This window comes from Ostrea edulis, chromosome 8 (genome assembly GCF_947568905.1).
Source record: "Ostrea edulis chromosome 8, xbOstEdul1.1, whole genome shotgun sequence".
NCBI classification, from domain to species: domain Eukaryota; kingdom Metazoa; phylum Mollusca; class Bivalvia; order Ostreida; family Ostreidae; genus Ostrea; species Ostrea edulis.
This window is the reverse complement of record NC_079171.1, coordinates 14,820,767-14,958,769: the sequence shown is the minus strand read 5'-3', so window position 1 is coordinate 14,958,769 and position 138,003 is coordinate 14,820,767. Positions and strand designations below refer to the sequence as shown.

Genomic DNA, 138,003 nt, shown 5'->3' with positions numbered 1-138,003 from the left:
GTAAGGAGAAAAAAAAAAGAATAATAACTAGACACGATCTCGTTGCGAGCAACGAGTAGGTCTTCCGTCCGATTTGTTGGTGCACTCGGAGTTCAAAAAAAAAAAGAAGATATAATCAATTTTTCATATCATAAGCTTCTGAAGCAAAGTTGTGGTGAAATTCGTTTGAAATTCGACTCTCCAGGCGAGCCATAAGGCCCGCGGGCCTATTTCTTGATGTCATTTGTTAGCCCTCTATAGACTCAACAACTTTAGTTCTATATGTTTTTACAAAATATTTACCTGTAAAAAGTTATTGAGATCGACCGATATGGACAAAAAATCGACTCTACAGGCGAGCCATTAGGACCATAGGCCTATTTCTTGATATCAATCGATAGATCTCGATAAACTGAACAATTTTTGTTCAATATGTCCTTACAAAATATTTACCAGTTACAAGTTTTTGAAATCGACTGATATCGACAAAAATCGACTCTACAGGCGAGCCATGAGGCCCATAGACCCATTTTTTGATATTGATCGATAGGTTATGACACATTGAACAACTTTTGTTCAATAATGCTTTTCAAAAAATATGTCGTTTTAAAGATATGAGGCGTCAAATATTTACGATTTTGGCCCTTAAAATCTCTAATTACGTAACATATGACCTACTTTTTGATTTGATAAAATCAAGCTCGTTGAGATGAACATTTCCGCTTCTACAACTTATTATAAAATATTAATAGTTTCTGAGATATTCTCAAAAACATTTGGACCCTTCTGAACCCCTAATTTAAAGGGCCAGCCCGTTTTGCTTGATATCGTAAGAAAGGCCTTGTCATTTTAAACATTTTTTGCTCAACAAGTATTTAGAAATTCTTTACCGTTCTCGAGTTATCTCTACAAGAAATATTTAGGGGCCAAACTGTAGCTCCCTAACGGGGCCACATAGGGAAAAAACGAAATGTACATATTGTTTAGATTATCATTCTGAACAACTTTTGTTCAATAATGCTTTTCAAAATATTTGTCGTTTTCAAGATATGAGGCATCAATTATTTATGATTTTGGCCCTTAAAATCCCGTATTACGTAACATATGACCTACTTTTTGATTTGATAAGAACAAGCTCGTCTAGATGAACATTTCCGCTTCAATGACTTATTACAAAATATTAATAGTTTCTGAGATATTCTCATAAACCTTTGGACCCTTCTGGGCCCCTAATTTAAAGGGTCAGCCCCTTTTGCTTGATATCGTAAGAAAGGTCATGACATTTCAAACATTTTTTGTTCAACAAGTATTTAGAAATTCTTGACCGTTCTCGAGTTATTTCTAGAAGTAATTTTAGGGGCCAAACTGTAGCTCCCTAACGGGGCCACATAGGGTAAAAACGAAATATGCATATTGTTCAGATCATCATTCTGAACAACTTTTGTTCTTTATTGTTTTTCAAAATATTTGTCGTTTTCGAGATACAAGGGGTAAAAAATTTATGGTTTTGGCCCTTAAAATCCCTTATTACGTAACATATGACCTAAATTTTTATATGAATAGATTTGGATTGTTGAGATGAACATTTTTTGTTCTTTGACTTATACCAAAATATTAACGATTTTTGAGATATTTGATCCAGACTTTGAGCCCTTCTAGATCCCTAATTGAAGGGACTAGCCCCTAAATCTTGATATTTTCGAAAAGATCTCGTACATGTGCACAACTTTTGTTCTACATGTCTTAACAAAATATTTGCAAGAAAAAAGATATTGGAGATCAAAGGTCAAAAATCGCCGAAATCGGCGAAAAATTTTGGCATCCATTTTTTCAGGTCCAGGCGAGCTTTTAGGCAAATCGCCTCCGGTAAAATCGAATCCTCCACAAATCTTCTAAAATGTTTACTCTATCTTGTGTAGAAATTTCAAGACTCTAGCTTCAAAACTAACGGAGGAGATGAGTGGACAACAAGGCCCTTCAAAAAGTCACTAAAAGAGAGATAACTCCTGACCGGAAGTGACGTCAAGCACGAAATTTTGCAAGCAAAGTCTTGTCACCAAAAGACATCTTTCCTGAAAATTTCGTGAAAATCGATCGAGAAATGGCTGAGAAAAACGCGTGTACTACCAAGGAAAATAATAATAATAATAATGAAGAAGAAGAACGCGAACAATAATAGTAAGGTCTTCCGCAGGAGACGGAAGACCTTAATGAAGAAGAAGAACGCGAACAATAATAGTAAGGTCTTCCGCAGGAGACGGAAGACCTTAATAATAATGAAGAAGAAGAACGCGAACAATAATAGTAAGGTCTTCCGCAGGAGACGGAAGACCTTAATAAGAAAAGTGAAAAATCAACAATAGAATAATAGAAAGGTCTTCCGCTGAAGACGGAAGACCCTAATAAGAAACGGAGCAAAAACAATATGTCTCCGACACTTTGTGTTCGGAGACATAATAATAATAATAAGAAGAAGAAGAAGAAACGGAGCAAAAACAATATGTCTCCGACACTTTGTGTTCGGAGACATAATAATAGCCTTTATTTATCCAGTATAACACAAATTAGCATATAGCTAGTTTCCATTGTGGTCCTGCATTAAAACATATACACAAACATGAAATTAACATCTAAAATTAGTATCTAAACATGATTACGATATCAAAGGAAAAGGTGAAAAAATATAGCATAAGACACACCTAATTAGTGATAAAATTATTACCTAAATATGAATACGTGACATAAAAGGACAGAAAACAAAATAACATAAGACACACGCACACACAGTGCCATATCACAACTATATTTGGCACACCTAAACAAAAAGAGGAAAGCACGATGTTTAAGTGCTACTTCTATGAAATTATTCCATCAAACACATATAGCTTTAAAAATGCCAACCGAACCAGACATTCGAACATTCTGAGACAGTTTGTTCCAAAGGAATGCATTTCAAAATTCTTGCACAATGCATTGTAAATTCTTATAAAACGTTTTAACTTCGGTTAATCAATTTATGAATTTTTAGATAGAATTCATTTACCGTTTATAACGAAATTCCCAGAATTTTGATTTTAAGCATAATAAAGTATTTTATTCCGATTTTTTGTGTTATCTTAACTACATTATTCATCGCAATTCTTAAATTATGTTCCGTTTTCCGTTTCGCGATTTAGCAACACCTCCAAAATAGTGACAAGTAGCCTCGTACTTTTCAAGAAGTTAAAAATGTAAAAATTTTAACGCACGACGCCAGGCAAAGACCAACGACAATCAGTCACCTTAGTGACGAACATTTCTGTGTTATGAAAACAATATCTTAGAAACCTATCAAGAACTACAGGAAAATTGTGACGAAGATTAAATTTTCTATCTTCATTGCTCAAAACTAGCTCTATATAGATTATATATATGGTTGACTGATTGATTGATTGATGTTTTCCGCCACACTCAACAATTTTTCAGTTATATGGTGGCGCCCATTTTTTATTGGTGGAAGAGAGAACCCATATACAATGTACCTGGGAAGAGACCACGACCTTCCGAAAGTTAACTGGGAAACTTTCTCACTTACCGACGCGAGCGGGATTTGAACCCGCGCCGACAGAGGTGAGAGGCCGTGTGATTTTGAGTGCGATGCTCTAAGCACTCGGCCACGGAGGCCACTATGATCCCTTAAAGTTGACATGAATTAATAAATACGTACACCTTTCTCATCATATCCGCCATATTTCTTTCAGGTAGCCTAATTTAATCTACCCGTATATACTCCAAATGTGATTGTCACACCTGAGTGATTTTTCTAGGTGGACTCGACCAGTGCACATCTCCGATAGTAATATATAGGGAATGAGAAACAAATAAAATAACATTTTAAAACATTATGCTTTGCTCAAAATTACAAAATATTGATTGTATACTAATGCAACATTCTGGAAGTTTGGATAAGTTAGACAAAAATGCAAAAAACAAAAAAACAAAAAAAAGCTTTTCTTGCATACTTGCAAGTGCATGCAAGTATTCGCATTTTCTAATAAAATAAATGCGGGTAAATCATTTGCCAATTACATACTGATAGAATGGAATAGGTAAAGACCATAAAATATATTATTTATATCAATTCTTGCGAAATAAAGGTGCATGCCATATGCATAATATGCAATGCACAAGGTATAATCGCCAAAAAAAGTATCAAATACGGGCGTCTATTCAACAGGTATCGGAGATGTGCACTTACCGAAAATATTAGATTCTCTTTATTCTGATAAATCCACGAAACAAAATGATAAACTCCATTTGTATCTCGTTAGAACTTTACAACACGTTCTCATTCCATTATACAGACTGCGACACACTTCACCCGTGCCAAACAGGGTGTCTTCAATCAGGGGAGATGTCAGAGTCGAAATTTTTTTCCTGTATTGAATGCTTGTCTGGTCGAGGTTTTGCAGTTTATAGAAATCGGGGATCTAATATCTGGTTGGATATATTGCGTGCACAATTCAAAATTTCTCGTTGATCATATACAAAGTTGGATATACAAATAAGGGAATAATGATCGAAAATATACATCTGTGTGAAAATGCGTGTATAACATTTGCAATCCATAATAAACAGTTCATTACACAAAGACACATATGAAAGGAAATTCATAAACGAAAATATAGTTTTGTTGTCTCTTTTGGAACCACATAATTATTTACGGTCTCTGTATGTCCATATTCATTGAGAGAGAGAGAGAGAGAGAGAGAGAGAGAGAGAGCGACTGTCCTACTTCGATTTATAATATATCATTTTACAGAAGGAAAGAAAATTGATCACTTATATAAATGTAAGCTTTCAAGTATTAAAAATTTCCAGCTATTTAAAAATTTGTGATTGACAATATATTGGAAACTTACAGGAGTTGATGCTTATAATTGAATTCATTACAAATTAAAAAAAAAAAAATTAGTTTGAACTGTGCATGTAGAAAATACTGACTTTGTATGTTAGAATAACGGGGGAAAAGTAACTTGTCAAAAAAGTGAGGAAAGCAGACCAGCCTTCCTGCCCACCCCAACCCCCTGTTTTCGTGCCTGAAACAACATATCAATTTGTGTTGAAAGAAAGGTGCATATCTACATTTCATTAAATTCCAAAGGAACTCGAATTTATGTGTTCCCCTATTAATTATTTTGTATGCAAGATTCGTTCCCGAATTTAGAATCATACTTTCAGTCAGAGTAGAAATGAATTCATGTTGAAGTATATCTAGTTTGAATGCAAATGTTGGGTTCCTTCTTTTAATTTCATCAGACTCATTAGAAACCCCTCTCCCAAACTATGCAGCTTTGTTTTTATTGATATCTAAATCGGTATAAATGAATCCGGATATAAATTATATAATGTTTTTTCGTGATCATATAGATATTGATATACTCTTGTCTTCTGCATATCCTACTAATGCATTACAGTATATTGACATTGCATTATATCAAATAAAAGCTCAACACGAATTTTACTGATTTATGCATACTAACATCTTATCGAATATATTTGAATTTGAAATTTCTACGTACAGCGGTATGGCCATTGCACCAGATCTACGAAATGAAAATATTTATGAATAAATTACATTCAAGCCTCAAAGTAATCATTATGGCATGTTACAGAAACGTTAAAACACACAAATGCTACAGTCCTGCAATGCATGCGTGCGATTTTTCTGAATACATGTATTTATGTATTCATGAAGTTCCTACGCTTGAAAATATCTTGGTCTTTATGCATTTTGTTTTGTGATTTTGGTTTACCATTCCTTACACTGTGTAAATGCATGAAGGAAAACTTGGTAAAGGGTGCAATTCTACATGCACCATACAATTAGTATGCATGCGTGTGTTGCAAAGCAAAAAGTACATGTAATAACCAGACATGTATCGTCATTTTTCATGGGGGGGGGGGGGGTTACAACAGGGGAAAAATGGAAAATTGGATTCTTCAAAATTTCTTGCCTTCAAAATAATAATTAAAAAAAAATGAACGAAAACAGCAATGAAATAAAACAAAACACCCAAACAAACCAAGATGTTTTGTCCGATGTTCAAAGTCCTAATGTGGGGTGAAGGATTAAAGAGTCTTTTACTTTGACTACTTCAATAATTTCCCCCTACACTTCATTTTCTTCAATCGTTGGGGGTCGGATGGGGTGGTTAGAGTCCTCTACTATGAGTGCCTCATATCTTCATTTTCTTAATTGGTGGTGGTGTGTGTCTTCTACTATTATATCAGAACTTTCAAGCTGGGGTAAGTGGGGGAGGGGTTGTCACTCAATATATCTTTTATTTGCATTACAAACTAACAAAAAAATGGATATTGTTATTAAAGGTGGGTGACAGACACTCTTGTCCTCTCCCCTTGATGTTTGATAACGACGCATAATATGATAAACTCGATTATTACATTTTGCATTAGTACAATTTGCGTCGAGTTCGACGCAGAATGTAATAACGCAAAATGGAATAGATTATTATATAAGATCTATTGAGCGCCAAATTAGCATAAAATGAAGTAATTGAAAATAACATTATTTAAAAATTTGTTTAATTCATAATTAATGCGTGCTTTAAATGAATCAAATAAATCTGTATTATCAATTAATGAGAGCAATATTGAGTTACTAGTACTGTTCTCTTTTTATTGAATTAACGATATCATTTGTCTTAATAAGAGCACGATTATTACAAGATCATCGGTTCTCTCTCTCTCTCTCTCTCTCTCTCTCTCTCTCTCGTCGTTATCTCTCTCGTTGTTCTCTCTCTCTCTCTCTCTCTCTCTCTCTCTCTCTCTCTCTCTCTCTCATATCCCATACACTCGTACAGTGTTGTATATGCAAATTTATGTACCTAAATGATTTCCTGATTTATAAATCTGTAATACTCTGACCAGTAAATCATATGGTATAAGGATTCATGCACAATACAGGGTAAATATTATACTCTGATACTTCCCCTGATTGAAGATAGCTGATCGGCACGGGCAAAGTGTGTCGCAGTCTGTACAATCGACAATGTTGTTTACTGTTGGAATGCAAATGGAGTTTATCGTTTTGTTTCATGGATTATGCAAATAAAGGGGACTTTTACTACTACTTAGAGTATTTTCGACAAGTGTACACGTACATCTGCGGTCCTTTACAGATATTACGAGTAGGTCCAGGTAAAAAGTCGTCCGCATTCGATGCGTTTTCATGGCGAGCATACATGCCATTTTTATAAGTACAGTAATATTTATGTCTTTGCCTTTTACTTGAAGTAATTGTGAATGGTATAGATTGTATACTCTTTGCTTATTCCATTTTATCAATAGATAATAGATGAAATATTTCGCCGCATTTTTGTATAGTTTTCACATATTTACTGCAAATGTACGCACGTTCACGTAAAGAAAAGGCATTCTATATAATTATATTTATCCAAATATATATATTTAGAATGATTTACTACTGCACGATATGTTTATTATAATTTTGAGCACTGCGTGGTGTTCCAAAACGTGATTTCATTTCTTCTTGATGTTCTATAAATTATAAATTAGTATCGGAGATGTACGTGTTACCTGTCGAAGCTACCCGCACAGGTAAATCGAAGACACTGATGTGAAGTGAAGCGTAGCAAAGCTCGTCCCCTTATATACCATGCGAACCCTGATACATATAACAATAGAAATTTCAACTAATATGGCGGATTAGCAGAGAAATATGGCGGACATATAGAATTATACTATATTTATTAATTCATGTCAGCTTTAATGTTACAATATTTATATGCATTTGCGTCTTTCACCATTGGCTACTTGGGAAAAGCCCTGACAAGACGATGAAAAAAGCTGATTTATTCAATGATTGTTGATCTTATCTAAATAGGAGCAATGTACCCTGTTATAGATCTCTCGTGATTAAAACCTTCAGATTTAGAATATTTTGCTAGTAGATCGTAGATGACAAGACAATCCGCATGCAGTGAACCGATATATATATATATATATATATATATATATATATATATTTCACATAATTAAATAGATATCATACAAACTTGTTGATCGTGAAGTGATAGACGTATTTTTTCGTATATGGATCCACCACTTTAAATCACATGTACAACCAGTCAATAAGTCCTCAACTGAAGGGTACTGATCTAAATCATCATGATTATAAATTGAAATGTAATCAAGTGTAAACAAATCTCAGTGACTGTACAAATAGTATCTTTCGGAAAATGCAGGAATGTGCACTGATGTGCACTGTATTGTAAATGTGAGATAATCAAATACATTTACTGATATGTTATATGGTGCAGTAAAATTAGATTCCTGATAAGCCACCATTTTAATTCAAATTGAGACAAACATTTCAGGTCAAATAATGATAATACATTTACTAATTATTTAGTGGAAGTTTTATGTCTAGAACCCAAGAGGTGTAGTATTGTATATTGTATATTTAATATCGCCATTTAAACTAGTAAATAACATCTATATATATTACATGTAACGATAACGAATATCAAATAATTTGATTTCAGCTTATAATAAGAAAACTTAAGAAAAGGTGCTTACGATTTACCATAAAGTCGCGTAGTACAAAGCGGGGGGGGGGGGGGGGGGGGGGGGGGCTTACGGAGAAGTTGGCTAATATTATCGACAAGCCACCAAAACAAAAACAAAAACAAAAAAACAAAAAAAAACTCGGATAGCTGTGTTATTTTGTCCAAAGGTCAAAATCCCGGGGGAAAAGGGGAAGCCACTAAATAGATCTTGTTTAATGTAAAAATAACTATGCATGTAAAAATAGCGGGAAATGAATGTTCTGAAAACAAGGGGGACAATGCATAAGGACCGTAGGGCTCTTGCATATTGTACTTGTAAGAGTACTAGCATGTATATGATTATTTCGTTGTGCATGATAGTTGTATGAATGTGAAGAATGAACTTCCAAGTCACAGGACAACAATGGACTCGCCCTTTCGTTTCCGCACGTGATTTTCCAATACAGTGAATACGGATTGCCACTCCCTGCAGTACCCTATGTCAAATATACAGCCCAAAGCTCATGCACTTCTCGAAAAAGATATGATTTTTCACAAGATACAATTCTGTCTGTGAGGGGAGCAATGGTAGATCTGTCATAATTCATGTTAGATGCGGAACTGTAGCTAAATTCATGTTTATTGGTAAAGTTCTACAAATTTTAAAAAGAATAATTATTTAAATGATATATTTAAACAATTGCTATGGTGTCCTGACAATATTGACAAAATAGGAAAAGAATTATATCAAGATTCAGGTGGGATTCTGAATTTAAGCCAAAACATGCTAGTTTTCGATCCAGTTCGCCTTCCCAATGTCAAATACTTGCGGATGCCCCAGTGCATGCATGTCTATGTAAACTTTTACTATTTCACGCACACAAACTGAATAAATGTGACGCGTGAACAGCGAATATTCATACACAACCGTTACATGTATTTCATTCTTACCACTGCATGTCCGGTGGCTACGCTGCCATATATATATGATCCCGAACGCACGGTCAATATTTACATAAGCCGCCTGTGATATAGAGTTATCTTATACCAGTACAAAGGTTTTCCAAATTTTTATGATCGTTATCATGTGGCTGTAAGTTTGACCTTGGCGAGTTTTCATACACAACCGCTACATGTATTTCATTTTACTACTGCATGTCCGGTGGTTACGCTGCCATATTGCATTGCAAAAACATTGCATCTATATCTTTAGTGCAAATTAAGATGCAAACAAAAAAAACAAGTAATAAGGTGGGGCTGTCAACAAATTATGTTTTCCTTACATTAAAATCGCCCGTCTCAGATCTAATGTTTGTCTAAAATGTAAATTTACTCGATGCCGCGTGTTGGTCACTGTCTCAAAGGAGGAGAAACAAAATTTCTCAAGGTACAGTCATATACAAAAGTAAAAACTTTTTCACGCGATTCAAAACACATTCAAATTACCACACCATATATGACTGCTGTATTTCAGTTTGATTATTTTTTATTCACATGACTACTTTTTTTTAACTTGGGAAAACGGTTTCTAAGTATTACAAACGATCTATTGCAAAATAACGGAATGCATTTGTGTTTTCAATTTAAGATATAATTCCATGGGTATGAAGTTCTAGATATAGAAATATTTCTGCATCTCGACTCGCAGTTTACTATGAATGTGTAAACCTCACTAGAGAGAATAGCACGTATACGTACACGCCGTCCGATGCCTCTTGCTCAAAACAACATTCTCGGGTTCATTAAACCTTGAATTTCTCCCCAAAATTCTAGACAAGAGGGACCCTCTAGTTCACAACACCAAGAAAAAATCACCTTTTCGGGGCATGTATGTACGGGGCGGTAAAAATAGTACAATCACTACCTTATTCATGAAGACTATAAGATCGGCGTTGGTGGTTCAAATGCCGTCCCATCGCCCTAACACTGTTTTATTCATGGCACATCATACAGATGTCATATCCATTCGCGATAGGTGTGCAGGTTAAATAATACATGTATATACTTTCTCTGTAATTAATTGATAAACACAGTTTGTGTTGGATAGCGCTCTTTTGTATCAAGTCTGATTCTTTTATTTTATTAGATCAGAATAGAAATCGCTACGTTACGACTTACTTTTGTTGGTATATTTTGGTCGGACCATATAAAGATTTCATCTGCCTGACCACATAAAAAGTCTAGCAGATACTAGATGTTCGTACATTTATTGGTATCTCTCAACGGCAGTAGTTTTAATGCTTTATTTGGTTAAAATATAGTTTACATTTGCGATAGACAATTGTTTTCTTTCAAACCTGGTAAGAACAGTGTAAAGTGAAATGTACACGCGTAGTCATCGCTCACAAAACGTTGCTGTAGTGGAACTGGAATACACCCATTTTTGTAATCTGTCGGGTATTTCAAAGTGTGCTATTTCAAAATTTTCACTTCCATTTCCGGCCGTGTATGACGAAAAGCTAATTATATTGTGTCGAAACAGAGCTGTTGATATATTTAACAGGAGACTACCACGGGTTTTAGCTAAAGGTGAGATAGCTATATATCTGATTAAATACAAAATGGAACTTATATTATCATGAATCAAATTCATAAGACAAAAATACATGTACCGTCAGGCAAGATCGTTTGTAAAAGACTCAGTCAAAGATGTACCATGTCTCGCAGTGGCGAATCTAGAGGAGGGAGGGGTTACGGGGATTGCACCCCCCCCTTTTGGATTCGCTAAATTAAAAAGAGAGACAGCGAGTGAGAGAGAGAGGGGGGGGGGGGGGAGGAGAGAATGACTATAGAGTTATTAAAATCCTAGGCGATGGAAATTGTTTATACAATTGTGATCAACATTTCTATCAGGTGATGATAATTCAAATTATCTTTTATATAGTTTGTATCTGTAATATTTCATTTTATTTTTTTTTAAAAAATATAACGAATTACTGGGAGTAAATCGGAATGCATTTTAAAACGGGATTCGTTTTAAAATCAAGAGTGACAGATCTACGTTTGATGATTATACAATAACATTAATCCAAATTTAAATTTAGAAATACAAATTGATAGCATTCCTGTTAAGTTGTCGTTTAATTGCGTTAACGTACGTTATAACAACTCTTATTTCAGTGGCGGATTTAAGGGGCGCAGTCGCCCCCCCCCCCCCCCCTAAAATTTTCAAATTTAAGGTAAATCGTGATATCTTGTTTAGACAAATGTACTAAACGATAAAAGAAGCAATACTTTCTTTCACTCTCGGAGAAATGAATGACAAAATCTTTTTGCTTTCTTGAATTACTTCATTGGGAGAACTTGATTTTTTCCATAAACCCTTAGAATTTGCGTCATTTTACTAATTTCACCTGATTATGAATGATAGAAAATAGTAAAAATGACTTAAATAGGAGACATATTTTAAGCCCTATAAAATCTGTAAAATCCCGGAGGTTTCGCCCCCTGGACCCCCACCCTGGACCCTCTTGGGGCCTTAAGGCGTCCCCCAAAACCCCTGCCTCATAAAGTGGCGCCCCTCGTAACAGTAATTCCTGGATCCTCCCCTGCATTTCCTCTTCACCCCCCCCTTTGAAAAATTTCTAGATCCGCACCTGTCTCGCTCTGCCTGAGGAATGGATTCTCGTCGACAAGTAATGTCACTGAACTATATTTATTCATTTACTATTTAACCTTAAATTTATTCATTCATTTATGCATATTTGTGTTGAAAGTGAGTTCTAAACACATAGGCCTAAGTAAAATGATTGCGTAAATGTGACCTTAATCTGGAATGGTAAAATTGATGCTGCGTCTTTCCGTGCGAATTCACCGGTGTTCAGATCGTTGGAAATTAAAATATTACCATTTCTATATAATGTTTCTTTTTCCCCACAATATAAGATCAAATATTTGTGTTTGAAATGAATATATGACAGTAGTCGGAATTGATTTCATGGACATGCAATATAATCAGCATAATATTTGACGTATGACGTTACAATTTTTTTACTTTGACGTTTCTAATATTTTTACAGATGTGTCCCAAAAACGTGATATCAGCATAAATTTGGTATTTTTGTGAACAGAAAATGATACATTAGAAAATTCTAGGAAAAACTAAAAATGTGAAATTTTTACCGTAAGGGCCCTTTTCTCATGACGCCAGTCATATATATATATATATATATATATATATATATATATATATATATATCCATCCAAAATTGAAATAGAGTCTCAGTAATCGGATAATGATGTTAAAAAAATATTTTAAAAATCTTAAGCTTTACGGAGGATTTCTGTGTTTTCTTTCATATTATATATATATATATATATATATATATATCGATTAGTTTCTTCAATTCTTTAGGAGTAAATCAAATTTGGTATATCGGTGTCTTCTGACGAATGTTAGTGGGATTTTAACCCCTTCAAACACTGTTCCTCTTTTAATGCAAGAGCCCTAACCAGATCCGTATTTGATATCTACATGACTGATGCAGTTTGGGAAAGAAATAGGGACAGTCCCTAAAGAAATTATAAAACACTCTTGCCCGGTTTCAGGGTGGTTGCAGTGAATCTGAAATGTGCATTGAGAGCTTTTTTCGAACCTGAGCAGGTTTCAAAAATATTTATTTCGAAAGACCTCCTTTGCTATAGTTGTCCTACAAATGAAAGCAGGAAGAGCATTTTTTTTTAACGGAATGTTAACGTGGCACATAACGTGTTTGATTAAAATTTATAGACAGGGGTTGGCTGTTCGTTTCTTACCTGTGCACTTGTAGCGATACTTAATTTTGAGGTTTCGTACTTTATGATTACATGTATTTGCGAATTGCATACAAATAGAACATTTATATTTGAAATGGAAAATACATTAAAAAATAGACCCCAACATTGTTCTAACCAGCAAAAGCTACCCCTCCCCAGAAAACTGGCTTTATGGTACTAATTTTCTTCCACAGAAATATGATGAAATACAATACCTCCTCGTACTTCCAACTCAAAGCAAATTTTCCTTGAGGATCCTTGTGGTGGCTGTTTTGTGTTATTTTTCTTTTTCTTTTTTGTCTTTCTATCGTAATTTCGAGATGATGAAACTAAAAGACGATAAAACGAAAATTAGCGACTTTTTGCCACCGAAATAACGAAAAGACAAAGGACGACAAAACGGAAGGTTGAAAAGACTACAAAATACATGCGAAAAAAACGACGATTAGGCATAATTAATCGTACTAAGGGGACCGTATTTTGGAATTTCCGTCAAAACTAACCTTTCTTATTACTTGTATTTTTGTAATAAATGAATCAATTTCCTGAAGAACTTGATTCCAGAGTTTTCGAAAAATCGGTTGTTTGATCAATCATGGTTTTACACCGTTTTCCGGCAATATTTCAGCCATTTAACGGCGGGAAAACGGGATTTCCGAGATCCGGTATCCGAATTCTTCGTCGCCGTATTCCTGGGTACCGATAACCTGGTCACCGGTGACCCGGGTTGCCGCGCCGCGGGAGGCCCCCAGAGACACTGTACTTGCGGAGAGTATTGCTTCATCACATTACTAGCGTTTATAAACGTAAAATGCACGAACTCTACTCGTTTATGGAGGGTAATCGTGTTCAAAAATCCAAGCATGTAAACTTGTTAATTGAAACATGCAACTGTGTTAATTTCTGTTTCAACTATGTATGTTTGCAACTCAGGGGGTGTACGTTATGTTTCTCAGAAATGTATACCTCAGTGTTGTACTCTTCATTTGTGTCATCGCTTGATTTCTGATTTTACATTTCTCTTTATAAAAATGCATCATTGTTTCTTAAGTTATACGCGGTCATCCCTATAGTATTTCCGTTGGTAGACTTTTTATTTACATAGCTGTACCTTACAACATCACATCTTACACCTTACAAGTCAACAAATGTCAAGTTAACATGTTTGTCGAATTTCGATATGACCATATATGGAAAGACAACGGAAATCCACGATTTCTACCGAGAACCGAAAGAAAATCAATGTGCTACACGGGCAGAACACAAGCGGTATTCTCGCTAAATTGTACGTACTTGGGTGAAACGTCACCAATGAACAATATATTTCCGGAATATATGTTAACGTATTTTTTAAAATTCAAAAAATTAATCATAATAAAGTCATATCTATTACATCTAAAATACATATCTAATTACATAACGAATTTTACGAGGTACAACTGGACTGAAATTACATGTTAGCTTGGTAGGCTATTTTTTTCTTCAATCATATCTAGGGCTAAAATAAATTAAAATACGTATATATTTTTTCATTATAATATGTAGCAATATGTAAGGAAATAGTAGTCAGAAATTTAACTCAACTTAAGTTTTGTTGCACAAAGAATGACAACGAGTATCGGCCACATGACGTGGCTTTTCTGAAAAAGGGGTGGGGATTGGGGGCAGAGGAGAAGTCGTCTAAAATTCTTGACAATCTAGCAAAAAAAAAGGGACCCCCCCCCCAAGAACTCCATAAAATATGTTGTCTATTCCAAACTAACAGCCTAAGGGAGGGGGAGGGGCTTAGTCCTTCAATTCATTACAATGTACATGCAGTGGGGGGGGGGGGGGGGGGGGGTCATCCAATATACCTTACTTTCTATGTGAAAATAACTTTGCACGTAAAAATAATGGAAAATCAATTTTAACGTGCCTGGGTATAAGATGGACGAAATCAGGGATACCAAATGTGATCATCCACTCAAACAACTTCTTTGAGACTTTATCTCCCACAAAATTTATAAAGAGGAACACTTTAACAGAGACGGGATGCCCTTCATTGATTATGGAAAAAACTCTTTCTACCACATCATTCTTTCAGCCTTTTGACTGGCCCTGTGATGTGCAGTACCACATGACCTCTGCACTTTTGATATTACATACACATACGCATAGGCACCCTCGGGTGATACCCCTACTAAGATGGGATAATTTCCGATGTCTTCCTGCTATAAACAGCCCATAATTGTATATTAACAAATAACGTTTTCAATTTTCATAAATATTTTACTCTAAAAAAGAACGTATATATCTGAATCTTTTAGGCATGTTTGATTAGATATCCATATCATGCACCAAATCACAGCGAAATTTTAACTCTAGAATCCTTTATTTGCAAGGAAAACATTTTTGTTTTATCATTCAGGGACGAATCACTAAAAATCATATAAAATAATTGAGAGCTTGTTTCACTCTTTCGATGGTGAAATCACTCTTCATAAGAGGTGTTTTAACAATCCATTAAATAAAATTTTAGTGTAATGAGCTATCTTAACCGGTGCAAAATATGTGTACTAGCATGTTGGATAGTTTTATCCATACATAAACGTTACATGTCTGTGCACATGCACATCAAGAAAGTATATGTTTATTATTAGGCGTTGGTGTAAATCCATTCTTCGTAACCTTATAGATGATTTTCTGTGTGTAATGCGTAACGTCGAGAACTTAAGACTGTGACACATGTCGATTTGTCTTTTGATATAAAAACTTAGCAAATTCGAGATGCAAATCCGTTGTTAATTTTGGCGCATGCGCAATAGCTTAGTCCTACAAATGGGGAATTCTTTCGTTTCTCGGTAATAATCGTGGATTTCCGTTGTCTTTCCATATATGGTCATATCGAAATTCGACAAACATGTAAACTTGACATTTGTTGACTTGTAAGGTGTAAGATGTGATGTTGTAAGGTACAGCTATGTAAATACTAAGTCTACAAACGGAAATACTGTAGGGATGACGACGTATAATTTAAGAAACAATGATGCATTTTTATAAAGAGAAATGTAAAATCAGAAATCAAACGATGACACAAATGAAGAGTACAACACCGAGGTATACATTTCTGAGAAACATAACTTACACCCCCTGAGTTACAAACATACATAGTTGAAACTGAGAAATTAACACGGTTGCATGTATCGATTAACAAGGTTACATGCTTGGATTTTTGAACACGATTACCCTCCATACTCGTTGAGACCTTCACTTTGATATGTTACACGATACCCTTCGGAAAACGTTTTTATTTGCACTTAACGACCCCGGACCATCCCCCGGGCCGAGCTCTACATGTCGAGACCTTCATTGTGATGTGCCACACGATACCCTTCGGACTTTTTCATTTTGCATTTAACGACTCCAGACCACCCCCGGGCCGAGCTCTACTCGCCGAGACCTTCGTATTGACATGCTATATGATGCCCTTCGGACTTTTTCATTTTGCACTTAATTACCCCAGACTATGAGGAGGAAATGAAAGAACTGTAAATGATTATAGAAAAATGAAATACATCACAACATGTTTCTCATTTTTTTCTTTAATGTTGAGTTGATGTAGCATTTATGTATACAGTAAACGTTTACACCGAACGGAAAATTATAAACCATGTATGAGTGAAATTCGAAACATCCATGCAATATTTAAATTCCCCTTTGATAAAATGTACACATCGCTGTGTAGAGGAGACTGCTGCTGTTGGAAGGTCATTTCATTGTCAATTTGTTTATTATGGCTAATGCCCAGGGGTCCATCAACAACTAGTATACTACTACAGATTTTCATCCGCTCTTTGAATGCCGATGTGTACATCTCTCTGTATTTTACACCTGATATTTAAATCCATAATCGCACTCATTAAAGTTTTACACAAGATTAAAGAATTTTACTACGATATGTGTGATCCGATAATGTAGGGTATCACTGCTGCGGAAAGGTTTTATGAAAGTCCCAGATCGTGACCCACGTCTTTGTTGTATTGTGTGCTAATCATCTCTAAAAACCTGGACGGGGAACGGAAACATGCAATTTGCAATACGGGTGACGGTATCCACTCTTTGTATAAATCGTTTATGTTACAGTTGATATTTAAATCAATACGATGTTCTTCATGTTCAACTCATTACGAGTATACTCTCTCCGATACTGTTAAAGGTGCTGATTTAGGGACTGTCATGTTTTATTTTGTGTGAAACGACAGAGCACAATCATGTTTTTTAGCATCCGATCTTTGACACTCACGTCTGTATCACTACTGCGTGAAGGCTATGATCCATGAATCAGTCGAGGGTATCGTTAAATCTACTTCAGAATTTTAATCCACTCTATGTACGATGTTCAATTTTTTATGAGTAAACCACTTTTCGTCTTATATAAAGGAATAACCATTCCGTAAATATATATCCCCCTCTATTGATCTTAATGATCTGCTCTCTCGGGTACTGTTAAAGACATCAAATGTTTAAGACGTCGTCCTCTCGTACAATAGACCTTAGACCAGGGAGATGTCCTCTACAGGTTACAAAGAGTCATTCATGACCTTGCTTTATTGTTCTTATCGCCTCATTTACAATAAAAAGGGGATTTTCCACCTAATGTCGTGACGGTCGGTGCGCTGCCTCCGCCGGGTCACGAAGAGGTCATATATGACCTTGCTCCACCCCTTGCATTTCAATAGAAGGGAACCTCCTTGCCTACCAATGTCTCCTCCAGGTCACGAAGAGGTCATCTATGACCTTGATTCATTGTTCTTTCCTCCCCTCTCATTTCAATAGAGGGGATTATCCGGATAATCCCCCCATTGTCCTTTCCATTGTTCTCTAACACAATAGACCCATTGTATACCCCCCCCCCCCCCCATATGGGAGCTATACTACTATGCTGAACAATCTGCATGGAACGGTGAACGGTTTGCACGAAACGCTGAACGGTCTGCACGGAACGGTGAACGGTTTGCACGAAAAGCTTTGCACGAAACGCTGACCACTTTGTAGGCGTGGCTTACACGCTTTGTGAATGGTCTGCACGAAACGGTAGGCGTGGGCCACCTGCACGCTTTGATTTTTTTGGTATTATTTGGTTCAATTAGTTTCAATATAATTTCAGTATTCTAGATATTTAAAAAAGGTTAAGAAAGAAATTATAATGATTCATTTTAAAATGATTGCTCGTGCTCGACGCGGTAAATTTCATTTTTGCTTATTAGATCAATAATTTATGAACACGTTGGAATGAAAAAAAAAATGAATTCTTTTTTTAAATTTCATTTTTGCTTATTAGATCAATAAATTATGAACACGTTAGAATGAAGAAAAAAAATGATTTTTTTTTTTTTATTTTGAAAATAAAAGAAAAATATGTAAAAATTATATCGTCACGGAATATTAATTAATCAAATTGTATTGATTCATTGCTCTATTAAATTCATTGAAACTGAATATGAAATGGTCGCGTCTGTTTCGCTATTTTTGTATATCCATTCTGAGTGTCGTTAAAACACATTTGCAATTTGTATATTCCAGGCCTCTTCCCAAAGACAGATGTTGAATAAACCTATACATTTTATGTACACGTGAATGAAAACAGATAAAATGATTTAAAGAAATTTCTCGTCAGGAAAGATTGAAATATTTTTTGGGCGGGGAGAGGGTTGTGAACGGTCTGCACGAAACGCTAGGCATGAGCTGCACGCTTTGATTTTTTCGGCATTATTTGTTTCATCCTGGGGTTAGTTTAAACAAGGAATAGTTTAATGACTTACAAACACGGTGCAACAAAAGGAAATGAATATTTTTTAACTTCGGAAATACAGGAAAAAGATGCATAAATTGTATCGTCATGGAATATTTATCATTCAACTTTATTTATTCATTCCTATTTTAAATTCATTGAAAAAGTCGCGTCTGCATCGCTATTTTCTACATTCAATCTGAGTGCCGTTATAACACGTGTGCAGTTTGTATTTCTAGGCCTCTTTTCAAAGACAGATCTTGAATAAACCTATACATTTTTACATAGGTGTATGACAACAGATAAAATGATTTTAAAACATATTCTCGGGCGGGAGGAGGGATGCATCTAGACATAGAATTAGACAGTCGGTAAGAACCTGTCACCATGGATAAGAAGGGAAAACACAAAACAAAAAGGAAACAATCAAAATATGATTGAAATAGATTGAGAAATAAATCATATAAATGAATAATTCCAATTTGTTCTAACCATGGTCGTTATTTGAGTACTAAAACACGGTGTATTTTTCTTTCAGATCAAGCGGAGAATGGGTTGTGTATCCTTAGTAATATAGGGTCTGTAAGTCTTGTCATGTGATTGCCGAGATTTAGCGAGATTATTAACTTCCGGATACATCAACATCTCAGATTGCACTGTGTAGAGAGTGGTATACATAGATACAGCGTTATCAATCGATTATGTGGAGGTTTTAACGAGATAAACATGGGAATTTAAGCATTAGTGGAGTGGTCGAGGATTCTTCGCTTCGTGTTTGACGAATTATGTGTAATAACTGCCAGCGTACAAGCATCGACGAGGGTACGTTTTGCAGATAAAGAGCAGGTTGGTAAAAGCATAATGTATGAACTAGAGAGATGTACGATACGTTTTTATATTCTCAAATCATTCCAACTGAAAGTATATTAATACTTGAAAATAAAAACGGATTATGCATAAAACTTGCTTTGTATTTATACGAACGTACTGGGGAGGTCGGAAGGGGGGGGGGGGTAAGATATAAGAAGGCAAATAAAACTGTTCAATTTGAAATACGCCAGTAGTTGGATAAAACATCCAAAGTCGGCACAGTCAAAGTTCACAACAACAATGGAGGAATTAACTGCATCCTCATTCCGCAGGGCAACAGACCATTTTCAGCAACCCCTGAAATTCTTAATTGAGGCTAAGTGCCCATTTTCAGCTCGAACAATGACAATTAAAGAGGCCTGTGCAAATGTTGGGATTTCCCTCTTGGTAAGTCAGCATTATAGATTGAACAATTATGTGTGTGTGTACCTAATATATGTACATTAGCTGTACATGTATTCATATACATGTATATCATTATGGATGTATCCAAGTTTATTATAACTTTAAAGTAACATTTTATGAATGAAATACAAATACTACTTAGGCTTCATTGTGATATTGAACTGCTAATGTTCTTTATAAACTTTACTTGCATCAAGTTTTGAATACTGCAGTACATCTATGTCAAAATAAGTATGCATATTGCAGTATAATACTTTCACCACTAATCAGAGCACTTGTAAATCATGTATATTTTATCAATACATGTAATGACATTAGCCATTTTAGAATGTGATGCAAGGGATAGTTCGCTGCACCTCAAAACAAAATTTGAATATTGACATCAGATTCAAGGACAACACCACCTGAAAGACACACAATGCTGTGATTTGCTAGTGTGGATTCCTAGTGACGCTCAAATAGTTCACATTGACAAAGATGTATTATGGTCAACCTTTTAAGCGTGATAGAGTTCAATTATAATAATGAAGTATTTTTGCAGTCTAAAACACACACACATAACCACATGTACATATACTTAATTATGATATCAGTGGTGCATCTATCAAAGTTATGTAATTACATGTATATTTATTGAATAAACATTATAGACAGTTTTTCTTATTTTAGATGAACCAAAATACATGTATGTATAGACACAGTGTCCAGCTTTACAAAAATCGTTCAATTACATGCATTTACTAAAACAATGGATTTTACTTCGTTTTTGATAATGCAGATTTGAAAACCTTCAGAATGAGAACAAAAGGCTTTATGTTTGATTGTATATTGTTTAACGTTCCTCTCGAGAATATTTCATTCTGATGGAGACGTTCCAAAGGGCTTTATATTCATATGAATATAAAAGGCTTTATATTTATATAAGTATGTAGAAAAGTTATATTGCATATATGGTATTTATTACTTTTAACTTTAAAAATTCAATGTGGCAGATATGTACAGATTTAAGGTATATATATACATGCAATTAATCTAATAAGTTGTAGGATTTATCTGCAATCTCCTTCAAAAGGGGAACCTGCAAATTCACATGATCCACACAAATCTGAAATATTTTTCAGATCAATATCTATACTATGATAGAATATGGCTAAGGAATTTTTTAAAAAAAATTATTCTCTCATTTTCCCATCCAACATGGATTCTGCATCTGGAAATTTTATAGCAAAGTTGTGCATCCTCTTTTGAGAAGTGGGATTTATTTATAAGAAAGAATGGGATATTAAGTGTCATGTCATTTGGAAGTTTGTCAAATATACAAAATCCTTTGTCCGCCAGGAATATATCACCAACTTGCAACTTCTCTAAAATGCCACAATGGTTCACAATTGCCAAATTAGATTTGTACCCAGCATACAGATTGGAAATAAGCTGCATTAGGTGTAATACACATTAAGGTCTTTTCTTTGTGGCGACTCTTGTCATTACTGCAAGCGAAAAACTGGCTATTCATATCAATTTGGTCATATTAGGTCACTTCTGTTGCATCCATTGCAATCTTCAATTCTTCTGACTTTTATATTTCAGTTGAATGGACACTCCCAACAGTGTTCATGATCCCTTCAAACAAAATTTCATGAATATATGAAAAATATCCACAGAAAATGGTGTATACAGCAACATTTATACCCCCTAAAATTACTAGGTAATTGAATATTGTGAAATCTGCGCTGACCTGTGAAATTGATAACTAGTCAGTGTATAGAAAGTGCATTGTTCATTTTTCCTTAACGAACCGCTAAAACATACCTTTCCAGGGTCTTTCAATTATGATGTTCCCAATTGTCAAGGATGGTTTCCTTTAATTAAGCAGGTATATTTCTCACTGCAAGTTTACAACATCATAGTCTTCAAGGGAAGCTGTAAGAACAAAAGCAATACCATTATAGTATTTGGTGTGCATATAAATTTAGATAACACTGAAATGAGAATGAAGAAAATGCAGAAAAACCACCTGACACTAAACTTAACAACCGTTGTAACTTCCTGGTTTGATGTACTAGAATACTTGTATCGTACACTGTACCTTTTTAAATGTTGAGGATTTGGTGCTTTATTGACTTAAAGTGGCTCACTACACAACAAAATTGTAGTTTCTGAAATAAGCACAGAATATGAGTGTTACAATCATTCTTTTCAAGGCCATGTGTCACTTTTACATAATTATACAATAAAAATATATGCCAGTTCTCTTGAAACACAATACAAAATTTAATCATGCAGGAGCCTATATAAAGGCAAGTAGTATAAAGGGTGTCCTGTCAACCCTTTCCCCTTTTCCTAGCAAGGTTATTTTTTCTATATTGATACAATAAATAAGTGTTCCTTCCCCTTTTCAGACAGAAGGGAATTATGAAGTAAAAGATGTTAATAAATGTTGAAATCAATAACGAAGAAAAACTTACCCCCCCCCCCTTTATGAAATTGTAGTACATGTGATTTTTTGCTCTTATTTTTTTTTTTTTATCAGTTCGTCTGTCAAAATCTTTTGTAGGCCTACCCCCTCTGAAATATCTAAACAACACGTCCAGTATATTCTGTCAGTTTATACACACGTGTGTTAATTTGACATGATTATTCGTTGAATTGTGATAATATTACGTACTTACATCTTTGTATCCACCGCTTCCTTACTGTAGCATCGACTAGGAACCTAAATAAACTACATGGCAGGGTTTTCCCAGTCTCATGTATGCAGCCGATCGCTTAACAATACACCAAATTACATATTAGCGCCGATTCTCTGTTACGACTTTATATATTTCACATGTTGTTGTACCCGGAAGTAGTAAAACTGAAAGTGAAACCAAACGAGACTTACAGACCCTATTAAAACTGCTATCAAAACTTCATTTTTTTATTTGCTTAGTTAACATGTAGGGCATAATACCGTTATCTGCACCGCATATCTTTAATATACAGTGTACAGTATACTTCATTTTTTATTTGCTTAGTTAACATGTAGGGCGCCACATGTAGAGTAAATAACCTAAACTACATTGTACACAATGGAAAGGAATTTGCAATGTCAGGTCGGATGATTTGATATGACATGTAGGGTGGATTTCAGTCGTAAAGGTGTTTGTTCGCTGATAAGGTTCAGTGATTTGAAGCGACTTTGATAGTATACTCCACATGAAAAGACGATCAATACGATTGCAGCAAAAAGTAATATACCTTAATCTCGGATATGTTCATCCCCCCATCCTTTAGTATTCTCCTTTTCATCACTTGTCCCTATTGTTTACCCCCCATCCCTTTGATATATTGTTCAACCCCCACGTTTTCCCCTTTTGTCACATTCCTGCGTATTCCCTTTGATTTATTGTACTCATTGTTTACCCCACGTCTTCCCCTTTTGATCCATTGTATTGTCCCCTCAGATCTCATGTTTACCCCTCCCTCTTTGATCTATTGTTCACCCCCATCCTTTCATGGTATTATTCATTCCCCCCATCCTTTAGTATTCCCCTTTTGATCCATTGTCCCCCCCCTTTTTTTTTTACCCCCCACCCTTTCATTCTTTGATCTATTGTTTACCTCCACCCTTTGATCTATTGTTTAAAGTAGGTCATCTGATAACAATAGACAGTCCTAAAAATAGCCGTCAAGGTCAGTGATTCTATTGTTTACAAACATTTGAATAACGAACATTGTTGCCACAAGTAGTATATATGTCTATTGATGGGGGATCAATAGACATATATACTACTTGTGGCAACAATGTTCGTTATTCAAATGTTTGTTTCATCAATGCGAGAAGTGATTAAAAATCGAATGGCTTTTATCGGGTTTGATGTTCTATGTGTTCATCGATGAAGTACGTGGTCCCTTAAGCATCCATGGCGCTATTTTTGCAATTTCAGAAACTGTATCCACTCTGTGTTATCAGTGGCGTAGCCTGAGTTAATTAATGTGCATGCCTATTGTAGGCGAGGGGTCTGGGGGCCGCTCAAGGCCCCCAGCGGATCCAGGGCAGGGCCCTGGTCACATAGAACTTTCCTTGCTCCTTGTAACTATGAATAATTAATGCAAATTAGGTGACCTATGACGTCGCAACATTGAAGCGGGCCATATATTGATACGACCCTATCAGGTATGCGCATTTCTATTTTCAGACGGGATTTTCCCTTTGCACATGCACACTGATCAGAAATTGAGAGAATATAAATAAGCGCTTCGTTGGGATTTTTTTAATACAAATTGATCAAGAAATGAATTTTTTAATATTTTCGACTGGTTGTGATTAAAGAGATTGATATACTCCCAACTCGGTGATTAAACTAATAATTGTTATGAGGATATTTTGATTTGAATCTTCGATTTTTGTAAGTAGCTTGAATTTCCTCTGACGATTAAGTTGCAGTAAGTCCGATTCAGAGTTTTTTCCTCATTTTCTGGGTAAATCATATTTCCTTACAGCAAATTTTGAGAAAAATACTACTTCCGGTTGATTGTTTTCATTATTAAACGTAATTTTTCGTTAGATTTTTAAATTTTTCTCGGCTTTTGAAATGATATTTCAAAGAGAATTTCATTCAAATATGCATTCTTATCTCTAAAGTTTTCAAATTTAGGGAATACACTTGATTTTAGTTCCCATTTCTATACAAACCCCCACACAATAAAAGAAAATAATCAGTTATCTTCGTCAAGATTCAATAATGACTTGTTCTGGCAGATGGGGCAGTGCCTGTCTGAACTGTTTTACTTATTGCCCCTACACCACATTCAACAATGTTTATTGTCCACTTGCTTGCATTTATATCAAAATTTAAAAATCATCTGATGTGCTAAGCTAAATGTGTTTTTATCCAGCCCTCTGCATACAATATTTTGTACAAAGACTACAAGCTCTTGACTGAAGAGGGGGAATGCTAATCCTGAAGAGATTATTTTGCCAATGGCATGGCCTATATTGAGACATCAGATTCCGTAACAAGGAAATCAAAATTTGTTGTAAGTCAAGATGATTCTTTCATTCGTTTGGCACCTATAGCGCCCCCACTGAGCATGTAACTAGATTACTTCACCGTCTGATAATTCTTCTATTTTTAATTTCATATATGAATTTTCTTCTTGAGGTGGATAAGTAAAATTTTAATTTCAAACTCTACTTTTCGCCATGTACGTAGCCTTACTAGACTCAGGGAAGGTAGAAATCGCCAAGACATCGTTTACTGAAAATTTACATGCACGTGCTTCCGCTTCTAAAAATACACCGGATGTTGATATTTTCTTACCTATTTACGTATGGTGCATGCCCTAAAACACGCATATTAAGTACATCCGGTAGGAGCATGATTAGTTCAAGGAAAGTTCTATGTGCTGGTAGGGGGTCCGGAGGAGATTAATGTACCGCAGATACTGCAGACACTTATTTTTCACCTATGTTTGTAGCATTTAATAGGGTTTTTTTTTGGATGTGTACGCCCGGGCGTTTTGACGTAAACGTAGCTACGCGCCTGGTTATATTTTTGAAAGTTGCATGAAACGTCATTTTCATTAGCCGGGTCATTGGATTGTCAGCGCGTCGCCGGGTATACGCAGTTCGAGTCGGCTGGATTTTTCAGAATCAAGTATGCTAATTATAATATTACATTTTGTATATTTTTTACAATCTTACTGTATATGTACCCTCCTGTTCATCTTCATCACCAGCAACCGATGAACCATGTGAGGCTATAGACACGTAAAATGTGGCATCAGCTGCAGCTACAGACTGAAAGAATATAATATATTTTTATAGAAGTGTCTAATAGGGATTCATCTACTGAGTGTTCCTGACATGAAGAATTAATCCATCCATTTTAAAACCTTAATTGTCCTATGTGGAAGCAAATGTCAAGAATATTTCGTTACTAATTTCCAATTATATGTTCTTAATTATTTCAAGATGTTTAATACAAATGTTGTTAATGTTATTGCATTCATGTAAATATAACGTATACCAGTACCTCTTCTGTATCAGTAGGATTTTCCAAGCACCGGGCGCAAACCCACTGGAGGTCTTCTTGCAGTTTCCCTATTCGTTTATACTGGTCACGGCTGATTCCTGTCATATTATTAAAATTTGTGTTCTTTTACATTGTTCATTTGATGGAATTTTTTAATCATTATTATACAACTGCTTTCCATTCTTATAAAATCATACCAGTATTACATGCTCTGTGTTGCCATAGTTCACATCCATCACACTGGATGGCCTCTTGTCTGGGGCGAACAATCGTATTGCATGCAATGCACTTGTCTGTGAGAATAAAAATAAAATCAATGCAAAAATAATTGTAATAATAACTTACATTTTAACTAGCCGATAATTTTATTGTATGCATGTGAAATCCCGACTTCTATATCAACTATTCATATTATTTGATACAATATTATTATTTTTCTATAAAGCTACATTGTAAGTACCTTTTAAAAAGAAGATTTCAGTATCCGTGAAATCAAATTAACGCATAACATAAGGAATATGAATGTTTTATAGCGGTTTTCCAATTCGATACAACGTTGCTCAGAATCAGTACATGTGGTTCTATAAGATGTAATAAAAGTTTTATTCATAATAGATCATTTGTATAGAAGAAGTACATACATTGATAACGTACATAGCATCTGCAATTTAACGTAAGATGCAACTCTCGGAGGAGAACTTGTTACTTTTTATTTGCGACTCTATAAAATATCAAGCATGTAGAATCGAGGAAGTGGGGTGGGTGGGACCTGCCCCCTTTTGTTAAACAATGGACATATTATAATGCAAATAGAGATATATTTCAATTACTTATTGAAAAAATATATCAGAATTGCTATTATTATTACAAATGTAGAAAACGTAATCAATATTAATATTTGATATATGATATTTAAGCGTAACAATAGAATGTCATGCCAGAAATATTTTTTTCTCCGTTCAAGGAGTAGTTTTCCAGCTACATGGAATATATACCCAAGACTCTGTTTCCATTCAAAGTTCTTAAATTGCGGCATATGAATTTTCGTTTTGAAATGCCTTTTTCTATAGTAACTACATGCACATGTATGTCACCTCTATTTTTCTGTTATTTACGATTATTTATCTATATGAAAGAAGGGTAACATTAGACTACTATATTCTTTCAGCAAATAGAAACATGAAATGCACTTATTATGAGTGACAGAGAATGGGTGTGTTTATATAAATCACTAGAACAATTGCAGGCTATATCTTTTTACCATCAACAATTAAGTTATGGAATGATGTCAAAAGATCAGAGAAAATGTTTGGGGTTTTTATTATTTTATTTTACCAAAAATTAAAACAATTAAAAAAAAACTAAGAGATCTAAAGATCTAAAAAAAAAAATTTATAATATTTTAGCAATAAGGAACAATGTGCTGTATGTATGTTCACAGGTGACATACAACTAAATATACACTGTACAACAAAATTTATCTGAAATTGAAATTAATGAGTTACCCATCATATTTTTTGTCAATGTTCGTTAGTTAAAATGCTGTATGTATATAAATAAGATGAAAATGAATGTTTGGTTCAGATGAGCAAAGTAAGCTCAAAAATCGGATTCTTGCCTATAGAAAATTATGCTTATTGACGTAAAGATTATTTATGTAGGAAAATGGCCGGGGTGTTAGAGTGTGAATTGACGTGTTCAACTTGCATGACGACGAATTATTGTCAGGCTTAATTACAAACTAGGGACCATAGTTGTTAGAGTCAGAACTAGTACTAGTGTAAGTAGTTATCACAGTTATACTACTGTTTGACAAGTGGCAAGTGACCAAGTGATCACAGAGAGCCAAGTTGACTACAGGTCGTGTGGCTATACTAGTGTTTGCATAAGCCAAGTGGCAAGTGCGGGTGACCAAGTGGCAAGCTACCAAGTGGCAAGCTGTCAAGTTGTGTGAGTAAGCCAAGTGGCAAGCTGCCAAGTTGTGTGGGTAGCCAAGAGGCAGCACCTTGATTAAAATAGGCATAAGTGATTTCTCTTTGTTAATTATAGCACTAGGCAAGTAACACAAGCATATCTGTATATTTGAATTTGTTTTACACTAGACAAGTGTCCATTATCTGTATATTTTGCATTCGTTATTATCCTTATAAGACTTGGGCAAACCAAGTACGATCCCAAGGAGATCGCTCGGGTCTCGCACGTTACATTACAAAACCAATATCAGACATGTACGTACAATATATCAGTAAATATCGTTTATCCTCACATTGGATTGAAATTGAGCGTGGAAGATTTATTTTTCCCTAACCTGCATTGCATATACGTTATGTATATCGTATGTTTATTATTTCTTTGTAAAACAAAAAAAAAAAAAAAACAAAAAAAATTAAACCTATGGGCTGTCCTAATTTCATAAAATTTGTAAATGTTGCTTTTTATCCGTGACGTCTTTTATCTTGTGACTATACTCACTTTCCAAAAATGTTAAAGTTCTGTTATCTCGAACTCCTCCAAGCATATTGCTACATGTAATTACATTGAGGGGAAATCGTAAAACTGAAAGAATTGCAGAAAATAAATTTCGTACTACCCTTGGTCTCTAGATTATAGCATGCATAAGCATCTTTCACTGTTTCATTCTGTTTAAGTAACTTTTTATGCACTGTAGCTTTAAATTTTTTTAAATTTGTTAAATATTTCGTAAAAGAAAGACAAGATGAACATTTATTTAAATCAATTAAAAGGCGAATTTCCATTTTTTTTAAAAATCTACTCCGCTGTCATTTCTGATTTAAACGCATTTCTTGATATTTCGTGTACTTTAAGACTTTCCTTTGGAAATAATTTTGTGGCCCTTAAAAGGGTTTTTGTTATTCTGTATCTTGCAATCTTTAACCATTTGTTTAAATCAATTGAAAAGCGAATTGAAATCTACTCCGCTTTCATTTATAATTTGAAACGCATTTCTTGATATATTCGTATAAAAGGCTTTTCCTTTTCGAAATAATTTTGTGGCCCTTAAAAGGGCCTTTGTTATTCTATATCTTGCAATCTTTATTTGTAGCGGAGGACTTTCTTTATCGTGGATAAATAGTGCTGTAGGCCGCTCTGATTTAGATGTATCTTGTCAGCTCCATACTGTCTTGGGTATTCAAGCCTGAATTTCACGAAGTCATATTTAAAGTAACATTGAAGAGTTCTGTTTATGACTTTGCCTTCTTCTGGAACAGAGAATTAGATAGACTCTTTGATGACTCGCCTCTTGGAATGATGCTTCCTACCAACACAAAGTCATCCCTTAATGGAAAACACCCGTCCGGTTTGGTTTTTCATTTTATGACGATGAGGTATCGGTGGTTAACTGTGCGTTTGAGACGCTTGAATCCACGGTAAACAAAGCGCGAAGCAAGTGATCGTCGACATGCCACAGCGTTGTTCTGTGCCGCTCGCGCTCTGTAGTAATTATGGTGGACATCAGTTCCCAAAAGACAAATATAAACGTTTTCAGTGGATTGTTGCAATCAAAAGAATTGATCCGAAATCAAAAAAGTTGTGGGAGCCTAAGAATGCAGATGTTGTTTGCCACCTTCACTTCTGCGAAAGTGATTACAGGGACACGTCAGGTTAGAAGCCATAATATCGATCATTATCAATGTAAAACACATTTTATAAACTTAATGATGATATTTGTCTTCCGTTTTTATTCATATTCAATTTGAGTTTCAATTTGATGTCATAAATACAGGCCAAGTAATTGCTTCTTGTTGCGTGTTGGAAATTTTGATAAAAGGGCTCATCACTTATAAATTCTGGCTATATACTAGAGCTTCCTTCCTCTATTTCTTAGAACAAGTCAGTCTTCTTAACAATAAAGTCAGTTCAGATGATGCAATTCCTATCCTGTATTGCATTAATGATTTCATATTGCTTGTATGTACATACAAGTGCAAGAACTTTGAATTACATTGCATTTATTTGATTTGCATGTGTTCGTGTTGCTTTCTGTTTTCTTTTATATTTCAGAATGACGAAGGGAATGGTAATGACAGGCAAGTGATATTATAATAATCTTGCTAAGATAACCAAATAACCATACATAAAGTGTATGTAAAGCAAAGAATAGTCCTAACAATAAATATTCAGCAATATTAGTGTTGGAATAATTTAATTACCAACAATAATCAGTTATCTTTTGACTTTTTAAAGATTAAAGCATTAACAATTCACTTTTTAGTCACAAAATGTATGACATAGATGGAAGGGGACACTGTACCTTAATGTTTTCATTCATAATATCATTTGTATGCCAGATTTTACAATTAGCATATTCAAAAGTTGAAATATATTTAAATAAACCCTACCCCATTTTGCCTTTGAAGACCAAAAAAAATAAATGTTTTTAAACTTTATCCAATCAAAAACATGAATTAAGTGATTTAAAATATGCCTTTTAATTCATGTATTTATTTTTTTGGTAACAAGCTCATAACAAAAAATGAAAAGGTCTTTCAAAAATTAAGAAAATTGAAAGAGCAAACCATCATCTTGCTATAAGGATAATGAAATTTTGTTTTCAGCTGACCGCCTTCGCCTTAAAGAAGATGCTGTTCCTTCCATTCTGATCCCTGGGGAGGAAATTTCTGGCCCAAGCCCAAGACAGTTAAGATTTAAGAGGAGAAACCAACCATTGGAGGAACCTGACATTATGGCCATGGGTATAATGATGATACTTTAGTGCTTGTTGTGTCACATGCACAGACATAAAGGAATCTTTAAGTCTGCATTTAGCCATATCCACTGCATGTAAAATAATGCTTTGATAGGCCATTTAACTATTATGTCACAATGTAAAAGTCCACAAATATATGCAATGTCAGAAATTTGCAGATAGGGCATTTAAGTTATGTTAGGTTAAGTCCAAAAGGGAAAAAAGAACATACACCACATCAAAAGAACTGAAAAACATTCTGTACTTTCAGTTAAAGATTTAAGCGAGTTACTGTATTGGTAAGACACATGAAATATCCACCTATTTTTACTTGTACATGTATATTACAGGTGTACAGCAAGAAGTGGTTATAGATCATACAGTAAAGACTGGGCAGGCTGATCAAACACCAACAGAAATCCAGGATCTAGGAAAAAAATTTGTGCAAAATCCCTTTGCTATGAAATGTTCCATTGAAAATTTTAAAGATAATGCAGATGCTGTTTCGTATTACACTGGTTTCAGTAATTACGATCAGTTTATGATATTTTATCACTGTCTTGGTCCATGTGTGAATGAATTAGATTACAAATGTGTAACTTTAGAACCAAGGGATCAACTTTTTTTAACTTTGATGAAATTGAGACAGGCTAAAGAGGATTTTGAATTGTCACTTTTCTTTCAAGTTTCAGTGTCAACTGTATCTAGGATTGTAACAACCTGGATAAATTTTTTGTATTTCCAGTTAAAGGAAATGAACATATGGCCATCTCAAGACACAGTTCAAGATTTTATGCCTTCAAATTTTGCAGAGAAGTTTGCAAACACTAGGGTTATACTGGATGCCACCGAAATACCAGTTGAGAAGCCGTCAGACGTCAATGCTCAGTCCATCACTTGGTCAAATTATAAGCATAGAAATACTATAAAGGCAATGATTGGAGTGACTCCCAGAGGGGCTGTGTCATATGTTTCCGATGCTTATGGTGGGTCTGCAAGTGATAGAATGATTATTGAAAGATCTGATTTATTGAAAGATGGTATGTTTGAGAAAGGCGACAGCATCATGGCTGATCGAGGCATCATGGTGCAAGATCTCTTTGCTAACAAGGATGTTCAAGTAAATACTCCAACATTTTTGAAAGGTAAATCCCAACTTGAAGCCCATGAAGTAGTACGTGATCGACGTGTAGCTTCAAAACGCATACATGTAGAAAGGGTCATTGGTCTGGCAAAACGTTTTAAAATTCTAAAGAATGAACTTAGTCACAGCAAAATTCAGCTTGGATCCCGAATCATTTATATCTGCTTTGTGCTAAGCAATTTTAGAAGGTCAATTGTAGATAAATTTGCATAAGTTGTGATGATATTAAAGCAAAAGAGGCTAAATGATGATGTGCAGTTTTAAACAGATTTTCTCAATTCATATCATTTCTTGTGAATTAATCACATTTTATGTTGATCAGTCCTCGACAATTGGTTTTATTGAATTCATACATATATGAATAATATATATATGAAGGTAGTGACACTAGCATTTACTTATCTAAATATAATTCATATAAGATATGCTTGTTAGCATTGTAAGATATTCACCATCATAAAATTTCTCTCTATTCTGATATTTACTCAGTTTGAAAATACTGATCCAAGCTATTGCCTTGGTTAATATTTTTAAATTTAGAATATATCACACCATATTGACATAATGAAAAGTCCAAAATTTCAGATTACATATTGGGGGCTATTTTATTAGGCAATCTGAAGTGTTCCCTGCAATACTTCACAACATGTAGTCAATTTTATGGAAATATATTGTTTCATTTGTAGCATACATTTAAGTAGTACAGAAGGAGGTGGTTTCAAAGTAAGGCCAATTCAACCTAATTAGTAGATTATCATCTGGGGTCAAAAAAAAAAATGGGGCGGGTGGGAGAATATAATTTTTGAATTTTTATTTCCTGAGAAAAAAAAATTAATGAAAACAGACATCACACAAAGTGTTAATCAAGTACGGAATTCAAAGATTCCTTAGTAGAATATATATATATATATATATATATATATATATATAAAACAACATTCTGTGACTTTAATCATTCACTCATGTCACTGGGAAGCAAGTTTGTTTGAAATCATAATTTTTGCATTAAAAAATCGGGATGGGCCCTTTTTTGAGGGGCGGGCGGGGATGATAATCTATCAATTAACTTTAATTGGCCTAATTTGCAATCATTTATAAATTTGGGGCAATGAAAGGTCTGTAATGTTTTGTATAAAACGACTCCAGTTTTGGTATAAGGCACATTTCACAGTATTCTCTGTTGATTTCAATAATTTCTACAAATAGTGACTTTAGTGTATACACAATAAAAAAACAAAATTGTCTGCCACTTATATACAGTTGTCCCTGAATTTGATCATAGTAATTGGAAGATATTTTCAGCTTGATTTCCCCACCCACTACCTCTAAATAAGTGAAATATTCCATTGTGTTTGTGTTGATTTCTTGTTTCCGCCCTTTATAAGGACATTTCACCTCTATTATATATTTATCATCTATAACGCCATCTGGTGTTGCACCTAGAAATGGCATTTTTTAACAAATGAATAAACCATTCTCATGAACTCTTATGTTGTGGTTATCTTCAAACTTTTTGATTGCTTTTTTTTCATATGATTTTCCATGAGTGACTGCGGGGGTGGTGAGGCTCTTGATAGATATCAATGATTTACAAAGCTTCTGTTTGTTACGTCTGTCTGTCATTCTTGAAATCTGCCCAAAATTTGATGCTGTGATTCTCCACATTCTCTCTGCAAACCATCTCTTATTTGTAGATTGTCCCCTTGTTTCTTTTTCAATACTTGCCACCTCTGATTCAGTTACCTGTGCAATGAAAGGGAGAAAAAATCTAGAAAAGGCTTTAATCATAAATCGTCATAATATATATGACTGATCTTAGTTGATAGGTAATACATGAAGCTATTTTTTATATATAATTGATGCCATGTACTTATATAGTTTTATACAGTTCTGCGGCAAGCAAAAATTCATTTAGCCATAAAGTCCCATCTCCAAATTATTTTATGATTTTGAAAGTACCTGTAATGCTTTATCCACCCAGTATTCTGTGAAAGGCAGTGATAAGTAGTGGTGGTCATGAATTGAAGACTGAAAATAAGTAAAATTTTATTATACTGTATGAAAACTGTACACATTATATATACACATTATTTCAAAGATAAGATTAAGACTAGATAAACATGAAATGTAGGCAAAGTTATAGTTAGGTTTAAAAACATATTGGTCATATGCGAAGGTCAACAAAAACATGCAAAACCCAATGTGATATATTAAGTAATGGCAAAGTGAAATAAAAAAAAAAGTCAAGGTCACAAATTTTGTGAGAAAGAAGAAAGATTTTATTTTACATATGAAGCCCCATCACTTGGCATTCAAAAGACAAACTGACCAAAAAGCTAAATGCCCTGATGTATTATTAATTACATTCAAGGTCACATTCCATGGTGAATCTAAATTAAATAAGTATTGACTTTTCAAAATTTGTAAGTCACCTTCAAATCTGCTCTCTCATAAAGATAACGAAATGCAATGTCTTCAGAAGTATTTGATGTATAGTTGATTAATAGGTTTCTGACCCGGTCTTGCATGCCCTCTACATTCCTAAACTTTTCTGGTCGTGGGTCATCCAAATGAACCGCTGATTTTCTCTTCCCAATTGTAATTTTTTCAACTTTGACTGGAGATCCTGAATGCATGAAAAAGAACATGAATTTGTTAATTGTACATCCCAATTTTATATAATATGACACATTGTATATATCAACAAAGATGGAAAAGTTGACTCAAATTTGAATTTTCTACTTTTATGTAATTATATGCTGTTGTCCATGCATATTTTTATATTCCAACCTTTATGGGATGCCTTTGGCTTGTTGAACATCATCAAATTTTCTGTACATGATTTCTGCACCGCCACTTCACCATTCTCAATAAAATTTTCAAGCATGTTTAGCACATCTCCAGATTCTTTCTCCAGCCTTAGTTTATAGCTGTATGTGACCTGTAATAACCTTTCAAATTAGACAGTGATTTCTTTGAAGTATTCAGTGATTTGGTTTGAAATATACATGTATATATTTTTTAAATGACCAAACTACACATACATGTACATGTTTTTCAGTGTCATACTGCTGACTATTTATTCATATACCCCGGAATATTTATTTGGAAATACCTACTAAAATATTCTTGATTAAAGCAAAACTTGATAAAGCGTATACCACGTTTAAATATCAAATTGCGTTGAATAAAATTTTTGATAATTACCTTATTTTTCATGGCTGCACTGACTATTCCAGTAAAAAATACATCATTTTCAATGATAACTGAGCATGCCAAAACTCTCTCGGATTGGTACAATAGTTCCCCATTCTTAACTGCCTTGATATCACATGCCGCTTCATTATCTCCTGAAATATGATATAGCATATATTTATTCATGACAAAAGTGAATCATAATACATGCATGTACAGCACAGGCACTTGTTTCTGTAAATAACTTATGTGTTATTATTAGTATACAGAGGTCGTAAGTTATTTAAGTGCCTGTGCTGTACCGGGTGTATAAAATGATGTTTATTTAAGCATAACAATTTCTTCAAGGGTAAGGAAGGACCTCTCTCCTGAATTGAAAAAAAAGTATTTATTTTCCATAATTTTTGCATATGATATGCAGATAACCATGGACTTTATTTAACACTACCCCCCCCCCCCCATAATTTAGCAACTGTACCACCTGGAAAAAAATTTCAGATCTGTGAATGTTCATTTCACTAGTTATTTTATCATTTGCAAGGAATGAATTGAATGAGATATACTATGGAGTAAAACGGAAACTATCATTGCTTTCAATGCATGAATACCAGCAAGTCTATGGAGAAAATAGGCTTCTATCTGTTCCCTTGTAATGGAAGGTAGTAATTTCCTGTGCTCTGAATTGAGTTGTTGGAATCCTGTTGTAGGCCAGTTTACGTCCAAAGGATCTGGTAACAGAACAGGTGGCTGCTGGAAATTGGCATTTCTGTCATATGCTTCTAATCTGAAACGGGCAAATACATCATTCAAGATGATAGACTAAGAGTACATTACATACATATATGTAGCATTTTAAGAAATGATGGGAACTTTATGACAAGTTTAACCTTTAAGACAGTAAATGTTCAGGTTTGATCCCCTGAAGATTTATGAATGCTGACAGAATATACAATAAAGGCTTTATATACAGAATGAGACTCAAGCATAGTCATGAGCCTTTGAATACCCCCCCCCCCCCCCCCCCCCCCATCCCTTTCTTTGTAGCTGTTGATTAAAATTCCTATATTGATAAATAAAACAAAGATTCTGATAACCCAAATATAGCAGCCAAAGAAGTATGTAGACCACACTCTGAGAAGTCAAGCAATATCCCGTGCGAATATCTTTTTCGAGATGAAATGCGTACTAGTATGTAATCATACCAGATCTAGTTATCGTGACTATATGCTAACACAGCCTAACTTTACAGGGTTTTTTTAAATGAAACTTTTCGGTAAAACAGCAGAATAAAGAAGTTAAATGTACCGTCTAACTAAATCTATCTTCCTTCCTTGCGTCGTGGCGTTTCTACAGGCAAGCTCCTTCTTCAACTGCACCACCGTCAGTGCGAAATAGCGGTTCGCCATATTGTTTACATTTGATTCAAGCGTTCAGCTAACCACCGATAAAAATCAAGCGTCTGGGAGTGAACGTTTTCCATTGGTTAATGTTATATTACCTGTCTCTTAACATTTTATTTCTAATTATCACCCCTATCTAGTAGATCAACACTCAATATTGTTAAATACCAAAAGGAATCTCATAATTTGTTTTTCTTGATTCATATAAAAACAAAGTCATTCCTTAATTGATGTATCTTAAATTATACCTGTCTCATTAAAGTTTATTTCTAATTATCACCCCTAGGTATAGTAGACCGACAAACAATATTGTCAAATACCCCCTAAAAAATTCATAATTCAAACAAACCAAAACAGGTGCCGAGTTGACCAGACTTTGGTGCCGAATTCACTAGGTGCCGAGTCCGAATGCACTAGGTGCCGAGTTCATAACTTTTTTTTTTCAAGTGCCGAATTAACCAGGTGCCGAGTTGACTTGTACCCGATGTGAGTACCAGTGGGCGGTAAATCTAGTACTGCCGACTCCCGACTGTCCCGGATTGCGATGTTTTATAGATTATTTAACTTTAATATAGATGAATTCATTTTTGTAAAATTGGGTTTTAATATTTCTGTGATAATTGCACATATCAAAAGTATTAATTGAACATGTGATCACAATTTTTGATTGTACCATGCTTTGATCATATATACCTGTATATATCCGTTTTCGGTTTTGGCATTTAAAACATAGTACTCGATTTACCGCTTTTGAGTATGCTGCATCTCCAGTTTAAGGATTTATACCAATTAATATTGTTGGTTTTTTTTTAATTGTATGAATCAATTTGGACATAGAGATTGTTTCCAAGAAATATGAAGTTATTCTGTTCTCCGGTTTTAATATAATCTATAAAACATCGCAATCCGGGACAGTCGAGAGTCGGCAGTACTAGATTTACCGCCCACCGTCAGTATCTCCATTCCGGCCCAATCTCTCACCAGAGGGCGTATTACGCTGCGCTGCAGGTTGCACCACTCTATTAATTTTGCCTATATGTTCTTACCAAAATTACTCATCTTTGACCTGACCCTGCTGCCTTAAAGTAAACTTTTCAGAAGTTGTACTTTCACATCATGTAGTACAGTTCTTAATGAGCATTTTCATACCAAAAAATACACACCCATCCAGCAAGGCGTGAGAGTTTGTTTACATCGAAGTCAAGCACGTGCAAAATCAGCTGGTCAAAAGCCAAATCACCCACCTCTACAACAAAAATTCAAAAAAATATTTAAATCCTTCTTTCATGGTTTTTACTCACAAAATTTCAAACACAATACTTGAATTTACATCTCATAAAAAATTGGAGAGCCTACCTCATAAGGAAAGTCCCATAAAACATGCAAAGTTCCAGGAATTATTTTCTTTCGGCCATGATTCGACGTGAACCTCCACATAAATAGAGTGATGCAACCTGCAAGTGGAGCGTAGCGGGAACGATAACTCTGGGTAGAGATTGATTCCGGCCCTGTACGGAAATAGCCGAGTAGTTACGATGAATGCTGGACAACTCGCCCCCAAGACAACTCGCCCCCCCCCCCTTAGGACAACCCGCCCTCTCTAAGGATAAGTCGTCCCCCTTCTCTTGAGACAACTCGCCCCCAATATTATATATAAATATATTATCACATTTTATTTTTATTTGTGTGTGTGTGTGTGTTATTTACACTTTTAACCCTATAAAGATACGTCTTTTTATTTCATACTTTAACACGAATGGTAAATTCTAATAGAATTATACACAAGTTTGATTATTGCATTTCAGAAAAAGTTTTATTTTTCATAAATCAATTGGCAAGGAAAATTATGTTTGCTGATCTTCAGCTAATTGATTAAATGTCTCCAATACGGAGAAAATTTTGGGGTTGGGGGGGTGGGGGTGAGTGTTTGGTTTTTTTTATCGATATAGTGCACCTGTTATCTTAGGGGCGAGTTGTCCCGATGACGGGGCGAGTTGTCCCGATGACGGAGCGAGTTGTCTTCGGGGCGAGTTGTCCTGATTGCTTCCTAAACCGAAAGTACGATAGATTTGTTTTTCTTATGAAAAAGGTCTTTGGCACTACACTGAGTAAGTATTCAACTATTGATATGCATTTATGACTTTATAACCTCCAGTGATGTTCATTTAGTAAGACAAGTTGTCACGTAGACTGAGTGTGAATGTAATGTAGAATTTCAAGATCCATGCTTTGAATGTCAAGGACGCTAGTTACGTGTTAAAATGGCACATGGTTTTTTATTTCACTTTCTTGTCATATTTGTTAAAGTGAAGTGACTGCATTTTATTTCCCACGTTAAATGAAGGGGTGGATTAAATCATAAAGTTGTGTTGCAAGATGTTAAGGGGCTTCATGCACAAATGACATAATTGTTGCTAATATTTATATTTTCATTTGTGTTTCAAAAGGAAGTCAAGCATTGTGAAGATGTGTTACTCCTCCTAAAACTGTTGTCTTATTTTGATGCTTATTTTCAGGGTTGTCGTAGCCAGAGGATGTTATTTAGAGTGGTGTATGGACTGATTTTCCTTGCTGCCAGCATTCAGCTGTCCTTGCAGCCAAACAGAAAATGTAAATGCAAAGTAGGAATCTTAAAAGAAGTGCTAGTAATACCTAGGAATAAATGTGAATTTGTGGAGTTTACTAAAAACCTAACTTGTCAGTGTGACTGTTCTGATGGTGAAGAGCAAACATACCTCCATTATGTTCCCAGTAGCACTGCCAATAAAACTTACATTATGTGTGAGTATAAACAACTTGTATTTGGAGAATGTTTAGAGTATAATGAAGGGGGGGAAAAAATGCAATCCAACAATGAACTATGTACAGAACACGCATGTTCTCCCTGCAAATCAACCTATAAGTCAACAGAGAGTTATCTATATCCTCAATGTTTTAAATTTGGAGGCTTGCTAACAGAAAAGGAAAAGGCAGCAAAGGATGATTGTACAGGGAGCAAAGAAACACACTTGTATGCATTGTTACCTATTACTTTAATTTTGGGATTTTTCATTGGTCATTATTGGAAAGACTGGAAAACTAAGTGTGTAAGCTTTTTCAACAAGAGAAGTGAATACAGACTGTGTCCATCTGACGAATCAATCAAGTCGAGAAGTGTATACTTACCATTTAATGAATCAAACACACAGACCAGTGTTGAGGTGCCACTTAATGAATCAAACACACTAACCAGTGTTGACTTGCCTCCTGATGAATCAAACACAATGACCAGTGTTGACTTGCCACTTAATGAATCAAACACACAGACCAGTGTTGACCTGCCTCCTGATGAATCAAACACACTAACCAGTGTTGACTTGCCTCCTGATGAATCAAAGAAGTCAAGAATTGATGGCGTTCCGCCGGATGAAACAAACATGTCAAGTATTGCTGACTCTCAACTTACTACATCCGACATGACACTCGTTCAAAAATATGACTTGAATGACATGGATGAAGATACTTCTTTTATAATTACAATTGATAAATTATAACAATTGTTAGTCCCCTATAGGCAGAGCAGATGGGACTTATGGTTTGCACTCTATCAGTCCAGTAAATCAGTTTTCTGCACTTTTTAAAACCTCACTTGAGCTGAAAATTCTCATCACTGTATGCCATACATCTGTCTATCCATAATGTTTTAACATTTTCGACTTTTAAAGAACCAAGGGCTAATTTTAGCTTAACTTGCCACAAAGCATGTTTAGGTAAAGAGGATTCAATTTTATTGAAATGAAGTGCAACATGCTTTTTGAATTGGAAATAATTAAGAAATAATGCAAATTTTGTGGCATCTTTAAACAACCACTTGACCAATTTCAAACACACATGGCATAAATCATCCTTTGGTAAAAGAGATTCACATTTCATGATTTGTTCAAATGAAGGGCAATGCTCTCTCAAACAGGAGGTAATATTTGAAACTTTCATGAAAACTTCTTGACATAGACGTGTAGATTCAAGTTTATTCAAATCATGGCGTCAGGGAGTAGGATGGAGCCACGATAAGGTATCAAAGTTTTCCATGGTGATATATAGGATAAATCTTCAAATATCTTCTCAAGAATAACAGGGTCATGATTACTCATATTAATGTGCAAGCATTCCCAGGTAGTGCAGATTAGATTCAAATTATGGTCTCCTGGGGTAGACCACAATAGGGAATCAAAGTTTCACATAGATATGTATGGGAAAATTAGATCTTTAAAAATAGTACAACAGGATCATGAATACTCATATTAATATGCAAGCATCCTCGGGGAGTACAGATTGAAGTTTGATCAAATCATAACCACTGGGGTTAGGATGGGGCCACAATAGGGGATCAAATTTTTTAGCTCACCTGAGCTGAAAGCTCAAGTGAGCTCTTCTTATCACTGATTGGCTGTCCGTCTGTAAACTTTTCACATTTTCGACTTCTTCTCCAGAACCGCTAGCCCAATTTCAACCAAACTAGGCAAAAAGTATCCTTGGGGTGAAGGGCTTTCAAGTTTGTTCAAATGAAGGGTCATGCCCTCTTCAAAGGGAGATAATCACAAAAATGCTAAATTGGAGTGGGTTCATTTAAAAATCTTCTTCTCAAGAACCCTTGGGCCAGGAAAGAACAAATTTAACAAGGTTAGGATGGGTTCATAAATGGGGATCAACGTTTTACATACAAATATATAGGGAAAATCTTTAAAAATCCTCCTCTCAAGAACCACTGAGCCAGGAAAGTACAAATTTACATGAAAGCTTCCTGACATTTTGCAGATTCAAGGTTGTAAACATCATGGCCCCCAGGGGTAGGTTGAGGCCACAATGGGGATCAAAGTTTTAGATGCAGATACATATATATTGGAAACATTTTAAAATATGGGCTACGGTGAAGATGTGCATGTGTCTGTTTGAAAGTGATCAGACATTTTTCAAAAAATTTACAGGTGGTTGAACTTTTTTAAGCATATCTTGAATAGATGGTATTTATTTTTGTAATCATCTCCTCTTACATCATTTATTTGACATCCTTCAGACCTTGTACAGCTGTTATGAAAGCATTGAAGATGTGCATGTGTCTTTTTGGAAGTGATAAGACATTCTTTGAAAAATTTACAAGTACGTGATGTAGTTGAATTTTGTTATTTTTTAAGCATGATACATGTACCTACTCTGTGTAACCAACTCCTCTCACAGCTGTTACTTGACATTTTTCAGACCATGTACATTATAGATGTTATAAAAATATTGAAAATATAACATGTATGTGATAATAAGTTTAAAAGTGCTCCTGTGTATTTAGTTATTTTAATTTTGTTTTGTTTTGGGGGGTTTTCTGAAAAATTCTACATTTTTCTATATGTCTTGTACTGCTGTTTCTATGATGAATAATATTGTAAAGCAACCCAGTCATTTCTGAATTTTTAAATCGATTATATTTTATAACTTCAGAATGTATTGGAGTGTATGTAAATACATACATGTATAAATCAATGACATGTTTACGATGGTTGTCCCAAAATTCCATGAACTGGACTTATAACTTTTCCAGTATCAATTTAATTTTATAAAAACTGTAGTATATTGCCAATTATACCATTGTTGACCAATACCCAAAATTTCAACTTGTACTTTAAGAAAATTAATTCTTTTACAATAAGGTTGTGCTTTGTGGCACAATTTGCGACGTCAAATTTTATCACAGTGTTTTACATAGTTTATCCTTTGAACATGATATCCTTCTTTCTTTTTCTTCATTTTTAAAAGCTGAGGTACGCATGCATTGTGCTCATACCCTATGTATTCCTAAATTACCCATTGTAATGGGGGTGAACAAACGATTTGCTGATTCCCAAATTTCTTCAATCTATCATGCACTCCGATGTCTGTCTTCCAGAATAGTGTAATTCAGTAATTTAACCGTTTTTTGTATATATTTATATTGTATTAAAAAGTTACTGTATATGAACAATATTATAAATTTATCTATTATAAATTATTTTTATGCCCCCGAGATCGAAGATGTTTTTGTCCTGTCTGTCATTCTGTCTGAAACTTTAACCTTGCTAATAACTTTTGAATAGTAAGTGATAGAGCTTTGATATTTCACATAAGTATTCCTTGTGACAAGACCTTTCCGTGGGTACCAACATTTTTGACCCCTTGACCTTGGAGTTTGACCTACTTTTTGAAAACTTTAACCTTGCTGATAACTTTTGAACAATAAGTGATAGAGTTTTGATATTTCACATGAGTATTCCTTGTGACAAGACCTTTCCGTGGGCACCAACATTTTTAACCCCGTGACCTTGACCTTGGAGTTTGACCTACTTTTTGAAAACTTTAACCTTACTGATAACTTTTGAACAATAAGTGATAAAGCTTTGATATTTCACATGAGTATTCCTTTTGACAAGACCTTTCCTTGGGTACCAACATTTTTGACCCCGTGACTTTGACCTACTTTTTGAAAACTTTAACCTTGCTAATAACTTTTGAACAATAAGTGATAGAACTTTGATATTTCACATGAGTATTTCTTGTGGCAAGAACTTTTCGTGGGTACCAACATTTTTGACCCCGTGACCTTGACCTTGGAGTTTGACGTACTTTTTGAAAACTTTAACCTTACTGATAACTTTTGAACAATAAGTGATAGAGCTTTGATATTTCACATGAGTGTTCCTTGTGACAAGACCTTTCCTTGGGTACCAACATTTTTGACCCCGTGACTTTGACCTACTTTTTGAAAACTTTAACCTTGCAAATACCTTTTGAACCATAAATGATAGAGCTTTGATATTTCACATGAGTATTCCTTGTGACAAGACCTTTCCGTAGGTATTGAACCTTTTGACCTTGACATTTGACCTACTTTTAATTTTTTTTTTTACATTGATCATTACTTCTAAATGGTAAATATTAGAGCTTTCATATTGTACATAAGCATTTCTTTTGACAAGATCTTTCTACTGGTACCAAGATATTTGCCCTTGTGACCTTGGCCATCTTCGGAATTGGCCATTTTCGGGGGCATTTGTGTTTCACAAACACATCTTGTTTTGAATTCCATTTTAGTAATATATTAATTATATGTATTACAAATTCTAGAACCACAAGGTAACTAATTTTTATACATGTATAGTAACTATTATAAAAACTTATACATGTATGAACTGTAAATAAAACAAGATACTCTATTTTAATTTGCTAGTTTTATACTGTTTTTCAAATGTCTTAAAAGCTAACCTTACAAGCATGTTATGTTTATATGTTTATGTTGATGTAATTGTGATCATTCTGTCTTTGTCATGATCATGTACAGAGTGCTAATGCAAAACACAATTTATTTATTTTTACATTGATATAATGGAAATACATTGAGCTATTTTCTATGCCTGTCTTTAGATGGGATGTATTATGGTATTGGTACAGTGATGTCTGTATGTCCATCTGTTCTGGGTTTTCTGTTTCTAATTTCATTTCTCTGTCACATATCAAGCTGAAACTTGCTATGTAGCTTCATTGTGGATCACTCTAGATCTTGTTGCAATTTTGATCCATTTCAACCTCTCTTGCAGGAGTTTTGCCCCTTTATTTGAAAATTATTGTTATATGAAGGGTACATAATTTGTCCGGCTAACTCCTTCCACAGTTTTCAAGTGAGGACCATCTTGATTTACAGAGTGTTTGTATGGATATTGAAGATGTGCATGTGGCAAGGATTTTGATTTTCTTCAATATTTTGAGATTATTACAGGTTGTTGAACTTGGTCCGTTTTGAGAAAATATTGCAAAGAGAGTACATGATTTGTTGATGCAGTGACCTTCTCCCACAGTTTTCAAGTGAGAACTTTCTCATTTTACAGACAGTTTATATGGGTATTGAAGATGTGCAATGTGGCAAGGATTTTTATTTCCTTCATTTTTTGGATAATTACTGGTTATTGAACTTTAATAGTCAATTTTTAGCTCACCTGAGCTGAAAGCTTAAGTGAGCTTTTCTGATCACTTGTGCGCCATTTGTCTGCAAACTTTTTTACATTTTCGACTTCTCCAGAACCACTGGGCCAATTTCATTCAAACTTGGCCAAAAGCATCCTTGGGTGAAGGGCTTTCACATTGGTTCAAATGAAGGGTAATGCCCCCCTTCAAAGGGGAGATAATCACAAAAATGCAAAATAAGGTGGGGTGATTTAAAACACTGCTTCTCAAGAACCACTTCACCAGAAAAACTTAAATTTACATGAAAGCTTCCTGACATAATGCAAATTTAAGTTTGTTAAAATCATGGCCCCCGGGGGTAGGATGGTGCCACAATAGGGTATCAAAGTTCTACATATGAATATAAAGGAAAAATCTTTTAAAAACTTCTTCTCATGAACCACTAAGCCAGAAAAGCTGAGATTTACATGAAAGCTTCTTGACATAATGCAGATTCAAGTTTGTTAAAACCATGTCCCCTGGCCCCAGAGGTAGGATGGGGCCGCAATAGAGGATCAAAGTTTTAGATACAAATTGATAGGAAAAATATTCTCAAGAACCAATAAGCCATGAAAGCTTATGTTTCCTGACAGTGCGTGCAAATTCAAGTTTGTTAAAACCATGTCTCCTTGGGGGGGGGGGGGGGGGGGCACAATAGGGGATCAAAGTTTTACATACGAAATATATAGGAAAATCTTCTCAAAAACTACTGGGCCAGGAAAGTGGAAATTTACATGAAAGCTTCCTGACATAGTGCAGATTCAAGTTTGTTAAAATCATGGACCCCAGGAGTAAGTTGAGGTGGTGGCAATATGGGATCATAGATTTACATACAAATATATAGGGTACATCTTTAAAAACCTTCTCAAGAACCACTGAGCCAGAAATGCTGAGATTAATTTGAAAGCTTCCTCACATAGTGCAGATTCAAGTTTGTTAAACTCATGACCCCTGGGGCTAGGATGGGGTCACAATAGGGGATCAAAGTTTTACATTACTAATAGATAGAAAAAAAATAGTTAAGAATTTCTCCTTAAGAACCATTGGGCCAAAGAAGTTTACATTTGCACGAAAGCTACCTGACATGGTGCAGATTCAAGTTTGTCAATATCAAGGTCCCCAGGGGTATTAGATGGGGCAAAAGTAGGGAGTCAAAATTTTACATACAAATATATAGGGGAAATTATTAAAAATCACTGGGCCAGAAAAGTGTATGTTTACATGAAAGCTTCCAGACTTAGTACAGATACGAGTTTATAAAGGTCATGGTCCCCGGGAGTAGGTTGGGGCTACAATTGGGATCAAAGTTTTGAATGCGAATATATAGGGAAAATCTTTAGATATGAGCTAAGGTGACTCAGGTGAGCAATGTGGCCCATGGGCTTCTTGTTAGGAATTCATAGATAGTACATGATTTGTCTGTTTTTCCTTCCACAGTTTTCAAGTGAGGAACTTCTTATTTCACAGGGTATTTGAATGTACATATGGCAAGGATTTTGATTTCCTTCATTTTTTTTTAAAAAGAAAATTACAGGTTGTTGAACTTAGTCAGTTTTGAGGAAATATTGCATAGAGAGTACCTGATTTATCTTTTATTTTCTCCTTCTACAGATTTTAAGTGAGGACCGTCTTATTTTACAGAATACTTTATGAATATGGAAGATGTACATGTGGCAAGGATTTTGGATTTTCTTTATTTTATTTTTTTTTACAAAAAATTACAGGTTGTTGAACTTAGTCCATTTTTAGAAAAGATCCATATTATGCAAAGAAAGTATGTCACAGCTTGTTGATGGCTGATACTACCTGAAGAAAGTTCTACAAAACACCCTATGAATAAAGCATTTTCACTGGCGTATTATGTACTGTTTGCGGTACTCTTGTTCTTTCATTAAATACATTCTACAAATGAGTTGTTTCATTTCTTTAGAGATGGGATATTATCTAATGCCATGGAATATTATCTACAATGTTGGCAATATCCTTAACTTTCCAGAATGAAGGACTGAATGCAGGAAATTATAAGCTTCAATATCAAAACATGAAGATTTCTAAATGGGATATATTACGTATTTTGATGGTTTCCAAGAAGCTGAGGCCGAATTTGACGGGTGCTTCAATAGTTGTCTTGTTACCCGTTTGTTTTTGTACCCGTGTTACATATTTGAATACAACTATATGTCAAATATTGCATCAAACAATTTTCTATATGTATATTATATTTTTGTATGCGTGGCAATGTAGGAATATAGACATTATGACATCATATTGACCTGAGGCAGATTGGTGTAGATGTCTGTAGTCGTGGTAAAAGTTATTGCATGTCATGAACAAGCAGAGAGATCGATGCGAATCTTTTGATTTCTGTCCAAAAACCGGCGTGATTTACCATTGAGGCTTCAATCTTGTAAGATGCAACATCATTGTTTTCCCGAGTTTCAAAATGGGATAGAAAAAATACTTATTCCTTTCATGGCAAACAAATTCCGCATAGACCACATAGCTGCGTAACGTTCACATATCACAAAATTGTGTGAAGACTTATATAGACAACAAAGTAACAACCAAACTCATATGGACTACGTTAGATCATGGCAACAAAGAGTGTTTATAGTTACCAACACACAACACTCGTTGATCGTCTCTGAATATTTCATTAGAAACACACGGTAGCTTAAAGACTTCTCACCGTCTGTTCTCAGTTACAGAAAAACATGATCCTTGCATCTTCATAACTGCCACATGTACACAATGATTTCACGTTTGTTAGTGGAAGAAAAAGCGTTCTGATTGGTCAGAGTAATATAACCGCATTCTATAAACAGTTTTTAAAAATCTCCCATTAAGTCTTGCTCAGAAGCTCAGCGATTGGCCGAATCACTTCATGCATATTTATGAGAAACAAAGAAATTGTCACGCAGAGAGCCACAGGTGAAGGGGAAGAGGGGCGTACGTTCCAGTCGTGGCTTGCGACGATGGTTGTCGATGTACATGGGGGATACAGAGCTCACAATTCTTTGTTATGTAAACAAGGCTCGTGCCATGTTTTTGTTTACATATACCAGTAAAAGTTCTTTAATTTACAAGTTAGATTTTCAAAACGCCTATGGCAGAATACTTTATTTCACTAACCTTTCAAAATGACACCAAGGTAAGAAAAATCCCACATCCATTTATTAGACACAGATTATGGTAGTTGTGGATGGCCTGCCTAAACTGATCCTAGTCTTACTCTTGTGGAGATAGGAGGCTGTGGTGAAGATCATCTCACTTTGTACAGTTCTCTTTGGTGTTCAGGCACTATACTGAACAAGGAAGAAGAAACAACACAAGACGCAAACATTCTGCAGAGAACGCAAACCTCCGCTGAGGTTCCTCAAATCTCCACCGTGTGCAAGTGACGTCACGTGTTGTTAATTATGAAGCTCACAGATAATTCTGTAGAGATCGCAAACCTCCGCTGAGGTTCCTCAAATCTCCACCGTGTGTAAGTGACGTCACGTGTTGTTAATTATGAAGCTCACAGATAATTCTGCAGAGATCGCAAACCTCCGCTGAGGTTCCTCAAATCTCCACCGTGTGCAAGTGACGTCACGTGTTGTTAATTATGAAGCTCACAGATAATTCTGTAGAGATCGCAAACCTCCGCTGAGGTTCCTCAAATCTCCACCGTGTGCAAGTGACGTCACGTGTTGTTAATTATGAAGCTCACAGATAATTCTGCAGAGATCGCAAACCTTCGCTGAGGTTCCTCAAATCTCCACCAGAGATCGCAAACCTCCGCTGAAGTTCCTCCAATCTCCACCGTGTGTAAGTGACGTCACGTGTTGTTAATTATGAAGCTCACAAATAATTGCACACTTTGGTTACTACTTCCTCAGAGAGCGGAAACTACATACTGTACATGGAATTTTATTAATGAATTTAAACATGACTTTAAAGGGGCGTAGACGCGATTTTGAGTTTCAACTTAATTTTTTGGTAACAACAATAAAGATCTTTAATAAATAAAAGGTATTAAGATACACTTCGTTTTTGCATAAAATCCGGTTCTCAAATTTGTGTTTGTTACACTAAGACAAGTGCACATGCACTTTAAGAAACAGGGCATATGTATAAGCACACTATGTGCCTATCTAGGTACAAACATTTAAAACAAATAAGAAATTAATTTAGGTTGATTAAAAATTTGTAAAAGCTTTTTTCTCCGAAGTCGTCAACTTTGGCGACATGTTGATAGTTGAGTCACACGTACCTGTTAAAAAAATATCCCTCTCCAATTTGTTTTTAATCTAACGTCCTCGGGAGTCGGAGAGGGATACATTATTGCATGGTTCAAAATGAATAGTTTAGATACCTCAATTACATCTTGTCGACAGTGTTTTGGGTTTGTTAAAATGTTTTACACGTATCCAGTACTTTCATTTTATATTAATCAAATAAAACAAAAGTATGTCCATGTCCCTTTAAGATTGGTTGTACCAAATGACATTTAAAACTTTGGATATGAATACAATCTAAAGCAATTCATTGCACAAATAATCTACATGCAATCAAAATGGGCATGTAGTTGTTTATGACATTTAATAAATAAATAGATTTAAAAACAAACAAACAACGGGATCACACAGACTCGATAGGTGGTGGATCCATGATTTAAAAATGATCTGGATAGAATTAGTAAGGTTAGGGTTGTCTCGGGCCAAATAGGTTACGAGATTATCGGTATTAAAACGGAGTCTATGTATAGGTCCATAAGCTCCTTAAAACACTTTTAGAATAACGCATATTAGAAGCTTTGATTTCTCATCCAAAAAAATTAAATGTGGAACGAAACGGTCAAACTTGTGACTTACCATTATTGACATATCTTTTAATCATGTTACCGAGATACAGACACCATAAGCAAACCCGGGGCTTAGTCTGCCCCCCCCCCCCCCCGGCCCACCACCACCACCCCCGCGAGAATTACAGTTCTGCAGCCATCCCTGTTAAGGAATATGAGTGTTAACTATTAATTAAGAGGACCGGAGAAGTGAAATATTTAATTTATTACATGGAGAGTGAGTCTAACCTATAGGACGAAAAGAAATCTGTGTAGGACTCGCAAGTAATATTTACAGTGTATTGGTAATTCTATAATTCCTGGTGACAAAGATGTTTATATATCTAGTTGTACACAGCATGCTATCATGATGACAGTTGCACTGGTGTCATTGTGTGGACCATAACGAGGATCACACAAGCTGTCACATAGTATTCAGTCACTTAATATTGCACTGCATACTGCATGCATATTCTATACGTCCATATGTACAACTGTAAAAAAAAAAAAAAAAAAAAAAAAAAACCAACAAAAAAACTCAACCATACACACAACACCCCCCACCCCCACCCCAGTTTTCCACCATATAAAATGTGAATCGAAATCGAAACGAAACAGATTGTATAACCGAACACTTTTAATTATAGTAATTAAAAATGGTAATCTCAGGCCCCTGTATAAGCTACCACAGAAAGTGTATGATGTGGCTGACTGATACAAAGTTTTAAACGTTGACAAGTAGGCACAAAGTACATACCCGGAGTTAATTAAAGTTTATTACCATTTGCAATTAGTTTCGGATCCAGAAATTTCAGAACGGAGGGTTACAGTCTCACAGGTCGGCGCGGAGGTCTGGGGAAACACAATAAACGAGGAGGAGGGTTAGCCGGCGTTGGATCCGCCTTTGGGCAAATATACCCGTTTCAGGTTTTTTTGTTGTTTTTTGTTGGTTTTTTTTTTGTTTTTTGATTTTTTTTGGCTTTAATGACAAATCCATATTGTGAATTTGTATGAATTATATCAAGCGGTGGATTCTGAATATGTCTTCCCGTTTTCTTTGTAATTGCTGTTTCCCTTGTTCATAAGCCTTTTGATTTTACAGAATGCTGACCTCCTCTTATTATCATGGCATAAAATATTTTACGTTTTCCGTTCCGTTATATATCTTACCGAATTGTATTCGGATAATATGGTACTATATAATTTTTCCATAATTGAAAGTACTCTCACCTCAGCAGTTAGAAATAAAATGTTAAAGACGACTTTCTGCTTTCATTTTTTTTTCCAGATACCAGTTTCATCAAACCATGTTTGATGCTAACCGATGGACCGTATCTGTCAACCCGAAATACCACATCAACAGTGAAGCGAATTTCATATATATGTGATCTCTTTCACAGGGACCTGAGATACCACTTTTTATTATCATGATAACACAGTTCGGTTCTACAATCTGTTTCGGTTCGGTAGGTTTCGTTTAGTTTTGGCGGATTTCGTATCGCATTTTACAGGTACATGTACCTTACATTATACACGTCTATATCTACATGTATCTATCTATCTCTGTGTGTTTAGTAACATTTTTGGATTCTTGTAAAATATTAAAAAAAAAATCAATCATCCTAGCCTAGTGAATGTATGCATTGCACGCCATCTTACGAGAGAGTTGTTATCTTAAACGTAAAACACCAAAAGTAGACTCAAGTCTCTATATTTAATAATCAGTGCTCTCTTTAATACTTTTTAATAATGTCAAACATAGATGTTTGGTGACATTAAGTATGATAGAGAGCAGATATTTAGACTTCTGAAATACAATAACATTTTGACAAAATGATAAAGTAATAAAAACAACATAGAGACTTGAGCAGGTCTACACCAAAAGGTACGCGTGTCCTAAAGAAATCAAAGTCGGGACGTGTGCTACTAAACGCACTGTGGATTGTTGTACTGAATAATGTATTAATCCCAATGGCCCCAGTCCAATTAGATCAGGAAACCATGTTTTCTAATCACTATTTAAACATATTGCACAATGTAACATTTCAATCGCATTCCATTATGACCGGAGACTGTGGAAGGGGTTTGTTAAAAGTGCTTTTGGAGAAATGTCTTGATTTTCATTAAGAGTTATAAATGATACTTTTGTAGATTTACAAATTCGTTCTAGCTCGAAAAACGTACAGTAAACTACTGATGACTGTGGCACTGTACTATCGGTACACTCCAGTGGTGCTCCATTATATACCTGCAGTTATTCCGTAAAGTTTGGATGGTCCACACTACATGTACACAACAAAGACGCGCACCTGTTCATCTGAGAAAATATGGGAAATAGTCAATCGGCACCAGCGACTCCTCGAGCCATTCATATCAAAGTCCATTCTGTTACCGGATTCTCTAAAGAGCAAAACCCAGAGGCGAACAGCAGCGACGGAAATATCAATGACAATGTGAAGGAGTCGGACAGGTCTAAATCACGTGTTATGAAAGTCATACCAGAAGAACATGACAATAAAGAGGAGGATCCAGCTATTGATAGGTCAGACGAATTCAACTCTGGTTCGAAGGAAGGATTTGTACAAAAGGATTTCGAATCGAGATGTGAAAGTGTTGCCGCGCGAGAGATGCGTTTACTTTCTGTGACGCCCAGCCACGCAATGACGCCTAGCCATGCTATGACGCCTAGTCACGCCGTGACACCAGGGGGTGATCGCGTGAGCCAAAAATACCGTAAAAACAGTGATCATGACGTCAAAATGCGGTCAACGTCTCCTGGAGATGATGTTCAAGTGCATCATGACTCCATAACGCCCGAAATACGTATGAATGACAACGAAATAAATTTACAAACGTCTGTGACGGATGTAGTTTATCTGGATCAAAATGGGAACCAGGATACTGAAATTACGTCACTTCCGCAGGTTACGATTCTCTTTGAGAAACATTGGTCTGGATCATCTCCCGATGACGTAATCCCATGTTGGATCCACGGCATTACCACTTTAGCTGACGGATACGTTTTGATTTTAGATCTGAACAATAATGCGCTAAAGTTGTTTGATGAAAACCAGGAATTTGTTCGCTCTGTTTCTGTTTCTGAAGAGTGCATAGGGATCAGTTCCGTGTACAGCAACGAGGTCGCAATCACATGTGGAAACGAGGTTCATTTTTATTTCGTAGATAAAACCGGATTTGTATTGCAACAACGATGTTTCAAGCTCAATGGTCAGGGTTTTGGGATTTGTTTCGCCCATAAAAACTTTGCAGTGACGTGTGACATCCACAAAACAAGTGGAAACGTCAGAATTCTGAACGAACGAGGGAAACAACGCTACGTCATCAAAAGCTGCAAAGTGTTCGGGGCTCTCATAAAAATGTCCAAGTTTGTGCAAATTGACCCAGCTTTAGATGTCGTATACGTTTCTGACGCTGAAAACGGTCGAATTGTCAGTTTCACATTTGACGGACAAGCACTGTGGTACCATAATATTGGGGAAGAACCCAAAGCATTGATTTCTCTGAACGATTATCTCATTGTAGCCGATTTTCGTAAGCACCAAGTACTACAAGTAAGTCCTGATGGACAAGAGTCTCGTGCGGTTTTGACTGATGAGGACGAGATTTGGAGTCCTGATTATATCACACACAATTCTAAAACGAAGCAGTTGTTCATAAATTCTCCAGAAAACGTCTTAGTTTTCAAGATTATCTAAACGGAAATTACATGTATATTAGTTTAATAATAAATTTATGATGTAATGATGTTTTATCTTTTATTGCCAGTAATTCGTTCCACAAAAAAAAAAAAAAAAAAAAAAAAAAAAACCCAACCCCACAATCCTGAGATTTACTGCATGGTTCATATAATTTTTATATTTGCATTGAGACAGGGCTGAAGTACCGTTTATCGCTGATTCAAACAAAATGGAAATGTTGGCTATTTTTCAGATGAAGGAAAATAGACTATTTAAGATAAAGGCACCATCATTTACATTCATATAGATTTATAACTAATAATTAATTTGCGTAAAATGAAAATCAGCTCATTGTAAAATCTACACGTAGGCCTACATTGCCTTCAGTTTAAACTACTGAAAGAGTCCATTAAATATTTCTAAAAGATGCCGTAATAATCACCTAGTTGTTAAATTCCCAGTATTGGCGTAAAACTCCCATGGCAGTCGTGCAGTTTTCTACAGTCAACATACACGGAGTACAATCCTTCGATTGAATGCATGACACACGAGACGCGGTTTAACAGGTCAAGCGCCCCCTTTTAAAATTGATATGCAATATTCGATATTGAATATTATTATCAAAAACATATTTGATATAGATACACGTATATGCGTATTTAAACACTTTAAGATATATAAGTCTTGTCTACTCAAAAAATTATGGCCCCATCCCTTACACCCGACAGAGCTTCGCTCTGAATCCACTGGGGGTTTCAGAGCAGGCTCCAGACTTGTAACCCCCCCCCCCCCCTATTATTAAAGTCTGAACCCGCCAGAGACCACACACAACTACAAATTGCAGAATCAAACAGCCTACATACATATGTAACTCTTTTAATATATCAAACTGCCTACAGATTTCTGTAATATATCAAAATGCCTACAGAATTCTTTAATATATCAAACTGCTTAGAGAGCTCTTTAAAGCATTAAAAACAGCTTGTAAAACTCTTTTAATCAATGTATCGTCCACAGTACCCCTTGCTTGTCTTAAGAGGCGACTAAATGGTGCGGTCCTTCGGATGAGACCGGAAAAACCGAGGTCCCGTGTCACAGCAGGTGTAGCACGATAAAGATCCCTCCCTGCTCAAAGGCCATAAGCGCCCAGCAAAGGCCGAAATTTTGCAGCCCTTCATCGGCAGTGGTGACGTCTCCATATGAGTGAAATAATCTCGAGAGGGACGTTAAATAATATATGTAATATATCAAACTGTCTACAGAATTCTTTAATATATCAAACTGCCCACGGAACTCTTTACTGTATCAAACTGCCCACAGAGCTCTTAAATGAATTAATCTGTTATACAGATCTCTAGAATGACAAGGAAAAGTTGCTGTCTAAAATTGAAAGTTTCCAATCCAAATGACCTGGCAAGATTAATATTTGAATAATATTTGAAAATGGTGGCCCAAGGCATTCTCATGTTTACAAGTCTGAGCTCGATTTGATAAAGGTCTTGAGAATGATTTTTAAAGGATATCTGTCTTAATACTGGTTTACCAGCAATGCATTACAGTCTGTAGCCAAAAATGTGTATAAAGTATATGTACAAGAGATAGGTATCTTCCAAATACCAGCCTCCGTTAGAATTTAAAAGTCCCTAATACTTTCCTCCAGATAGTGATCAGTTATTTCTACCACATGTACTACTTTCCTTAAAATAGTCAACATTTATTTATATTACATCTAATACTTTCCTCTAAATAGTCAACATTTATTTATATTACATGTAATACTTTCCTCTAAATAGTCAACATTTATTTATATTACATGTAATACTTTCCTCTAAATAGTCAACATTTATTTATATCACATGTAATACTTTCCTCTAAATAGTCAACATTTATTTATATTGCATGTAAAACTTTCCTCTAAATAGTCAACATTTATTTATATCACATGTAATACTTTCCTCTAAATAGTCAACATTTATTTATATCACATGTAATACTTTCCTCTAAATAGTCAACAATTATTTCTATTACATGTAAAACTTATAAGGTACCAATTTTGATGCACCAGATGCGCATGTCGACAAATAATGTCTCTTCAGTGATGCTCAACCAAAATGTTTGAAATCCGAAATGTAATTCTTTCCTCCAGATAGTGAACAGTTAACTTTCCTCCAGATAGTGAACAGTTAACTTTCCTCCAGATAGTGAACAATTAACTTTTCTCCAGATAGTGAATAGTTAACTTTCCTCCAGATAGTGAATAGTTAACTTTCCTCCAGATAGTGAACAGTTAACTTTCCTCCAGATAGTGAAAAGTTAACTTTCCTCCAGATAGTGAATAGTTAATTTTCCTCCAGATAGTGAACAGTTAACTTTCCTCCAGATAGTGAATAGTTAACTTTCCTCCAGATAGTGAAAAGTTAACTTTCCTCCAGATAGTGAAAAGTTAACTTTCCTCCAGATAGTGAACAGTTAACTTTCCTCCAGATAGTGAACAGTTAACTTTCCTCCAGATAGTAAACAGTTAACTTTCCTCCAGATAGTGAACAGTTAACTTTCCTCCAGATAGTGAAAAGTTAACTTTCCTCCAGATAGTGAACAGTTAACTTTCCTCCAGATAGTGAACAGTTAACTTTCCTCCAGATAGTGAACAGTTAACTTTCCTCCAGATAGTGAACAGTTGACTTTTCTCCAGATAGTGAACAGTTAACTTTTCTCCAGATAGTAAACAGTTGACTTTCCTCCAGATAGTGAACAGTTAACTTTTCTCCAGATAGTAAACAGTTAACTTTCCTCCAGATAGTGAACAGTTAACTTTTCTCCAGATAGTAAACAGTTAACTTTCCTCCAGATAGTGAACAGTTAACTTTTCTCCAGATAGTAAACAGTTAACTTTCCTCCAGATAGTAAACAGTTAACTTTCCTCCAGATAGTGAACAGTTAACTTTTCTCCAGATAGTAAACAGTTGACTTTCCTCCAGATAGTGAACAGTTAACTTTTCTCCAGATAGTAAACAGTTAACTTTCCTCCAGATAGTGAACAGTTAACTTTTCTCCAGATAGTAAACAGTTAACTTTCCTCCAGATAGTGAACAGTTAACTTTTCTCCAGATAGTGAACAGTTAACTTTTCTCCAGATAGTAAACAGTTGACTTTCCTCCAGATAGTAAACAGTTAACTTTCCTCCAGATAGTGAATAGTTAACTTTCCTCCAGATAGTAAACAGTTAACTTTCCTCCAGATAGTGAACAGTTAACTTTTCTCCAGATAGTGAACAGTTAACCTTTCTCCAGATAGTAAACAGTTGACTTTCCTCCAGATAGTGAACAGTTAACTTTTCTCCAGATAGTAAACAGTTGACTTTCCTCCAGATAGTGAACAGTTAACTTTTCTCCAGATAGTAAACAGTTAACTTTCCTCCAGATAGTGAAAAGTTAACTTTCCTCCAGATAGTGAACAGTTAACTTTCCTCCAGATAGTGAACAGTTAACTTTCCTCCAGATAGTGAATAGTTAACTTTCCTCCAGATAGTAAACAGTTAACTTTCCTCCAGATAGTGAACAGTTGACTTTTCTCCAGATAGTGAATAGTTAACTTTCCTCCAGATAGTAAACAGTTAACTTTCCTCCAGATAGTGAAGTTAACTTTTCTCCAGATAGTAAACAGTTGACTTTCCTCCAGATAGTGAACAGTTAACTTTTCTCCAGATAGTAAACAGTTAACTTTCCTCCAGATAGTGAACAGTTAACTTTTCTCCAGATAGTAAACAGTTAACTTTCCTCCAGATAGTGAACAGTTAACTTTTCTCCAGATAGTGAATAGTTAACTTTCCTCCAGATAGTAAACAGTTAACTTTCCTCCAGATAGTAAACAGTTAACTTTCCTCCAGATAGTGAACTGTTAACTTTTCTCCAGATAGTAAACAGTTAACTTTCCTCCAGATAGTGAACAGTTAACTTTTCTCCAGATAGTAAACAGTTAACTTTCCTCCAGATAGTGAACAGTTAACTTTTCTCCAGATAGTGAATAGTTAACTTTCCTCCAGATAGTAAACAGTTAACTTTCCTCCAGATAGTGAACAGTTAACTTTTCTCCAGATAGTAAACAGTTGACTTTCCTCCAGATAGTGAACAGTTAACTTTTCTCCAGATAGTAAACAGTTAACTTTCCTCCAGATAGTGAACAGTTAACTTTTCTCCAGATAGTGAATAGTTAACTTTTCTCCAGATAGTAAACAGTTATTTCTATTACAGTAAAGTGTTATACCTCTCTGCTGCTGTTTTGAAACAAAATTCAGTGAAATAAAAATGTACTTTCAAATTATCACATGAAACAAACTGGAACTACAGGATGATGCTTACATATTAAATTTGACAAACTGTACCCTTTTGGCTCTTGAGAAGATTATATTAGAATTTTCCTGTAAAGTCATGTTGAGTCATGACGTCAGCAAACTCGATGCACAGCTGATAATTTGCAATAGATGGAGTGCAATACAATTATAATCCCTCCATATAACAAATTTAAAATAAAGGGGCAAAACTCCTATAAGAGAGGTAAAAATGGATCAAAATTGCAACGTGATCTAGAGTGCCCTATAAAAAGCTGCATAACAAGTTTCAGCATGAAATGTGACAGAGAAATGAAAACAGAAACAGATAGAAGACCCTGAATGATGGACGGATGCACAAACCATTGCTGTACCATAATATGTCCCGTTTAAAGACAGGCATATAAAAAAGGACAGCTGCAGATATCTACTGTTGTGTTAGTATCATGGAGAAGTGGTATTCAAAAACAGTTTGTCATAATACATGATATCTTTACCGTATCCGTACCATCGTGGCATCATGCCAAGAATTTCAACAAATTTAACTTCCAGCTAATCAATTTACAATAGATGGAAATGCTTTCATATTAATTTGACACACTCACTGTAGTAATATTGATGGCATACAGCTTTCATGTAAGCATGGTTTTACTTCAAGTTCCTGGAAACTTAACATTTATCTTCTTTATGTGTGTATGTATAATTTTTACACCAACTTTGGTCTCCATAGTGTGTACAAACTGGAAGCAATATTAACACAAGGATGCTAGCACATTTATATTATGTATTTTGTAAAAACATATTTCATTTACAAAATCTCGATTGATGAACCAAAAATTTACAGTATTGATTATTCCACCAAGCTAAACATATTCCATATCTTCTTCAGACCCTGATTCCTCATCTGATGAGGACTGCTCCGAGTCAATCTCTAAACATATTCCATATCTTCTTCAGACCCTGATTCCTCATCTGATGAGGACTGCTCCGAGTCAATCTCTAAACATATTCCATATCTTCTTCAGACTCCGATTCCTCATCTGATGAGGACTGCTCTGAGTCAATCTCTAAACATATTCCCTATCTTCTTCAGACCCTGATTCCTCATCTGATGAGGACTGCTCCGAGTCAATCTCTAAACATATTCCATATCTTCTTCAGACTCCGATTCCTCATCTGATGAGGACTGCTCCGAGTCAATCTCTAAATGAGGACTGCTCTGAGTCAATCTCTAAACATATTCCATATCTTCTTCAGACCCTGATTCCTCATCTGATGAGGACTGCTCCGAGTCAATCTCTAAATGGTCCCCCGTGTGGATGGTTATGTGTTTATTAAGAGCTTGCTTGCCACTATAACCTTTTCCACAGACGTCACATGAGTACACAGACTCCCCAGTGTGTGTTAACATGTGTCGTGTCACATGCTCCTTCCTAAGGAACTTTCGTCCACAGATAGCACACTCAAACTGTCTTCGCTTGTCATCAACAGTCGGATTATAATGGCACCTTTTCCTTTTACCTTTACCTTTATAACGTTTAATAGTTTTTACCCTCTCTTTCAAATTTTCATGTACATCTGAATGACGCTTAAGAGAATATGCTGTGGAAAAGCTTCTGTTACACTTGTAACATTTGTGGTGAACTGGGTCTGTGAGTCCTTGATGAGTTTTCTGATGTCGGAGTAAATTGCTAATTTGGGTGAAGTCACGCCCACATTCATCACATGAATATGGCCGCTCACCTGAGTGGGTTCGCTTGTGCCCAGCCAGATGGTGAGCATGTTTGAAGCCTTTCCCACAAATGTCACACACAAAAGGTCGATCTGAAGAATGAATTTTCATGTGGTTTTTCAAATGATGCTGTAACTTTGCTGTGTAGCTGCACTGTCCGCAAGCATACGGAAACGTGTAACTGAATCCTTCCCCGTTATTTATTTGAGATGAAATCATCATTTCCTCGATATTTGACTGCACTGCACTTTGGATCTCTTCTTCCAATTCTTTGCTTATTGTGCTCAAGTTACAATCACACTTTTCTTTTTCAGTAGCTTCATTTTTGACATTTGTAGGACAACTTGTCTCTGCAGAGTGTGGCATGGCCATGTCCCTTAAGAACATCCCCTCCTCCGACGTTTCAACAAAGCTTTCTTGATTTTCTTCTTTTACTGCGGTATCACAGTCTATTACTGCGGTATCACAGTCTTTTACTGCGGTATCACAGTCTACACTGTCATCAGTTGCATCACTCTTTGAGAAAACACAATCCATCTTCAATTTCTTCAAAATCACTACTGGTTGTTTTTGCAATAACATGCTATTTGTAGGAGTCCCTTTTTGACAGTTCTGTTCATGTTCTTGTAGTATCATGCTATTTGTAGGAATCCCTTTTTGACTGTTCTGCTTGTGTTTTTGTAGTAACATGCTATTTGTAGGAATCCCTTTTAAACTGTCCTGTTCATGTTTTTGTAGTAACATGGTCTTTGTATGAGCCCCTTTTAGACTGCCCTGTTCATGGTTTTTCAGTAACATGGTCTTTGTATGAGCCCCTTTTAGACTGCCCTGTTCATGTTTTCGCAGTAACATGGTCTTTGTATGAGCCCCTTTTAGACTGCCCTGTTCCTGTTTTTGCAGTAACAGGCTCTTTGTATTTGTAGGAGTCCCTTTTTGACTGTTCTGCTCATGTATTATATCACCGACTTTGACTGGACTATGTTTTATTGATGTTAAGCTTGAGATATTATCTTTACGAACAACTTTCCACTTCAACACTTTTGGTAGTTCATGAGAGTCATCGCATTCATTTTTGTTAGTCCTAAGACCTTCTACACTGTTCTTACCACCTGATTTTGAATTGCGAATAAAGGTTTTTATCACAACTTTTCTGCCACCAGTTATGTGGAGTGTCTTATAATCTGAAGAACTTTCATTGCAAACACCGTCCTTAATATCATCTTTCCCACCAATTTTCTTCACTACAACATGACCAGGGTCACTCATTTTCTGTTGAGATTTACAAACAGTTCCCGCCAAAACTTCTGATACAGTATGGTCAATACGATCATTAGGGGCCTCCATCTTCTTGCTTGCCCTCATTTTACTTTGGTTTCTTTCTTGAGAGGATTCTGAAAATTGTGATAAAGTTAAAGTCACTTTGTCCGGAATTCCACGGGAGGCTGCATCATTCTGATTTGTAGAACAGGCAACATTGAATTTTTTTAGGTTTAAATCATGTTTAATGATTGTGGGATTTATATATCTATCCACGGTTGGTTTCCTTTGGTTCAATGTCAAAACTGTGATTCTGTGCATGGTCGGTTCTTGAGACATCACTCTGCAATTAATGGTAAACAATGATAGTTGGTAAAATGGATAGTAAAAACCGGGCCGGGTCACCTTCGTAATCTGAATTTCTCAGTTTTGTTCGTTACTTTATTTTTGTTTGATGTGAAACTTCTTAATCCTGATCTGGATGATACATTGGATCTTTGCTACAAAAATTACGGCATAATTTTGCTTCATTGTGAAAATATCAACGATAGTTTATTTCAGGTTGGTAAAATGGGTAGCAAGAAAAAATACAGGTACACATTTTTCTGTGATTACGATTGATATATATGTGACACAACAATGAAACTACACATGATTTGTATAAGGCCATATTTAAAAAATATGTTAGTTACCCCCTCTCCCGACCCTAAATTTCAGAGGAGGCTCGGTAGGTAGGTAAAAAGGTTTTTCTTAGCCAGCAAATATGGCAGCTAACTAATTAAAATATATTTAGTTGTGAGTGTTGGAGTTTCCCTGACGGCCCCCAGTGAGCCCACTCTTTTTCGAACATCAGGGAAATGATCTTTTGCGTGCCAAGGGGGTTGTGATCCTTGACACGAGACACCCTTTAACGTCCCATCTGACAGACATAAAATTCAAAAATACATTTTAAAAAAACATCAAACAAAGTTCTGCTTTGATTGCCACGTTTAGCAATTAGGGGCGGTGTTGATAATTCGGACAGTACTCCGTGCATTTCAGAAATGCTCATTATCTTACACTGAACATACTAGACACATTTGTAAATGTATAACGGTTGATTCGACGAACACTCAGATTTCATTGGATTTTTTCTGCTACTTATGCCACATATAACACTGAAATAAAGTCAGGTAGAATGTCGTATATTCAGGTTGCTGCCTTTTATTTTGTGGCAATTTCATGGCATATTATGCTTTTGTACATTATGTTAATTCATAAATTTTATATGTGGTAGTCATTTTAATTTTGTTTATATCTTTTTAAATCATGGACCTATTGGTAGATCTAAATTTTACCAGAAAACGTTTCAACGGGACAGGGACTTGATTTTGCCTATCATATAAAATGGATGCTGACATCTTTTACAACGTCATGTATTTAAATCAACCAATCAGACCAGAGTTACACATACCCATATACACATGTAGGTGTTTTCCAGTTTGTAAAATATCAAGTTCGGAAATAAGTTTAAATTGAGAATATGTGGATATAATACTTCTGATTGACTGTCAAAAATTTCAAACCCATCCAAAATATCAACACTTTCCCCTACTGAAGAACACCGTGCACACCCGGACGCCCGAAGTCTCCTTGCTGTTCAGGTTTACAACATTTCCCCATCTCGATCTAGCAGACCATCTCTATTCATATCAAAATATTTTTCATTTCAGATCAAAAACATGGAGGATACAGAAAATTCTGGACATTATAAAATATCGATCTGTACCTGACATGACCCTGAAATTTTCCGGAAATAAAAAAAAAAATTCGCCAGAATGACAGAATAAAAACTTTTGCATTGGTGTGACTTTCTCAGACTCGGTTGGGCAAGGGGAAACAAACTATATTATTTTGGCCTAAATATCATGATAATTTATCACCAAAATGCTGCAGTACTTGTTATGTGAGCCTTATACATTTGATATTTATGATTCATTAAAACCCGGGTCATAAGGAAACTGGATAAAGTTAGCCATGGCCGAATATTGAAATTCGGAATAAAATGAGGGTGTAAACTGTCACTTTCATCTTCGACACATCCTGAACGAAAATCAGCTTACCATCCAATTACTAATTATGAATGGATTATCACTTTGATCTCACAATTACAGTTAATCAATCAAAACATTAGCAACTAAATCAGAATAAATACCGCCGGCCCTGGTCAACCACACCCGACTTCCTCTTGGCCTGTGTTTGGAAAAATTGCTGATAAGTAAAATAAAACGCATTGAAATGGTCAACTAATGCATTGAGTATGGAATTCAACTCTCTATGAATTGAAAAAATGCAAGGTTTTCAGCAGCAGGTGCATATTTAATCCGAGATTCCTCTGACTCTTAACCCTGCTTTTATTTTGTGACTTCTGCGGGGGAGAGTCAGAGCGGACTCCATATTGAAAAGTGGGAATTCAGCGACACTAGCTGGTGTCGCTGCTTTACCTACCTCTTACAACTTTATTTCGCGGACCCATCTTCCAAGACGCGAGGATTCAGTTATCGGAAGATTATTCTACAAATACATCATGATTAATACGATGCTATCGCCGTTTAAACGATGGAATTTTGTGTTTACATGTGCCGACGTCATGCGCAAAGAAATCAAATGGCGAGGCGGCGACCTAATTCAAGTGATGCTCCATTTGTCGGTGTTAGGGCCGTTTAAACGGCGATAGCATCGTATTAATCATGATCTATTTATAGATTTATCTTCCGTTAACTGAATTCTCACGTCTTGGAAGATAGATCCGCGAAATAAAGTTGTAAGAGGTAGGTAAAGCAGCGACACCAGCTGGTGTCGCTGAATTCCCACTTTTCAATATGGAGTCCGCTCTGACTCTCCCCCGCACATGTCAAATATAAAAGCGGGGGTAAGAGTCAGAGGAATCTCGGATTAGTGCATATTTTACAGAAAACATGCAACAAAGTGTGTTTTGGCGTCGTTACCCATTTTACCAACCAGATTTTATACAATCATTGCTTTCTTTATCTGTATGTAATATTAGAGGGCGAAGCCCTCTCACGGCCCGAAGGGCCGTGAGAGCGGAGCTCTCCCTATAGGTAACACGTATATACATGTTTAAAAGGAAAATATAGGAAAACAATGAAAAATTAAACCATACCTATGGAACTTGAAAATTTTGGTACTAATGGCGTCGAATCGAATACTATCGCGTGGACATGTATTTCTCCATTTTGAATCTCGTCTACCCTAGTTCACGTCGTTCTGAGATGTTACAAAAATTCGTAAAAGCATGTAAATCTTATTTTTTTTAATCATATATAATCACTCCACCATTAACGCCATGTTTGTTGTTGTGGTTCAGACGCTATGTTTGTAAATCTGCTAAAATACGACGCTGAATATGACGTCACAATGTACTGTTTCCATCATTTGCGTTATATTTCCCGCGTTCAATATATAGGCGGATCAAATCATGCTAACTTCGGGTTGTTTTTGTTCTGTTTTGGATATAGATAGTAATGCCAAAATTTTTTTGCTTCGCCCTCAAACACGGTCACGCCGTAAAACATATTATGTGCTAAATCTTGTGCCGAAGACTAAATGTATCATTAAGAATATATTTTGTAAGTTTCAAAACAAACAATGGTATATCAACGAAGAAAACTAAAGAAATTGGGTTACGAAGGTGACCCGGCCCGATTTTTACTACTCATTTTACCTACACTACCTATTCAATTCAGCTGCCAAACGCTTCAAATATTCAACTCTTGAAAGAAAGGACAGCGTGGGCTTTACCTGTTTTCCTCTCTAAGATGGATTAGATATTGGAGGTAAACACAGATACAACCTTTGCCTAGCAATAGCAGCTCAAAGCTTTTTCGGACAATCTAAATCTTTCTTTCAAGACTGGAAAATGTAGAATGCTCCTAAAATTAGAATAGAAATGAAAAACCATTGAGTTCCGGAATGTCAATGCTTGGACTTGGCAAGTTACGTCAGCTCGATTTCATCTCTCCGGAATCCCTGTTTGTTTCTCCGAACATGCCAGGTACCAGGTTTTATTCTAAATTACAAACACATTTCATATATCTATAAAAGTAAACAAACTCCTAAAAACTTTTGAAAAAGAATATGGGATTCCAGAGACATATATATTCAGGTACATGTACATACGGTATATTTGTCTCTGGGGATTTATATCAATTTTGGCGGGCACAATAATTATAAATATACCGCAGGCACCTGATGTGTAGACACCCCCCCCCCCCTTAACATCAATATAGAACCAATAGGCTATCTAATCCAAAATATGTTTCCCCTCCGATCACCGTTCTCTATATTCTGTACGCTTTTGAAATGACCACTTGTGAGCGATACTAATCTATGTACATATATTATACGTTGTATCTCGCATTGACAAGTACATTGGGGGGGGGGGGGGGGGCATGGGGGGGTCACCTTTCGCGGGCCTTTCGTCATCAGGACAAAACCCTGATGTGACAGGGGATGAAGCCCTCGTGGGGGCCAAAAAAGCGAACTAGCTGTGTACAAAAAGACAGCCCATTCTAAGCTATATTTTGCAATCAAAATACTTAAAAATGCGGGAGCTTCCGCTTCCTGGGCTCCCACGAGGGTTTCATCGCATTTTATTATACCGGTAGAAGGCCAAGCTTACAAAAATTGTGAAACGATTACAGAGCAGAGAGAGCTACTATCGAGAACACGCGACGTGCATGGAGGTGCAGATGGCTGAATGAATGTATCATTTTCAATTTAGTGTTTTTAGTTTGCTTTTTAGTTTTATGCGAATTGTGCAGCTTTTCACCTGCATCAAGTACTGTCAAATTCTGTTTGAAAGTTTTATTTCTTATTTCTTTTTTCTTCTTCTTATTTTTTATTCTGAACTTTTTTTTTTTGCATATAATGTAACTTAATTTTGTTTGTCTTCAGCAATTTTTTTCTTTTGTTTAATTTTTTTTATTACAGTGGTGGTAGGGACATCGATTGACCCAACCGCATGGCAAGATATGCGGCTAAATAAAAATGTTCATACATTTTGGTCATGCTTTGCTAAAATTTTAACTATCATTTAAACTGCTATTTATTCTATTTATTCCATTATTTTTATTATCGTTAATTTGCCTTATTTTAAAGTAATAACAACTATAGTGCTAATTACTGCTGAGGTTTAAATTTATTGCTTAAATTTTATAGACAAAAAGCTTCTGATGAGTTCTATTTTATTCTTGAAAATGTTTATTAATATAGTATGCATATAAATATGTATGTATGTTCTGCATGCTTTGCCTTTGGTCCCGTGGGGATCCGGGTTAGTTAGAATAGGTCCTCAGTATACCCTTTGCTTGTCGCAAGAGGCGACAAAATGGGGCGCGGTCCTTCGGATGAGACTGTAAAAACCGAGGTCCTGTGTCACAACAGGTGTGGCACGATCAAGATCCCTCTCTGCTCAAAGGTCATAAGCGCTGAGTTATAGGCTTAAATTGTGCATCCCTTCCCTGGCAGTGGTAACGTCTCCATATGAGTGAAATATTCTCGAGAGGGACGTTAGACAAACAAACAATCGATCAATCTTTGTGATACTTAGCATTTTGTCTGTGGTAGTCGGTTTAAGAGCTCTGTAGAAACCATGTATTTTTGTTTGTATTGCACACTGTCATTCACTTAGAGACCGGTCAATATTTATGAGGGGGGGGGTGCATTCCATATTTCCATTTTTTTAAAAACGCTATGTCTTATCTTCTAAAATACAAAAGTAAGTTGCTGTCCTATATCAGATGTGTAATTAAAAAGTGTATGTCCTATCTAGTATATAAATATATATATTGTCAAATTTTCGGGACGACCCGTCCCTTCTTCAGGACAAACGAAAACAATTACATAATGTGGTCAATATATATATATATATGTGTGTGTGTGTGTGTGTGTGTGTGTGTGTGTGTGTGTGTGTGATTAAACAGCATTTTTACTTCATTATAATTCCAATGTCATTTATTACAATTGTTTTGATTGGACAAAAATAAAGCTGAACAAGAGTTTATACATCAATAAATCCGAAAACGCGATGTATTCGTACACGCCTGAAAACAAATAACATAATGTGGGGAAACTATTCAAATTTTTGCAATTTTTAATAAAGTGAATGAATTGGAATTATAAGAATCAAACCTTCTTTTTGAAGAATTTATCGATGTGTAAACTCCGGACATTTTACTCACAAACTTAACAAAAAAGTGCTTCGCACTTTTATTCAGTTTGTGAGTAAAATCTCCGGAGTTTACACATCGATAAATTCTTCAAAAAGAAGGTTTAACCCTATATTAAAAATCTAGGGAGTTCTTTAAAATTATCACTTAAAATTTGTCTCTCCATTGTTATGAGGGATTTAAGTTCCTGAGAAAATTTTGTTCACTTTGTCATGTTTGTTCGGTAATTTGTCTTGTGAAGTAACATTTTCATCTTATTTTTTTCTTCTTGTTATATTGTTGTTTAAAGTGAGCTACTGTTTGCAAATTTTTTAATTACTGTTTTACTGAATTGTTGCCTCGTGTACTTACAAGTATTTTTCACATCTTGGTATTCTCTATGAAAGGTGAAGATAACGAACAGTGATCAATCTCATAACTCCTACTGTATAAGCAATACAACTTGAAATATAGAGTTGGGCAAACACGGACCCCTGGATATATCAGAGGTGGGATCAGGTGCCTAGGAGGAGTAATTAAGCATCCCCTGTCGACTGGTCACACCCTCCGTGAGCCCTATATCTTGATTAGGTAAAGAGAGTTGTCCGTAGTCAAAACCAGTGTGCCAAGAACGGCCTATAACACTCGGTATGAATTCAGACAACATTTGACCCAATGATAGGTTGTAATGTCAAACTATCATATTATTAAAGATGCGTTTAGACTCTAGTTTTATTTTTGTTACTTTTAATTACATGTTTTAATATTGAAAATTTTCAAAGGTTCAGTACGTATTATATTGCAAATTACCTCCAGTAAATTCAACTTGGACATGAAATAAACATGCAAGTTTGAAATACTTTATTATATATTTTGTTCATTGATACATTTGCAACCCCCACCCACCAAAAAACCCACCCCTATCTATATGTAAGTCAAAATAAATGTGAGTCAGTCCCATTGCATTTTGCACCCCCCCCCCTCCCATAAATATTGACCGGTCCCTTATTTACTTATAACCATGTTCAATACAATGTCTATAAAATTTGCCATTCAACGTTTCTCTTTTCATGATAATTTGTTTTTACCATTTGATATGTAAGTGTTTAAATTATCGAGAAAATTATATGGAGTGAAATGTTCCAAAAGTGTCCGGAATTATTGTTTTATTTGATACATTGCAACGTGGAGACAACTTGACTTCCGGTTTGACGACACAAGTAATTTTAGACGCCAAATATTGACGTTTATTTCGTGTATATAGCCTGATAGGAACCCTTTTTCAATTACTGTGATCTTGTACTGAGAAATTATAGATACAATACCTTTTCTATCCATAAAACTGAAAATGTGACAGTATTAAGTCCAATCATTGCAATCAAAGGTAAGTGATTTGAAGGAAATTCGAATTAAATCCTTTCGTTTAGAATGTTGTTGACATTTAAAAATAAAATTGTAATTTTGCTATTCTTTTATATTGAATACAGAATGAATTGAGGTTAATTACCATGTGTGTGTGTGTGTTTTTTTTTATTATCAGAATACATTAGTTCCAGGAGTGTCGTTTCAGCATGCAGACACAGATCAATATTTACATGGCAGTTTGTTTTCTATCAACCAGAGCCTGATACAAAGGTTAGTTAGGATAATCTAAATGTGTCCCATCGAGTCAAAAGAGACTAGTGAAAATACTGCTATATTGCAGAACTTTCAGAATTGGCCAATTTCAATGAAACACTGGTTTTGGGGGTGGTTTTCTTATGAGATTGAGGAGTTTTACTTTATCTGCATTGTATTTTGCTTAGTTTAAATTATTGTAATTTAAGAGAGAGAGAAAAAAGAAAGAATATTTGCTCAAAAAAATATCAATGACCCAATTAATAGTATAACAAACATAGAAACTGTTTTCACTACTCCATGATCAAAGTAATTTGCTTGCTTAGATATTTAAGTATTTCTCCAGATCCAACCATGGGGGCGAACAGCAGCAGTTTCACTGAACTTGCCAGTAATGAATATTTGAAACGACTGTCTTCACCAGATCCAATAAATCCTATAGACCCTTACTGGAACCAACTTCTCTCCTTTTCTTTCCTTATACCAATCAACAGGTACGTAACACTGTAAATGTCAGATAGATAAGGACATCAGACTGACCAATCAACAGGTACGTAACACTGTAAATGTCAGGTAGATAAGTACATCAGACTGACCAATCAACAGGTACGTAACACTGTAAATGTCAGGTAGATAAGTACATCAGACTGACCAATCAACAGGTACGTAACACTGTAAATGTCAGATAGATAAGGACATCAGACTGACCAATCAACAGGTATGTATCACTAAATGTCAGGTAGATAAATTTTCTATTACATGGGGCGCACACATGGTAACAGTTGGTGTAGTAAGGGCTATATGGACTGTGGATATCAGCCTGGGTAGCTCAGTGATTAGAGCACCTGACTAGTAATGCAGGGTTCCTGGAATGATTTCCAGTCCAGCCCAAAGTATATTTTTAATATGTAAATGCCTCTACTTTTAACATCATGGGTGATCTTCTGAAAGCCTTGATGTTATTGTATCTATTTAAACAGCTCTCATATTATTGCATGTATATGAACAGTTCTGCTGTCATTGTGTCTTTCTGATATTATTCTTTCTGTTTGAACAGCTCTGATGGCAAACTTCTGGAGGAATCCACAGCCAGCGTCTGCAAGAGTGTGGCCATCCATAACTGTAAAAGTGGGAACTTTGGAGCCCTGATTCGGAATTTCCTTGTGAGGGCAACAGAACTGAAGGCCTCTGTACAGTGTGATGAGTAAGTTCTTCTTAAATGACTAACAGCAAAATATTTGTGAGAGAGTTTACACAAACAAAGAAAAAAAGGGTCTTTCTCAGATGAGGATGAAAATTGATGTACAGCAAATATTGTAATAAGTTGTAATAAGAGATCTTCAAGGGGGATGGAACATCTGACAGTGCTTGACATGTGTACAATTTTGAGGGTAAAGGTCATAGGTCAAGGTTGAATTCAGGAGATAATTTGACTTACAACGTGATGCCTCATCTTCTGGTGCTGTAGTGTTCTATTTGTGATGATGTGGAGAATGTAATCATATGTTTGTTTACTTCCTTTGTGATGAAGTGGAAAATGTAATCGTATGTTTGTTTACTTCCTTTGTGATGAAGTGGAGAATGTAATTGTATGTTTATTTACTTCCTTTGTGATGAAGTGGAGAATGTAATCATATGTTTGTTTAGTGATGAAGTGGAGAATGTAATCGTATGTTTGTTTTCTTCGTTTGTGATGAAGTGGAGAATGTAATCGTGTGTTTGTTTACTTTCAGTAACATTTTCACCTGGCAGACTTACAATGCGCTGTTCATTATTCGTTCTCTCAGTAAGTACTTTGTGGAGCACCTGAGCGAGGAGCTGATTCTGCAGCAGTTTGAAGCCAAACCAAAGGAAATGGGAGGTCAGTGTTGCCAAGTCCAAATAAGGTCATGGGGGGAGGGGGGTCAATTGTCATGGTTCATTGAAATTTGTATTACTGCATTCTAAGTTAAGATATACAAGTATGAATATAAAATGACTTTTTGACACAGGTTTTGCAGAATTATAAGATTTAAAGAAAACATAAGGAATTTGATTGGTAGAGTGCTGACGATGTGTCAGAGTCTCTGTGTTTTTGTTTTTAACTTGATTTCCTTGACATTATGTTTAGGTTATAAAGACCCAGAAGAAATGGGGCCTTTGTTGGAGGAGCTGATGAACTCCCTTGTGGAGATGTTAGTGGATGTCCCTGTCATGTAAGTACATAGAACACTGGTCAGTAGGAAATGTTAATGTATATCAGTACATAGAACACAGGTCGATATGAAATGTTAGTGGATATCAGTACATAGAATACTGGTCGATATGAAATGTTAGTGGATATCAGTACATTTAACACTGGTCAATATGAAATGTTAGTGGATATCACTACATAGAACACTGAACGATAGGAAATGTTAATGGATATCAGTACATAGAACACTGGTCGATATGAAATGTTAGTGGATATCAGTACATTTAACACTGGTCGATAGGAAATGTTAGTGGATGTCCCTGTTATGTAAGAACATTTAACATAGGTTGATAGGAAATGTTAGTGGATGTCCTTGTTATGTATGTACATATAACATAGGTTGATAGGAAATGTTAGTGGATGTCCTTGTTATGTATGTACATATAACATAGGTTGATAGGAAATGTTAGTGGATGTCCTTGTTATGTATGTACATATAACATAGGTTGATAGGAAATGTTAGTGGATGTCCCTGTCATGTTAGTACATATAACATAGGTTGATAGGAAATGTTAGTGGATGTCCTTGTTATGTATGTACATATAACATAGGTTGATAGGAAATGTTAGTGGATGTCCTTGTTATGTATGTACATTTAACATAGGTTGATAGGAAATGTTAGTGGATGTCCCTGTCATGTTAGTACATTTAACATAGGTTGATAGGAAATGTTAGTGGATGTCCCTGTCATGTTAGTACATATAACATAGGTTGATAGGAAATGTTAGTGGATGTCCTTGTTATGTATGTACATATAACATAGGTTGATAGGAAATGTTAGCAAATTGTTATTGTTATAGTGTCATGTATTTACATTGAGTGTCTCTGGCCGCTCCAGAGATCTAGAATTTATAATTGTTCAATGTAGATCTATAAGTATATAAGCTGTATGTTTTTCAGGAACTTTACGTACGCCCTCCATTTAGAAGCCCTGAACACACTGCTGGTCCTGATGTCCATACAGATGTTTCAGCCACAACCAGCCCACAAGTTCAGGGTTTACCAAATCATGATGCAGGGAAGGTGGTAGGTACCTTTACCTGATTATCAAAATCTGAGTTGGCCCAATCTCTAAGTTCCCAAATGAAGTACTGTTCATAGCATTCAATTTGCTTCATTTTTTATTCCACTGTTATTTAACGGTTTCTGTACAATATATTGGGTCACGGTTCAGTTGATATCAATACATTTTGCATACTCGTATTGTTATTCATTTATTGCATACTGTAGTGATAAAACATTTGATGAGAACTATCAATAAGTCTTCAGCATTTTAAGGGGGATAAGTCAGCTCTTGGAGCATTTTGTAGGTCCATGTCTCCTAAATAATATGATATTATATTATTTACTATCAAACAGAAAATAACACATTTTGAGGAGTGAATCCTACCAATCAGGTTACATGTAAGCCATGAAGAATCAACACCATTGTTTTACCCATAACTTGCAAAAGACTTGGACCTGATCAACAAAAATCAGCTCAATGCTTAATGGACCTGATCAAAAAGTGTCCAATCAATTTGATACTGCTGAATAGATTTGAGTATTTGGCATTTATGTAGGTCTACCTAATGTGTCAAAATCTGTGGAAAATTCTTAAAGGGAAATCAGCAAAATTCTATACAAGTTATCTATCTTGATTTTTGATTAATTGATTGATTGTATATTGTTTAACATCCCTCTCGAGAATTTTTCACTCATATTGAGAAGTCACCAATGCCAATGAAGGGTTGCAAAATTTAGGCCTATGGTCGCCGCTTACGGCCATTGAGCAGTGAGGGTTCTTTATCGTGCCACACCTGCTGTGATACAGGGCCTCGGTTTTTGTGGTCTCATCTGAAGGACCATCCCTATTAGTCGCCTCTTACTTTGAAAACTCATTTCATACTGCCTGATGATTGGCCACCATTGGGAAATGTTAAGCTTAAGTGCAAAAATTACATGTCTTACACCTGGAATTGTCCAAACAACTTAAAACTTTTGAACTGTAACATCAACATTTCTTTTTTGTTCTTACATTTTACATGTATATATAATAAAAACCTTTCAGTTATCGATTCTTAATCGATTACATCATCCTAAGTAATCGATTTTGATTGATTACAGAAGAAAAATGACTGTAATCGATTACACAAAACCCTTCCAAGTAATCAATTATTGATGAATTACATTTTTGAGTAATCGTGCCCATCCCTGATGTAGAGGTCTTATAGACCTGAGTGTTCTGTTCCTTGCTGTCTTTTAATTAATATCAATAACGAATTGTATCACACAGATTCAGCAAATTTAATTATCACATACTGTAAATTCCTCAATATACGGGAGGAATTAATTACTGTGTAATTTCATGAGAAGCATCAACTCCCAAATTAAAATTACTTGTTTTTACTTGTTAAAATCTCTTGATCAAGAGAGCGCTCGTGAATTAAGTTTTTGCGATTTGAAGTATACGAGTCATTTTGTGATGTGAAGTACTCACGTAAATTAGGAATCTACAGTGCTTTTAATTAATATCACAAATTATCACATACACTTCAATGAGTGTTATTAATTCTGAACAAATTTCTCTTGTTTCAGTTCCATCCATGCCTGTGTGTTGGTGAAAGCTCTTCTGAGAAATTTCTGTAACCAGGAGAAATGTCCTCCTGAACTGTATAGACAGTCTGCTGATGTCAACAGTATGGTGGCCTCTGTGGCAGGTAATCAATAGGTGGATCTTAGTCAGCAGGGGAGTGGAGTGTTTTATTTGAAAAGAATGGTGCTTCTAATTCCTGACTGTTTATATCAGGACAATATAGATCTGATTTCCATATTTTCTGAAACAACAGGTGGGAAATCAATTTAGATTTACATGAAGTAAATAAAATGAAAGACTAAGGAAACGGCAACATATAAGAATTGGTATACCTCAGTAAACATTGACACACACTGTCAAACATTGACACGCATCAGTAAACATTGACACACATTGTCAAACATTAACACACATCAGTACACATTGACACACATTAGTAACATTGACACACATCAGTGAACATTGATACACACTGTCAAACATTGACACACATCAGTACACATCAATAAACATTGATACACATCAGTACACATTGTCACCCCTCAGTACACATTGACACACATGAGTAAACATTGACACCCATCAGTACACATTGACACCCATCAGTAAACATTGACACACACTGTCAAACATTGACACACATCAATAAACATTGACACACATGAGTACACATTGTCACCCGTCAGTACACATTGTCACACATCAGTAAACATTGACACACATCAGTAAACATTGACACATGGCAGTAAACATTGACACACATGAGTAAACATTGTCACACATCAGTACATATTGTCACACTTCAGTAAACATTGTCACACTTCAGTAAACATTAGTACATATTGTCACACTTCAGTAAACATTGTCACATGTCAGTACACATTAGTACATATTGTCACACATTGAATGGCGGGATAGTGGTGATTGATTATCATTAATGAAAAACTAGGGATCATTAATTGCAGAGTATCAAATTGTACAAAGCCTGATATCATATTCCAAACAAATGCAAAACTTTGATACACTGTAGAATGTAACAAATGATACTTTATAATCTCCACATTCCTTTAAGGTCAACCACTATGGTCCATTGATTAGAGCATTAGTGACTGGGAGGTTCAGAGTTCAAGCCCAACTCATGTCAAACTTAAAACTGAAAAGTGGGTATTTATTGCTCCTTCAGAAGTGGGAGTTGCAGGTCTTTTAAAACCAAGGTTCCATGTCACGACAGGCATGATAAAGAACTCTCACTGCTATGTCTCTGAGTGCATAAATTTGTAGTACTTCACCTCCAATATGTGTTGTTTCATATGTGTGAAAAATCTCAAAAGGGATGGAAAACAAACAAATAAATATAATCTATAATTTTTGCTGGACTTTGATGCGATGAGAATACCTGATACAGAGTAAACATTTTCAAATGTGTAAACAAACATGTCCGACTCAGATATTCATCTTGTTTTACAGCTAGTTTGTGGTCAGTGATGACTCTTGGTATGGGAAACAAAACAGAGAAGAAGGAAGAGGAGTTCCAAGAGACATTATTAGCCAATCAGAGCCTGTTATTTTTGTTAGTGCTCTCCAACCATTGTACGAGTGAAAGAGGAATTAGTAATCCGTATAGAGAAGCACTGTTTTCTTTTACAAATATACATGGTAAGTTCTGTACTATTATTATCAACTGAAAACTAATTCTGAAGTATACTGTATGCATAAACCTGTAAAGCCAAAAATAAAAAATAAAACAAAGATAGCTGCAGCTGTTGTCTTAAGGGTTGCATCCGAAAACTTAGGTGGGGTCTTTTGGCAGGAAACTATATTTCCCCCTTCTATTTTTTTTAAAGTTGCAAAAACATGTTGGTGAAAGCTGTTGGGCTGTTACCATCTATAGTTACTGTGCCATTAACACATCTGTGCTTGAATTGAAGTTTCAGCATTTACATGTATAAGCCTAGCTATCATCGATAATCTTTAGAATAAATTGACAACACTCTTTATTGAGCATATTATTAATTCCATAAACTTCTCCTTCTGAGGGTAAAAATAAAATCGTTTTAATATGTTTACATGTGAATTAAATTGTTTCTTCAGAAAAGTAAGTGTATGCCTATTTGGCAATTATTTGAACATGATATCCAAAATTCCACTTTGATTTTTTCCTCTTTTCGAAAGAATCTTCAGTAAGCCAAGTGGCAGCCACATTTAAGATGGACTACAACGTTCTGTACAGCGCCCTCTGTACGACATTAAGAGATGATCAGACAACTCTGTTACTCTATCTACTAATTCACAGGAATACAGGAGTCAAGGCTTTTATCTTCTCCAGAACTAATATTGATCAACTTGTAAGTTAATAGAAACCATATTTATAGAATATTCAAAGATATGATGACTTTGTGCTACACATGTACTACTTTGTGTATGATGTTATAGAGTTACTTCACTTAAATGTTAAAATGTTCAGTACTATTTAAAAAGAGCAAAATTATTCAAGTCTTTCAATGCATAGTGGCAATTATGCTTTTTCTCAATTTCTCCTCACCATTAATTTTCTGTGTGATCCCTCTTTGATATTTTTAAAAAAATCTTTTTTTTTAAGGTGATGCCTCTTTTGAAAATTCTATACCATGCTCAGGACAAGAATTCTCACCATATCTACATGGCTTTAATCATCCTCCTTATTTTGAGTGAAGACGATGTGTTCAATAAGGCTGTTCATGAAATTGTAAGTGTTGAAGTTATGAAATAATATTTGTCTCTGTCTCCGAAATTAGAAAAGTTCAAGATAGCTGTTCAAAAGTTTTATAGGAATTACACCATAATCACAAACATTGGAGGTTTATGATATTTAGAGAACTCTGATATTTATAAGGGTTATGATATTTAGAGAGCTATGATATTTGGTGGGGTTATGATATTTAGAGAGCTGTGATATTTAGTGGGCTAAGATATTTAGAGAGCTATGTTGTCAAATGGGTTATGCTATTTATAGTATTGTAGAGGGCTGTGCTATTTAGAGAGCTATCATATGTAGTGGGCAATGATAGTTATTGGGTGTAATCCTTTCCAAGTTGTCACAAATAAAATAATTTTTTCTCCATTTGTACAATTATGATTCCTGAACAAAAGGGAGATAACTAAGGGCTGTCTTTGATTCATGGGAAATCTTTGTCATTGTATACACATGTGCTGTTGTTTTTTCAGACACTGAAGAACATCCCGTGGTTTAAGGAGAGGCCGATCTCCGAGATCTCCCTGGGTGGTCTGTTAATTCTAGTCGTGCTCCGTACCATTCAGTACAATATCACAAGAATGAGGGTAGGACTTCACTTTGAATCACAGTATACCATGGAATTTTTAGCAAGACACAAATTTAGCAATTTTTTCATAAAAATGGGTATATACATGTATATTTAGCGAGAACTAATTTTAGCGATTTTATTATCCCAGAATAAATAACTATTACCGCCGATATGGAATAAATTGTTGGCGATATTCAATTTTAGTGATCTCATCACTTTTGCTAATAATGACAAATTTAAATCCCTTGCTAAAAATTCTGCTGATATGGTAAGTCACTGAGCAGCATGATGGTAAGGAAGAATCATGGTTCATAGCACAGTAGATTTCCCCCAGGAATTGGATGCTATGATAGGACTGTGTTTGGGTGTGTGTGATCCATGTATAAAAAATGTACTAGGATCAATATTATATTTCTAAATACATGTCTTTAATGGGAATTTCTATATGTTAATGTTGTGAGGAGATAGTCTTGTATACAGAAGAGTTTGGGTATGTGGAAGTTGGGGTTAATCAATGCATGGAAAATGTTAATCATATTCATAAAGATTTCATTGTTTATGTCTTTGTTGTTGATGAAGGTTATGTTCAGATTGTGATATTGTTTTTCAAAAGATTTTAAAATCCAGACAAAAAAATAAATCCCAGCATTAACAAATGTACACTGTATTCTTAAAATGAAATTGTAAATAAGTTTAAAATTGAAATGCTTTACAATATGGCAAACTCATTTCTGATTTCAGGACAAATACCTACATACCAATTGTCTGGCAGCTTTAGCCAACATGTCAACACAGTTTACCAACCTTCATCCATATGTAGCCCAGAGAATGGTCAGGTAATGTGCGCACCTCCAACATCCCACTTTCTGTTTAACAACCAGACACATCTCCAACATTCTACTTTCTGTTTAACAATGAGACACATCTCCAACATTCCACTTTCTGTTTAACACTGAGACACATCTCCAACATTCCACTTTCTGTTTAACAATGAGACACATCTCCAACATTCCACTTTCTGTTTAACAACTTGACACATCTCCAACATTCCACTTTCTGTTTAACAACTAGACACATCTCCAACATTCCACTTTCTGTTTAACAACTAGACACATCTCCAACATTCCACTTTCTGTTTAACAACTTGACACATCTTCAACATTCTACTTTCTGTTTAACAACCAGACACATCTCCAACATTCCACTTTCTGTTTAACAACCAGACACATCTCCAACATTCCACTTTCTGTTTAACAACTTGACACATCTCCAACATTCCACATTCTGTTTAACAACTAGACACATCTCCAACATTCCACTTTCTGTTTAACAACCAGACACATCTCCAACATTCCACTTTCTGTTTAACAACTTGACACATCTCCAACATTCCACTTTCTGTTTAACAACTAGAAACATCTCCAACATTCCACTTTCTGTTTAACAACCAGACACATCTCCAACATTCCACTTTCTGTTTAACAACCAGACACATCTCCAACATTCCACTTTCTGTTTAACAACCAGACACATCTCCAACATTCCACTTTCTGTTTAACAACTAGACACATCTCCAACATTCCACTTTCTGTTTAACAACTAGACACATCTCCAACATTCCACTTTCTGTTTAACAACTTGACACATCTCCAACATTCCACTTTCTGTTTAACAACTAGACACATCTCCAACATTCCACTTTCTGTTTAACAACTAGTCACATTCCCAAGTCACATGCAGTCATCAAAGAGATTGATCCTACTATCAAGTTTGAGTTGGAATTTGTATTGATTTGCAAGAAGCCTACAAGTATATCACAAAATTAAAAAATTTCACTTTTGTTAGATTTTAGACATAGGAAGTCTTTTTGATTTTATATTCTTGCGAATATAAATATCAATTGAAATCTACAAATGGTGGTGTGAATTGGCACAAAATAGAATAAAATTTAAAACTTCTGAATTTTTTAGCTTTAATGAGGGTCTAAAAAGGCTGTTATTATGATAATATGATCCTTTCAAGTCATTTATGCTATTTTAACATTTTTTTTAGTTTATTTTCACAATTGAGCAAGAAGCATGCTCGGGTTGTAGAACAAATCAGAGAGTCTGCTGTCACAGAAACTGAGACAGAGGATGCATTGGAACAAAACTCTGTATGTATAACACATTATGTTTATATTAAACACATATATTCTGTCTATATAACACACAGTCTGTCTATATAACATAGTTTGTCTATATAACACACGGTCTGTCTATATAACACACTGTCTGTCTATATAACACACTGTCTACCTATATAACATATAGTTTGTCTATATAACACACTGTCTGTCTGTATAACACAGTATGTCTATATAACACAGTCTGTCTATATAACACACTGTCTATATAACACACTATCTGTCTGTATAACACAGTCTGTCTATATAACACAGTCTGTCTATATAACAAATAGTTTGTCTATATAACATAGTCTGTCTATATAATACAGTCTGTCTATATAACACGCAGTCTGTCTTTTTTAAACAAATACATTGTATGACCAGGAAAATAATTTTTCATCTAAAATTATCTTGCCCCCTCTTTCCTATGGGCCTGATCACCAGACACAGGATACCTGTATGTATGTTTACCTTTGAATTTCCACAACACACCTGTTGATTGATGTTTATTGGCCATACAGTTATATGCCATGTGCATTTCATTATGCCCGCCCCCCCCCCCCCCCCCCCTTCATATTGGTTTGCACCTGTCGGTTGGTTGGTCTGTCGGTCGGTAGACCACATGTTGTCGGCTCAATATCTTGAGAACCATTCACTTGATCGTAATGATATTTCATATGTGGGTTGGTTATGAGTAGAAGACGACCCCTATTATTTTTCTGGTCAAAAGTTCAAGGGTCAATCTACTCTGGACATAGGAATATAATGTCCGCTCAATATCTTGAGAACCCTTTGCTTGAAAGACATCAAACTTGGCACACTGGTACATCCTAAGGAGTAGATGACCCCTATTGATTTTGAGGCTTATGGTCGAAGGTCAAGGGTCAAACTGGGCATAAGATTATACTGATCATTCAATGTCTAGAGAACCCTTGGCTTGACGGACATCAAACTTGATACACCGGTACATCTTCAGGAGAAGATGACCCCTATTGATTTTAAGGTCACATGGTCAAAGGTCAAGGGTCAAACTAGACATGGGAATATACTGTCTGCTCAGTATCTTGAGAACCCTTTTCTTGACAGACATCAAACTTGGTACACTGATACATCTTCTGGAGAAGATGACCCCTATTGATTTTGAGGTCACATGGTCAAAGGTCAAGGGTCACACTAGATGTAGGAATATACTGTCCGTTCAATATCTTGAGAACCCTTTGCTTGAGAGACATCAAACTTGGTACACTGGTACATCCTCAGGAGATGATCCCTATTGATTTTGAGGTCACATGTTTAAAGGTCAAGGGTTAACCTGGACATTGCAATATACTGTCCACTCAATATCTTGAGAACCCTTTGCTTGACAGACATCAAACTTAGTACACTGGTACATCTTCAGGAGAAGATGACCCATATTGATTTTGAGGTCAAAAGTCAATAGTAGAACTTGACATAGTAATATATTGTCTCCTATATTTTTAAGAATTATTTGCTTGATTGACACCAAACTTGGTACACTGGTACAGCATAAGGAGTAGATGACCCCTATTGATTTTTAGGTCACATGGTCAATTCACTCTTGACATAGGAATATATTGTCTGCTCATGATTTTGAATTTATGATACTACTATCAATTAAATGATGTGTGTGTATAACCCTTTTCAATTTTGCACCATGGGGGGCATATGTGTTTTACAAACATCTCTTGTTTCTCTTTCCTTGAAATTGCTTACTGATGAATATAATATTAATTGACAGATGCAGGACTTGGCTGTTCTGGAGGAAGTTTTGAGGATGGTTCTGGAGATCATCAACTCCTGTCTCTCTTCCTCTCTTCATCACAATCCTCACCTGGTGTACTCTCTGTTGTATCAGAGGGAGCTGTTCAACTCGTTCAAGACACACCCAACCTTCCAGGACATCCTACAAAATATAGACATAGTAAGTGATGTAGACATTGTAGAGAGAAACTCTCTCATTTACCTTCAAGTTCATGATGGATCAGAATTTGTCATGTATTCCATGCCTTATGCTGAGTACGATGCTACCTGTAGTTTTTCTGATATCCACGATTCCTCCTGTGTTAGGTGCTGTCCTTCTTCTCGGCTCGTGTGGAGGAGCATGGGAAGGGCGGAAACATGTCCCCAGCAGAAGTGTTGGACATCATCAAGGAGGGGTCCGTGCAGTTCAGGCGGGACAAACTTAAGGTAGGCTTAGATTTGATATTTAGGGCCCTCACGTCTAAGATTCAGGGATCTCTTGATATTAGTTACTTTGTCAGTGCATCTCATGCAATTCTCCAGAATTTTTCAACCTATAGACTTTGTATGTAGTATGCACCATGAATAAAATGATCAGAAAGAAGATACAGTACGTTATAGTGTGGATCCTGAAGGTCAAATGATAAGGCTTCAATCCTGGTATATTGACTCGTAAACTACGTGTAGATGAGAATGATATTCAGTGTGTGAGGCATAATTATCTATATATCACAGACTGAACCAATTTTTGAAGCTCTCTCAACGCATGACATAAGATAAAAAATTGTACTTCAAGTTAATAAATATTGCATCAACATATAACACTGATACAAGAAAAACTGAGAAAGTATTTTAATAGGGCTGATGGTTAGTTAACATTGATTATTAATAAAACCTTATAGGGCTGATGGTTAGTTAACATTAATTAATATAACCTTATAGAGATGATGGTTAGTTAACATTAATTAATATAACATTATAGGGCTGATGGTTAGTTAACATTAATTAATATAACCTTATAGAGATGATGGTTAGTTAACATTAATTAATATAACCTTATAGGGCTGATGGTTAGTTAACATTGATTAATATAACCTTATAGGACTGATGGTTAGTTAACATTGATTAATATAACCTTATAGAGATGATGTTTAGTTAACATTAATTAATATAACCTTATAGAGATGATGGTTAGTTAACATTAATTAATATAACCTTATAGGGCTGATGGTTAGTTAACATTGATTAATATAACCTTATAGGACTGATGGTTAGTTAACATTGATTAATATAACCTTATAGAGATGATGGTTAGTTAACATTAATTAATATAACCTTATAGAGATGATGGTTAGTTAACATTAATTAATATAACCTTATAGGGCTGATGGTTAGTTAACATTAATTAATATAACCTTATAGGACTGATGGTTAGTTAACATTGATTAATATAACCTTATAGAGATGATGGTTAGTTAACATTAATTGATATTACCTTATAGGGCTGATGGTTAGTTAACATTAATTAATATAACCTTATAGGGCTGATGGTTAGTTAACATTAATTAATATAACCTTATAGAGATGATGGTTAGTTAACATTAATTAATACAACCTTATGGGGCTGATGGTTAGTTAACATTAATTAATATAACCTTATAGGGCTGATGGTTAGTTAACATTAATTAATACAGCCTTATAGGGCTGATGGTTAGTACATTATAGGGCTGATGGTTAGTTAACATTAATTAATATAACCTTATAGAGATGATGGTTAGTTAACATTAATTAATATAACCTTATAGAGATGATGGTTAGTTAACATTGATTATTATAACCTTATAGAGATGATGGTTAGTTAACATTAATTAATATAACCTTATAGAGATGATGGTTAGTTAACATTAATTAATATAACATTATAGGGCTGATGGTTAGTTAACATTAATTAATATAACCTTATAGGGCTGATGGTTAGTTAACATTAATTAATATAACCTTATAGAGATGATGGTTAGTTAACATTAATTAATATAACCTTATAGGGCTGATGGTTAGTTAACATTAATTAATACAACCTTATAGGGCTGATGGTTAGTTAACATTAATTAATATAACCTTGTAATCTATTATGTGTATCAACTGATTTTTTGAAAACATCATAAGATGGTGTTACAAAGTTTTGTATGTGATTGATAGCCATCATTAACGTAAGCAACAAAAGGCATCACATGAGTTTAGTTTTTGCAAATTCATGATCATGTGAAAATAATGCATTATGTACATTGCACGTATTTTCAAGTTCAGAAGACCGTTTAGTAATTTTATTGTCAATTTTCATATTTCACTGTCTTTACTAAAGAGTTTTCTTTTTCTTTGCTCTTTGGAGTATTTTTTATACGCCCGTCTTAAGACGGGACGTATTATGGTATGGCGTTCATGTCCGTCCGTCTATCCGTCTGTCCGTCCGTCTGTTAGCTTTTTCGTGTCCAACCCTTAACTTAAATACTACAAGGCCTAGAATCATCAAACTTTGTCTGTAGATACATCTTGGGTAGAAGGTGTGTCACACATTAAAACCAGGTCACTGTGACTTTTCATTAAGAAGATATGGCCATATCCGTCCGTCTGTTAGCTTTTTCGTGTCCGACCCGTAACTTAAATACTACAAGGCCTAGAATCATCAAACTTTGTCTGTAGATACATCTTGGGTAGAAGGTATGTCGCACATTAAAACCAGGTCACTGTGACTTTTCATTAAGGGTTGTTCCAGAAATGATCAAATGGGGGGGTGTCGGGCGGCAAATGATATTTTTTTGTGTGGTTGGTCATATTTTTTCATATTTTATTTGGTCCGTGGTTGGACTGTTAAAAAAATATTTATTATGGGTAGTGGGTAGTTTCTATTGTTTTATTTTGTGCCATGTGGGTGTTGAGTTTTCAGAATATTTTTATTGTCGCTCTTGTTGTGGTGGTTACAAAACTTCGGAGGGAAAACTGAAAACATGCTTTCGAAATGCTGTTTTCGAAATCGGAAATCGGAAGTAACATAGAACTATTCGAGTTGTCGCTCTTTGCAGCACATAACTTTCCATTACGACACTCTTCAAATTAGAGGCGCGTTTAGTAGGGTCCCTTTGGACGTGATGGCGGCGAACTCTGTTCTGTAGATTATTACAGTTTACAGTGCATCGATTTTGGGAATATTTTGAAACCAATAGGTATTCCGTTTTCTAATAAAAATAGGCAAACCATAGTTGATTTATACGAGGGTACCGATGCATTATATTTATCAGTCAGTGTGATGGTGATATAGAGGCCTCCGGGCGCGGGCTCCATTAGAAGACGAACGATTCGTGGAAAAACATATCCATACCCATTTCATGATAATAGCATCGTTTGGACTCCCAATCTTTCCAACATTCCCGCCATAGATGCCTTTGATTGTTGATGTGACATCGTTTCTTCAGAACTACTGTGATACAATGTCGCACAGGCATTACCGCGTCATTGACTAAAATGTTTGTCCCGAAAACCTCGCGAGATTTGTACCGTTTTCATTTTTTAAAATATTTTTGTGGTGGGTCTGGTTAGTTTTTTTTTTTAATTAGATGGGTCATTGTAAAATGAGTTTATCAATTTGATGGGTCATGGGGTAATTTTTCATTTTTTTTTTATGGGTGCTTGGTATATACAAAAGGTGCCTCCCGACCCCCCCCCCCCCCACCCCCACCCCCCCATGTATTTATTTCTGGAATAGCCCTAAGGGCTGTTCCATTAAAACATATGAGGTACCCGGGGACGGCAATTAAAAAAAAATCTATGGGTGCTTGTCATTGGTAGAAAATTGCATATATGGTGGGTACCTACTGCTAGAAAACTGCATCTGTGGGTGGTTGTTTTGATAAAATCTTTATTTTTTACCGAAACTGAGAGGAATGCAACAAGAGAAGGGAAGGGTTGAAAGTAGAATGTGAAACAAACGCCGTTTTCTGTCTTCATTTTATCTCGGTCGATGAGGTTCCGCTATCCGGTTATCGTTTCCAGTTTGACTCTAAAATTATAGCGACCGGAAATTAGGATTATCTCCCTTGTCCAAAATGGAAAACGAAACGTGCTCGTGGTCCATTGAAACGGTTTTTGATTTTTTCTAGCTGCAATAATGTAGCCCTATCCAATTTTTTTTATTCTGACGTTTTCGGGATGAGGCTACAATTCCATAGGATCTCCGTAATGGTGCAAAATAATTTTATGAATAACCAATAATAAACTCTGTGTCTTAGTTCCAAATGTTGTTTACACCAAAAGGAGTACCAACTTTGTGCTCGGGCATGTCTAATAAAGGTGTTTTTCATTAAATATATTGTACAGCATGCAAAATTCTTTGTCTGCTCCGCCATGCTTGTTATCGCGAAATCTCGTAGGTGGATCTAATGAAAAAGCTAAACATTGACAATCGGCGCGAAAATGTAGTTACTTGAGCCACTTCAACAAAGAAAGGAAAATCATATTGTTGCAGAAAGAATTTACACTCTGCTGTTCGGTTTTTAACTTGATATTAAATTCAAACCTTTTCAATACCAACGAAATAGCTTTCGCCTCCATACTTGTCCATTAATGTAAATACTACTTTATATGACATATGCAAATGACTTGACAATCGGAAGTTGAAACTTCAGTACATCAAACATGGCGCACAAATATGAATCGAGAAATTGGAATTTATCGAAATTGTTGAAAATGGTAGAATAGAGCCTCACAAATCTTAAGTTGCAGATTGTAAATTTATATATTGACTAAGAAACAGAATATCATTTTATTTATGTAAAGAGACACATTTTCTTGTTTTTTAATACTAGTCAATTTTAAAACTTTTAATAGTTGTTTTTGAACATTTACAATACTAGACTTTTTATGAACAGGTAGACTTATAAAATTAATTTAGTTCATCATGTTTAAGAAAGACAGTCTTGATAAAATAAATTGATGGTTCTATGATCAAGCTTCATTGATGGCCAGTTATTTGAATGGTGATGTAACACCCAAGATACTCTTCTCTTTACTATCATGCTTGGGAACATCTGAAAATAGACCTCTATTCAGGGGTTATAAATAGTCATTCATACATATTGAATTTAAAGAAAAAGTGTATTTCAAATTTATTTCACTTCTATGGGTGGTGCCGCACTATCTAAAATTGCTTTTGTGAGTGGTCCCTCATTACATTTTTATGCTTCTATGGGTGGTTACCCAAATTTTAAAGTGCTTTCGCCGGGTATCTCATATGTTTTAATGGAACAGCTAGCCCTAAGAAGATATGGCCATATATGACAAAAACTTGTCCGGCTCGTAACTTGAAAACTATTAGACCTAGAATCACCAAAATTGGTCAACTAATGCATCTTAGGTAGAAGGTGTGTCGCATCCTACTTTAAGGTCGCTGTGACATTTAAAAGGTGATATAAAAAAAAAATGTTTTAATGGGTACAATCTATACTGTTAACAATATGTGACGGGCGTATCATGTGCCGTGGCGGTGCACTTTATTTTATATTATAGAAGGGGATATATAGATATTGCATGGTAATGATATAATATACTTGTATATTTTCAGAAATTCCCCGACCTTAAGTTTAAATACGTGGAGGAGGAGTCTCCGGAGGAGTTCTTTATTCCCTACATCTGGTCTCTGGTCTACCATTCATCCAACATGTACTTCAACGCTTCACGCATTCTCCTGTTCTCCCTATCGTCTTCCTGATGAACCGAATGAACTATGAACCAAACCAGTAAACTGATTTTGAACCACACCAATCACCTCCTCTGAACCGGAAGGGAAATGTGTGATGTCAGCTTATATCAGTACATAAAATACATTCAGTGAAAGTCAAACTGTTTATAAAACATCACTTATATAGAGCTGAACATCCGAAGTTTGAAATCGTGTGCAGATCATTTTTTATGTGCACCAGAGGCAATCAACCATGGAGCTAATCATCATTTTAAGTGGCGTCATTAACAGAAATATCCTGCTGTAATGGTGTTGTGTTTAAATAAGATGCAGCCTTAAAATACACTGTGTTAGGAGAGCACCTCTGGTCTCCATGTGGAATGAGCGACTGAAAATTGTACTTCATTAGTGTATCATGTAAATGTATTACCACAGGCATGCACTGTAGCATCATAAGTGTATCATGTAGATATATCATCACAGGCACCTAGCATCATTTTTCAAAGGGGGGGGGCTAGCTGCAAAAATATAGCCTGATTTTGTGTTTGTGATGGGGGGGGGGGGGGGGGGGGGGGCAGAATAAAAAAATCGGAGAGGGCTACATTTTTGCAGCTAGGGAAGGGGATCGTCATCATCATCGGCATTTTGATTAACATGCAGGATTAGGTGCATCTTTCACAGCAGTGGGCTCCCTTCCAGGTAACTGGCTTGCTGCAGGCATGGCAGACCTAACATTTGACTTCCAGGCATCTCTGTCCAATGGGTTAACATCACGAAGTCCCCACTCACGCTGGTCTTTTTCTAACTGTGCTTTCCAGGTCATCTTTGGTCTCCCTGGTTGTCGTCCTCCCTCTTTTTTCATATTAAAGACATTATTGATTGCCCCACTGGATCTAGCAACGTGCCCAAACCAGCGTAGCCTCTTCTCCCGCAGGATAGCGTCGAGGTCATCGATCCCAAGTCGTGCCAGTAGCTCGCTTGATCTGACACTAGCCATGTCTTCTGTCTTTACCCTGCAAATCTGTTTGACCATGGCTCTGTCATTTCGTCGTAGGCGAAGAAGGTCTGGATGGGGGTGAGAAGTTTTAAATTGTTAACTTCACACTTAACTAAAATTCTTGACAAGCAAAATTAAAGAAATTTATTTTGTCCTTTTAAAATCTTATTGGGTGGGGGTGGGGTGTTCGTCTTTTGCTTCATTGGTTCAATTTATCAGTACAAGCTTACATTCTTACCATTCAATACTATTTTGGAACTGCACCCCACCGATTATTCTACCTGTTCGTACCACTTCAGCACTTACTGGAATAAATATGTATGGTTTCTGGAATCTGACTGGAGTTCTGCATTTTAGCTGATTGCTTCACGTAATGAATATATTGGGAAATTATGTTATAATTGTTGTGAGTATCCAGGTTAACCAGTACCGTGTGTACTTTCAAAGTTGATTAAGGGAGATCACTGACTTTTAAGACATAGAAAGATTAAATGAACCCCCCCCCCCCCTTATCTGAAAAGGATGAAAGAGAAAATTATTTATGATGGTAGTGAGTACATGTATGCTGAAAATTACACAAGTATATGTTAGTCATAAAAGTTTCTGATGATCATAGAACAGTTACCGGTAATCATAAAACAACTTTAATTACCAGTAGTAATTAAACAGTTACCGGAAAACAGTACTGGTAATTATGAACTGCGAATTATTTTTGCGAACATAATCCATTTGCCATCCTTGTACAATGAAGTGATATTCTGATTGTGAGAAAGTTACAGTAACATGTTACTATTGTGGTTGACATGTGTACTGTGTTGGATTGTAAGAATTTGATATTTATCATTATTATTACGGAATGTGTGAGCAGCATATGTACTGAATTATGAAGGGGCAAAACTATTATACCAAGTATCAGATTATCTCGTTTATTATTCTTTATTCAATGTAAACAATGTGATTTTTTTGTGTTTACTGTATAAATATGTAGTTTATAGTTAAATATTGCCTATTTTTACATGTGATATATTTTAAGTATTTAATGTTAATCTTGTTGTTCAATTCATATATATATGAGGAGTGATACTGAAGGCAAGTTCAAAATAAAAATTACAATATCACTTGTCATGTGTTAAAAAATGTTGCTACGTGTATAGACATCTACAAGGAAGATTGTTAGATGCACAGTCGTCAGTGGAGGTTCTTATACATACATGTACAATATCATCAACGGGAAGGAAGTTGTTATTTACTCAGCCATTGTCATCAGAGGAGGTTCTTAAACAAGGAAGTTGGGATCCACACAATGTCATCAAGGAAGTTGTATATACACACAATGTCATCAAAGATGGTTGTTATAATATACACAAGGCTAGGGAAATATGTAAATTTGCATAATTATGAACCTGTGCTAGGAGTGCAATTTATTTTATGAACCTGGGAAAAGTATGGTTGTGTGATGTTGTTGGTTCCTTTTTATTTCCGTGCAGAATTACGGGTAGTGTCCACACTAGTGGGCCCCCTTCCAGGTATCTGGCTAGCTACACGCATGGCAGATCTCGCCTAAGATCTCCATTCTTTCCGGTCTTGAGGGTCGGCAGTAGAGAGCTTCCATTCTCTACGATCTTTGTCAGCTCTCTCCAGGATAGCATTGGCCGACCAACTCTACGCTCCCAGGAACTTGTATGGTTAGAGCGCACTTGACTGCACTGCTGGATCTGACAACAAGGCCATACCAGCAGAGTCACCGTTCCCTTGAGATGAGGTCGAGGTCATCTATGCCAAGCCGCCCCAGCAATTCTTCTATTTTGTATTGCTTGTAGGAGTTATGAGATTGATCACTGTTCGTTATCTTCACCTTGCATTTGAACTTATAGTGGCCATATCTTCAGGCTTGATGTTACAGATCTGTCTTATCATGTCCCTGTCATTGCGTAGTAGGCAATGAAGATTTGGCTTGGTCAGTGCCCATGTCTCACTGGCATGGATCATAGCATTCCGTACGCAGGTGTTATACACTCGACCACGGGTCTTATACGACAGGTGGCGTGATGTCAGGACTGGTAGCAGCTCCCTGAACTTCTTCCATGCAGTCTTCACACGCATAGTGGCTGCAAGGTCACAGCCACCAGCTGCGGAAAGCATGTCTCTGAGGTAGCAGAAGGAGCCTACAACCCCCAACTTGTCCAGACCAACTTGGATATCACTCTGCGGCCTGCCGTCAAGAGGTCGAGCAGTTCCTCTGCATCTTGAATATCTGAAGTCAGGGTCCACAGACAGGCGCAAGATCCCACTGTATTTCTTGTGCACCCAGAGCTTGCAGCCATTGCAGAAAATACTATTGCTGCCTACACCTGTACGACAGACAGAACATGGGAAGCTGCCCGAGTCCTGAAGTAGGTCAAGACCCGTACCGCAGATCATGATCTTGGTTTTGCCCGCATTCACTCTCAGTCCTTTCCTTTCCATAGCTTCTTTCCAAGTCAGAAGCCTCTTGACACATTCATCCAACGAGTCAGTAATGATAACCAGGTCATCTGCATACAGATCCTCCCAGGGAACACCGGTGCGAAATTCGCGTGAAAGAGCCTCGAGTACGATGATGAAAAGCAGAGGGTTGAGTACTGGCCCCTGATGGACTCCGACCCTCACAGCAAACTCCTCACTGTAGCCATCACCAACGTGGACACAGCTACAGGCATTGGCATACATCCCCTGCACCAGACGCACAATCCACTCTTCCACACCAAGTTTTCGCAGTGCCCACCAGATCACTTTCCGAGGGACACGGTCAAATGCCTTTTCGTGGTCCACGAACGCCATATAGAGCCGTTTGTTTACTGCGAGATATTTTTCCTGCAACTGCCGAACAACAAATATTGCGTCAGTTGTATCTATGAGAGGGACGAAGCCAAACTGGGAGTCATCAATTGTCACCAACTGCCTAATGGGGCTGTCCACAATCCTCTCCAGGACTTTCATGACTTGTTCTGTCAGTTTGAGTCCCCGGTAGTTGCCCCTGTCCAGAGCATCACCCTTGCCCTTGTAGAGGCAGACAACGAAACTCTGCCCCCAGTCAGCGGGGACCTTGCCATCACGGACAATCATGGATACACCTGTGTCACCTGCGGCTCTGATCATCTCCACTACTATTCCCAATGGTCCTGCCGCTTTACCCGACTTCATCTTGGAGATGGCCTTTTTCATCATATCAAATGAGATTGGGGCAGGTGGCCCTTCCACTGGTGATTCATCGGTTAGGTGTTCAGGGTCCCATTCAAATTCCACATTTAGAAGCCTTTCATAGTGCTTTAGCCAAGCTCTCTCCTTTGCTTCCTGGTTCAATGACATCTCACCTGCATCATTCTTTACTGGTTTGTCGCCCACAACATCAACATTCTCCCTTCGCATCTGGTTTGCAAGGCGGTACACCTCTGAAGACCTGGTATCTACGTTTTTTGTATATCTCCTTTTCTGCCTCATAGCGAGCATGATGAACTGCTCGTCTAGATGTGCGCTTGGCCGCATCATACTCTGCTCTTGTGCCATTTCCGGACTTCCAGGCTTTGTAAGCTAACCTTTTTGCTATGATGGTCTGTTCCACAAGGTTTGTCCACCACCAAGTTTCTCGTCGCAATCGGTGGGATCATGTTTTGCCACACACCTTCTCAGTTGTCTTCAGTAAACCTGTTTTGATGTTAGTCAAGATTTCCTCGGTAGTGGCTTCGGCTCCCATTGCTGAGGCCGATACATGCGATTCAAATGCTTCCTGGAAGTATCTGCAAGTTGCATGATCCTTGAGTTTTCAGACTTTTAGGCGAGGTATGAACTTGTGCTTGGCTTTGGTTGGCATGTCAATCAATATGTCACAAACTAGGAGCTGATGTTGTAGAGCAAGTTCCTCACCAGGGATTACCTTCACATCTGTGACAAGTTTGCGCATGTTCCTACGAAACAGGATGAAGTCAATCTGTGTAGCTGCGCCTCCAGACTCGTATGTCACTAGGTGGCTGTCACGTTTCTTGAAGCAAGTGTTGCCGACAACGAGATCAAAAGCCTGTGCATAGTCCAAGATCCTCTCACCTTCTGTATCAGGATCTGGCCTGCCATACCCTAGACCACCATGCACTTCTCTGAATCCGGTGCCAATACTACCAACATGGTCATTCCAATCTCCGTATGGGATGAGGAAGTCAGATGCCGGGATCTTGACAGTCACTGCACGTAGTTGGTCGTAAAACTGAGTACGTCATTTTGCACATCATTGAGACTGCTTTGAGGTGCGTAGACTGACAAAATACTGAGCACACGCTGGCCGACCACAAGCTTCACTAGGATGATCCTATCAGAGACACGCTGCACCTCAAAAACCTTCTCGATCCACTCCTCAGCCAAGAACACTCCCATCCCAGCCATACCATTGTCATTTCCAGACCAGAAGAGCTTGTACTTCGAATCCTTGCCCTTGATAGTGCGACACTGTCCACCTCGGTATCCGGTTTCCTGCACACAACCAACATCAATTCTTCGGCGAGAGAGTGTTTCCATCACCTCGCATACTCTTCCTCTCAGGGTGTTCACATTGAGAGAGCCCACTCTAAACCTCTTCAGGCACTTGCTGGATTTGCCGCAATGGCCCGACCCTGCCCCCCACACCTGAGAGGGGGCCAAGCCGGAGACGTTACCGACAGATCTCTGAAGTCTATCAGCACCGCCTATCGTTGATTCTGTAGATGATACTGCCATAGAAAGTTTGAACGTGTTTTTTTCCCCACGGAATCGCCTGTCCTGGCTGCCATTCCAACTCAAATCTTTACGGCACCTTGAGTTTCCGCCGTTCCCATATTTGGGCGAAGTGTCTTGTCGTTGTCCTCTAAGCGAAAGATCCTCCGTCAAGCCACAGTAGCTACAGACACCAGATCATTAGTCTGTCGATGACTGCTGCTTAGCTCTGCTGACCAGGTTGTGGCAGCTCATAAACCCAGAGAGAGGGGGGGGGGGGGGTATTCTACCAGGCTATTTACTTATAGCTGGGGATGGGATTGGTGAGTGCCAGAGCGTGTCCACACGTAGGTGTGTCATTCACACTGCACCTTTAGGTGATAAACAAAGTTATTACATATGCAATGTCACACTATGTTAAATCAATATTGAATTCATCCTCCTAAGATTTATATTCTTCAGAGTTCAACAAGCACAACATGGTTAGAGAAGACATTCTTCTAGTGCTATATTTTAATCTTAGGGCAGATAGTATAATAGATTTTACGAATGGATTGTCTGAAATTTGTTGGTGTATTTAGGACGAAATGATGCATAAACCCTACATAGCAATTGACAGGGGACAGTTTTAGCAATTCATGAACAAAAGTTTTTAAATAATTGGTATGAGGACAGTCCGATCTCAAAATCAGGGGACAAGTTAACTAAACTTGGGGGACAGATTCATGACCAAGATTGCTCACTTAATGCCAGTCTTTTTAGGGCATGGTTTAACCAGGTTTTGAGGACGGAGTGACCTATGTTGTGCAGTAGTTAGTGCTGTACGGACTGTGGATAGCTCTGGTTAGAGCACCTGACTTGTAATGCAGGGGTCTTTGGATTGATTCCCTGTTTAGCCAAATATTTTCTCCACTCAAGATCCAATACTTCTGGCATAGTCCCTGTAGTCATTTTTCACCGACAACATCATTTTAGCATATGACATATTCTCATGCATAAATGTATATAAATATGTACGAATATTTTCTTGAAAATTTGTACCATACACTTTAAATTCACCAGATGGAAATATGAATCTCATATTTTCACAAGGATCAATTGGACCAGTTTTCTCCATTTTACAGGCAATTTTGCAACATAGGACTTGTATATTTGTAGTCATTTTTCTTTGATATTAAGAGTATATATGTGGGGAACAAATTGATAATTTTAATTGGGGTTTTATGGGGTTCAATGTGGTATAACCTTAGACACACAATTTCGCATCAAATTACTTGCCCAACACCTTTAAACATGGATATATTGATTACTATGCTTTTATGTAAAGGAACAAAACCTAAAAATCATTTGTTTTAAAACTAATTATCATTGAAATCAGTTTTAGTAACATTGATCGCATTACCGATTTATATTTTAGTCGGGTTCGCGATTTTGAAAATATAAGCAGCATGGCGGACGATGTGGACGAGGTAGAAAACTTTCAAAAGAACGACAATGATGATGATGATCAAGCGGAAAGAGAGCATTTTATCAGGATTCTTAACGCCTTTAAGTTTTACAGGTTATAATTTTAATAATTCTGAGTGATAATGATAATGAGAATTTATCTTATATTGAGAATTTCTAAACTTATCATGTTAAAATTCAACGTTATGCAGGAGTCATTCCATGCGGCGAGTGTACATGGCGGAAAAATCTTTTAATGGTATTCCACAGCAACACCAGAAGTATATCCCACATTTTCTGGACAATTTGAAGACAATACAAACATGTATCAGCCATAATTATGAAATCATTCGCCTCATCATCAAAGACGCAGAGTACATGTTTGAAAACAAAACGCATGAAGCCGATGTCAAGGTTCGTTTATTTCAAATGAAAACCTATAGAATTAAAAATTTGAAACGTAACCAACAACAAATCATTTAATGGCAGGTCATGGTACAGGGTTTTGACACAATTTGAGCAAACTGGTATATTTAGTATATATAATGTGAAGGGAGCCAAAAATTCTTGGTTGCTTTCTTCAAACTCTCAAACTTCGGTTTGGCAATACTCAGATTGTGTCAAAACCCTGTGGGACGTGGTATTAAATATATGGAGGTATTAAATGATAATCTGGGCTAGATATATTAGGACTGACACAATCACCGAGTCTCGGAGCAATTATGTCTGGAAATTTACATTCAGATTCGGCCAGTTCTAGCAATTTTAAATGTGCACTTAGTTGACACTGTTATTTGGTTCAAATAAGTGATTTGACTGGAAGTACGTCCTCATTTGAATGGAAAATTTAGTGACTTTGTATTTTGGGATTTTGATACCTAGACAGTAAGCAATGCAAAATTAACAGTGATAGAGAGTTAGTTTAAAAGTCAAATCACTTATTTGAAGTGAATAGCAGTGTTGATGGGTGCATAGAATCACCAAAATTACTGCTAATCACTGAAATTACCAAAGAAATGACCAAAATTACCAATATTCATCTATATACCATCTAGTCACACATCAAATTTCATGAAGATTGGTAATGATTTGAAGGAATTGTTTCCATAAAACCGATTATTGTGACGTGTGAATCTGAGTTACTTCCCTTTACCGACAGGTACTCGGTAAGCGAACTATAAATATTAAACCAGTAAGTTCCAAATGGCAATGTAAAATTGAGGACAAATATCTTATTTTATCTACTTATCACACTATATTGTATAAATCAATACCATGAATACGATATATAAAACATGGGAAATAACTTGTATAAATTTACGCTTCACATTAATCGGTTTAATGACCGTAACTCCTTTAAATCATTACCAATCTTCATGAAATTTGATGTGTGATATAGATGGTATATAGATGAACATACACTGAGGTAATTTCGGCCCCTTTATTGGTAATTTCGGTCAATTCTTTGGTAATTTCGGTGATTCTATGTACCGGTGTTGATTGCTTGAAATGGCCGATTCTGAATGTAAATTTCCAGACATGAATTATGAAGGACTTGGTAAAGGCATCAGTCCAAATATCCCACCCAGCCCAGTCTCAGCCAAGATTTAATAGCTTTTATGAAGAGGAGTTTAAGCATTCAACAAAAATACCTGAGTGTCCTCGCACTCTTATTGTGTTTAGCAGAGCTAAGAAAATGAGTATATAGTCCTGCATGCAGGGAGGGTACCAAATTGATCGTAATGTCATTCAAGAATATTTTCTATGTTAGAATTATAGATTGGATAAAATTTTGTGAAGGTTCAATTAATTGAAATACGTGATTAATTTCAGTTTTAAATAATCAGTAATGGGACAGTTTAATCAAATACTGGGACAGATTGACAAAGATTATTTACCCTGCAAACATTAATTTAGCCAAAATTTTGGATGGATTGAGTAAGATTATTTACCCTACAGAAGTCCAATAGGGGATGGTTTGACTATTTTAGTGAACAAATGGACAAAAGTTTGTGGGACAAATTGATTACATGGACAGTTTTTCTAGGGGCCAGATTGACAGATACACAATATACAATTACCAAATTCTCGAAAATGTTCATATTTATTGTTTATGTTCATGGTAAGTTTTCAGTTCATTACCATGGAATCAAAGGTTTAAGGGCTGGGCAGTTTAGTTTACATGTACTGAAGGAGCAAAGGAGATCAGTCACAGTTTTCAGTAAAGTTTAGTGTGGAATATTTAGAAAAATTTCATAATCGATATTCGATAATCAGTCATAATCGTAAGAACTGTGTCGATCAATGATCAGTATAATCGGTATTTACATGTAGTTGATAAATGTTTATTATTTTGAGAGTTATTTCTTTTTTAATTCGTTTTATGCCCGGATATGTGCAACATACACACATCTAGATATTAGCCAATTAGGCCTAACGAGGAAATTGAAATATGTTTTGAACTGTTTTCTCTTGCCACAAATCAAGATTGGCTTTACATTTAAGAAAAAAAATCCAGACGTCTGACTTGGGTTTCCCTGGGTTGGGACATGCGTATATACATATCAAGTTATCAACTAAGCAAAGATGCATCCGAGTGTTAAATCTGCTTTTATATCAGAGCGGACTCCATATTAAAAAGTGGGATTTCAGCTAATGTTGCTGTTTTGCCTACCTTTATTTCATGGATATAGATAGGATTCAGTTATCGAATGAGTATTCTTCAAGTTAATCATGACTACTTTGATGCGATTGAAATTTTTTGTATTTGTGTGCTGATGTCATGTGCAAAGAAATCAGATGGCAAGGAGGCACCCTAAGTCAAAGAGTTGATGCTTCATTTGTCAGTGTTAGAACTTTTTACATGGCAATAGCATCAAATTATTCATGATTGATGTGTAGAATAATCATTCGATAAATGAATCCTCGCATCTTGGAAAGTAAACCCGCAAAATAAAGATGTAAAAGGTGGGCCAAAGCAGCGACTAGTCCAAAATATCTGACATTTTCCTGGGTTTTTTTTTTATGATTTTGATATTTACTGTGCCAGCAAAGTAAATATCAAAATCATAAAAAAGCCAGGAAAACGTCAGATATTTTGGACTAAGCAGTGACAATAGCTGGTGTTGCTGAATTCCTACTTTTCAATATGGAGTCCACTCTTGACTCTCCCCACACATCTCGTGATATAAAGGCGGAGTTAACAGTCAGAAGGCGGGTTTAACAGTCAGAATAATCAACGATCAGAACAATTTCTAAGAAGGATTAGTTAACAATCAGAAGGCGGGTTAATAGTCAGTAGGCAGGGTTAATAGTCAGTAGGCAGGGTTAACAGAAGAATCTCAGATTAATTATCAACCAGTGTACAGGCGACAATTGATTATGGAAAATAGAATCAGAATCAAAGAGCAAAAAATGATCGACAAGTCACAATTGATTGTCGGTGACAATCGTTTCATCACTATTAGTTACGTTTTACATTTTTTGACTCTTTTGTAAGAACTGTTAGATTGATTTTATCCAATTTTTCCCAAAGCACCCTTAAAAATAGGAGATGGAAGTTATACAAATGAAGGCCATTCCAAAGTAGATGATTAAGAAATATTGAACATAGCCTGTATTTTCATTATAAACTAAGAGTCAGGTGTGTTAAGTCCGTGAGTCCCAAGGTAAGGACAAAACCACAATAGGTGTTTAAAGTTTTACAAGGTAAGGACAAAGCCACAATCAGTGTTTAAAGTTTTACAATAATATACCAAATTGAATTTATAGAAAATAGAAAACTTTCTCAAGAACTACAAGGTGCAATGTTAAATCAATACGTGTACATGTATTTGAGATTCATGTACAGTACAAGCAATTAAAAAAATTAACTACTAACCGGAGATCGTCTGCATGTTACTAGCCCGTGAACTTCTGACAATACAATATAAACAAAAAGCTGTTGAAATCAATATGTAAAAATGGTCAGTTTTATATCTTGCATTATTAATTTGTTTGGTAGTTTCTGGTCAATTGGTGAATAATTCAGCTTAATCACGGCTTTTGACTTTTTCTGCACATAATGTGAACCACTCTCAAGTTCAAGAAAATATAAAATTTTCTTTGGACCTTTGGATTTCACAATATCTGAATACTTTTTACAGTACAAGACACTTTTCTCTTCATCAAAGTTTAACAATGGTCATGTGTCCTCTGTGTCAGCAAATGTTTTCTCTTCCTAATTGTTGGGTGAAAAGAAACGGGTAAAGATAATGAAGACAGTAATCAATCTCGTAAATCCTAAAAAGAAAACAAAATTGAGAGCAAGGCAAGCACGGATCTAAGCGGTTTTCAAGTTTTTCATGGAACTGACTTGTTATCAATGTGCAATGCTTATATGTTTAAACACATTGCAGATCTTGATTTGGTGACAAAGTTGAATCATGTAAGCTCAGTTGATGTAATATTTGACAGTTGTATAAGGAATAATTGTTTACTTTGGTTTAGATTTACAGGACAGCTAACAGGTCTGTACAATCTGTAGCTCCAGGCCTGGGTTTCTGGAATAAAACTTAAAAGTCGAAACTTGGACATAAGTCTGAGATTTTACTAAAATTTTGACTGCTCAAATAAAAGAAAACTCAAACTTGAGGTTTTTTTAAAAAAAAAATTTGAGAAATCCTAGCCAGGTGTCGGGTGATGGTAGGTAATTGCACACCCCTAATTGTAGTGGACACTCAATTCTGTTCACAACATTGCCCCCAGGAACTAGGATTTGGTCACAGTAAAGCTTCAGTAGGGGTTCAAACTATCTGGAAAAACTCTGAAAGAATCTTTCTAAAGAACTACAAAGATACAACATATAAATACATCATGCATCCTTTTGTAGATGAAGGTTTTTTACATCATAACTGTAGGGTTTTTGGCAGGGTCAGTTAAGACGCAAAGGCCTCTTGCTATGATAAATACTTAATTGTGTTTGAACTCTCAAACTGATGTCCTGATGTACAAATTTCATTAAGGTCTTCCATACACAGTATGATATCATACTACATATGGTGCAGTAAAAAAAAAACGTTACATACTTTGAAGCATATCCCTACAGCAGAGGTCATGTGATTATGTTGATGTGTGTATATTACTATTCAAACAGCCAGAGGAAAACCTCAAGCAGATGCCCCCCACCAACTTTGACATGGACAAGGTCAAAACGACCTTGAAGCAGTTTGTCAGAGACTGGAGCACCAGTGGGGAGGAGGAGAGAAAAGCCTGTTATGATCCAGTTATAGCAGAGGTCAAGGACTTATTCAAAGATAGGTAAGAGTTGGATTATTGTTTCCTGTATAGGTCTAAGAAAAGAGACATCTTGACTACAAGGAGACTCTAATCTGATACTATTCAATATCAACACTGTGCAGTCCATACCATTCATAATAATGGTATACACTTTTATACAAAATTTGGAATATTGTCATAAACATTTTTACTTTTTTTCTGTATTGAGCATGTCCGGATTAGATAAGCTTGATGCATTTACAAGAGTTTGAGTTACCATGATGGCTTTCTTAGCAAATTATATATCATTACTCTGGATTACCTTTTATCTTTCAAGTTTAAAGATGTCATTTTTCGTGAACATTCAGTTTGTCTATTATTACATATACAAATTTATTCATAAGAATAATATTTTTGTGTCAAGTCAACATCGTGAATTACATGAAAATAAAGTTCTCAAAAATAGAAGGTGAAATATATACCCAGCAAGCAAAAGTGTTACCTGTGTATCAACTGATGTAATGTCAGCCTCCACCTTTGTTTTTCAGAGATCCGTCCACCGTTGCAGTGCTGGTGCCGGGGGCAGGGCTTGGGAGACTGGCGTTCGAGTTGGCCAGGTGTGGGTACCGTTGTCAAGGAAACGAATGGAGCCTCTTCATGCTGCTGGCCTCCAATTTTGTTTTAAACAAGTAAGGGTCAGAGGTTAATGTCATGTTTTAATAAAAAAAAAAAACCAAGTAAGGATCAGAGCTTAATCACTTAATCAGCCCAGTCTGTAAGCATCATTACATATTTCGTAAATTTAATATTACAAGAATCAGAAGTCATTCATGTAATACTGATTGTGTAATTGTCTGGGGAATTCATGTTCTCACAATTTGACATGTATGAGCCATTTCACGATGTTAAACATGTACTGGTGTAAAATAAGGAATCTACTGTATCCTACAGTAGTAATGAATGAATGGATGACCTCTAAACAGGACAAGGTCATTCGTTAGTCAGTCCGGGCACGAAAATTAATTCCGGTGACAGTGATTTTTTTAAAGACCCATTTTCGGTCCGAATAACGACCCTTTCCCCTCCCCAAAAAGACCATTTTTTTCCCAAATTAACTTGCACTTTTCCCAATAATAAAAACTAAATAAATAACAAGTTTTCCCAATTCGAAAGCAACAGAACCCTTTTGAAAAATGTTGAAAAATCATTGGGTGAAAATTTCTGTGTGAAGAGTATTTTCGTGTACTGAGTATAGTTCTAACATTCTTACTGATACATGTAATAGAATTTCTTCAATGGTAAATACCGAGGTAGCCTGTAAAAACTCCAGGTCTTGTTTACATTGTCCGTGTTACATGTAGAATAAGACCCTGAAATTCTCCATTTCCATGTCACTTCTAGCAGATATAAGCAGACAGGACTTATTGAGACATTGTTATTTCCCTTGTATTAGATATTGACAATTTGTTTATGTGTTGTTTATATCCATACTGCAACTCTCCGGAATGCTGAAAATGGGAGTTTAACCACATCCATGTATGTTTTAATTCATTAATTAACACACAAATACCTTTGGTAATTTCGTTTTTATACTGTAACATTAATATAACATTTCACTGTTTGAATTCAATTCAGATGCACAGAGGTCAATTGTTTTACTTTGTATCCTTGGATACACCAATGGACGAACAACAAATTGTCATCTGATCAGACTCAGCCAATCAAATTTCCAGACATTAATCCCAGTGACCTTCCGCCAACCTCTGATTTTTCAATGGCTGCTGGAGACTTTCTAGAAGTTTACCAAACTCCAGGTAATCTATTGATCAGGTTTACAGGTAAAATATTCGTAAAAAGTCCACAAACTGAGTGTAAGAAGTGTAATAGTTTTATACTCATTCAATCACAAATGTATTATTATAATAGAATTTTTTAACAGCTATCTGTATGTTTTAGCTCGTTTACATTTATAGCGACTTCATGGCAGATGTTCTGTGATTGCAGTTTGTGTCTGTTAAATTTTTCGCTTTTAATTTCATCTCCAAAAGCAATTTTCAACTAAACTTCTCTTAAAGTATCCATTAGTAATAATTTTGGACAAGACATATTCGCCCCCCCCCCCCCCCCCCCCTCCATTTTTATGTTGTTGAAAAGACGATGCTACGTGCCTGTAGGCCTCGCACCGATACAGCTCCTATTCGGAACATGCAGGACACCGCAAAAACAATTGCTAGGTGGCTACAGTGCATTTTTGTAATTTCTGTTCTAAAGTACACCCCCTCCCCCCAAAAACGTAGAGCGCGGAATACAGATACGGACTGTGTAATGTACAGCAGTGCTTTGCTTTTTTCACATCTTGTTTTGAACATTGAAGAGAATTTATGCATGCGTCAAATTTTTTTTAACTACATAGGTGAATTCTTATTTATAGAACATGATGTAGTATATTCGTTTATTTTTATTAAGTAAACTTTGAATCAGTCGTCAGTACAAATGAATATGTTAAACCTTGTCTAAAACTAAATTGATTACGTTTTTTCTTTGAAATCAAGATGAAATTTTATGATTAGATTGTTTGAATTAAAACAAATAATATGTATACAGAACATATCGAAGGGAAAAAAACCCATTGGAAATGTAGATATATTGATATGATTTTTAAAAATACTAGTAGATAAGGAAGTATTCATTCGTGATATTTCTTTGTTATACAAACATACATGTACAATAATTAATCCAAAAAAAAAATATGAAGGAAAAAAATAAGGCGATTTTTGGACTATATATCTTTTCAAAAGAAAATATTTTATCCTATATTTAATGTAATTTTTCACTCCCAATTCGACAGTCTTAAAGTATCAGCTTTTATCAGAACTATCCGCGATAAACTAACAGAATATATAACAATGGAAAACGTAGTGAAGAAATGTGTTAAAAATTCCGAATTTTCACAAATCAACTTCAAAGCGCTGTGGGGAAAAGGGTAACGTCATCATTCAGTGGCGAAAGCAAATGCTACTGTTACGTCATAGGTGGCGTGATAGGCAAAGAGTTAAAACCAGGTCACTGACTTTTCATTAAGAAGGTATCCGTCTGTCTGTTAGCTTTTTCGTGTCCGACCCGTAACTTAAATACTACAAGGCCTAGAATCATCAAACTTTGTCTGTAGATACATCTTGGGTAGAAGGTGTGTCACACATTAAAACAAGGTCACTGTGACTTTTCATTAAGGAGATATCCGTCTGTCCGTCTGTCTGTTAGCTTTTTTGTGTCCGACCCGTAACTTAAATACTACAAGGCCTAGAATCATCAAACTTTGTCTTTAGATACATCTTGGGTAGAAGGTGTGTCACACATTAAAACCAGGTCACTGTGACTTTTCATTAAGAAGATATGACCATATATGGCAAAAACTTGTTCGGCTCATAACTTGAAAACTATTAGACCTAGAATCACCAAAATTGGTCAACTAATGCATCTTGGGTAGAAGGTGTGTCGCATCCTACTTTAAGGTCACTGTGACATTTAATTAAGGTAATATAAAAAAAAATGTTTTAATGGGTACAATCTATACTGTTAACAATATGTGACGGGCGTATCATGTGCCGTGGCAGTGCACTTTATTAGTTAAAAGGTGACCACCAAGTATTCCAGAGTGACTGGGGGTGCAGAGGGCATATATGTCTATTTGTCTTATTATACCCCCCCGAACGAAGTTCGGGGGGTATATAGGAATCTGTCTGTCTCTCTGTTCGTCCGTCCTCTGTCTGTCTGTGCAGATTCGTGTCCGGGCCATAACTTCTTTGTTCTTTGACTTAGGCATACCATATTGGGCACACAGGTGGATCACCATGAGATGATGTATTGAGTACCTTCATGGCCTCTATATGACCTTGACCCTTGACCTCAAGGTCAAAATTAAAGGGTTTTTTTTTACAGTGGATTCGTGTCCGGTCCATAACTTCTTTGTTCTTTGACATAGGCATACCATATTTGACACATGAGTGTATCACCCTGAGACGATGTGTCATGTACTTTCATGACCACCATATAACCTTGAACTTTGACCTCAAGGTCAAAATTTATTATGGGGTTTTGACATAGTCATACCAGAAGACATGGGTGTATCACCATGAGAATATGTGCCATGTACATTCATGACCTCTTTATGACCTTGACCTTTGATCTCAAGGTCAAAATTATAGGTTTATACCATGGATTTGTGTTCAGACTATATCTTCCATTTTCTTCTACAAAGGCATACCATATTTTTACTCTCAGGAAAGAGGTAATTCATACCTATTAACAACACCCTTTGGGAGATTGGGGTAAGCGGGGGGTATTCTTAGTGATCATTACTCACAGTACCTCTTGTGTAAATCTTATACATGTAGTAGTAAATGAAGATTGTTAAATAAATCATCTGAAGATGAACAATTGGACACCTACATTTGATTTATTAACACAAATTGTGAGCTGATTTGTCATTACATGACTTGTCAAAATGCAACTAGCAGACAAAGCAGTTTCTAGACTGTTGATTATTGAGATGCCAATTTTGACGTCGCTAAATAAGATCATGAAAAAAATCACTCACTAGACAAATCACAGCAAGATTCAGCTGGGCCACAATATTTTGATTTGATGTCAGATCTGAAGACAAAGTATCATAGTCAAGCTGAATTGCACAGAGATTAGCACAAACATTTTTATATTTCTGGGGTTTTTTTTATTTCCATATAATTATGATATATGTCAATGTGTATAGCAAAGATATACACATGTAAATATATAGTTTTAAAAGGCATGGCTTCAATTTGTTGTGAAGATGGGTCATATTTCTATTTTTTTGCTCTTGTAGGAGCTTTGCATTGAGGAACAATTTTTCAAGTTAGAATTTAATTTTGTAGAAGCCATGAATGTAGGGCAAGAAAGGTACAATAAAGTAAGGGTTTTAAAGTATTTCACAATTAGTGTCCCAGGCTTCACAGTCTTATAGGATCAAGGAAACTGGTGAGCAATGTAGCTTATGGCTGCTTGCTATGTGGAATAATGTATGGTAACAGTATTGTCTTTAGTCGAGCCTTTTGTTTACACAGATGTGTGTGACTTCAATAAAGCCCTTTGTTGACACAGATGTGTGTGACTTTAGTAAAGCCTTTTGTATACAGATGTGTGTGACTGTAGTAAAGCCTTTTGTTGACACAGATGTGTGTGACTTTAGTAAAGCCTTTTGTTGACACAGATGTGTATAACTGTGTGACTTTAGTAAAGCATTTTGTTTACACAGATGTGTATGACTGCGTGGCCACAGTGTTTTTCCTGGACACAGCTCACAATGTCATTTCCTACATAGAGACCATCTATAATATTCTTAAACCAGGAGGTTACTGGGTCAACCTAGGTAATGTATTGGATCCAAAGTGGTGGATCAAGAATTTTCTCTTCCTGTAAATCTATTGGGGCAATTAGATTTTATGAATCCAAGAAATTGATCAAGATGGTGATCATAATCCATCTACTCGAAACCAGGATCGTAAGGTAAGAGAAAGGGAAGGACCTGAGAACAGGGTTGAAATGTTGATGAATAGCAATCAATATTCAGAATTCCCACTGGTCAAATTTCTCATTTCTTAGTATGACAACAGTTTATTTATCATTTGAATGATTATGTCAAAGTCAACATGTAATTTAAGACTAAGACCAAAACAAATATCAAAACATTAGCAAATACAATGATAGAACCTCAATGTTACTTGTATGTCTGTTTGAATGAATGAGTATTGTTGCACAATGTGTATTGTGGTTAACTCTCGTAAAGGTTTGTCTTTGTCACCAAACGTACCGGAGGACACATCATGTTGACAGTGGTAAAATATGTACAATGACTTAAGTAGCACATGTCAGAGAACTGTCAATAGAGAACTGTCAATAGAGATCCTTTGATAGGGAATCGTTAATAAAGAACCATCAATATTTGTGATTAGTAAACCATTCTTGTTGAAGCATCTGACAGTCATGGCCAATTGTAACACATTTCTTTGTGAATGACCTCGATCTCTCGCTATTATTATTACTGGAGCATTTCTCTTCTGGGCCTGGGGCTTTGAGACCCTGTAAAAAAAAAAAAAGGCCACATGCTGCTCCGAGGCTCGCTCAGTGTAAATCACATGTACATGTTTTACACTATGTAAATGATATGAATCTTGGTCATTATAGCGTTTTTTTCAATACCGGGTTACAGATTTTGAAATACAAAGAAAACATGATGATGTTCCAGAAAAATATGTTTTGCTATGTAGGTGACCAGGTATCGAAAGGTAATTTTTCACTGGAAACATTACTTCAGGGTTCGAAATTAACTCATGTCCGTAAGTCTGAGACTAGTAAAAAACGTGTCGGACTAGTGAACTCTCTATAGCACTAGTCTGTACAGACTAGTGAAAATCCGGAAATCAATCTTGAATATGGTAAAGATTTTTAGTAAGATTTGTCCGAGTCTCTTAGATGTTTGAACTTATGGTCGATTAATTACCTGCATGGTTAAGTGTTTGTGTGACTATGACATCCTGAGCTTCCAAACACATGGAGTGCATTCGAGACCGCTGTTCTTCGAACATGCACAAATGTTTTCCAGACTAGTGAACATCAACGGTGACTAGTCCGTACGGACTAGTGCTTGAAAAAGTTAATTTAGAACCCTGTTTTGTATTGCTTATAAGAGTTATGAGATTGATCACTGTTCGTTATCTTCACCTTTCATACTGGACGGACTAGTGAAATGCTTTGCGGACGAGTGAACATCAATAATGACTAGTCCGTACGGACTAGTGCTTGAAAAAGTTAATTTCGAACCCTGTACTTGCATTGGGGAGTGGGCAAGTTACTGTCCACAACCCTGTGAACTGTCAATAGAGTTAAGTTACTGTCCACAACCCTGTGAACTGTCAATAGAGTTAAGTTACTGTCCACAACCCTGTGAACTGTCAATAGAGTTAAGTTACTGTCCACAACCCTGTGAACTATCAATAGAGTTAAGTTACTGTCCACAACCCTGTGAACTGTCAATAGAGTTAAGTTACTGTCCACAACCCTGTGAACTGTCAATAGAGTTAAGTGAGTAGCTTCATAGTTATTTTTTATTGCAGTCCAGGGATAGACATTAACTTTTCTTCGGGCAAGTAAACTCGGAAGTTTTACTTGTCCGAATGAAAAATTTAGTTGTCTGAAAAATATTGGACTCAAATAATCCTGTCAACCAGTAACTCTAATTATCTCTCTCTGTCAATTGGTGATACAGTACGATCTACTTCGCTATAATCTGACGATTTGGTAAAGAAAACAGCAATATATGGAGTTGGACTTTATGTTCTAATATTTGATATTCATCAAGCTTAAAACAATTATTATAATAATCACATTTCCTACTTAAATATTAAATCACTTGCACCATCAGACAAGTTTGTATTGAGTTTCACTTGTCTGAACTGGGTTTTCACTTGCCTCGGGCAATCGGATCCCTGCAGTCTCTTAGTAAATTATTTAAGAACAAGTATAATCAAATATTGATATGAACAAACAAAAGAACAAAACCATATAAATATTACTACACTCAATCTACTCAAATGTCCTTTCAGATATGTTCACTGCAAAGATTGATTTTATCTTGCTTAACGTCTCTCTCGAGAATTTTTCAATCAAGACATATGGAGACATCACCAAGACCGGTGAGAGGCTTCAAATTTAGGCCTATGCCCGGCCATTGAGCAGTGAGGGATCTTTAGTGTGCCACACCTACTGTGACACGGGGCATCCGGTTTTAAGGTCCTCTGCGAGGACCCGTGACATTCACACCTGATGCTGAGTGTTTGGCGATGGAACTGTCACTACCTGTTTTAAAGACTTAGGTCTGTCGTGGCCGGGATTCGAACCCCGGCCTCCTGCATGTGGGGCGAATGCTCTAACCTCTTGGCCACCGTGGCTGCAAAGACTCAAAATGTTAATTTTAAAAAAAATTTAAAAAACAAAAACGGTAGCATAAAATGGCTCCAAAATGTACTGACAATTAATCTCAACATAGACATTAACTTTCTGATGTTCATCTTTATATACATGTGTAATGTGGTATCGCACAAGCCTCTTGTCCCTGATTTGACATGTCTATGTCAGAGTTATGTCCCCATACACTGGAAAGTCCCCAGGAAGAGATCGTTGCCTTTAATCTGTTGTTCATTCATCAAGTGTTAGCTTCAGTCCCTGTAAATCTGTCTTATGTTGGACCCAGAATGACGATCACTGTGGTGGGGAAAGTAACAAATCTATGTGATTATGGTACCTAGGCCATCATTAAAAATATTTTTGTTTGATGTACTTCGACCCACATTTTTCAAGGTGGGTAGGTAGATAGGTATTTTTTTATTATTTTTTTTTGCAGTATCGAAAAAATTGATTATTGTCATAAAAACGCAGACTTAGAGATTTATTGATGTTTTCATTAAACATTGGACAAGACAGATTTAATAATTATTGCTATAAAACATTCCTCAAAAAAGTTTCTTAGAGAATATAAACCTTTAAAATGAAGCAATGTCTTTTCCCCTGGAAACCAAATTAAAAAAAAAATTAAAAGTACTGAAAAAAATGATTGGGTAGGGGCGATTTTCACGGGTCAGTCGGAGTACATCAAAACAAATCAATTTTTATTTTTGGCCCTAGTCAGAGTTAGTATTGTTCCAGTATTAACTACATGTAAATCTATGTAATCCTCTCTGTTCAGTACTGTATGTAGATCTATTTACATACCGATTTATGTAAAATCGCTTTCCACAGGTCCTCTTTTGTACCATTATGCTGACATTGAAAATGAGTCGTCTATAGAACTGAGCGCTGAGGAAGTCTTGAGAGTGGTCGAGAAGGTTGGATTTGTGATTAAGGTACCTCAGTACTACTGTCTGTTCTTAACTGTAGAATTTATTGTTTGTACTGTGAATATTGCATGTTGACCCATTTGGCAAGGCAAATTTGTTATCCCCTTGCTGGGGATACAGTAATTTACCCATGTATGTGTTGAGAAAAATGTGATGAACACCTTATATTTATATTACAAATCGCATTTTCCTCTATGAACCAACCAATTTTTGCATGCGACACAATCCGTTCACATTGACTATGAATGAAATATGAACTAGCTTAAAGCACGCAACTGAGAGAGCGTAATGATTTGAAAAAATACAACATGTGTTACAAAGATCTGGCAAAGTCTTATCTCGGATTAAGATTGTGAACTTCCGTGGATTATCATCCCAATCTTGTGGTCTCCTAGCTCCAGAATACAGAGCACCGTGCAATGTTGATAAAAGGCAGGGAAAGACAAAGTGTGACATCATTTCCATGTTTTGACGTACGTCACAATACGATTGTGACAGAGGCTAGGAGTTCGTTTTATGCAACAAAATATTTCCTGACTTAGACAAGCAATGTAAACAAATGTTGATTAAGTAAATGAATATCAATATAAGAAATGAACATCACTTTTGAGCTGTTCATGGTCAATATGAACGGGTTTGGATTTGAGGCAAATTCTCTGTGAAGTGATGTTCACTTCTTAAATAATTAGTGTCATTTCACTGATCAGACAAGTATTGGCCTCACACTTGCTACAATGATAAAAAGTGGAAGGAGAAATATCCCATTCAATTTCTAGATCAAAAGGTCATATGTCTGTAGCGGTCAACCGGTTTTTATCGCTGGTGGCCAGATAGCTCAGTTGGTAGAGCACCTGACTAGAGATTCAGGGGGCACGGGTTCGAATCCTATTCTAGTCTGTTGCATTTTCTCCCTTCGTGTTACATTTGGTATCGTAGACCAGCCCCTGGAACTGACAGGTGAAAATGCCTGCCAGGGGATTAAGATCCTGGGTTGATGTCTTCAAGTGTAAAGAAATTTAGAGAGGGAGGAATGTAGCGGTGAGCCGGGTTCGATTGCCGTATTATGAATCAACAATTCTGCTCTGCAAATGTGTACTTCATGTCTCCCAAGGCAGGAATAGGTTTATACATTGTGAAATTGTGGGTCTCCGAATAAGCAATCAGACAGTTTGATGTTGGTTTGTGTTTAAAACTAAAGACTACGATTTTTACATGATGAAAAAAGGGGCCTCTACATTTATCCATGAAGTTTACACTAACAGCACGGGGAGAGCTGGATGTAATGAGTTACATTGCTTTCATTTGGCTCAGTATATATTGAATGTGACTAAATGTGTAAATCTCTGTTTACAGAAAGATGCAAAGGAAATTTCCAGCACGTACACCCAGAACCCCGTCTCCATGCTGCAGTATCGATATATCAGTGTCATGTTTGTGTGCCAGAAACCACACGAGCCAAACTCCTCCTGATATCTCCACCACAATCATCACCATGGTGACAAACAACCATTTCATGGTGTCACGCCATGATCTCCATGGTTACCATACTATGAATATGGAATTCAGTGGCGGATCTGGAAGGGGGTTACAGGATTAGCAACCTTGCTTTGGTCGAACGTTTTAAACAAAAACTGAGTATTTTGTGCCATGTTGGGGTCTGCAATCCTGCTATATGGGGTGGAAATGGTTCATAACCCTCTCTTCAAAATTTTCTGGATCCGCCTCTAGAATTTATTTGAGAATTTTTCATGTCCTTCAAATTTAAACTGATACTTAAAGGGAGAGAACTCTGTTATATATTTAAACTGTAACCAGAAAGTCCTCTTCTCCACCACTGAACTTGAAGAAAAAATTTCTAGGTTTTTTTTTTCCTGATGAACTTGGTATGAATGTTTTGTAGGAATATTAAAGTTTTTAAATTCAACTTTTATTTTTATTTAGATTATTGAGGGCAGTACATTGATATATACGTATGGACAGTACAGTGTATCTAGAGTGACCAGGTGTCACTTTCTATGTCTCCGGTCAGTGTCACTTTCTATGTCTCCGGTCAGAGTACACCAAGGAAATCTATTGTGATCTGTTCCTGTCTGTTAAAAGGGTAAACACATCAATGAATATTGTATAGTGGATGAAAATTTGAAGACGTGCACAATAATTGTTCACATCTACATCCCATTCATAAGGAAACAGCTGTTATAACAGTTGGTAAAGATATCGAATGCAAAAACATTGGAAATGTAAGTATACTGCTATATACATATACAAATGTATATTGTTAAAAAAGTCAGTGCTTATATGGAGAAATAGGATACCTTGAAACATTAAAAGTTTATTACTGAGCAACAGGTAAATGTAAATAGTAGAAGCACACCAGTGGATTATGTCTATTGAGGTGTATACAGGGATTACTATCCAGTGAGGTGTAAAAGTGGATTAGTGGACAGTGAGGTGTTTACAGGGGTTAGTGGCCGTGAGGTGTATACAGGGATTAGTGGCCGTGAGGTGTATACAGGGATTACTGTCCAGCAAGTTGGATTAGTGGCCGCGAGGTCTGTACATGGATTAGTGTCCAGTAGCTACAGTCCACATAACTGGTAAACCTGTTCAAAGTATTTTGTTTCAGGTCCTAACTTTGATCATGGAAACAGTAGCCCATGATGTAGTTGGATTACACAGGTTGCTTGTGAACCAGTTCTCTGCTGACCAAGATAGTCAATGCACATTCCCAATTCTATAATGGAGAAACAAACACCACTCTTGATTGCAAAAAAATTGAAGACATTCTGTTTTATTGAGCTTGAAAGGTAATCATTGAACCAACTTTCCATATTTTTAGGGGGTTGTGATTATCTGTTGTTTAGAATTTTAGACATGCTTTGAAATTGAGTATTTGAATTTTTATAAATATCCAGTTGATCATGTGTCATATTGTAAGCAGAAACAACCCAGTCTCTTGTTGAAGAAATTTGGAGCTGTACTCTACATTGATGTAACAAGACAGACAAAAGCTTGATCCCTCACTTCTCAATTAATTAGATCTATGGGAGAGGTGACATGTGGAGAGAACATGTATTAAGCATTTCATCAGCAATATTAAACAATATGTGTTTGTGAAACACAAATGCCCCCCCCTCCCCCTCCCCCGATATTGGCCAATTCCAAAGATGGCCAAGGTCACAAGGACAAATATTTGGTACCGGTAGAAAGATCTTGTCACAAGATATGCTCATGTGCAAAATGAAAGCTCTAATAGTTATGACAAATGTCTTTTTTTAAAGTAGGTCAAATACCAAGGTCAAAAGGTTAAGTACCCATGGAAAGCTCTTGTCACAAGGAATACTCCAGTGAAATATCAAAGCTCTAGCACTTACTGTTCAAAAGTTATTAGCAAGGTAAATTTTTTCAAAAAGTAGGTGAAACTCCCAAGGTCAAGGGTAAAAAATGTTGGTACCCGCAGAAAGGTCTTGTCACAAGGAATACTCATGTGAAATATCAAAACTATAGCATTTACTGTTCAAAAGTTATTGGCAAGGTTAAAGTTTTTAAAAAGTAGGTCAAACTTCAAGGTCACATGTCAAAAATGTTGGTATCCGCGGAAAGGTCTTTTCACAAGGAATACTCATGTGAAATATCAAAGCTCTAGCATATACTGTTCAAAAGTTATTGGCAAGGTTAAAGTTTCAGACAGAATGACAAACAGGACAAAAACAATATGCCCCCCCCCCCCCCACCCCCCCAAATACAAGCTGCTAATAAAACAAGACTGTGTACTGTATATGTATATAAGTTCTTTTTATTTTCAAGAAGGTATTTATACTTGAAAAATGGTACATACATATAAATTACAACCTTTCTATATACCCTTAGACCACAGAATTCCTCTGCATGATGTGAAACGTCAAACAATAATTTATAGATACGTGTATTATGAATTAAGTCATTTTAAAAATTGGAGTCTCTCTGTCCTTAATAAAATAAAACATGTCTGCAATGAAGTCTGCACACAAGCTGAATTGCAATATAAGCATACATCATTTCTTTGTACATATATACCTTGTATATTTTTGTGAATGCATTTTTCTGTGATTTTTGTCTTGTCCTAGTTGCACAACTTTAACAAATGTTCAGGGCTTTATACAAAAATAAAATTCTAACAAATAAAAAAACAACTTATGAAGCATGTGTAGGTTACAATTACACATGATATAGTAATGGTGTTATGTAAGAGTTTGGATGATGCATTTCGTAACATACAATGAAATATTCATGTTCAAAATTTATTTGCCTGACTAGTGTGAAAAACTTGAAAATATGCTGTGGTATATTCTCAATATTATTTCACAATAATATAACAATGCTACATTAAAAACAATATTGATGAAAGCAAACACAGTTGTTGACCTACAAGTACATCATCAAAAACTCAGATATATAAATTAAATATAAATACTAGGGCGAGTGTTAATCATATCATTTCCTTTTTCTTGATATCTGTATAATAAGTAATTGTTTATACCATGTGACAAAAATCAGCATTAAATGCAAAAATTGTAATCAGCTGTGCAGCATTTCATGACTGGTACCATAAAAAGAATATCAAGTTTTAAAGGATGCACCATTAAATAGGCTGAAGGAAATTCCACTACTTTTTGTGGCATGTAAAACATTTATTTCTTCCCAACTGGCTTTGGTGGTTTGAAAATTCCAATTTTCCGAAGCTTGCGCACAATCATGGGAGCACAGGTCAAGGTTATCCCTATACGAGGTACAGCAAACATTTTGTGAACTGCATAAGCTATTACAAATGTACTGGCACCAGCTGCGACACTTGAATCCAAAATGGCTTCTGAAACACCTAGCTTACGGAGAATGCCGATGACATCAACTCCCATGGACACCAACATGTAGAAAAATCCCAGGGACGTCAACGCAATGCAGATATGGAAAATAATGACAACAGGGCCGTATTCCTTCACGGCCCGCTTTAGTTTCTGCCTCTGTGTCAACTTTTCCTCATCTGGCTTTGCTCCAGTCTCTTGGTTATTAGTATCTTCATTCGTTTCATCTTTGAACTCCTTTCTCTCACTAAATACAAATACCGAAGTTGAAAACTGTCTATTCACGTGTGCGACATTAATCCCATTTGGCTTTCGACTAAGAGACAGAGTGTTGCAGGAATCGCGGTCTTTTGTATGAAATGTAGCATTTGTAACATGTATACATCTTATTCCACTTGGAACACAGGACGCAAATTTCGAATGAGATTTTTGAAGTGGAAATGTGTTGGTAGGACAGCAGTTTATATGACCCTCTGTCCGTGTGAATGTTCCAAAACGTGACCAACAGAATCGCATTTGCGGGAAAATTCTATTTTCCTTTGACATGACATAATTGCTTTCACATTCAATAGACTTCAACACGCAGAGTCTGGATCTAATTCGGTGCATTTTTGTTGGATACCCAAGACATTAACTTTCCAAGCACTTGTTGATTATTTAACAGTCAACTCGAGTTAATCGAGTTCATCATTGTCAAATGTGAGCTTAGCACACGATGGCTCCCCTGAAATATATTAAGCGTTTGCAAGATCAATGCAACATACTTCCTAATTACAGAACCGTATTGGTGGAGATAATATATATCCGGTTTCCATAAATGGGTCCTTCTCCACGGTCAATAACGACCATACTTAATATGATCTAGTAAATGGATGGTGAGATTTTTATAATCATTGTGTCATATCACAGGCGCCTGAATTTCTGTCAATAAGTCGCTCAATAAAGCCAAAGATCGAAAAATCCTACCCCCTTGCGTACACTTTCTCTTTATAAAAATATGAAGTAAAAGTAATCATTTGCAGCACACATTTTTAGAAAATTAGATTTTTCTTATTTTTACAAAAGGCTGATAACTCTTCAAAGAGTCTCATGTGTATAAAGGTCGCGGCTTCTAATCATTTACCAGCCTGAGCCATGTGAATTTCATCTACTTTACTACCATCATTGTTTAACAGATATAGACATTTATATGTTGACTTTAATCCTTTAAAATTGTTAGTCCCGTGGGTATTCGGGTTAGGTCCTTGATCAGTATACCCCTTGCTTGGGGTGTTCCTTTGGATGAGACGAAAAAAAACGATCGAGGTCCTGTTAAAGTGTGGCACGGGTGAATACCCCCCCCCCCCCCCCCCCCCCCCCCCCCCCTGCTCAAAGGTCGTATAAGCGCCGAACATAGTCCTAAATTTTGAAGCCTCAGAGTTTCACTGACAGTGGTGACGTCTCCATATGAAACATTCTCAATTAAGGTAGAGACGGATAGCAACCACGTGATCAGTAAAAATCGTGTATATTCACGTGAATTTATTTTCCGGAATTCCGTACGCCGTCATAAAGTAGTTGAAAAACATAAAGGGGTTCCGAAAGTACAAGTTGTTGCTGTGACTGACTCGATGATTGAGGGGGTCGTCTCGACGAAAGATAGAGACAGTTGGCCATAGTTTAGATTAGGAATACGTCAATGTAATAATAGTGGACCAAATGTTTCGTCCGTGCAGAATGGCACTTTTTACCTCACGACCATGCATAGCTGCGCTACGTAAACAATTTTACAAAGTTGTTGATGTAGCGTGATCGTGATGTCCGACTCCGAGTACGAGTGCTGCGAGTTTCAATACTGTTTATGTAGTCATTGAGAGTTTAAACAAAGTTTCTTCTGAGAAGAGAAATTCGATGGATGCATTCAACGTGGATAACGAGATTATAATTTCGTTTGGTAAGTGAAAAAATATGGCAAATTAAATTTGTATTCAACCCACTTTTCCTCTGCTATTTCACAACGTGATTTTATAATAACATCTATAAACACACAACTTGGAGATGTTTCATTTTCTTTGCATTTATATATTCCATATGTGCCCAAAATAGAACTCCTACAAGCTCATGTAATTGTAAATGAATATCATGTATATGCCACATTTAAAAAAATAGGGCTCTCAGCCTCCCACAAGTTTTTTTTTGGAGGGGGGGGGGGGTGTTGCACTAAATTTCTATTTGGTATACATGATAGTACTTATAGTATCTTGAAATTTCATTGACCTAAGATATATTTCAAATCTGGGGTTTCATGTTTCACACAAGCATGAAAGTCTACAATTTAAAATATTAATATTTTGTAAAATCACAAGTCCCCTCATAGGCAAATGTATGTATTGTATGAACATAAGATATATATGTTCTTCTCTTGACCCACACTTGGTAAAGGAGACATGTCTGATAAATCTAGAGTTGACTTGTTTTGATATTATTAGAATGAACTGACAGTTTATCGTATGAAAACATATTTGTCATCTCATATTGCAATATGATAATCGTGATGTTTATTCACCTCATTAAGGGGGGGGGGGGGGGGTATGGGGTATGTACAGTTTAAATAGAAGTTAGCTATAACAATATAAAGTAAATAACAATCATTCAGATGTACTACTACTGCAAGAGTTCACATTGCTGCACTGCACACATTTAACATAGTGTTACATATGTAATACTGATTTCAGACAAGATTTTAAAAATTAACATAACAAATGTAATTTTCAATATATCAGTATTTTAAAGTTCACTGAAGATGCATTGAGACACACAATTTTAAAATTGACATTGTCTGACACAGTATAATTAATGATTAATACTGACTGTGCAAATATTAATTATGATGATTTTTTCCCTAAGTATCATCCTAAGGACAAGTGCAAGTTGAAATGGATTTCGAGTCAACAACTTCAACAGCAATTTGCCTTGAAAATCAGCAAGAAAGGTACAGTATTTTCTAAGATATAATTGTTTATTTTAACACCAGACATTTGTAAAGGCTGTTCTTAGTATATTAAATAATCATATTCATCTTTTTTTTTTTTCAATATTTGAATATACAGAATATATTTTAACAGGTACTTCATTTACATTGATGATGTCATATCCCCTGAACCCCACAACTTTACAGGTTACAGAGAAAATTCAAGAACTTCTGCACAATGTGGGACTCGGATAGAATCAATAATGTATTTGTGAGCCCAGATATATTGTGCAACATACTAAAGTGTGAATTTAGTTGAAAACAAGTACATGTACTCATGTATACTATTATATGTCTTTCTTAAAGACAATAATATTGCATAAATGTAGATGAAGTGTCATTGTTGATTATTCTAAGTTTTTGATATATCAAAATCAGTAAACATTTCTAAATGAAAATAAAATACCAATTTTATAACTTTTAATCAATGTGTTTGAATTTCTCATTTTCTAACACCCCCCCCCCCCCCCCCCCCCCCAACACATTCAGTGCATATATACCGTGAACTTGGAGAAATTACAAATAGATAATGCAGTATGCATGCATTCTGAGTTATCCAATAGCGAGTTTTTGTTTCAGTGTGAGACTACAAGTAGGACTCATAAACTTATGAAGATACATATATATTTGTGAGAGCAAGATAGCTGATATGGGTCTCGAGATCCATGGGTCGAGCCTCGGTGGTGGTCTAGAGGTTAGAGCATTCGCCCCGCATGCAGAAGGCCGGGGTTCGAATCCCGGCCGCGACAGACCTAAGCCGTTAAAACAGGTAATGAAAGTTCCATTGCCAAACACTCGGCATCAGATGTGAATGTCACGGGTCCTCGGATATGATCTTAGAAACGGATTCCCAGTGTCACAGTAGGTGTGGCACGCTAAAGAACCCCCACTGCTCAATGGCCGTAAGCGCTGAGCAAAGGCCTAAATTTGAAGCCCTTTACCGGTCTTGGTGACGTCTCCATATGAGGGGAAAATGCTCGAGAGAGAGAGATAGACGTTAAACAAGATACAATCAATCAATCCATGGGTCGCTTGAGTTGAAATTTTTCTATTGATATTGAATATAAAGTTGTTATTTAAACATATTTGGTGCACTATGCTGTATAATCATATCAATTTCTTCAAATAGGTATAATAGGTAAGCGTGTCTGGTTATTATAGAAAATTGTATGAAAAATAACTGAATATTAATGCAATCATTGTGAGTGCGAAAAGGTCAATTGCAAGAGCACATACATAAATGCATTGGGTGATTTAACAGGGGGGGGGGGGGGGGGCAACCGGCGCGAGCCCCCCTAAAATTTTCAAGTTTAAGGTAAATCGTGGTATGTTGTTTAGAAAAATGTATACGATAAAAGAAGCAATAATTTCCTCCACTCTCGGAGAAATAAATGTCTGACAAAACATTTTGATTTATTGAATTACTCTTAGACCCCTGCCTCATACAGTCCCCCCCCCCCCCCCCCCCCCCCCGATTACAGTTTCCGATCCGCTCCTGAAATAGCTTATAGAAACCTTCTTATTGTCGTGTTTCAATTCTCAGAGGTAATTTGGGATCGAATGCTTAAACATTTTAAGTTATTAAAAAGTCAGTAGTTTATCTCTGCTGGCTAAATCCTTCTTCTCAATGCGCCGAGTGCAATTCATGATGTCTATGTTCCTGCTCATTCTTTCTCCTCCATACCATGCAGTATATTAAAGGGGTTGGGATGTAATGGAGACATTTGTTTTAACAAATATAAATTGTATTTCTATTTTTTGTGGGGGTTTTTATGTGGGAAAACTCTAATATTAATCATCAAATGTGATGACATATGATAAATTTATATTCTGAGTGTAAGTGCACAAAGGTCAACAACGAGAACTACAACAAAGTATAAGCTAAAATTTGAAATACATACTTTCTGTATTATATTTATTAATTTAAAAAAGGTATTACAAAGAATCTTCGAATTTTAGCAAGCTTTTTTTGATGGATTATTTACAACATCTTTTAATAATTCTTTTTCTTACGAAAATGTGTAGTTTGTAAAAAGGGGGGTGGGGTTAGGAATTTTTTGCTAGTTCCATATTGAACCCCATTATGGTGTATAATTTTTTTCTTATATTTAACTTACTAGTAGACTAACCACTTAATGAAATAAAATAAGAAATTTGATGGGTAATTTTTTTGCAGCTAAAGCAAAAGTATGACCCTGTGTGCAAATATTGTGCACTATTTGAAGGTAATAGGCCAATGTAGCTTTGTTGAAGTAATGTTGTTGCATGTTAACAATGATTGCTGAACTTGAAATTGATGTGTAATATACAAATTATGTGAAAGGTTGTTTGAAACCATATATGACAAGTTATGATCCTTTTTACAATAAAAATGTTATAGCTCTATTTGTATATTGCTCTCTACTTATTTTTCTTCACTTTTTACGCTTTGCAAAGACTAAAGAAGGTGCTATTAAAATTGCCATATTTCTCAAAAACAAGGTCGATTACCAACATTGATTTTTTAATATGTTTTATATCAAAGCTTCATCATAAACATATATCGAAATTTAAAAAATTCAATGGTTAATTTTTTTAGCATCAACCTATCAATCTCTACCTTAAGAGGGACGTAAAACAATATATAAAATCAATCAATCAAAATTGTTTATTATCCATTGAAGTTGCGTTATACGTACATTGTATACCTTAGGTCACCTAAGGTATGTAAACGATGTTCCCAGGGACGCAACATCAATGGTATAGCACAAAAGCCCATGCCTACACATAATTTTCGCACGTGTACACACACACACAAATTAAATTAATGCCTAAGAAAAAAGTAACATATCTCCTCACTTTCTGCTTGAAATTATTCCACTCTCCTGTGATGTCATCAAATTTTGCAAAAATCATTGATTTATTTAGATTTATGCATGATTGAAACATAAATTTTGTTGGAGTCTTTTCCGATAGTTATTGTAAAATAAATTATATTTCAAAAGTCTTAAGTTATATATGAATAATCAATGATATGTTTTAAATGCTGAATCCAAGGGCATTAACTCCGTTTTTATTGATTTCTTTCAGTATCATACCCCACCCCACCCCCACCCCTAAAATGTTCAAATTTAAGGTAAATCGTGGTCAATAATTTCTTCCACCCTCGGAAATATAAATGACAAAATCTTTTGATTTATTAATTAAATTGATTTTATAAATTGGGAGAACTTACATTTGCGTGATTTCATTTATTTCACCTTATCAAAAATGATACAAAATGGTAAAAATGACTACATAGGAGACATATTTCAAGCCCTATAAAATCTGTATAATCTAGGAGCAAAGCCCAGAGAATTTCCGAGCTAAATTATAGATCAAAGATGACCCATGTCATTTAATTAACACTGCTCAAGGTGCAACTTATGCATGTGTACATATAGATGATTAGATCTTTTAATGGGGAGGCAAACTGTTTTACCATGTACTTTAAAACACTGAAAAGATGAGGGATCAACTCCAGAATGTAGGAAGAAGAACCCCAATTAAATATGATTAAGGTTTTTTTCCCCTCTTCCAAATATAGAAAATATATGTCAAAAAACACATAAAATATAATTATGAATTGTACGTACGTTTTATTTGGCCAGAACTCGGTTACTGTAGTTTCAGGGGGCTCATACCTCACCAAGGTTTTGCCTCGGACATATATGCATTATATGGACTTAATCTTGAAAGCCCACCTAGCACCTGCCCCTTCCCCTAGTTCAGAAAATCATAGTTCTGGATCCGCCGCCAATGTGTCATCGTGAACCGTTTCCAAAAAGCATATATAAATGTTGAAAAAGATTTATCATGTTTGAGAATCATTCTTATATATTGCATTTGTTACTTAATGATCTATTTGCAAGATCATGATGATAGGTAATGGGGGGAAAATCGAATAAGTCGTTCCACGACTTGATGTGAACAGAATTACCATCGGGTTCGCTATTCCTGTCCATTGACCTTGGTAGAAAGGAGAGAAAATGGTGGTCGGTCTGCTCACACGAACTACTTCACGGGTGGCGAAGTCCACATCTCGCCAAGTAGCCAGAAGGAATGTGACTACAGAGCCAAAGAAATACAATCTACCAGATTTCGACGACACAACGGCGGATCCATATAAAGTAAAATGTCATTTGTGTAACTTCAAAAAGCTCGTTACGAAATTTTTTGTCTTATTAAAATTTGACATCCATCGACTATTCTGGTGACCAACCAGTATTCCGATAGTCCGGTAGTGCGACGGTCCTATAGTCCGACACTTCGGTAGTCCGACGATACGGTAGTCCGACGGTCCGAGAGTCCAAAACGCCGATAATTTGTGGCCACATATAAGAGATTGCTATGTAATAGGCAGCAGAAAACAAGATTAAGTGCCGTGTGCCAGAGCGATTTTTACGTCACAAGAGCAAAGCATCGCACAGAGGGAAAACTTTGAACGGGTTCGACCTACATCGGGTACCTGTAAAGTGCGAAATAAAACGAAATATACCGAAACGAGACGAAACCCACCGAAAGGAGACGAAACAGATTGTATAACCGAACTCTATTAATTATAATAATTAAAAATGGTATCTTAAGCCCCTGTTAAAGTTACCACATATAAATAAAATTCGCCTCCCCATTGTGGTAAGCTTTCGGCTTGACAGATACAAAGTTTTAAAAGTTGAAAGAGGGTGAGTAAGCACAAAGTTCAGATCCGAAGTTGATTGAATACCCTGTGTAATTAGTTTCGGATCTATAAATTTCAGAACAGAGGGTTACAGTTCGACATAAATATACGTTTCAGTATTTTTTGCTCTAAAGACAAATCTATGTATACATGTGGATATGGTGTATTTGTATATAGTATATCAAACGGTGGATTCTGAGTATGTCTTCCCGTTCTCTTTGTAATTTCTGCTTCCCTTGTTCATAAGCCTTTTGAGTTTACAAAATGCTGACATCCTCCTGATATTATTGCATAAAAAATTCAGTTTTCCGTCCCGTTTTCAATTCCCCGTCCTAGCAACAAAACAAATGTATAGAGTTATATTTAGACTCGCTACATATCAATAATAATTTTTATAACACATGTATATATATTTTACCGAATTGCATTCATATAATATGGTATACTATCTAATTTTTTCCATTATTGAAAGTACTCACACCTCAGCAGTTAGAGATAAAATAAAAGGTTAAGAGCTCTCCCTGCTTTCAAATTTCTCAGACACCAGTTTCTTAAAACAATGTATCTATGCCCAAAGGCGGATCCAACGCCAGTGACCCCACCCTTGTTTAGTGTGTTTCGCCAGACCTCTGAGACTGTAACTCTCCGTTCTGAAATTTATGGATCTGAAACTAATTGCACATGTTATTTAATCAACTTCGGATATGTACATTTTGCTTACTCACCACCTCCCCCCTTTCCAGCTTTTAAAACTGTGTATCAGTCAAGCTGAAAGCCTACATCAAAGGGGAGGCAAATTTTATTTATATGTGGTAATTTTCACAGGGGCCTAAGATACCATTTCTAATAGAAGAGTTCGGTTATACAATCTGTTTCAGTTCATTTTGGTGGGTTCCCCCCCCCCCCCCCCCCCCCCCCCCCCACCCCACCAATCCTTTTTGGCTGGCCCCCAGCTTCCCCCTTTCAAAAACGATGCCACATGCCTGCTCGTGTCCCCTTAACACTTTCAAAAGTAGGGAGTGGAGACAAGAGTATGTATGTGCCCCTTCCTTACACTTCTGGGACCCCAAACATTATCCTCATCTTTATATCAAATGTTGTTTGATAACATCCTCTCCATAATTCTAGTGCAAGAAATTTCTGTTCAAAAATTGTTATTTGCTATAAAGAAAGGTATACCATAAAATTGGTATAAAATTCGGATATACAGATTTGCGTTGAAAAACTTAGATAGGCTCTGATTGGCGCATAATTGCATTATTGTCGTCCCATACAAAAATTTATTTCCTTATTGATTGTGTTATGCCCCGTTATACAGAAAATTTTAATTTAATAAACTTTTGCCCATGGATTGGGGGGGGGGGGGGGGGGGGGGGGGCTTGAAAATTTTAAGACTGAGCAGAGTGTAGGGATTCCTACCATTTTTAACTTGTTATTTCAGGGGTTGGCGGTGATTATGTAGGTTACCGTCGCCATCTTCATGACGTTTATATGGAAAATTTTGGAATTTGAATCCCATTTTAGCATGTGCCCCAATCTAAGTTTTGTGCTCTCCTACTAACACTTTACGATGTTTGACTATGGCATTGGCGTTGCCTTATAGCTAATAACAAATTCGTCCGAACAAATTGCTAATACGTCCGAACAAATTACTAATTTGTCCAAACAAATAGCTAATTCATCCGAACGAATTACTAATTTGTCCAAACAAATAGCTAATTCGTCTGAACGAATTGCTAATTTGTCCGAACGAATGTCTATTTCGTCCGAACAAATCCATAATTCGTCCGAACGAATTACTAATTTGTCCGAACGAATTGCTAATATGTCCGAACAAATAGCTAATTCGTCGGAACAAATTGCTAATTTGTTCGAACAAATAGCTAATTCGTCCAAACAAATTGCCAATTTGTCCGAACGATTTTCTATTTCGTCCGAACAAATAGCTAATTCGTCTGAACGAATAATATATTTATATATGGCCTTTCTACACTGCTGTAAGTTCACACTTGAATGATTTTGGTCAGAAATTGATTGTCTGATTTATATTCAGGCCGTGTCGATTTTGGCAGTTTCTGGTAATTTCCTTAAAATAATGCCTGACATGAATAAATTTTAACTCTATTAATTAACATTTTTGGTGATGGTCAACATGTTGGACTATCGGACCGTCGGAATATTGAACCGTCGGACTACCGGCCCATCGGACTATCGGAATACTGGGCTTGAACCGACTATTCTATATTTATAACTGTAAATAAAGAATAGAGAGGGTCAATTCGTGACGAGCCCCTGTGCTTCAAACGTCTTCTAAGATTTCGACTGGGACCTCGATGCTCTTGCCTTATTTGACCTCAGGATTTTTGTCAAAAAATTAAGAAGCAAGGGTGCATAGAATCACCGAAATTACCGCTAATCACTGAAATTACCAAAGAAATGACCGAAATTATCAATAAAGGGACCGAAATTACGTCAGTTCATCTATATACCATCTAGTCACACATCAAATCTCATGAAGATTTGTAACAATTTGAAGGAATTGTTTCCATAAAACAGATTATTGTGAAGTGTGAATCTGAGTTACTTCCCTTTACCAAACTCTCGTACACAGCAAGCGAACTATAATTATAAATAGCCAGTAAGTTCTAAATGTAGTGTAGAATATGGCAATATATTATCATTACTATATTACAGTGCATTGCATTCAAACAACCGCACGTGAAAGAAATTGTTTCACGTGTACGAGAGGTATTTAAAGGGAAATAACTTGTATAAAATTTGCACTTCACATTAATCGGTTTAATGGCCACAACTCCTTCAAATCGTTATCAATCGTCATGAAATTTGAAGTGTGACTAGATGGCATATAGCTGAACATATACTGAGGTAATTTCGGTCCCTTTATGGGTCATTTCAGTCATTTCTTTGGTAATTTCGGCGATTGGCGATAATTTCAGTGATTCTATGTACCGAAGAAGCAAAGTATATGCAGGCTAAAATGTATACAATGAGCTCAGTGACAACATGCAGTCTTCGACATTAACCGGTGGCCCGAGGCCAGTAAAATTGGGATCAGGCTTCTAAAAATATTTAACCCAGGAGTCCAGAGGGCCTGTAAATGTTTTATTGTATGTTTTAATATATATTACAAATATAGCGTGAGATTGACTCAGACTTTGTCATGACTTACATGTAGCAATGAAATTTCGCATTGAAAAATGATCAACCATCCTGTCTTTTATGAAGTATAGGGAGGCACAGCACTGGAAGTTAATGTAAATATATATTATGTGCATATATAAAAATTACATGCACATACTATATATTTACGTTAACTTCCAATGTCCGTGTTGGGATTCCCGTGGGGTTTCGGATTAGAATAGGTCTTCAGTACCCCCTTGCTTGTCGTAAGAGGCGACTAATAGGGGCGGTCCTTCGGATGAGACGGCAAAAAGCAAGGTCCCGTGTCACAGCAGGTGTGGCATGATAAAGATCCCTTCCTGCTCGATGGCCATAAGCGCTAAGCATAGGCCTAAATTATGTAGCCCTTCACTGGCAGTGGTGACGTCTCCATATGAGTGAAATATTTTCAACAGGGACATAAAATAATATTCAACCCGTGTAGGGAGGGGGCTCGTCAGTGAAATTCCAAACCTCACAAGTGTATTTCACAATCACAACCATCAGATCCAAATAAATAAAAAAAAAAAACAACCAGTAGTACAAGGAGAAAAAGAGATCGAAAAGTTAAGCCCCATTGGACCGAGGGTGGGCCTTTGCTGAGATTTAATTCAGGAGAAAACAATGTATTGTACGTGGTGTATACAAAACACAGTAGAACATGAGCTTCTGATGTCATCTGTTGAAAAATAGAATAAGATATAATAATGTCAGTTGTTCTTTAACTATGGTCATCTGGATATGTATTTTCCTACAGTAGAACATGCTTGTACCTTGCAAATGACAAGTGGTCGAATTAGAAAAAACATTTTGGGCCATTAAAATATTGTTCGGGCTTGCAAAATTATTATATTGGGAGGCTCAAAGGTCCTGTGCTTCACAAAGTTTTTCGTGAAGACTGAACATGTAATTATTAGGGAAGTTTTGTGTTGATCCAACAGTAAATCGCCCAATAAATTATTAAAGTTGAATTGACCTTAGTACATAGAAAGCAGCATTGATATCAGAACAAATTGAAAAGATATTGGAGTTGGAATACAAATAATTTAATAATGAATGTTTTTGTGGTGGACTATATTTACGGTTATTATATGAAATGAAAAAGTATGGAAACCTATTTTTAGCCATTCTAAATATTACTATACATTCTAACAGTATAATTAATCAAATGCACACAAAATATACATGTATGATCCATTCACATGTCATGTATATTTCTTGCATTATATTTCATCAGATGTGGGATAGCATGTTTTGTTGTGGGCTCCCAGAAATAACATGTAGGAGCCCACATGACTCCTGGAAATTTTAGCTAAGTTTCAACCCTCTGTGAAGTTTGTGATTTTGAGTAAGATAATTATAGACTGTGCGGATTGTGATTTTGAATAAGATATGTCATTTGAGATTGATACACAAGTGTAAAACAGCTCTCAAAGGACATATTTCTATTTCAGTTTGACAGAATTACTTGATTTGATAACTAAGTGCTGTATTTACTTGGAAGTTCCAGCATGAGTGTATGTTGATATTAAGAACTTAAACACTTTGTCTTCTTTTTCAGTTCTGGCCATTCGCCTGGAATAACCGCGGGCCCTTTACATTGAAGTATGCCCTGTACTGCTCCTCTGGTTTTAGTTTACCATACTTCATAGTGTACTACCAAATGGTACTGAAAGGTATGTTATTGAGGGACTCTTCAACATGGTTTCTTGATTCGGAGATAGCCTCAGATAGGCTAAGATAAAATATGTGTGTTTCCTGACCCAACCTACCTTTTTGCTTCTGACCCTAAATATTTTACAGGGATTTATCCAGCTTTTACATCTTATTACCCATTTCATATTTAAGGGGAATTTTTGACAAAGCAGTCATGAGCTTCCTCCAGGGGAGAGGAGGGGGACATTCTCAAATCATAATATCTAGAAATAGGTGCATCAATTGATTGATTACTGATCCTTGTCTATATTGCAAGACTTTGTTAATCATAGAAAAATATTTAGATGTATAAAATGATTTTTGTTAAAATTCCTATACACTTTCATGTAGTTTCTACATTTCAAGGGGAATGTTTACTTGTGGAAGGGGAAATATTCATTTGTTGTCAAAGAGAAAAGGTACCCCTTACCAGTAGTGAATAGAATCTCAATGAGTCCCTGTTTTATCGACAGTAAATGAAATAGAAATCCAGAATTTTTTCTTTTTGCATTTGAATTTCTCTGATTAACATTTTAATTACTTTTGATCTTTAAAATGTGTAAAAAAAAATTGTATGTATATACACCAGTATTGAAAGCATATCAAAAACTAAGATTTCAAATAATTTGTCTAAATAGATTAAAATGTTTTACCTACCCTACCTAATTTTTTGGGGATTGAATAGGAAACACATAATTTGGCCTTATCAAGAAAAGGCAAAAAAAAAAAAAAAGGATTATGATGGAGTCTTCTCAAGAACCACTGGGCCAGAAAGTTCACCATGACTAGTCAAATTAATCTTTTTTTTGAAGATTATCAGGACCATGATTAGCGAAATTAATATGACCCCAAACTTTTTTGACAATGTGCATTATTTTGCTATTTTCTAATGTAAATAATAACTGCTGCCCATGCAAATAAAAACTGCCCCCTCCCACCATTTTTAACAGCTGTAGTGATTGAAAAGACTGTAAGCTTGAAAGTTACGTGTTATAGCAAACTATGAGGATTATTACATGTAGTAAAAAACTCCACACATCCTCATCCCACCTACCCACCCTTAGGAAAATTGGTGGGGGTGGGTCTTGAAAGGCACTCATATAGTTGAGGAATCTAGCACACACACCCTCACAATTTAGAAACTTTTTTGAGGCAGCCACAGAAGACTTTAATCCCATCCCCCACCTCCAGACACACACAAATTAGTATCATGAAGCAGGCTTGGGCAAGACAAACCACAAATATTTGGTTTTGTGTTATGGTTTGTCAATTAAACAATAAAGTGCTCTCTCTGTTGTTTCATTGGGTGATGAAGGTAGCTAGCACTGCAGAAAAAATGCATAACCCATGTAAGTAGGTTATGCAAATTTACCCACGTAAGTAGGTTATGCAAAAATTTTTTTCCAATGATTTCTACCTTCATCAAAGACAGACATTTTATTGTTAATATTTTTATGTATTATTAAAAGATATAAAGTAGAATTAAGATCTAAAATATCATATGGTTGACCCATTTGTTACATTAAATGGAACAGCCAATGCACCCATTGAACTCCATATTTGGTAATAATTTTGCAGACAGGTGGTACTAGAAAACGGAATCATTGTATTTATTGCATGATGAAAGCAATGTCAATTTAAAAAGAAATATGAGAGAAAAGATTCAGTGAATGTAAATATAAATTTTTGAGAAGTCACCTTTGATTATGTTTGGGGTTGCCCACCTCCAACCAACAAATGATATGTACCTGAGTATGCAAGTATCCTGCAGTAGTGCAGATTCAAGTTTGTTTAAATTATGGTCCTAGGGGATAGGATGAGACCATGGACTAATTAGGGGTTAAAATTTTACATGGGAATATGTACATGTATAAAAAATATCTTTAAAAGATCTTCTCAAGAACAGTACCTTGATTATTCATGGAAATAAGGAGAGATAAAAATTCCTTTTAAAAATCTTTTGCTGAATCTATAAGGAGGTCTAATGCCGGTGCACATTGCATAACATGTTCTAATCATTAAATCATGTTCTAATCATTAAATCATGTTTTTTCCTGTGAAATGTTTTACCTTTAATTTGTGGCTTTCGTTTGTAGATTAAAGAGAAAGAGTTAATTCGATGAGTGGAAAGTCCAGAAGATAAAGATGTGACAAAAAGAACTTGGTTTTTGTTGTGACTAGGAGTTATGGTTATATGTCTAATTCAAATTAAAATAAATCTATGATCACAAACATGTATGGCTTTTATGTTAACTTAGAGTAATCACCAAATTAACATGGTTAGAAAATAAAATTGACATTATTGATGGTGAAATGTGCATGTCTGCATTCCTCATGTGAAAAAAAAAAACCAACAAAAATTGGCACTGTTCAGATTAGTGTTTTATACAGTGGACCAGATAAAGATAAGGTTTAGATAGAGAGATTAGTGTTTTATACAGTGGACCAGATAAAGATAAGGTTTAGATAGAGAGATTAGTGTTTTATACAGTGGACCAGATAAAGATAAGGTTTAGATAGAGAGATTAGTGTTTTATACACTGGACCAGATAAAGATAAGGTTTAGATAGAGAGATTAGTGTTTTATACACTGGACCAGATAAAGATAAGGTTTAGATAGAGAGATTAGTGTTTTATACAGTGGACCAGATAAAGATAAGGTTTAGATAGAGAGATTAGTGTTTTATACACTGGACCAGATAAGATAAGGTTTAGATAGAGAGATTAGTGTTTTATACACTGGACCAGATAAAGATAAGGTTTAGATAGAGAGATTAGTGTTTTATACAGTGGACCAGATAAAGATGAGGTTTTGATAGCGTGAGATATTAGTGTTTGATACTCTGGACCAAATGAAGAAAAGGTTTGGATAGTAAGAGAGATCAGTGTTTTATACACTGGACCAGATAAAGATAAGGGTTAGATAGTGAGAGAGATTAGTGTTTTATACACTGGACCAGATAAAGATAAGGTTTAAATAGAGAGAGATTAGTGTTTTATACACTGGACGAGATAAAGATAAGTAGTAGTTACCCCATATGATATTGTTGGTTATGTGCAGATACCCGATGGGTGTGGCCATAATGACACGAGGGAGCGTAGCTCCCGAGTGTCATTATGACCACGCCCATAGGGTATCTGCACATAATCAACAATATTATATGGGGTAAGTGACTTGTACCATAGTTTACTATTATTCGTTATATTTTATTATAGCTTTCGGAAGCGCGGTCCCCTGTTTACAATATGATGTCAATTGTTATGTATTTTAATTACACTTTGTACACCATATATTTCTATCATAATGACTTTCTATCACCGAAAAATGTATGTTCATTAATTGTTTTTAAAAAGCCGTTTTTAAAGTGCATATAAATGTTTGGACTGTTGGTTTTGATATTTTTATTTAACATTTACGCATTCTACGACTTTTAGTACCGGCATTGGCTTTAAGAATTGAAATTTAAAAATTCAAATAAAATTCTTAGAATTTTAACTTCATGCATTTTTCTGTTTAAAAATTTAGCAATATATTCAACTGATGATGGTAGTTACTCTTTTGAAAATCCTATTTGATATCCTTCATTCTAATACATATTTTGACTAAATTGGCTGGAAAAAACTTTTACATGTATATACAATAGATTTTTAAAAAAATGGTGAAACATAAGAGAGAAAAAAATTAAGAATTGTAAGATGCGAAACCATAAAAGAAACACAAGTCTGATTCACTCTGTCCGCTAAACAAGTTTATCTCTCAAACGCATTCTTATCACGTGACTGGGTCTTTTTTAAAACTCTTTATAAATGCTACCCGTATTTCTACGTACACGTGTTTCTCGACTTGAGGAGAATGTGGAAATAGAAAGTCTTTGGGACGAGACCATTGACGATATTATCTTGTATCAAGGTTTAAGTGAGATTCAGTGCGAATATCTATAATGTATTTGGAGAACTTAGTCCGAGTCAGTTATCCGTGTTTGATATGTGCAATTTTGATCTGGAGGAACGTCATACAATGGACAGTGATGTTGTTGGGTTTTTTTTCTTTTGAGAATGTGGGCGGGGTTTGAAGAAAAGTGTGAGTTATGTACAGATAACCCACACTTTTAACAAAAGAAAGCACGCCAAACTATGGTACAAGGGTTAGATAGTGTGAGAGATTAGTGTTTTATACAGTGGATCAGATAAAGATAAGCTTTAGATAAAGAGAGACCAGTGTTTTATACACTGGACGAGATAAAGATAAGGGTTAGATAGTGTGAGAGATCAGTGTTTTATACAGTGGATCAGATAAAGATAAGGGTTAGATAGAGAGACCAGTGTTTTATACACTGGACAAGATAAAGATAAGGTTTAGATAGAGACCAGTGATTTAATCACTGGACCAGATAAAGATAAACTTTAGATAGTGAGAGAGATTAGTGTTTTATACACTCCACCAGATAAAGATAAGGTTTAAAGAAAGAGAGATTAATGTTTTATACAGTGGACTAGATAAAGATACGGTTTAGATAGAGAGAGATTTGTGTTTTATACAGTGGACCAGATAAAGATAATGTTTAGATAGAGAGAGATTAGTGTTTTATACACTGGACCAGTTAAAGATAAGGTTTAGATAGTGAGAGAGATTAGTGTTTTATACAGTGGACTAGATAAAGATAAGGTTTAGATGGAGAGAGAGATTAGTGTTTTATACAGTGGACCATATAAAGATAAGGGTTAGATAGTGAGAGAGATTAGTGTTTTATACAGTGGACCAGATAAAGATAAGGGTTAGATAGAGAGAAATTAGTGTTTTATACACTGTACCAGTTAAAGATAAGGTTTGGATAGAGATAGAGACCAGTGATTTAATAACTGGACCAGATAAAGATAAGGTTTAGATAGAGAGAGAGATTAGTGTTTTATACACTGGACCAGATAAAGATAAGGGTTAGATAGTGAGAGAGATTAGTGTTTTATACAGTGGACCAGATAAAGATAAGGTTTAGATAGTGAGAGAGATTAGTGTTTTATACACTGGACCAGATAAAGATAAGGTTTAGATACAGAGAGAGAGACTAGTGTTTTATACAGTGGATCAGATAAAGATAAGGTTTAGATAGAGAGAGAGATCAGTGTTTTGTTCACTGGACCAGATAAAGATAAGGTTTAGATAGTGAGAGGGATTAGTGTTTTATACACTGGACCAGATAAAGATAAGGTTTAGATAGTGAGAGAGATTAGTGTTTTATACAGTGGACCAAATAAAGATAAAGTTTAGATACAGTGAGAGAGATTAGTGTTTTATACTCCAGACCAGTTAAAGATAAGATTTAGATACAGAGAGAGATATTAATGTTCTATACAGATAAAGATAAGGTTTAGAGAGAGAGAGAGAGAGAGAGAGAGAGAGAGAGAGAGAGAGAGAGAAAAGAGAGATCGGTCTTTTATACACTGGACCAGATAAACTTTAGATAGTGTGAGAGATTAGTGTTTTATACACTGGACAAGATAAAGATAAGGTTGAGAGAGAGAGAGAGAGAGAGAGAGAGAGAGAGAGAGAGAGAGAGCAGTCTTTTATACACTGGACCAGATAAAGATAAACTTTAGATAGTGAGAGAGATTAGTGTTTTATACACTCCACCAGATAAAGATAAGGTTTACAGAGAGAGAGAGATTAGTGTTTTATACAGTGGACTAGATAAAGATAAGGTTTAGATAGTGAGAGAGATTAGTGTTTTATACAGTGGACCAGATAAAGATAAGGTTTAGATAGTGAGAGAGATCAGTGTTTTATACACTGGACCAGTTAAAGATAAGGCTGAGAGAGAGAGAGAGAGAGAGAGAGAGAGAGAGAGAGAGAGAGAGAGAGAGATTAGTGTTTTATACACTGGACCAAATAAAGATTAGGTTTGGGTTAGTGAATCTTGTTGAATCGGTGTGTAAATGTAGGATCTCACATGGTTTGTGGTTTGATATGATTATTATTCAACGAGTTGTATGTTTTATATTCCCAAGCCTTGGCGAAGGGACTTAACAGACATGCACCAGAGAGGATTGTTTTTATCATATGTCAATACCCCTTCCCGACTTTCCATAAACACATTTTATACCTGTCTAAGGCAGGACATGGTATGGAGATTGTGTCTGTCTGGTTCATAACTTGAATACTTTGAGAACTAGAATCATTAATCTTTGATATATTTTGGGTAGGGGTTGCATTTTAAATTAAGGTTGCGTGGTCTTTGATGAAGACGATGTAGCAAAACCCTGTTCAACTCGTAAAGTTCTGAATAATTATTTGGTTTAGAATCAAACTTGATTGGTTGATGCATCTTGTGTGGAAGGTGTGTCTCACCCTAAATCAAGGTCACTGTGACCTGTACTTAAGATAAAAGGCGACGATAACGAACAGTGATCAATCTATAACCTATAAGCAATACAAAATAGATAGTCGGGCAAACACGGAACCTTGGACACACCAGAGGTGGGATCAGGTGCCTGGGAGGAGTAAGCATCCCCTGTCTACCGGTCACACCCGCCGTGAGCCGTATATCTTGATCAGGTAAACGGAGTTATCCATAGTCAAAATCAGTGTGCCAGGAACAGCCTAACAATCGGTATGAAACACGTCAGACAGCATTTGACCCAATGATAGGTTGTATTGACGAACTAGATCGTTATAACAACCATAGAATTTGCGAAATGCTGACTTCAATCGAGACTGTTGAAATCCCTGTACCATCAACTTATTTGTCAGTAGCTTGCCTCGATTTAAAACTGACTATACACAGAACAAGTTCTTGGGCATCGAATCAGTTGAGAGATATAAACACTATAAACAGGTGATAATGGAATATTGCTACATAAATATGGAAAGTTGACGATGCAGTGTCAGTTTGTCATTAATGTCTACCTTCAATAAAATATCTAAGTATGAAGCAGAAGTGGACGACTCTGTGGAGTCTTTTATTTCGAGGTCACTGGAATATATCGAATCGACATGAAAGTTATTATTGTTAATAGCCAAAACGTCGTCGATATATCTAAATGTCGAATTGAAGGCGACAGCAAGATATTTTCTCTTCTCACGTAGAAGATTTTGAATAAATTCTGCTTCATATTAATATAGAAACCGGTCAGCTATTAAAGGAGCACAATTCGTCCCCATGGGACTACATGGTGCTCTAAAACATGATTTCATTTCTTTTTGATGTCCTATATCTTGAGATGGTAAGCAGCTTTCTCAAAGGCGCCACATAACATATCATCTTAAAAAATCCTCGTTTTTCAAATGTTTAATGAAATCTATTTCAGGAACAAAAAGACGTTAGATGAAGGAAAGAAATTCCATCCGGGTGATTCTACCAATTGTACCAAAGACGCAGCACTAAGAGTCCAAGACGATGGAAATGTGAACAATTTGTATCAAGAACTGAAAGAACTGAGTCAACCTTCAATCTATGACTCCCTTCATTAGAAGGACATAATATATGTCCGTTTTCACTTAGCCGTAGGTTTCAATTCATTGACATATTTGGAAATATGTTATATGTTGTACGACATCCTCTATTTTTATAACAAGACGCATGGATTGTGCTCAATATATCCAGTGTGTTTTCCTCTTACAAATACAGATATGAATGTGGGGATAGCATTAAATTAATCAGGTTTCGGGAAGTATAAGATTTCTGTCAAAATGTTTTACACCAGGATAAAATAAAGTGCACCGCCACGGCACATGATACGCCCGTCACATATTGTTAACAGTATAGATTGTACCCATTAAAACATTTTTTATATCAACTTAATTAAATGTCACAGTGACCTTAAAGTAGGATGCGACACACCTTCTACCTAAGATGCATTAGTTGACCAATTTTGGTCACCAAAGACCACGAAGATATTGTCAATGAGAAACTCTAGCATATTTTTTATTTTTTATTTCAATTTCAAAATACCTGTGCGTGGAATCAGAGTGGTGTTTAACAAAGTAAGTTTTTGGATGACTGATCACTAGATATGAATATTTCCTTTTTCCATTTTTGTTGAAGAAGCAACTGTTTATGATGTCAAATTGTCTAGTCTTTAATTTATCGTGAGGAATGGTCGTGTATAGTGTTAAAAGGTCATAGGTTTTGATGTTATTGATTCGGGAAAAGTTTTGCTATTTCAAGTTTACTAAAAGTTCTTTAGAATCTTTTAGAATCCACATTTGATTAACACCACTTCTGGCAAATGTAGTCGCACAGTACGTTTGAAGTTTCACCTTCACAGCTGTTGATATTTTCGTGAGGAGCAAAGATAGGGGCTTGGTAGAGCACTTACTGGATCGAGCAATGTATCTTTGTAAGGGTTTTTATGTAGTTTAGGAATCCAGTATAGGTACGGTAACTCATATGCATTCGACCCATGGACTGGGATAATAAATATGTCTAAAACTGAAGCATGGTTTTGAAGAATTTCATTTTTTGAAAGGGCAGTTGGAGTATAAGTACGATTAATTTATGCCAAGTTCGTTTAAAATACAGTTGTAATAATGAGCCTTACAAACAAAGACAATGTTGTTACTAGCTTTGTCAGCTGGGACCAAAACATATTTCTCATGTAACCTATGTAATTCTTTTATCACTTCTGGTTTACTAAACACAGAATGATAGATGGTGTGGCATGATCATTCTTAGGGATTATATAGATTTGAATCCTAGAATCAACAAACTTTGTCAATTTGCGCACATGTAGAGAAGTGTTAATTGCAGCTAAAATTCAAATCAGATGTTTTAAGGCAAGCAATCCCTACATGTGTAAACGAGTAATGCGGAAGACCTATGCAATAACTGCTACGCAATTTTTTTTACATAATGGGCTACATAACAAAATAATTTGTTTCTAGAATTAATGATGTAAATAAATACAGTACTGTTCTACAAAATTAGCAAATATTTAACAATCACATTACACAACAGATCGAAAATACTGATCTATACCATGGTGTTTCCCGGGGACCAGTTGAGCATAAAAAGATAATTTTGATTGAAACCTAATTATGTCTGTCCAATTAAGATTCCATTTGTCCCTTGAGAGAAATGATCTAAGTCATTCACAGGGTATCAGGAGAACTCGTACCCGGGAGAACTCGTACCAAAATTTGGGTTCTCCAAGAGAAGTCGTACCCATCAATATCAGGGTACGAGTTCTCCTGGAAAAAAGCCTCTGTCATTTCATCAAATAGAAATGTGGGTACGAGTCTCCTAAAGAAAAACTTGTCAATATTGTATTATAAAATTCTGCGTACGAGTTCTCCTGGAGAAAAACTTTGTCATTTCTGTCATAAAAATCTGGGTACGAGTTCTCCTGGGGAAAAAATGTTATGAAAATCTAGGTACGAGTTCTTCCGGAGAAAAAAAAAACTTCATCATTTTATTAAATGGATTCTCATGGAGAAAAACAGTCTTTGTTATATAAATCTCCTGGAGAAAAAGTTTGTCATTATATAGTAATCAAAATTTTGATACGAGTTTATCTCATTAAGAATTGTACCATTTTAGGTATTGGAATCTGGGTACAATTTCTCCTTGAAAAAATCGAGGATTTCATACATTATACATAATTGACTATGAACATGCCTTTCCATTGAAAACAAAAAGTAAATACAATGATCATACCTGTTTGTTGTTTTTTTTTTATTTGAATTGCCGATTGGCTTGAGACGATAATTAGTATAATTATTGCAATTAAACACCAATTTTAAACCTGCGACATTGTATTTTTATAGCGTACCTCTATTCTTCGGCACATGGAGAACTCGTACCCAGATTTTTATGACAGAAATGATAAAGTTTTTTTTTCTGTAGGAGAACTCGTACCCAGATTTTTATAATACAATTGTTTTTCTTTAGGAGAACTCGTACCCACATTTCTATTTGATAAAATAACAAAGTTTTTCTCCAGGAGACCTCGTACCCAGATATTGATGGGTACGACTTCTCTTGGAGAACTCGTACCCAAATTTCCGGGTACAAGTTCTCCTGGGTACGAGTTCACGAGTTATCCTGGGTTCTCCAGAAGTCATTCACAGGGGCTAATCCCGTTTTGGGTCCGAACTCTGTGATGAAGCCATGGTGTTTCAAAGAGTTCAGCTGGACATGCAAATATCCCTTTGATAAAAGGCAAATTGCATCTGTCTGTAGAACCCAAAATTGTTAGTAATTTGAAAGAAATATAAATACATGTAATGAAATGAAACTAGTTTTGAAATGTAGCAATTTGAACAATTATAAGTCTTTTAAGTGAATTGAAACGGAGTGGCGGATCCGGATTGTCGTGAAGCTGTTGAATAATTTGAAAGAATTGTCGAAATATATCCAAGTTGTCCGTAAAACACATAACTAGGCCAGTTATTTACAGGATTTGGTTAGCAAGTCTGTTGTTATTTTTTAAAACTAAATGTTAGCGAGCACTGATTTGTTAATCTTTTGTCCGTAAGAATCCCCCTTGCAGCTGTCATTCTTGTACACAATAGACCCTAATCGATCTTTAAAACGGTATTCTTGAAAATTTCGCGGCGTCGGAAAACACAGTAATAATTAAAATATATGTAATTGTAACCGTTCATGGACATAAATTTCACAAGATGGTTGTAGGGTAGTGAGTTCATTTATTCATCAATCACGGAATAAAACATAGACGAGATGAGATGACATGAGACGTGATGACCCTAAAACAATGACAACATATAAATATACAAACAACACATAGACAATACTAAGACATCATATAAACATACAAACAACACATAGACAATTCTAAGACATCATATAAACATACAAACAACATATAGACAATACTAAGACAACATATAAACATACAAACAACACATAGACAATACTAAACAACATATAAACATACAAACAACACATAGACAATACTAAGACATCATATAAACATACAAACAACACAAAAACAATACTAAGACAACATATAAACATACAAACAACACATAGACAATACTAAGACATCATATAAACATGCAAACAACACATATACAATACTAAGACAACAAATAAACATACAAACAACACATAAACAATACTAAGACAACATATAAACATACAAACAACACATAGACAATACTAAGCAACATATAAACATACAAACAACACAAAAACAATACTAAGACAACATATAAACATACAAACAACACATAAACAATACTAAGACAACATATAAACATACAGACAACACAAAAACAATACTAAGACATCATATAAACATACATACAATACATAGACAATACTAAGACATCATATAAACATATAAACAACACATAGACAATACTAAGACATCATATAAACATACAAACAACACATAGACAATACTAAGACAACATATAAACATACAAACAACACATAAACAATACTAAAACAACATATAAACATACAAACAACACATAAATAATACTAAGACAACAAATAAACATACAGACAACACATAAACAATACTAAAACAACATATAAACATACAAACAACACATAAACAATACTAAGACAACATATAAACATACATACAACACAAAAACAATACTAAGACAACATATAAACATACAGACAACACATAAACAATACTAAGACAACATATAAACATACAGACAACACATAAACAATACTAAGCCATCATATAAACATACAACACATAGACAATACTAAGACAACACATAAACATACAACACACAGACAATACTAAGACAACATATAAACATACAGACAACACATAAACAATACTAAGACATCATATTTCAACAATAACAAATACACAGAACATTCAATTAATAGAAATTAATGCTTAGGCCATTAATTTATAATTTACAATATTTATGTGATTAAAATATAGTCATTAGATTAGGTAAATCATATGTACATTACATACCGGTTTATGGAACCGAGTTAGCCCCTATACAGTGTTGGCTCAAAACTGGGCTTTATATATTGACCTATTAAAATATCAATTATAACAATATTCACAAACCCTTCTTATTTAAGGATGCATGAATTAAAACAAAAACTTGCAATAGCTGAATAGATATTCATAACATTTAGCAGCTTCCATTCTCCTCTTTCATACAAGTTTGGCAATTTATCTAAAATATAACTTTTCTCATTCATTAATTACTTATAGAATCAAATGAGTAATTTTATAGATTTTAAATAGCTTATTTTACTTACAGGTAAAGGTGTTGTATAGAACAATCCAAGTAATTTTAGATTTATGAAATGTAGTAGTCACACCTATGTAAGACAAACTATTCTTCTACCGGTCTAACAACTCACTAACTACTCACTTTGAGAAAATACCTGAAAGCATCCTGAAATTCCCGCCAGGGTCTACCATTGGCCAAAATACAAATAACCAGTCAATAGAAATTTAAACCCAATACATTACCTATAAAAATGTACATACTCTCACCTAGGCTATTCAATACCTGGGACCTGGACTTAACCATTATAAGAAATAGGGGTGTTTAGGTTTATTTAAACACACACACACACAAAACACTAAAGATAGTAACGCTGCGCATGAATGAATGCAAGCACGAATGAATGAGTGAGAATCTGAATTAAATCAAAGTATAATGTAAAATAATAAAACAAAAAGTCCAACTATCACATAATGGATGCTATCCACTGGATAAAGGAGTGAACATGTTATGAAATAGACCGTCATTCTTTGCTTCTTATTTCCTCCCAAACGAGATAATGAACATGATGCATTTATGTACATATGTAATTACAAATGATGGAAGTTTGCTAGTATTGCAGTGGGTGAACAATGAGAAAAACTATGTAAATGAGATTACCAAAGCAGGAAAGAAAACGATACTAGTTGTATACACAAAAGATTGAGTACATGCAGTTAGACCGAGAGAACAGTCACTGGACATGTGTATAGAACCGACGCGCCTCGCACCTGTTTGAAAATAAGTAGCATCCATAAAGGTGTAAATGTT

The 138,003-nt window shown here is 35.8% G+C and overlaps 8 protein-coding genes and 1 long non-coding RNA gene across 17 annotated transcripts; 4 read left to right on the top strand and 5 right to left on the bottom strand.

Moving 5' to 3' along the window:
* Window positions 1-21,286: 21,286 nt before the first annotated feature.
* On the bottom strand, window positions 21,287-48,185 carry LOC125662172 (uncharacterized). Of its 7 annotated transcripts, none has more exons than XR_008797930.1 (9): window positions 38,170-38,253; window positions 37,163-38,059; window positions 26,564-26,659; window positions 26,367-26,464; window positions 26,036-26,131; window positions 23,015-23,203; window positions 22,436-22,505; window positions 22,159-22,269; window positions 21,287-21,969 (listed from the first exon to the last, which is right to left on the bottom strand). XR_008797930.1 is itself a non-coding variant. In XM_056146989.1 (7 exons), the coding sequence occupies exons 1-5, from the start codon at window positions 47,981-47,983 to the stop codon at window positions 23,156-23,158; spliced, it is 375 nt and encodes a 124-aa protein (XP_056002964.1). In that variant the 5' UTR covers window positions 47,984-48,185; the 3' UTR covers window positions 21,287-21,969; window positions 22,159-22,269; window positions 23,019-23,155. The 7 variants fall into 7 exon arrangements, 1 of the variants encoding a protein (XP_056002964.1); XR_008797932.1 differs by having other exon boundaries at window positions 37,963-38,059; XR_008797931.1 differs by having other exon boundaries at window positions 37,977-38,059.
* On the bottom strand, window positions 32,805-37,058 carry LOC125662639 (uncharacterized). The gene is made up of 7 exons (XM_048894925.2): window positions 36,719-37,058; window positions 36,022-36,197; window positions 35,426-35,568; window positions 35,009-35,159; window positions 34,651-34,844; window positions 34,178-34,246; window positions 32,805-33,961 (listed from the first exon to the last, which is right to left on the bottom strand). Exons 1-7 carry the CDS (start codon window positions 36,817-36,819, stop codon window positions 33,674-33,676), a joined length of 1,122 nt encoding a protein of 373 aa, XP_048750882.2. The 5' UTR covers window positions 36,820-37,058; the 3' UTR covers window positions 32,805-33,673.
* On the top strand, window positions 38,803-46,726 carry LOC125662390 (uncharacterized). The gene is made up of 2 exons (XM_048894594.2): window positions 38,803-38,921; window positions 39,330-46,726. Exon 2 carries the CDS (start codon window positions 39,348-39,350, stop codon window positions 40,344-40,346), a length of 999 nt encoding a protein of 332 aa, XP_048750551.2. The 5' UTR covers window positions 38,803-38,921; window positions 39,330-39,347; the 3' UTR covers window positions 40,347-46,726.
* Window positions 48,186-58,434: 10,249 nt separating the features above from the next.
* LOC125662653 (zinc finger protein 37 homolog) lies at window positions 58,435-64,581 on the bottom strand. The gene is made up of 2 exons (XM_048894942.2): window positions 64,455-64,581; window positions 58,435-60,996 (listed from the first exon to the last, which is right to left on the bottom strand). The coding sequence occupies exon 2, from the start codon at window positions 60,990-60,992 to the stop codon at window positions 58,896-58,898; it is 2,097 nt and encodes a 698-aa protein (XP_048750899.2). The 5' UTR covers window positions 60,993-60,996; window positions 64,455-64,581; the 3' UTR covers window positions 58,435-58,895.
* A 3,467-nt stretch (window positions 64,582-68,048) lies between these two features.
* Window positions 68,049-88,365, top strand: LOC125662386 (dymeclin-like). Of its 3 annotated transcripts, none has more exons than XM_048894588.2 (17): window positions 68,049-68,246; window positions 68,403-68,497; window positions 68,826-68,973; window positions 69,537-69,683; window positions 70,213-70,340; window positions 70,590-70,674; window positions 71,613-71,738; window positions 73,290-73,411; window positions 74,755-74,943; window positions 75,460-75,632; window positions 75,887-76,012; window positions 76,492-76,605; window positions 77,331-77,425; window positions 78,642-78,744; window positions 80,516-80,698; window positions 80,845-80,964; window positions 86,132-88,365. In XM_048894588.2, the coding sequence occupies exons 3-17, from the start codon at window positions 68,834-68,836 to the stop codon at window positions 86,276-86,278; spliced, it is 1,998 nt and encodes a 665-aa protein (XP_048750545.2). In that variant the 5' UTR covers window positions 68,049-68,246; window positions 68,403-68,497; window positions 68,826-68,833; the 3' UTR covers window positions 86,279-88,365. The 3 variants fall into 3 exon arrangements, with proteins under 3 accessions (XP_048750545.2, XP_048750546.2, XP_048750547.2); XM_048894589.2 differs by having other exon boundaries at window positions 68,050-68,246; window positions 68,433-68,497; XM_048894590.2 differs by having other exon boundaries at window positions 68,056-68,246; window positions 68,413-68,497.
* Window positions 88,366-91,047: 2,682 nt separating this feature from the next.
* Window positions 91,048-91,988, bottom strand: LOC125662874 (uncharacterized). Its single transcript, XM_056147457.1, has 2 exons — window positions 91,544-91,988; window positions 91,048-91,460 (listed from the first exon to the last, which is right to left on the bottom strand). Exons 1-2 carry the CDS (start codon window positions 91,986-91,988, stop codon window positions 91,048-91,050), a joined length of 858 nt encoding a protein of 285 aa, XP_056003432.1.
* A 1,397-nt stretch (window positions 91,989-93,385) lies between these two features.
* LOC125662437 (carnosine N-methyltransferase-like) lies at window positions 93,386-109,517 on the top strand. Its single transcript, XM_048894652.2, has 8 exons — window positions 93,386-93,525; window positions 93,623-93,824; window positions 98,545-98,708; window positions 99,215-99,355; window positions 100,302-100,480; window positions 103,957-104,070; window positions 107,496-107,599; window positions 108,947-109,517. Exons 1-8 carry the CDS (start codon window positions 93,413-93,415, stop codon window positions 109,061-109,063), a joined length of 1,134 nt encoding a protein of 377 aa, XP_048750609.2. The 5' UTR covers window positions 93,386-93,412; the 3' UTR covers window positions 109,064-109,517.
* A 1,847-nt stretch (window positions 109,518-111,364) lies between these two features.
* On the bottom strand, window positions 111,365-113,197 carry LOC125661860 (uncharacterized). The gene has a single exon (XM_048893984.2). The coding sequence runs from the start codon at window positions 113,041-113,043 to the stop codon at window positions 112,264-112,266; it is 780 nt and encodes a 259-aa protein (XP_048749941.2). The 5' UTR covers window positions 113,044-113,197; the 3' UTR covers window positions 111,365-112,263.
* Window positions 113,198-113,996: 799 nt separating this feature from the next.
* LOC125648936 (uncharacterized) lies at window positions 113,997-115,868 on the top strand. Its single transcript, XR_008797928.1, has 3 exons — window positions 113,997-114,367; window positions 115,321-115,405; window positions 115,539-115,868. It is a non-coding gene; the product is annotated as an uncharacterized LOC125648936 (long non-coding RNA).
* Window positions 115,869-138,003: the final 22,135 nt, after the last annotated feature.

Excerpts from the sequence above, each read along its gene's own strand:
- LOC125662437 (XM_048894652.2), top strand. The coding sequence starts at position 93,413 with ATGGCGGACGATGTGGACGAGGTAGAAAACTTTCAAAAGAACGACAAT. Across the intron at positions 93,825-98,544 it reads CGCATGAAGCCGATGTCAAG|CCAGAGGAAAACCTCAAGCA; the intron begins GTTCGTTTATTT and ends CTATTCAAACAG. Across the intron at positions 100,481-103,956 it reads AGAAGTTTACCAAACTCCAG|ATGTGTATGACTGCGTGGCC; the intron begins GTAATCTATTGA and ends TTGTTTACACAG.
- LOC125661860 (XM_048893984.2), bottom strand. The coding sequence starts at position 113,043 with ATGCACCGAATTAGATCCAGACTCTGCGTGTTGAAGTCTATTGAATGT.
- LOC125662874 (XM_056147457.1), bottom strand. The coding sequence starts at position 91,988 with ATGGCAGTATCATCTACAGAATCAACGATAGGCGGTGCTGATAGACTT. Across the intron at positions 91,461-91,543 it reads GGTCGGCCAGCGTGTGCTCA|TGACTGTCAAGATCCCGGCA; the intron begins GTATTTTGTCAG and ends AACTACGTGCAG.
- LOC125662653 (XM_048894942.2), bottom strand. The coding sequence starts at position 60,992 with ATGTCTCAAGAACCGACCATGCACAGAATCACAGTTTTGACATTGAAC.
- LOC125662390 (XM_048894594.2), top strand. The coding sequence starts at position 39,348 with ATGTTATTTAGAGTGGTGTATGGACTGATTTTCCTTGCTGCCAGCATT.
- LOC125662386 (XM_048894588.2), top strand. The coding sequence starts at position 68,834 with ATGGGGGCGAACAGCAGCAGTTTCACTGAACTTGCCAGTAATGAATAT. Across the intron at positions 69,684-70,212 it reads GCCTCTGTACAGTGTGATGA|TAACATTTTCACCTGGCAGA; the intron begins GTAAGTTCTTCT and ends GTTTACTTTCAG. Across the intron at positions 76,606-77,330 it reads ACAATATCACAAGAATGAGG|GACAAATACCTACATACCAA; the intron begins GTAGGACTTCAC and ends TTCTGATTTCAG.
- LOC125662172 (XM_056146989.1), bottom strand. The coding sequence starts at position 47,983 with ATGTGGGATTTTTCTTACCTTGGTGTCATTTTGAAAG. Across the intron at positions 26,465-26,563 it reads ACACAGAGCATGTAATACTG|GAATCAGCCGTGACCAGTAT; the intron begins GTATGATTTTAT and ends ATAATATGACAG. Across the intron at positions 23,204-26,035 it reads AACAGGAGGGTACATATACA|TTTTACTACTTCCGGGTACA; the intron begins GTAAGATTGTAA and ends TTTCACTTTCAG.
- LOC125662639 (XM_048894925.2), bottom strand. The coding sequence starts at position 36,819 with ATGGCGAACCGCTATTTCGCACTGACGGTGGTGCAGTTGAAGAAGGAG. Across the intron at positions 35,569-36,021 it reads TTTTCTCCATAGACTTGCTG|GAGATAATGAAGCGGCATGT; the intron begins GTATTCATGCAT and ends ATCATATTTCAG. Across the intron at positions 34,845-35,008 it reads GCCAAAGGCATCCCATAAAG|GATCTCCAGTCAAAGTTGAA; the intron begins GTTGGAATATAA and ends TCATGCATTCAG.